The sequence below is a fragment of the Strix aluco genome, chromosome 3, assembly GCF_031877795.1.
Source record: "Strix aluco isolate bStrAlu1 chromosome 3, bStrAlu1.hap1, whole genome shotgun sequence".
Taxonomy (NCBI): domain Eukaryota; kingdom Metazoa; phylum Chordata; class Aves; order Strigiformes; family Strigidae; genus Strix; species Strix aluco.
This window is the reverse complement of record NC_133933.1, coordinates 92,852,593-92,996,771: the sequence shown is the minus strand read 5'-3', so window position 1 is coordinate 92,996,771 and position 144,179 is coordinate 92,852,593. Positions and strand designations below refer to the sequence as shown.

The 144,179-nt window shown below is 40.4% G+C and overlaps 3 protein-coding genes across 19 annotated transcripts in view; 1 reads left to right on the top strand and 2 right to left on the bottom strand.

Annotated features, from left to right (window-relative positions):
• Nucleotides 1-47,643: 47,643 nt before the first annotated feature.
• Nucleotides 47,644-72,643, top strand: NT5E (5'-nucleotidase ecto). Of its 2 annotated transcripts, XM_074819628.1 has the most exons (9): nucleotides 47,644-47,988; nucleotides 52,562-52,784; nucleotides 58,095-58,283; nucleotides 62,444-62,641; nucleotides 64,130-64,281; nucleotides 66,843-66,951; nucleotides 67,733-67,882; nucleotides 69,442-69,642; nucleotides 71,270-72,643. In XM_074819628.1, the coding sequence occupies exons 1-9, from the start codon at nucleotides 47,656-47,658 to the stop codon at nucleotides 71,425-71,427; spliced, it is 1,713 nt and encodes a 570-aa protein (XP_074675729.1). In that variant the 5' UTR covers nucleotides 47,644-47,655; the 3' UTR covers nucleotides 71,428-72,643. The 2 variants fall into 2 exon arrangements, with proteins under 2 accessions (XP_074675729.1, XP_074675730.1); XM_074819629.1 differs by lacking the exon at nucleotides 66,843-66,951 and having other exon boundaries at nucleotides 64,130-64,219.
• Nucleotides 72,644-73,245: 602 nt separating this feature from the next.
• On the bottom strand, nucleotides 73,246-130,642 carry SNX14 (sorting nexin 14). Of its 5 annotated transcripts, XM_074819627.1 has the most exons (29): nucleotides 130,435-130,642; nucleotides 130,207-130,327; nucleotides 129,287-129,363; nucleotides 129,093-129,171; nucleotides 122,043-122,086; nucleotides 116,746-116,833; nucleotides 112,556-112,640; nucleotides 110,111-110,267; nucleotides 109,759-109,834; nucleotides 108,883-108,927; nucleotides 108,710-108,790; nucleotides 108,468-108,582; nucleotides 106,386-106,541; nucleotides 105,997-106,121; nucleotides 104,882-104,940; nucleotides 101,328-101,354; nucleotides 97,796-97,928; nucleotides 92,305-92,506; nucleotides 91,247-91,330; nucleotides 91,010-91,110; nucleotides 90,639-90,750; nucleotides 88,831-88,871; nucleotides 88,560-88,679; nucleotides 80,914-81,037; nucleotides 80,270-80,434; nucleotides 79,111-79,206; nucleotides 78,342-78,433; nucleotides 78,131-78,187; nucleotides 73,246-74,098 (listed from the first exon to the last, which is right to left on the bottom strand). In XM_074819627.1, exons 1-29 carry the CDS (start codon nucleotides 130,572-130,574, stop codon nucleotides 74,060-74,062), a joined length of 2,841 nt encoding a protein of 946 aa, XP_074675728.1. In that variant the 5' UTR covers nucleotides 130,575-130,642; the 3' UTR covers nucleotides 73,246-74,059. The 5 variants fall into 5 exon arrangements, with proteins under 5 accessions (XP_074675728.1, XP_074675724.1, XP_074675726.1 ...); XM_074819623.1 differs by lacking the exon at nucleotides 101,328-101,354 and having other exon boundaries at nucleotides 130,435-130,619; XM_074819625.1 differs by lacking the exons at nucleotides 122,043-122,086; nucleotides 130,435-130,642 and having other exon boundaries at nucleotides 130,207-130,323.
• A 2,435-nt stretch (nucleotides 130,643-133,077) lies between these two features.
• SYNCRIP (synaptotagmin binding cytoplasmic RNA interacting protein) overlaps nucleotides 133,078-144,179 on the bottom strand; it is a 39,752-nt gene continuing 28,650 nt past the window's right edge. For 2 of the 12 annotated variants that reach the window (XR_012622609.1, XR_012622618.1), the window contains exons 13-15: nucleotides 142,964-143,001; nucleotides 140,580-140,713; nucleotides 133,078-139,322 (exon numbers count right to left, since the gene is read on the bottom strand). The gene's annotated coding sequence lies outside the window, so the exon portion shown is untranslated. The remainder of the gene's footprint in view (nucleotides 139,323-140,579; nucleotides 140,714-142,963; nucleotides 143,002-144,179) is intronic. The other 10 variants (XR_012622608.1, XR_012622617.1, XR_012622610.1 and 7 more) reach the window with 8 other exon arrangements.

Sequence of the window (144,179 nt, the reverse complement as noted above, 5' to 3'; positions counted from 1 at the left end):
ATATCTTAGCTGGATCTGGGGATTTTTGTGCTTCTGCCCTATAAGGTCTTTATATAATACTATCAAAATGCACGGATTGTGTAAGTGACAGAGGCAACATTCCCACATTTTTGTTATTTTCTGCGTTTTTAGGAATGCCATAAATCCTGTCATTGCTTCTCCTTTGAGCGTTTTCTAAATCACGACATTTTGCTCTTTGGAGCCTGTTCTGTTTTACCAGGAAAAATGAGATGTGTGTTCCCTGCAAAAGGTTAATCAATAAAATCTTTACAATCTCTTCTCATCTGGCCAACCTCACTTTAATTTCAGTAACAGTGCTAGTCAACTCACTCAGAGAGGCAGTTTAAACTTTCTGAAGCCTTTCTACTTCATTTTCCCATTCTTTTACTCTTTGTTGCTAACCCTTTTGAATGTATTATCAAAGTTTCTGATAGCCAGTGGTTTCCACAAAGCCCAAGCTCTTCAAGTCATGTTATCTGGTGAAATTCTCAGTTTTTAAGAGTATCTGTTATTCCTAAAGTATGTGGAGGAAAACTGGAAGTATGTAATAATGTACAGTAAAGATTGAAAAAGCAGGATACAAATATCTCCAAATGTGTACTCTTTCTAAAAATTCTCCTTTTCTTCTTAATCTTGTGATTTCTGGGGCCTGATTCATGATTTTGGAATGCCTGAGACTGGCAGTACTATTTGTTACCAAAAGTACAACAAATTTTCTTCTTGGCCAGCTGAGTACGTCAGGAGAGTTCTGGACAAGAGTCATCCTGCATCTCACTGCTTGAGCCAATCACTTTCCCCAGCAGTGCTTACCTAATACCATACTTTCTTTCCTCTTCCTTTCTGACATAAGAGACTCTTACACAGTTTTCCCAGTCCTTTTACATCTATTTTTTCAGTATCTAAGTGATACAGTGAGGCAGGCAACCTTTATTTTAAAAACATATTCTGCAATACCACAGTCACATTTACACATACATCTCTTCAGTGTTGGTGCTGGATTAAGGAGCCCCTATCATTCATCCATACCCCACCCGGTAATGACACTTCCCTCTGCATTTACTTTTACAGAAACATATCAGGAAACTGGGCAATCAGACACAAGTGCAGCAATGAATGCTCAAGGACAGTTAGGGCTTGTTTCTGCCAACCTATTTGGGGCTTGTGCCAAATACCTCACCACAGCCTAAAATGTGATGAAGCTGAATGTTTTGGAGAACATTGAGGAAGGCTGCCAACATTACCCTTAAAATTAAAACAGTGCATTAAATATTATTTTTAATTTTCTGATCCTGAGAAAAGTATGTCATTTACGCAGGATAAGTTTTGTAACTGTAATAGGTTGGGGTTTTTTAATTGCACTTTCACTGTACTTTATTTTTTCAAACATATCTGCCACATGGTAGGGAACAGGAATTGATATGGTGCTCAAAACTACGGCAAGGTACCAGGGTTGTTTTCATTTGTAGTATTAGTGTACTAAAAATATTTACACTTTTTTCAGTCCTGTCACTGTAATATTTGAGAACCTGAGATTTTATAGTCATAGCATACTAGTTTTTAGTTAAGAAGATTAAAAATAAGATTAAATTATGGACATTAAAAACAAGGAAACAAGAACAGTGGAAAACTGTTAATCAAATATAATTCAAAGTGAATCTTGTTTCTATCATGGCCTAAAGATTACTGCATAGGCAGCAAACTCAAGTGTGTTATAGAGTTTTCAAATAAAAATTACTCTAGACAGAAGGGTAGAAAGCTGGGTTGTTAAACACTGAAAATGGTAGAAACCAGAAAGCATGAAACGGCCTTTTGGATAAGTCTGTAAATAATATTTTGAAATACATCCTGAGGACAACTGGGAATCATTGCAGAGATTTGCAAGGTAGGTTAGGCTGGTTTGTCCTGAAAAATTTGAGTCCACAATTCTGGGTAACAAGAAGAAAGGTTCAACTATGCATGACATCTTCCACCACAAAGAGCTCGAAGTCATCAAACAGAGCTAGTAAGAGGCACATTTGAAGAAGAAGGTGGCAGCAGCCTGTAAACTTGTGCAGTTCCTTGACAAGGGGTGTGGCAGATAAGGCATGGGTATATCATCACAAGGGAAGGTATAACACATACTTACTGGACAGAGCCACTGAAGATTACAAAACAGGCAAACTATACAATGGATCCAGGAAATCTCCTGAGCTGACAGGATAGTTGGAACTGGGACAGTACAGAGGGTGTTGGGGCTGTACCCACACATGCTTGTCCTGATCCTGCTCATAGAATCATAGAACAGTTTGGGTTGGAAGGGACCTTAAAGATCATCTAGTTCCAACCCCCCCTTCCACTAGATCAGGTTGCTCAAAGCCCCGTCCAACCTGGCCTTGAACACTTCCAAGGAGGGGGCAGCCACAGCTTCTCTGGACAACCTGTTCCAGTGTCTCACCACCCTCACAGCAAAGAATTTCTTCCTTATATCTAATCTAAATCTACCCTCTTTCAGTTCAAAACTGTTACCCCTCATCCTATCACTTCCTTCCCTGATAAAGGGTCCCTCCCCATCTTTCCTGTAGGCCCCCTTTAAGTACTGGAAGGCCGCTATAAGGTCTCCCCGGAGCCTTCTCTTCTCCAGGCTGAACAGCCCCAACTCTCTCAGCCTGTCTTCATAAGAGAGGTGCTCCAGCTCTCTGATCATCATTCCTAGCATCTGCTTACAGACACTGTTGGAACCAGGATAATGGTAAAACGGGCCCTTACTCTGAACTGCTAATGCCAGTCTAATGCTTTTATGACTTGAACACAGGTATTACACATTCATATCAACCTGCTGGACCCCTGAACAATCCACTGTGGTGATTTTGCCAAATAACTTCTAATTGGAATGAATATACAACAAATTTTAGTTTCTGCAGAATTGCATGCCTAAATTTTTATTAAAATAAATTATTATTCCAATAGTCATAGATTCAATCTGTAAAAAGAATTTTTATTCCCAAAATACTGCTTTTAGAGAACTTTTTTTAATTAAAAAAGACCTCAAAGTGAAGGTCCTTCTTTAAGTAAATAACAAATTTTAAAGAGATGAGGAGTATCATGTGTTTTAAAAATTACGAGCTTGGTGTGTTAAATAACAAATACATAATACAAGAATAGATCTTTTTCTGTTCCCAGTTGTCTGAAAGCAATGTAAAAAATGTTTTTAAACAGCTGGATTAAAATACTGCACATTAGTTATTATGCTGTTAGCAGCTGCACTATCCTCTGCAAGCTTAGCTTTTCCAAATGATTAGAGCTATATATTACAAAATCATGTTTTGTTTACTTTTCTATCTAATATCTTTAATTGGCACTCTGAATAGAAGTGCTTTAGGTTCCAACTCAAATAACAGCAGGTCTTTAAGCTGTAGCCATAAGCACTTTAATCATGTGCTATATGGAACAAGTTCTAAATATTAAGGAGAATATGAGCTCTACCGGCTAAATAAAAGGCTGGGATCCAGGCAATACTTCTTTGCAAACACAAACTAAATCTCACTCTATGTGTGACCTTGGGCAAGCTACTTGATCTTTTTGTGCCTTGTCAAGACAATTATTAAAAACTGGACTTCTCTGACGAACAGATGTTACTGTGCATCAGCATAGAGAATACTAGAGTAAATGCATTACTGAAAACATTCATGATAATAAAATGATGTGGAACCAAATTTCTTTCATTCCTTATGATTTGCATCTTCATAATTCTTACTGCACTCACTGACAAAGCCATTTAAACCATGAGATCACTTGTTTTCCAACAAATTAAGTCCCAATACTTGCCAATCATTCTGCTTTAGAGGCCAAGGAAGATAAAGTCCTTCTCTTTCTTGCATAGATCCTTAAGACCATTAGAATTGCATCTATCTGCAGAAGTGCTCACAAAGCTAACAAGTTCCAAATGTTTCCTTTTCTTAAATGCATGTTTGTTTCAAATCACATGTTTTTAATCTGTATAAACTGCCTACTTTTTATTTATCTCAAGTGTATGCCGTCCAAGAGATACCGTAACTAATACAAGTTAAGCAAATACTTTTGAATGGCCTATCAACACAGACTGTTGAGCAAGAGGAAAAAACGCTAACTTCTCATGAGCAGGTCATGAAACCTGTAGCACCAGTAAGTAAAATAATAATTATGGAGAGTATCGTTATTAAAGCTTGTTATTTAAAATAGGTCTAGCCATAATGAAGACTAAATACCCCATGGTAATAGGTTTGAATACCTTGGAGTTAAAATCGCATTTACCTAAACAGTGTAGGTTCATTATGTGCCATCTCAAGGTGACAATTCAAAGGTTAAATGCTTATTTAAAGCTCATCTTCAATTCTAGTGGTAGTGAAGGGAGGGAGGGAAACGCTTCTGAGGGTAGGACATCCCACCCTAGAACAGCTGTTTTAAATGAGCAAGATGAAACATGGCAGTGCCTGTCTCAGTGATAGAGGCAGTCTAGACCAAACTCCTAGTTGAGTTTCCAGGTTGAACACCTAAATTCAGGTGAGATAAGTTCCTGCCAAAAGCAGGACAATCTTTTTAATGGTGCCAGGCAAAGAATGTAAAAATGAACCGAAGCTAACAAGTCTATCAGATAGCAAAATACTTCTAGGTCTCTACTTCTTTTAGATGCATTGCATGGTCATTCTTGTTTGGAAGAAAGGGCTTTGCAGCATTTTCAAACTGTAAGTTTTGTTTTAAATTTATATTAAAATGAATATGCTTTATATAATTGTGACATTATAAAAGAATATGGAGTAGGAATATGCTTCAATACATGTCCAACAGTTCTGTTGTAAAAAGGACAGTGTTGAAAGACAATGTGCAAAACAGGGTAGAGAGAACATGAAACTTCAAACTCAGGAGAAGCACTGTTCCATAATTAGTGTGACCTCTGGTAGCTGCAGATTATTACTATTTAGATTAATGTCAAAGAATCACCCATTAGAAGTTGTAGACTTCAGATGGCCCCATGAAACTTGCTCTTCCAGTAGACATCATTATAGATTCTGGGCATTATTTTATTTTCATAGCAGTGATAAGCTTTTTTCCTAGGGCAGTTAAAATACAAGTGTTTAAAGAGGAGTTGGGTTTGAAGAGTTTTGAGGGAATTTTTGGCCTTCCTCATGGAATGGTTAATAGCAAAATGTTCAATAAAAATTATCACTTTCACTTAGGGCTATTATATGTGAACCTGTATCTTCCTAAGGATATATTACATGTTGTTTAACAATTAGAGTCTGAAAAATGAGTCCAGGTAAAACAGGGACACATCAGAGTCTCACTGGTGTCTCAGACTGATTCCAGAAGGTCATCCAAAAACAGCAATGATGTATTTATTTACCTGTTAAATATATGGCATTGTGTCATATCACAGCAATAACCTATTTCGTATCAAATGGAACCTGAAGAGATTTTGATGAGGAAAAAAAAAAGATCCTCAGGACATGCAAGCCGGTGTGACCCTAGTGGCATCCATTCTTTCACTGAATTCATGGGGACTGGAACTAGCTGCAGAGCTGGGAAGGAAAGATAGAAGGGTAATTATAAAACATCTTTGAGCAATATTGTTGGAATTATGCTTCCAGTCTGAGTCTGGTGTGAACTCTCATGAGGTTTCCCAAAGAAAGTGGGAAATAATTTCTTTTCCACTCCTACTGAAATAGCTTCAGCACTTTTGCACTTGGCTCTTGCTGCAATGTCCTGAGTTTCTCTCTGTTCTTATCTGATTCTTAGAGACATTAAAAACCTAACAATGCCAAGTGCTTGAAAGATGTCTTCACAAGACAGATTCTGGCACATAACATTGTCAAGGCTGTCTGGTCTCTCACCCATTTCTATGAAGTGAATGAAATATTGACATGCAAAGATATTAATCCAAGAAGGATTTTTCCACTTTTAGGTTAAAAGAACCTTACAATCAAACCCTGCTGTATGTCAATATCACACAGGCAGCTGTCATTACAACCAGCTCTGTCCAGCTTTATTACTGTGATCAGAGCTTGATATGAAACCTGAAGCTTTTTGCCATACCTCTCAAGAAAACAAAAGGGAAAAAAAAAAAAAAACAGCCAGAAAAACTGACTTAGGTTTCCTACAGATACAACTGCAGAATAATGCTACTCAGCAAGTTTCTAATGGACCTTATGTGTAATTAATTAGTTCTCTCTGAGGCAAAACAAGTCTTCAGACTGTAACAGTAACATTGCTGACTAGAGGAAGAGTTGGGTTTTTGGGGGGCTTTTTTCAAGACAGTAGAAGTAGAAAACCATAGGGATTGTTTCTATGGAGTGCCATCACCTTGCTGTACATGGAACTACAACATACAATTCTTTCCTGTACAGAGAAGTCCCAACTTAAACGTAACATTTTTTCCTCTGAGAGCCCTATTAGAAGGCAGTTTCCACCAAGTCATCAGACCTCTCCTCAACATTCTCTTCCTGGCCCTGGCCAAACTGGCTCCCCAGGTCTGCAGGAGGAGAATATGTGACAGCAAGGATCCCAGCAACCCTGGGGGAGTGCGACATGTGCAATCCCTCCTCCACCCCCATTTCTGGGTAGAGCCAGTTCCCTGGGCACTCAGTGTCCTCCACCCATCCCTTAGCAATCTCTTTCCCAACCATCACACCACATCCTTTCAGTTTGCATCAGTTCTCCACGTGACTTAATTCTTGTTCTTGTGTTTCCTGTTTCTTTGGTCCCTCCCCAGTTGGTGAAGACTTGACACTGGTTAGGGCTGGGCATTAGTCCTAAAAGGAAAAGGACAAAATAACCATGATCTTGTTGCTCCAGTGGTTACAGATGCTCTTCTAACTTCCAGCCTAAATATTTATGTATCAGCTTGCAGCCCTGTGACTTCCTTCCACAGCACGCTTTGCTGGTGTAAAAAACTGGCTGGATGGCCGGGCCCAAAGAGTTGTGGTGAACGGAGTTAAATCAGTTGGCGGCCAGTCACGAGTGGTGTCCCCCAGGGCTCGGTTTTGGGGCCACTCCTGTTTAACATCTTTATTGATGACCTAGACGAGGGGATCGAGTGCACCCTCAGTAAGTTTGCAGATGACACCAAGTTGGGTGGGAGTGTTGATCTACTCGAGGGTAGGGAGGCTCTGCAGAGAGATCTGGACAGGCTGGAGCGATGGGCTAAGGCCAACTCTATGAGCTTCAATAAGGCCAAATGCCGGGTTCTTCACTTTGGCCACAACAACCCCCAGCAGCGCTACAGGCTTGGGGAGGAGTGGCTGGAGAGCTGCCAGTCAGAGAGGGACCTGGGGGTGTTGATTGACAGCCGGCTGAACATGAGCCAGCAGTGCCCAGGTGGCCAAGAAGGCCAATGGCATCCTGGCTTGTATCAGAAATAGCGTGGCCAGCAGGGACAGGGAAGTGATCTTACCCCTGTACTCGGCACTGGTGAGGCTGCACCTCGATTACTGTGTTCAGTTTTGGGCCCCTCACTACAAAAAGGACATTGAATTACTCAAGCGTGTCCAGAGAAGGGCAACGAAGCTGGTGAAGGGTCTGGAGCACATGTCGTACGAGGAACGGCTGAGGGAACTGGGGTTGTTTAGTCTGAAGAAGAGGAGGCTGAGGGGAGACCTCATCGCCCTCTACAACTACCTGAAAGGAGGTTGCAGAGAGCTGGGGATGAGTCTCTTTAACCAAGTAACAAGCGATAGGACAAGAGGGAATGGCCTCAAGTTGCACCAGGGAAGGTTTAGACTAGATATTAGGAAGTATTTCTTTACAGAACGGGCTGTTAGGCGTTGGAATGGGCTGCCCAGGGCAGTGGTGGAGTCCCCATCTCTGGAGGTGTTCAAGAGGCGGGTTGACATAGCACTTAGGGATATGGTGTAGTTGGGATCTGTCAGTGCTAGGTTAACAGTTGGACTGGATGATCTTCAAGGTCCCTTCCAACCTAGATGATTCTGTGATTCTGTGATTCTGTGATTCCAGACTTAGGTAAGACTGAGTAGTTCCCAATTATGTTTATTCTCTATTCTCTTAACCCACAAAATATATTTATAAACTTCACATCCATTCTCAACCTTCATCAGTAAGACTAAATCAATTTTTTTGAGTCTGCCCTCCTAAAGCAGGCTTCTTCTTCCCCCATTCTCTGCACCTGTTCCAGCTGGAATCTTTTTTGTGTTTTTTAACACAGACAGATAAAATTGTGTAAGAATTCAGCTAAGGTCATATTGCTACCACACAGAAAAATTCTTCTTTTGTTTAATGCCTCTGCTAGCAATACTTCGCCTGAGATTTATATTTACTTTTTTCCCAGCTGTGCCACATCCTTGGCTTAGTCAGAAACCTTTGTCTTTCCCTGCTTTCAACTGCAGCTTCCTGCTTCACATAAAATTTAAGAGAAGCTATGGCAATGAATTTAATGTGTTTAATAACTTCTTGTTTCACTTAATTTAGTCACAATGAAGATTAAATGTTATTTATAGTGCTATTTTGCTTGTTTAGATTAGAAGAATTTCTTATTCTTGAAATTCCAATAACTCAAAAATTATGCCAACAACCATAAACCAAACACAGGGTGAAGAGCAGGCATCTGTGCCAGGGTCTGGGGCTGCAGTTCCAGAGGCTTCAGCTTTGCTACTGTCAGCTTCAAAGCCTGACTACAGTTTCAAAGACGTCATCATCTCACTGCAAAAATTAAGGCTATTTTAAGAGGTTCCCCAGCTGTTTATAGGGATTCAGATCTTAGCACAGTCAATTCAAGAGGTGGGAGCACATGTCTGAGAGCATCTTTGGACTCCTCGTATGTGCATTGGACTATCTCTCAGTGCAGGTTCAGCACCGTGTAGAGCCTGAGAGTTATCATGGAAATTAGCAATGACTTGAGCACAGAAAGCCACAGTCACGCAAACCTAACTCTGCCATGATAGTTGAAATATGAGGTTCTTTGTTTTTTCCTATTCCTTGAAAAGGTCATGGCAAAATGACTGATTTACAGATAGATAATCTTTCTCCAGCTGTTGCTGAAGTCCTGTCTCCTCCTATGCTTGATACGGCCAGTTAAGCCAGCATCATGGCTGTGAAGCATCAGTAGAGCAGCAAAACCAGGGATCAAGGCTTTTCATAGATATGAGGCCAGATAGATTATCTGATTTCCTTTATAATAGAGTCAATAAAAGTCCTCAAATCTATATATCTCACAGCTGAAGTAGCTTTATCAGTGTTATTTAAGTCTTCCAGAAAATGCATTATTTCCTCTATTGCTTTACTGGCTCACTTTGCTGATCACTGGAGTGTGCGCACATTATGAAACTGGTCTTCCAGGCCATGGTCTCAACTCTGTTTTTACTTTAATTCAAATATTTGCCATTGGATAAAACAACAGAGCCCTGGGAGCATGGTCTGCAATCCCAGTTCTGCCCTTGGTCCAGGCACAGCCCACAGTGCAGGACTAGAGTCCTGACTCCACCTCTCACTTCCCAGGTAAGTGTTTTTACCACTAGCCAGTCATGCAAAAGGTAGATGACAGCATGTCAGGTGATGACAGTTGCTTTCCTGACCAGATTCAGTACTAGAATTTGAATATCAGGACAGTGCTAAGCAAGAAATGAACTCCTGAGTGAGAAATAGACTGAAGACTAGACATGAGTGGCTAAATGTAAGTGTTCAGGCTGTCTGGGTTGGTGTCTAACAAATCTACGTGCCTATGGGGTTGTCAGGTAAAAAGTAGCTAGATTGGATCACTGCTTGGCCTGTTCCAGAATATTTCTGCCTTTTATCACTCTACTGCAAGGGTTAATGTGAAACGGGCTGTAATGAGCTGGCCAGCTCCTGACATGAACAGAATCTGATTGATTATATGCATAGTACACTAACTCTCTGCAGATGATAATGGCCATCCATGTATCATGCATTCAGCAATCACCAACATCTTTAATACAGATGTAAACCTTTGTATTGATGCCAGTTAAGCTACAATGAAGAGAGAAAGAATGTCAGAGAACATTCATTTTATTTCAAAGGGTCACTCCCAGCAGTGCAGCATGCCATTTTGTGCTGCCATTGTTTCTCAGAAACGTAATTCCTGGGAATGTACTGTTCCTAGTTTCAGAAGTAGGGACACAATTAAACTGAGAATTACTGCAAACATATAAAATCCATTGCAGCACAGTTATCATCCTTTATGTAATAGTCCTGTGAATTTGTGACATGACACCAAAGTGGAGATGGCAACCACTGTGTCCCACTGGATCAGTTGTGATGAGTTAGTCATGAGTTTCAGTAGGTTTTTCTCATCTTCACCTCACAAAATTCATTTTAAGGTATAACACCCTGGAGTTTTCAGAGGTTCTGAATAACCTCAGATCCTCCTGAAATCAGTGGGAGACACAGGTGGCTATCACAAAAGGAATCTGCAGAAGAATAACTGAAGAAGAAATTTGGGCAGGGAATGGAAAAGAGTTTTAAGAGGTATGGGTGGAAAAGAAGATAATGTGCAAAGGCAACAAGAAATGTTCTACAGCGAGAGAAAGGAAAGAATGGTGAGATACCTGCATTTCCTAGTTCTCAGTATGATACCACATAAAACCACACATGACAGACTAGAAGGGTAGGGGAAAGGACAGCAGAGATACATGGGATAGTCATAACAGAGACATCTGAAATTGTCAGGATAAGTAGGTTCAGTGGAAAAGAGAGAGGGGAGACAGATAATAGATTCAAAGGATATGTTTCTTTGCAATATAAGCTGAAATCACTACTCCCAAGTGCAAGCTCTGTATCATATTGATAAATCCTAACGTTATGTTGAGCACAGCCTACTGCTAGAGATGGCCTGCCCAGACTCTGCCCTTGCTTGGTGTCGACCTATTTTACTCTATGCTCAGTTTTTTTCTCCCTTGTGCCAATAAGCATTCAGGTAGCAACGCACCAAAGAGCTCACCTAGCTGAAAAGTAGGAAGCAAAACACAGCCATTCCTTGCCCGCATTGGTTTCCTGATCTAATTCAGTAGGAGTCATTGCAAATGGTTCTGTCAGCATAACACAGGAGTCAGCAGACAGAGACTGGCACAAAGTACAAGCGTTCATGGAATGGGGCACGGACACATGCAATGAATTACCCCCTTAACTTGACATTTGCTATTTCTGCTTCATATCTGAAAGAGGTCTTGTATGCCTGAAAGCTTGTCTGTGTTATTTTATCAGTTAGTCTAATAAAAACAAATAACAGAGAAGGTTCAGAATTAAGATTTGGAGCAAAACCAGCTCTATTTTGTAACAAAAATAGTTTCTTCCTTAAATAATTAGTTTCACAAAGTTACCTCTGCTTTGTCTGCGTGGTTCTGTACATTATAAGCCAAGTTTTGCAGCAGTTAGAATTAAATCACAGAAATGGGATTGGTCAGAAAACAAATGACAGAGTAGCTTAAAGGTCAAAGCCCCAAAGAGCTAAGTATTCTTTGAGGAACATTTCCATCCCCTGATGTAGATGGGTGTAACACTCAGGCTTGAAGTCATTGGTAGGAGTGGCTGATTGCATCAGGTGCATGAATATGGTCCACAAGAGGCTTAAGTATCCCATAACATCAAACTAAATAAATGGGAGGTCTGCTTTCTCTGTCACTCTCTGCCTGGTACTTCTTGCTTACCTCCTCTCCCTCTCTGCGCTTTACCAAATCTGTAAGTCACCTACCTTTCATGTCAAAATGTCCAACAGGGCTGCTTATCCTTCCAATACAAGCTCACACCATCTGATGTGCCATCTCAAATAACATGAAAGATATTTAGCAGATCTGCATTTCCTACACTGTATTTAGTCAACATCTTCACAGGGGTCATTTAACACCAGGACAAGTGAGATGTTCTCAGGTGTCTGAATTATATGAAGGAGGAGAAACATTTGCACCGTTATTTTTATACATCTTTCATTCTGATAGATCTATGTATTCTGACAATTAACAGTCATGTATCCAGAAGACAATGTGGCTACCAATTCAGTTTGTTCAGCAGTTCTTGCTGTATTAAGACACTAAGAAAAAAGAGAACTGAAAAAAATTCCACGTGCTGGAAAAGAACAGCCCAGGAGTCCAGGAATACAAAGGAATTCAGGTTCACTTAACATATAAGCAATGCACCTCAGTTTATATTATGAATTAATCTCACTTCTCATAAAGTAAAAAGGATGCAAACCTAACAAGAAATGTCAAAGCTTCCACAGGTGCAAGTCAGGAGCATAATTTAATTGGTAAAACACAATTAAGAAAGTCAAGATTAATTAAGCACAATGAAGCAAGTCAGGAGCTCAATTTAATTGGTAAAACACAATTAAGAAAGACAAGAGCTTTAAAGACTTACTGGACTTCTCTATTTGTATAGCTAAATCCTGTGTCTGTAAATACCTTGCAAAAACTATTCAACCTCAAAACTTCACATGTACAAATCAGAATTAAGTAGCCCTTCTGTCCTGAAGATGTTGTTTCAGAAGACTAAGCTTCAGCATTTCAACAGCTCAGCTAAAGCATTTAAAGAGAGCAGCCCTGCAGAGAAAGACTTGGGGTTATTAGTGGATGGAAAACTAAATATGACCCACCAATGTGCACTAACAGTCCAGAAACCCAACTGTATCCTGAGCTGCATCAAGAGAAGTGTGGCCAGCAGGTCAAGGGAGGTGATTCTCCCCCTCTACTCCACTCTCATGAGACCCCACTTGGAGTACTTTGTCCAGATCTGAGGTCCCCAACATAAGAAGGACATGAACCTGTTGGAGTAGGTCCAGAGGAGGCCATGTAGATGATCAGGGGGCTGGAGCACCTCCCCTATGAGGACAGGCTGAGAGAGTTGGGGTTGTTCAGCCTGGAGAAGAGAAGTCTCCGGGGAGACCTTATAGCAGCCTTCCAGTACTTAAAGGGGGCTACAAGAAAGATGGGGAGGGACCCTTTATCAGGGAAGGAAGTGATAGGATGAGGGGTAACAGTTTTGAACTGAAAGAGGGTAGATTTAGATTAGATGTAAGGAAGAAATTCCTTGCTGTGAGGGTGGTGAGACACTGGAACAGGTTGTCCAGAGAAACTGTGGCTGCCCCCTCCCTGGAAGTGTTCAAGGCCAGGTTGGATGGGGCTTTGAGCAACCTGGTCTAGTGGAAAGTGTCCCTGCCCATGGCAGGGGGGTTGGAACTAGACAATCTTTAAGGTCCCTTCCAACCCAAACTGTTCTATGATTCTATGATTTAATGAGAGTAAATTAATTTGTCTGATGACTTCTAGAGCAGATTACTGAAAATAAGATCAGTTGCTCCTTTTTTTTTTTAAATCTACTATGGGAATTTCCGACCTCTGTGTTTCCTCCCCAGGAAATTATCCCATTCAAACCTGGAATTCTGGCATCGCTTCAGTTGCCTGTAGCTCTGTCCAGACTCTCATTCCTTCCACTCAGTTGAAGATAGATACAGCCTTCCTACAGCCACAAAGTTACCCATAAATCAGCTGAACACAGTCATTGCGAACACATATAGCATTCCTATATATAAGAAATAGTGTTGGTGAACTTCCCTTTTTCTCCCACTCCAGAATTAATCACCCAGAAACCGATGACAATATTGCCCCTGATGATGATGGCAGTTCAGTGTGGTTACCAAACCCAGATTCATCTGGTCAGATGCAGGCATCTATATGGAAACTTGTCCAAGGTAGGTTTTGTACACAATGGAGAAAAATTAGTATTTCTTGGGCAAAATCTATCTTGTAGAATAACCATCTAAAATAGGGAATGATTCGTGTGACCTTAGTTGTCTACTTCTTTTGACCTTGAGTGACTAGTTGAGATGCATAAATCTAGAACATCCTAAAAATAAGACGTAGACACCTTCAGGGCTTGGGATCACAGCCAGTGTCAGATTTCCTTGAAGCTCACATTTATTTTTCAGTGTCAATCCTGTCCTCCCCAAAACAATGGGTAACAGAACCCACACTGAGGTCCCTAACATTACAGTGAGGTGGAAGCTCGTTCCTCTGCTCTACCATATCTCAGAGCATCAGTGGAGAGCTCCCTTGCCTACTGCAGAATTTGTTGAGCATCTCTGGTGGATCATTTTCAGCACTGCATGCTAAAACTGCAAGCCCAAATACAGCCTCTGAGCACCAGTATGATATCCTACTGTAACAGCTGTCCTCACCACCACAACTTTCTTGGCTAAACAGAAGGAAGAAAATGCCCACAATCAAAAGAGACCTTAGGTAGAATTCAGACACTAACATCCAAAATTGCAGCACGTAGTGCCTCTTGTCAGTCCCAAATATGCTTACATCTCCCCTGAAGCCACATGCCTAAACTCCACAGTTCCCCCCGCCCTTCAAACTTCATTTCTGGACAACCACTGGGGAAACACCCCAGGATGAACTGCCTGAGCAGCAGAACACCTACCTGAGGCCTGAACATTGTTTAGATCCACAAACCAAGCACTCTCTGACAATCTCTCCTGAGACACTCAATGCAGCAAGTGCTCTCAAAAACACTCAAAATGCAGCAGCAGCTGCCATCCTTTTTCAAAACAGCTCGGTTTAACCAAGATCGTTTCCGCTCCTTCTCTTGCTGCTGGCTATGGAGACCTACCCTCCCTTTCACCAGCTCTGGCATTCATTTGACCCCTCAGAAAGTGAATTTAGCTCACTAAACTGGCAGAAATCTAACCCAACAAAACAAAACAAATCAAGAAAAAGTGAATAGTTTTCACCACTTTAGTGAGCTAATGGATCAGACACATCCCAGAGATGACAGAAGGGAGACAAATGGAGTATGTGCCCAGGAATGGGCCTGCCCCTTTCACCAGCAGCAAGTTCGTGAGCTGACTCAGATGCCTCATGAAACCTCACCCACAGGAGAGAAGAAAGCCTGTTGGAGAGGCCAGACACACTAAAGAGGACTAGGAGAGATAGAGTGAGCTCTTTCCAGTCCAGCCATAGTGCTGGAGGGCCCAAGGTGCTAGAAAAGCAGGGCTAGGTAAGACTAAGTCTTCTTAGAAGAGTGCCGTGACTCCATCTGGCTTCAAGTTTGGTCACTCATCAGCTCAGAAATGGAAGGAAAGGCAGGAAAGGCAAGGGAGGTTGTCAAAACCTATCAGTTCCTGGAGAAGGGGTACTGCTGGTCTAGTTGTGTCTTTGAAAGGAGAATGCTACAGTTGGCTGTGAGCACAAAAAATGATGTGTCCTATAATAAGAAAATTAAGGAACAATCACATGAAAGTTTACCACAGTGACTGAGGACATTAAGGACTGAGCTGAAAGAAAAGCCGATCTAATACAGTAAAACTGGATAACTTGCAACATTTTCTGGTCAGTATATACAATTGAGAAACATCAGAGAGTGAGAAGTCTGGGTTGACAAAGCTAGTAAATAATTTGTCAAAGAGAAGAACCTGCCCCGTGTTATATCTATGTATGGATATAATTGACCACATTTCATCTTAGGAGAAAAGAAAAGTTGTGGCCAACTTCAAAGGGAACTGAACAAAAGTATCTCTAATGATTAATGAATTAGCATCGTTGAGTAAACGAGCTATTCTGAATGCTTGCCCAGAGGCAGTCATGGGAAAGTTTCCAGAACTATTGTCATTTTTCCTGGAACTCATTGACTTTAAGGACTCCACAGCTGCAAGAATTGTGTGAGCATTTCAAGACTGTCAATTTCACCACTGATTTTCTGAAAAATTCTTCCTGAACTGATTTTTATTGGTTTCAGCTGGGGAATCCATTGCACCCAGCCAGGAAATGCCACAGGCCTCCTAAGCTACTGCTCTATTCTTCTTGCACTGATGCTATCAGAGACTCAAATTCACTGCAGGAAGAACACTGGGGGCCAAATTTGCCCTCTGATGTATGCACGCAGCTCTCATAGAGCTAATGCAGAATTTTTTCGCCTTTGATGCCTCTTATAAAATGCAGTTTAAAGAAGCCTGGAAGTATTGCATTAGAACAGGGAGTTCACACTATTGGTGGTCCCCATTGTCATTAACACAGTTAGTGGCATTCCAGTGAAAAACACAGAACTCTTTTGTTTGTTTGTTTTATAAGCAGATCTTTCAGGGTGGGATCCGGCTTGCTCAAATCCCGCCAAAGATGGAACTTCAGCATCTAAAACCCACGTACACCAACAGTGATCCACTCTGCCTGCTTTCCAGAACTGCCTAACCTTTTAGGAGCCTGAATTCACCAGGCACTTCCCTTCTCTGCCTGAAAACTCCCCAGGCAACTAATTTACAAGTTCGGCAGAGCCAACTGAACGCACTCCCAAAAGGAGTTAGAGAGGGTGTCTCACTCCTCTTCCCTCCTCTCTTACTCCCAGACATACAATGCCATCCTTTCTGTCGTGCTAGCTGTGATGCTCATGGGACCCTACCTGTGGCAATTTAACTCACTACACAGCAAAAAACCATACACCTCTTTGCTGGGTGTTTTCTGCCACTTTAGTGAGTTGAATCAGCCCACAGCTCCAGCCCACAGCCAGCCCAAGGTTGCAGCACACAGACAGGGAGTGGGAGTGGGACCACTTTGGTAGCGTTTTTGTCTCATGAAATTGGTTGATCAATTGACAGTTTGTGTTCAGAAGCTCCATTTCTGGGGAGAGAGAAGCTCGCTCCAGCTGAGACATCTGCTGCAACCTGTAAGCAGAAAACTATGCAGGATCTACCTCTAGCCACAGCAAAATCTGAAAAACGCCAAGGCTACAGCTAATGTCAATCACTGACTCTTGGAAAACCTACATCAGGCCACTTAGTTCAGTTGGCTTGGCTTTTTCTTTGATATAAAGTTTAGATTTTTTTGCTATGAAGTTTAATGAAGAAAGCCAAATTAGAGTAAATACATATAAACATAATTTCACATTGAAGGAAATGTAAGCGAAGACATGTAACTTGGAGCAGAACTGAAAACCACGCCCATCAGCTGTACTCAGCTCACCTCCGCCTTCCCCTGTGAGCACACACCCTGGGTGTGCTGCTCTGCAGAAGTGCCTTGGTCCTGTGTCCAGACTCCCATTTTCTGTAGAGCCAGGAAGCTTTGATCACAGCTCCATCCTGAATGCATTCTTGTGTGCTGGAGCAGCCATGTGAGGGCCCTTGATGGGGCTGAGTGCTGAGAGCAGCAACAGAAACTCATTTAGTTTGATGTGACAAAACTGCTCCTCAGACAAATGCTCCGTGGTGGTCCCATGTAGGAACATGTGAAGAAGGCCTTGCTGAAGTAGTAATACTGAAGTAATTTCATGCCTCCACCCACTTCAGGCCTCTCATTAATACAGACCCTGGAAATTTGTCATCCTCAACTGGTATAAATGGAAGCAGCTTCTCTGACTTCAGTGAAGCCATGTTAATTTACCTTTCAAATTTGCTGAAGAACTGGTCTTCATGGTCCCACAGTAAACTAGCTTAAGGAGCTTTAGTCTGAGACCTATTTATAAATAAAAGCTTGTTCTTCAGAGGTTCAACCTTCCTCAAGTCACAACGCTCGCTTTTTTCTAGTCTGTGATTAAAGAATAGACCTACGGACTATCTGTATTTATAAATATCTAAATATTTAAACTTTCTTGTTCCCCAAAATTAGAGACCAAGTTCTGTAGGAGATATCCTATAAAAGTAATTTTTCCCGGATCTACAACTAGGCTTCAGGCTTGAATACCTACAAATCTGATATCCATAAATTACAAAGAAGCAACATTAACACCTAAAGCAAGGAAATCAATGTGTGAAATTTTACATTACTTTCTGAAGCACGATGACTTTGCACACATGAATTCAAGTTCTTATGAGCTCATTTGTTAAACAAACAGCTCCATCACTTGCATAACTGCCATCAGTAACCTCTCCTTCATTGACACATATAAACACATCTCACCCTTGTCAGTCTACTAAACCACTGGCTGCGTTTCTGTGCAGATCCAGCAAGTTTTCAAGGACAGAGAGGGTCTAGATCCCCATGGCCACCACTGGTACAGAAGAGAAGGTATGGCAGACTTCTCTGCTGTCAAAAGAGACTGGCAGTGAAACCACCAGGAGTCTTGAACAGAAAGACTCATAGATGAGTTTAGACCTGATTTAGGTGGTATGAAGGATCATCTCTAGGAGCACTCAGAATGCAACGAAAAAGTTAGAAAGAGCTTGATATGACATGTAGGCTGAGACTGCAAACAGCTTTGCCTCTTCAGAAGAAGGGGCCAATATAGCCCTATATCTTATTTGCAAATCTGGTATTTGAACAATCACCTGAAATTCTGAAATTGATGCAGAACTTTAAACCTGTTAAACTGTTTAAGACTGATGAGATACATTAGGTGGGGCCAGTTCTCTAGTAACTGGATATTAACTGAAATATATTGAAACACTGTTTAACAGCTATTTAATGAAGTACAATCACAATGAGGTTTGCCATTTTTCTGAGGCCAGTGGAAAAAATGAGAACATTAGGGAATTTCATTGCCTGCCTAGAATGCGACATTTCACGCTGAAGCAGGATGGAAATCACGCAGATCACTGCCAAGCTTGCGGGTTTGTTCTTATAAGATCTCTCAGGCTCAAACTAATTTTAGAAGGAAGAAAAACCCTGCTTCAAACTACTCTGCAGTACAAAACTTCCAGTGAGAAACTTCTACTCTCTTCTTTTATATTTCATATACACTTTCAAGTTCCTCACTACTACACCATCACGTTCTATAAGCATCAGCACACTGTGAAAGAGACTGGGAACAAACCACAAAAACAAACAAACAAACAAAAAAAAAAAAAAACCAAAAAAGAAAAAAGACCCCAGTTTTACAAAATAAAGCTGAATTATTTTTTTCCTGTGAGCTGATTAACATTTAAAAAAACTACCATTTTATTTTACTTTAGTGAAAATGTTTGCCAGAACTGCAAAATTTTGGACAGAAACTTGATTGTTAATTTTGTCCTTCAAATTTCTGGTGAGAAATACTTTCAAAGTCAAACAGTTTTTGGCTTGTGTTTTGACCTCTTCTGCATGCTTTCTCCCCAGTGGCCTACCATTCCAATATCCTCCCTCACGTCCTAAGATTCCTAGTAACAACTAATATCTTTGGACGCTAGCTTGCTAACATAATGAGCAGTTTTAAACCAGAACTGGTGGAGACTAGAATTTGAAATTCTCAAGGAAGGGTTAAACAAGGGCAGCCTGCAGGAGGGGCTTAAAATCATAAAAAATAGTTACACTAAGGTTATAGAAGGCCAAAGGAGGATGGTGGTCAATGAAGTGTATCTTTTCCATTAACAAAGTAAGGGAAAAAAGAGCATTGATCCCAAAGTCTTAACCAAAAATCAGAATGATGATTTCATTGACATGGCAGAATTAGTTCAACAACATATAGAATTGGCATATTTATAGGAGGTTACAGTTCATTCAAGCAGGAGGGACAGAAAAAGTCTTACATATTACACACATATACACTTTCTCTGGGGTCCAAACAAAGACGTGCTGCTTTAAGGTCTTTGGACAATGTTAGAAGGGGTAGAGGACATTTGGAGATGTCTTGGATTAGAGCACAGCATAATGTCACATTGGGAAATCCACATGGCAAAGCTTGTGATGATCATAATCAAAATGACCTCAACTGTATAATTTGGTGTTTGGTAAAACTGTCAAGATTTTAATTTCCCAAACTTTAGTTGAAAAAGAAATATTGCAAGGCCTGTGTCATCCAAGTTGGTCAAATACTCAAATACTTTTACAGTCAGTGAAGAGAGGTAAGTACTTGACATGAGTTATTAATCCTAGGCTGATTTCATAGAATGGAGTCAATCACTCCTGGATGTGCCCCTAAGTAATCACTGACTGGACGACTGGCCTGGGTACATAATGTCTAGATGTCTATCATATGTGAGCCAACTTCTCCCCAGAAAGTTCTTGGAATGTGTCCATCCTGGGGCGAAAAGGAGAGGACTTGTCTGGACTCCACTCCAAGGAGCAAGGAGGGACGGGGTAAGAAAGGTGGGAGTGTAATTGTGACTGTGGATTCTTTACAAGAGAAAGAGACAAAGAGCAAAGAGGATGATGGACTTCAGGGAAACAGCCATCAAGAAATGCCGTTTTAACAGGTTAGAAGGAAAAAAGAGTCCAAGAGAACTGGCAGTTCTTCAAAGAAGCGACGACAAGGGCACTGTCAAAAAGCAGTAATTCTTCCAGTCCATGTCTCATTGTCAGATGGTAGTACAGCACCTCACAAAAGATGTGAGCCTCCTGTGGGGAGTCTGGAGAAGATGTCTAGAAATATGAGGAAAAATAGAAATTATTGGAGGCCCTCAAGCTATTTAGGTCTAGAAAAAAACAGACTGATTTGCAAAATGACGACAGTACTTTAAAGATAAGGCAGTGTAAAGTGAACAGGATTGACTGGTTAACATGAACATGGTTCATTTTGAATTGGCCAATAATGCTCTGAACTCACAGCAAAAGAGCCTTAGTTTAGACATTGGAGACTTCTTTCTCTGGCAAGACTAGTGAGGTGGTGCAGTCAAAATTCAACAGTCCCACTCTATTAAAGAGTTTTAAGAACAACTTTCATCAGTGCCTGCAATAAATGTTGTAGATAATTACCTTAGAGTAAGTGGTGGAGCAGATGAGCTCTCACGGTCATTTCCTATAGTAGACTATTACTCCAGGACTCAGGAAGCTAATTTTAGCCTAGAGATGCTAATTCCTCTTGACTCTCTCCATAGTCAGTAGAGAACAGCTTCTTTTGATGTAGATTCAGAACAGGACTAACCTTGCTGGTCTAACTAACATGAATAGCTCTAATAGTTCCCCAAAGCTGAGTACATCCATCCTGATCGTCTCCCTCCACTACTGCCACAAATAGCTTTGTGCTCCTTCCAATCCACTCATGATCTCCCCTTCCTGATCTCTTTAAATGCTAGACCTCAGCCTGTGAATCCCATACAGATTCACATTCCTTCTCACTGTTATCCCTACCTCTTATTTCCTACTTTTGAACCAGCACAACTTATCGAGAGTTTTTACAAAACATCTCAGACTGCCAGGGGTGGGTATGAGGAATGCCATGGTCTTAATTACAGCCAGGTCCATTATTCAGGAAGTGCAATTACAGTATCACAAGTGTCCTTCACCTCCAATCTCTTTAGTCAATGATAACTGACTGGCAGATACCGGTGCTCTCCATAATATTCCCTCAGGTTTGAAAAGTAGCCACAAGGCAGCAGTCATTCTTAAATACTTGCACCAGAAAACATGTGGTCTCTTTGCCTTCCAAAAAAATCTCAGAGCCTCTTCTAAATTAACTATAGATTAGTAGGGCACATTGCCCAATAGTAAAAATGAAACAAAAACATAATCCCTGACAGACAGAGGTCAACAATAACAACAGGCCCACAGCCACTCTCAGGTTTCTGCCAGTGATAGACTTCAGCTTTCCCTGTATGGGTTTCTTGCAGGTTCAGTGACCACAGAACATGCCCTTGAGCCACCCACTTTCCTAAGAGTAGGCTGGCTGCAAAGCGTTTTGCCTAGTTCTATCATGTGCTTCACTCCGTAAGCATGTGCAGACTAGCTGACAATGACAGGGATCATTCAGGGTGAGACCAAAGGCACTGCATGAGTCTCAGATGTGCATGTGCAACCCCCATCACTTCTCCTAGAAAGAAGGAAAAAACCCACTGCGACCATCTGGTCATTTCATAAATTGGTTTTACTTGTTAAGAAGCTCTTGGGAACCCCTTGACCAAACAACCCTCAGTTTAGAAATCAAGATTATATCTAAAGCCTCATGAGATAAAGCATAGTACACAGTGATCCAAAGAAACATGCAGGTTTCAAAATTATTAGAAGAGTTAACATGTAAATCAAAAGTACTGCTCAGCCTTTAATATCACAGACTGCTAACTCCAAAGTTTTTCAGCTTAAGGTCCTCTCTATCATTTGCTTCTGTCTTGTAAACTACCATGCTGGGAGTCCCTGGGTGAGTGGCAGCAGATGAAGTGATAAGACAAGGCCACAAACTCCTATTGACACACACGAAATAGCCCCAGTACTGAATCCAGCTAATTTGCCTTTACATTCCCACTAGTCTGCTGGAGAAGAAGAAGAGTTCTGAATATACTAGTGGGGCTGTAACGATATGGAAGGAAGCAAAAAAGATGTCTGAGTGATCAAAGAGGTCCACAGGTCACACGTTCTTCCTTAGGAGATACTAAGCAGTATCAAGCCAAGGCAGACCACTGGACTGAAGTGATGCTGGCAGGAGAGACTTAAGGCTTGGCAGAGGGACTCAGAGAAGAGTGAAAGGAAGAACTGTGAAGGGAGCAGAGTGAATGAGCAGCTACAAACTCAGTCACATAAGAACATAAAACAACCCTAGCACACCATAAGAAAAGGAAAAAAGAGCCTGAAAATGGTAGTGAGAACACATGCATTCCTCTGTGTAAAGAGAATGAAAGACAGGAGTGATGGTTTGCTGCAAGCAATGCAACAGCAGCCAGAGAGAAGGCACTTGCTAAGTGAGAAAATGGAGCAGCACTTGGTGAGGAGAAGGTACAGGCAATGGCCATTTTTATAAATGCCAGAACTAAGGGTCAAATAAGGAAAAGAGGTTAAGATGCAAGAGATTAATGACATGGTCATTTTAACCCCCCAGCTGAAAATGGGACACTGCTCAGGAAAAAAGTAAGGGCAGCAAATAGGTACAAAACATACTAAGAAAAGTAAACAGACCAGCATATGTCATTCAACAGACACACCTAGTTTATTTTTCTGCTCATTGAACTGAACTCATTTAAACAAGTTAAAATTATGATAAATACTAAGACCCATTTTGCCTAAGAAAACTAACAATGTATTAACATAAGCCATGCCAAAAGAATACTGAATGCTCCATAGGAATGCTATTGAATAAGAATGAATAAGAAATACTGAATGCTCAGAGATTATTATCTTGATGATGCCTCTATTATTCATGTCATGACCAGAGCTGAACATTCCTATAGAGCAGCCCTGCATACCTCCCAGCAAACTTCTGTTTTTTTCCTATTCCAAATTGTGAATTTTTGTCTCAGTGTTTTAAAAATTTTATCTGTGAAGGGCAGATGATACATCTTGCTGAGGTATATGATCAGTCATTCACTCTTCTGTAAAATATTCATCATATATATGTTTTTATAATAAAATTGTTTTGGAGCATTTTCAGGTGCTGGTATACAGTTTTCCACACATAAATTTTGGATACAAGTAGCAGCAAAATCAAACATTGTGCAGTGCCCAGCACTGCAATAAAGAATGCCTGCTTTCTAAAACTCCAAAATGAGTCTCAGAGTTCCTCTGCTGGCTTTTACGGTAACATTTGTACTGGCATTTGCAGTAGTCAATAGTCACCAAACTGCCAACTCTATTGCACCAGCAATGCCACCTGTAATTTAAGATGTGAATGAAAATAATCAAGGGTGTAAAAGTAGCCTTGTCAGTTTGTTTCTGAATGTGAATGCTACAGAGCAAATGACTGCAGTCCCTTTTCTGAGGTGATTTGGACTTGTAATGAACAGATTTCTTATGAATTCTCAGAAAGTATGCAGACAATTGAATGTCAGCCAAAGCTCCAGCACAAAGGTAGGCTGAAGCACAGGAAGAGAAGTGTAATAGTAGCAATATATAATTTATTCCAATATCCCAGTTACACTTGTATCTGCTTTCATCTCTACCCAGATATTTTCCTGCACCTTATAAAGAAATGTCAAGCACATTCCTAATCTGGTGTTGAGTGTAATCCGACATTTGGAAAAGTTTGGTAACGAGAAGGTGAGGTCACATACACCCCTGAGAGAATCTGGATACTTCAAAGGATGGAGTTACCAAGCAAGCAGAAATTGTTTTTGCAACTTGCACCACAATACCAAGATCACATCCTTCTCCGTTATTGCTGGATGGAAAATAATCCTTATTCAAATACCAGTCTTCAAAGACAGGCAGCCAAAGGTCCACAGCAGATAGCAGGGCCTTTTCACTTAGCACCAAAAACATGAAAAAAAAATTTAAAAATTTAAAAATTTCTAAAAGAGGAGGCAGAGATGTTCTCCATACAATGCCCCAAATAATGAGTGACACAGGAGGTGAAAAAGGGCTGTTTATGATGGCAGAATAGTCCAGCTCCTTCCAGTGGGACCACAAAAATTCCAGTCGATCCGAAGTCTTTCCCTGGTTCCCCCTCTCCCCAGACATGCCTGACCAGCAATAGTGCTGTGGTCCTTACCTCTAACCCATCACCAGGTTCCTGCTCTCCTTCCCCTGAATACAGGCTCCCACCTCCTCCCTTCAGCCCCCTGGCATGGGGACTTCTCATATGTTAGTTTTCAGTCTGGTCAGTACCTTTCACATGCACCCCATGCTCTTCCCTGGTAGGACCTCAGAGTACGTGGGCCTTCTTAGACCCTTTCCCACCGGAGACCAGTTCTACAGGACTTTCTTACCCTTTCCTGTCTTCAGGCCCTTTGTGAAAGATCCCTATCCCACTTGATGAGAGTGAACCATTCATTTCTAGCCTGTTCTTCAGTAGAGATCAGATCACCTTCTCCTGCTCTTCCACATCACCTTCCCCTGCTCTTCCACAGCTTCATTTCCATTCCCATCTTCCCTGCTCACAATTTCTTCTTACTGAAGATGATCAGGGGGCTGGAGCACCTCCCCTGTGAGGACAGGCTGAGAGAGTTGGGGTTGTTCAGCCTGGAGAAGAGAAGGCTCTGGGGGGACCTTATAGTGGCCTTCCAGTACCTAAAGGGGGCTACAGGAAAGATGAGGAGGGACTTGTTATCAGGAAGTGTAGTGATAGGACGAGGGGTAATGGTTTTGAACTGAAAGAGGGTAGATTTAGATTAGATATAAGGAAGAAATTCTTTGCTGTGAGGGTGGTGAGACACTGGAACAGGTTGCCCAGAGCACTGGTGGCTGCCCCCTCCCTGGAAGTGTTCAAGGCCAGGTTGGACGGGGCTTTGAGCAACCTGGTCTAGTGGAAGGTGTCCCTGCCCATGGCAGAGGGGTTGGAACTAGATGATCTTTAAGGTCCCTTCCAACCCAAACCATTCTATGATTGTACAATTCTACAATTCTTTAGTACAGCAGGCAGCTTGAAACCTCATTTTTATCCCCTGGCAGAGAAGACAGCATGCTTTGAAGAGTTTCCCTCCACCATATTTAATCCAAATCCTTTAGCCTTCTGGGGATGAGTTGGTTTTATGAGTAATTTGAGTAATAAGAGTACAAACACAATTGTCAACTGAGCCAAGCTGTTCCTGAGCTTTCCTCAGTAAAATTCCTGTCCAAAATCACAGCTCCCTGTTTTAGGAGGTAATTGCCCTCCCAACTCCCCCCACCTTACAACCAGGACAGACTCACTGTCTTACACCTGCCAAATAGATGAGAGCTCGCAAGAACCAGAGGGTTCAAAATTTGCTAACAAGAGGGGTTGCAAAGATGAGCAGTGCCAGCCTGCTATAGAAATTTTAATAAATGAGATCAGTCCAATTAATAATGGCCTTTATAATTTTTCTTTCAAATCTAACCCTTTGGTGGATGAAAAATTATTTTCAGGAAAGATATACCCAGCTTTTGGTTTGGAGTTGGACCCTTTAGTTAATATTTTTCTTTAAATTCCATGGCCTGTTTACCTTCATTCCTGAAGACCTTTTTTTTTTTTTAAAGTCCATGAAAGCTATTATTAAGCATTCATCTGAACACACACATTAGATCTTGTGTGCTGCCTTCTAGCAGAATGCTTTTAATTGAAAGGAAAACCCTGCCTCCTGCTAGGTTTGGGTGGGCTGCAATTAGTTCCATACTAGTTAGTTTTGCCAGAAAGTCATATAACTCTTCCACACAGGCATTCCCACTCCGGTCCAGCTGCAAACAATAGGCTGAGTCAGCAAAAAAAGGAGGCACAAGGAATTCTTCCTGAATTAAAGAATCCGGTCTGTCCTAAAATCTTGCAAAATATGTGTTGGATCTATCTGTCCTGGAGGATCCCCACTGTGATCATGCCAGCTACCAGCACTCGCAGGGGACGCATGTGCCTGCGCCAATACTGCACACTTCCCCATCGTGAGGAGGCTTTGGACTCCATCGACCAGGGCCAACGTCTTGCGAGCTAACAACACAGACCTGTGTGGGCAGCAAAATACAAATGGCCCCTTAACGCCTGAACCACAATGCTTTGGTGAAAAAATGTTTCTTCTGTTCCTTACTTGCAAGGAAAACAAAATCTGCTGCCCCACTAGTAACATGCAGTGACTGAAGCCAAGAGCAAAGTGTGCAGAACATCTGAATTTTGGCAAATTCAGATGCAGGCAAATGAAAGTTGGAGGAAACCTTTTTCTGGGTACTTCTGGTTTATTTGAAGCCAATGAAGCATGAAATGGTCTTAACAGTTTGTTATGTTTTGGTGTAACATGAGGATCTAGAATCTCTTGACAAGTTGAGTATGAGCTTGAGTTTCAGTTCACTGATTGGTGGTTTTCTGGATTCGTCCAAGAAATGTATTTAAACAGTATGTGCAGCGGAAACCATTTTTAGACATGAATGTTCAATGGTAAACATCTGAAAGTGGACATCAGATAATAAAAACAACAGTTATTATAATTTCCAAAGACAATTTTTGGAAATGGGAGACGTTTATCCTTGTACATATGCCTATTTATCTGCTAAGATTATCCTCTATTCTAACAGAAACCCATGAGCTGCAGGCACATTCAAGAACTCTCATGTGCTTTTACTAGACCTAAGAAACACTTACCTTGAGGCCCATGAATTTTGGGGGTTTTCAAATCCACGACTTGGATCGGCAGTTGGTCTAACAGCGACTACTGCATAAAAATTCAAAATAGTGAGCCCATATTGAGGGCACTGTTTCACAGGCTTCGTGTTAGTAATAAAAGACACCAGGTAAATTCTACATTGTTAACTAAGAGTAAATGGGAAAACTCTTTTTCATGTGGGAAATGCCTTATGAAAAAAATCTGTATTTTAACTTTTTCCTTCGAAATTGTAGGTTCTCATCATGGGGAATTTTTGAAAATTTTAAAGGAGTGTTTTAGTTTCACTTTGACTTAGAAGATCATTATTTTTTTACCAAAAACCCCAACATGCTAAATTAAAATAATTTTAAAATATCTCATTCTGCAACATTGATTCAATATGAAAAACACCTTTGGATGTTTTTTCTGCAGGAAAATTGAAAATTGCCAGTGGAAATAAAGTAACACTATAAAAATTCAGCTTAAACAAAACAGTATTTTTGGTAAGAAAATTTTCTGCACTAAATGCTGTGGCCAACAGTAATTACAACTTGTCCAAAAGTCTCCAAATGTCATTGTAGCAAAGCTACAATGGATTTTTGGAACCTTTTAAATATCCCACCTAATGCAGTAATAATGTCACACAGTGGAAGACTGTGGAAGGATTATAGTGAAAGACTTACATCCCAACAGCACCTGAATATAAACAATATGTTTGTTTAACTGACAACAGTTTCTTCCATACATGATTTTAAATTTGCAGAAACTATAAATAGATAGCACTTTCACTGAAAACATTAAATTAGCCAACTGGGTACTCGACTTTGTAATGTGGAGCAATGTGGAGTGATAATGAACACCATGTGTGTGTGATAATGGGGGCTGTAGAAAATAGATCTGGCCAGCTGAGTGAAAAGGAAATGCTAAAGAAGAAAAAATCTGAAGTCCAAGCCAAAATAAGTGACCTAGAGAAGCAAGTAAAGGTTTGTATTTGGGGCAGGCTAGAGGCCTGAGCGAGATCAACAATTCAGCAGGGTATTTTTAAGCATATGCTCAAGGCCCTCCTTATTCGGCAGGAAACTTAAGCATATGCTCAGAGGTTAAGCATCAGCTAAAGTCTCATTGATGTCAATGGGTCTTAAACACATGCCTAGAGATACATATGTGCCGAAGTGCTTTTACAAATAAGAATGGACTGGGGATCAGGGCCTCAGTCCCCTGGTATTTCATAGCAGGCTAACCCTGCAACCTCCTGGCTTTCCAAATTCTTCGGAGTAGATCTCATTTATTATACACACAGGACCAGATTTAAGTGTGTAAGAACTTGCATTACTGTACATAACTGCCATTGGCCCTTTGGTACTGAAATAAATAGGAAAGTACCGATACATTTATAAAACACCAGTAATTTCTACTGTAATTTGCCCAAAGAATTCTCTTAATGGTAACAATGAAAGCATACAATAAGCAGAAATGCAACTTTTGAGCAAGTCATTTAGCATTCCCATTACCGATGTAAGAAAACTTCCACAGGAATGAATTTAAAGATAAAACTGAATCTTAACTGGAACCTGACTTAAATTAACTTATTTTGAAAGAGCGCACGGTGCTCTTACTTTTTGTGCAACCAATGGATGTGTATTTCCTGGTGACTTTCTGTGCCTGAGCAGTTCACTTATCAACTGCATAGCTGACTGGGCATCACTGTAAGAACAGGAAAGCCACTTTCTTTGTCAACCCAGCTTCATGTAGGCAAACTGCAAAGCATTAATCTGCATTGATATACATTTAGAAATCCACAACAATTATTCGCTGAATCTAAGATAGCAGGTTAACATCATCAAAGAATCTTCAAAATTTTTAGTTAAGTTACATCAGATTCAAGTATGACTTCTTCTTTTTCCTTTAAAACTACAGAAAATATACCATAAAGTGGCAAGGGGAATTATATGGTCAGATTACTAATGATATATTTTTTCCATGCAGTTAATACAGGATTTGAAATTATCAGTAAAAATCCTTCTTGTGCGTTTCAGTGAACCTGAACAACCACTTGGTCTCTACATTTCGTAATTCTCTGAGGACAAATATGCGGCGGAAGAAATGGTCACAAAGACGTGCTGCAGGGCCAGCTGAAAACTCCTTTAGGTGGAATCCATAAATGATGGCTCACTTTAAAACACCCTTAATGAGACAGGAGCAAACAGGGGTGCATCTGAGCACCAGGACATTGCCAGAGTACTGCCATGTGCAACCACTGTGCCGCTCTTCTCCAAGTGATGCCACAGTAGCAGTTACCACCCCACGGAAATTATAGCAAAAAACTGACTTCAACAAAGACAAAAAAGCTAACTTCTTCATTAAAATTTATTAAAGCGGGGAGAAAAGAGACTGTAAAAGCCCAGTAATCAGCTTTACACGTGCATTTTCCTTTTGTCACATGACTCTCATGTTTTAAACTGGAGAGCATTACTGTTTGGCATTTCCTGCAAATGCACTGAGGAAAGCCACAGCAATATAGTATTTCTTCCATAGATGTTAACATTTAAAGACTCACAGAAGTGGCTAACGTTCAATTTCTGGTCAAGATTTGCTCACTTTCTTGCTTTGTTTTTTCAGATGAAGACAACCTGGTGAAAGCATTCCCACATTCCTCTTTCCACTTTTGCCATGACAAAACTTAGCTGACGTAGGCAAATTCAAGTTCTAAAAACATATATCTTAGTCCAATTTTGTTTCAAGTTCCTGCCTCTTTATTAACGATGGAGGAGCACCTCTTCCTTCTTGCCCAGGCAAGCTGCTGGTTATCATTCCCATCCCTCCGGTCGGTCGAGTAACACATGACGCTGGCCTAGCATAAATACAAAACAGGTTCCTATGGAATCTGAAATACTGTTTGTACATCCTACCACTGACCACAGCGGAACAATGGTGTGCCAATGATATGGAAAAAAATAACTCTATTTGCTCGCTCTTTCTGTGCCTCTGTCTGAAATATACCTAGCTCCAAAGCTATTATTTATAGTTATGAGGTGACAACTGAGAGCTAGCAGTCTGCTGAGTGAAAAAATGTTTGCGTTTATTCTTTTCAGAGATATCCTATATATACACACACATACATGTGCAGCAGTTATTCATACTGAATAAGGAGATGTACCTAATCAACTACAGTGCTTATGCAGTGGTATGAAAGGTAAAAGAGTTCTTTATTTTGTGCAAATTAAGTGATAAAACTTCGTTTTTAAAGATTATTCAAAAAGAAAATAATTTTTAAGCAAAGCCTACAGCTGCACTAACATTGTTTAAAACACTGAGAAGCAGTGTTGTAAGTTTTCTGTGAACACTTCTGCCTATCATTTTTAATAAAGAAAATCAGCTCTTCTAAGCTGCTTGAAAACAGTGTTATTTTAAAGTCAAACTTGAGCAAAATCTTTACATTTTTCACACAATCACTGAAATGTTGATGTTGGGGGGTCTTCTGGAGGTCATATCATCCAATTGCCTGCCTGCCTTCACGACTATCACCGGCACTGGACCAAGTCAGCCATGGTTTGGTTTAGTCAAGTCCTGAAAACCTTCAGGAATAGATATTCCACCTCCTCTCCAGGTAGTCTCCTCCAGTCCTGCACTAGCCTCCAAAAGTGAAAGTTTTTTTTAACTTCCATTCTAACCTCCAAAGCCACAAGTGAATGCTGTGGCCCCTTTTTGGCCACTTGAAACTATCACGAAGGGTTTGTCTTCATCATCTCCGTAGCTTGCCTTCAAGCAGTTGCAGGCTATTAGACTGCCCCATAGCTGCCTCCTCATCAGGGTCTACAAGCACAACTCCCTTCACCTTTCTGTAAAGGGCATGTCCTCCAGGCCTCTGGCCACCTTGACAGCCCTCCATTAGGCCCTCTCCAGCATCTCTACACTCCCAAAGTTTCAACCAACCTCAGGCATCACTTCTGTAGTACTGAAGAATAGGATGATCTCAGCTTTACCAGGGTTGCTCGAAAGATTGTCACTGAACAACCCCTTTACTCCACATAGGCTCTATGGATCAGCTCTGCCTGGCCCAGCTGAGGCAGTCGAAGACACCAACACCCCACCACGTGCCCTTCCCCAATGCCAGAGGTGATCAGCCCTAGCACAGAGATGACAGAAAACGGTGTGCCCCCACACCACTCTTCCGTCATCTCTGCTCTGGGGGCAGCAGAGGGTAGCAGATCGTGGCGGCTATAATGGCCACCATCACCACACCTTGAAGTCCATTTTCAGATGGACTTTATCTCTGAATTTCAAACAATCTCATTATTCCTGGAATGTTTTTTCCTATGAATGGATAATTTCAAGGAAATATAAATAGCAGTCCTATGATCAGATGTAGTGTAATCCTATGACTGCTGCCCTTGATTTAAGAGGAGCAGAAATCCCTGTAGAACTCCTTCCAGCAGGCGGGCATTTAATAAATCTTGTGAAAGTGTGAGGAAAAGTATGAAAAAAAAAAAGAGGCACTGATAAGAGAAATACTTTTGAAATGGACACTCAACACCAGAAGTTTAAAGTCATTTTCTAGCCAATTAATTACAATTGCTCTCTGTCATAATTTCCCATGGGTGAGAAAAAAAGTCAAAACCAAATACGTCGTAATCAGCAAGTCTGAACCACAGAAAACCTGTTGAACTGTCCTTCTCAGGGAAGGTTAGAAGTCATGTCACTTTTCTAATCACACAAAGCTTAATGGTCCACATCAGTTCTTGGCCCCTGACCACACGGATCTTGAGACATGTGGGGTATTAATTCTCTCAAGAGTAGCATGACTGGTTTTGGCTTCTTCATCAACAGTTCTGCTGTGTGTTTCCCTCCTTGAGGTGGGAGAAACAACTACTGAACAGAAGGACCATATTTTAATAGCCTCGATTTCACCCAAACCTCAGTTCTCCGCACATAGGGACATTCAGTCCATGTTTCCTATTGACCAAAATCAACTCCTCTTCCCTATTCCTTTAGGTATATCTCTGCTCAGTGTCTTGTTTAGACTCCCTGGGTTGCTCTCCACAAGCCATCAGAGCTGCCCAGCTCCCCATAGGCTAGGCAGAGGGCCTGAGATGGGATTTAGATACCTGACCATGGCCTGAAGCAAAGAGTCCAAGTATCCTGCCAACAGATGACAATTGCCCAGCTCTGCTCACCTCAGCCATCATGCATCCTGGATTCAGCCAAAAACTCACCCTGTCCAGGGGCTGTCTGTGCCTGCGAGCGTCCAGGAAACCTTTGGGAGCGCAGCATACACACACACGCTCCTCAGGCAGCTCCCCGTGAGTGTGCCAGGCCATTAAAAATCTATCTTTTCCTATCTTGGAAACATTTGACCTGCTGAAGGGAAATCAACCTTTGGCATGTCCTCCCTTCAGTCCTCCCAACCCACACTTTGTTTTCATATTCTTTGCTATCAGTGAAGACATTTTAATGAGCCACAGGAAAGTTCTGGGTGAATTTGCTTAGTTAAAAGCATTTCTGAATTTACACTGTAAACAGAGAGCTGACTCAACAGCAGTACTTCCTAAAACCCCAAGACTCAACAGTTAAGTTACATCCAGGAAACAAGATGGTTTCAGTCATAAAAAACCAACTCTACTCTCATACTGGGTGTTTGTCATCTATATGAGACTCAGTAATAAGTAATCAGACCTCTTTTGTGTTATTTGCCCACTGCCTTAACATGCAGATGACTTTTAGAAAAGTAAAATCTAATTTAATAAGCCTATTATGACCCTATGAAGGAGACAACTTTCCCTCTTGCACTCCAGGCAAATTAAAAACTATCTCTGAAACTGCCTATGTATGTTAGCTTTTCAGCCATCAGATGACACAGGATGGCAGTGGCAAAAGCCAGCAAATTCTCTTCAGCACTCTTCTGGAGACCGATTGATCTGGGCTGGGATTTGGGATTTTGGGTCAAGCTAGATGTCAACCCAGTCTGTCCTGTCACAGCAGCATGGAGAAATTTCAACACTGTTGAAACCACATGGACATTGAAGCTCAAACAGCAGAGTACTGGAGCTAAAATGAATGGCACAACAGATCTCTGAACACGGAGTCCAAACCTGTCTCCCCCCAAAAAATAAAACAGGATCTACCCGTTAAAATGGAAAGCTTTTGCTGGGTTTAAGCACCAGCATCAGCATCAGATAAAACACAGATGGGAACACTGGGAATACAGAACCCAGACCAGAGACCGAATAAGAACCCTACCCCTGAGGTCTTGGATCGCACATGTAAGCAGTGCCTGCTGTTCCCTCCACTTGGCTACATTCCTGTTTCCAGCATATCCCTCTATGCGGCCTTGACACTGTTACAAGGAGAGTGTATATAAGGAATTGCATCAAGTTGTCTGTTCTCAAGGAATAAACATGCCAATACGCTGTGGGGCTGAGGCTGGGGGAAAAAAAAGGTATGACAGGTTCCCTCCACTTTCCATGTCTGTCTTAGAGTCAGGGGTTGCCATCAGGGTTTGTAAAACATTAGTAAACAACATGCAAAGCCTCTCAAGGGAGAAAAAAAAAAAAAAAGAAAAAAAAAAGAAGTAAAATGTTTTGATAGTTGATTTGTTGGTTTTGTGAACATGCTGTTATAAACTCAGAAATTGTGCTGTTTTCAAGTTTTTGCTTTTGCAAGGAGACAAAAGTGCTCCCTTTCAAACAGAGAATAGAAGTGCAGTGAAAAAAAAAAAAAACACCAAAATGCATACTTTAGGAATGTTTCTCACAGGAAAAGGACAAGGACATATAAGGCAAAATTCGCAGGGGTGTAAGACCATATGAAAGGAAATATTAAAGTTTAGCACACTTCTCTGCTAAGCACACACCTAACCATCTGACTGCCTCTCCTCTCACATACAGCCAAATAAGCTGCTCCTAGGTGAATGTTAGCAAGAACATACTACACCATACCAGACACAGCATCTTGACCCAGACTAACACTCTTATATGGACGCTAAGGACATTGCTAAAGAAACACAGACCCTATTGTTAATCATCTTTTAGCAAACTTCCTTCACAGCCTGAGCTAAGCACTATATTAAATTGTGAAGAAATCACTAGAACTACTATGCTGCAAGTGACTTTTAAATCAAGTGCATCAGTTATACAGTATTTAGCGCTGTGCTGTAAAGGGTGGTAAATGGAGGTGTCATAAATATCTGACTTTATCATCTGTTGACTCATAATCCAGATGCCAATGGGATATAAATCATGTAAAGCATGTTTCCAGATTAGGGAAGTCTGACTGCTCACCATTGTTCTAGCAAACCACATTATTTCTTTGTAGGATCAGGAGTGCCCTCTGATGGTTAGTATCTTTTACTGGAAGTAAGAGTTGACTGGAAAGTGGCACATCCTAAACTGTCTACGCAATACAAAATGTTCTCACTTCCTGCATTATACGTTCACGGTCTTCTGGATACTTAAATATTTTGATAATCAAGCTTGTTTTGTTGCAATTTTTTTTCATATTTCTTTTTCCATTTCAGTTATTTATAATGATATTTAAGGGGGTGCACACACCCATATTAGGGATGCAATCAGAGAACTGCTCATGCATACACCTAGTTTTAAAAGAAATAATTTCAAAGAATCTCATAAATAAATTAGAGGATTTCTATAATGGGCTCTGAGAAAGGCCTTGAAAGGCTCTGACAAATTCAGACACCTGGAAATTCAGATATTCAGCTGAATGTCAGAAAACAGGATATAACTGGAAAAAACAGGCAAGGTCTCTGAAGAAGTGCTTATGTGCCCAAGAGCTTGTATGTATTTTTCCAACTATGTAAGCTAACCCAATAAAGCATGTTAACTCTCTTTACAAACCTTGTCTCACTTATATCCTTAGAACATCACATTTACAACAGAACTGTGAGAAAACAGGGAATCAATTTATTTTTTCCCCTCACCTGTGACTTCACCTGTCTGACAGGTATTCAGTATCTCAGCGTTACTTATAACTTTAAATTTTATCACCTGTAATATCAACTGTCCTCTCAAAACAGAGTTGGTAGCTGGAAGAGAGCCACAGACTTGGAGCTTTCTGTGAAGACAACCACAACATAATAGATTCACATCTCTCCCTTCAACTGAAGGCGTAGCAGGACTAGAGCTAACACCTTTGGTAAGACAAACCCCCCCCAAACTGGTATCAACCACACACTTTCCCTATTATACACTTGGAAAAGAAATGCACATTTGCAATATCCAAACTCTTAGAATGTTCATAAACTGCATTTTAGGGTTAATACTAGTCTGACTGCCTGAAGACCCTTAAAATACAGTCAGGCAAAATACTAAGAATTGCACATTGTTTAGTAAGTTACAAGTGCAAACACCCACAACTTTTAGTGCAAACCCCAATTCCTTAGACTTGTAATGGAGGATAGATGGCATCAAGCTGGGAAGCAGAGAGCTGTGTGTCATTTTCCCTACTTTTCCATTGCCGCTGCTGATGTGCGAAGGCAGCAGCCATTTCGTTGGGAGGTCTGTTGCACTGTTAGCAGAGAGACACACAAGCGCTGCTCTCGGCTACTTTATCTTGTTGTTATTTTTGTAATCTTAAACCAAATGTCATTTTCAGATTTTCTCTCTGATGATGAAAGCCAAGGAGATGGTAACAGCTTTGGATGAAAGAGACCAGCAGCAAGCCTTTTCCATGCCAGCTTTTACTCTGGTTTTACATCTGCCGCAGAACCCTAAATATTTTGAAATAGGGCGATACTTGGGAATTATGATTGAAGTGTCCCTTTTCCACCTGGGGTTACAGTCGGCTGAGACTCACACTGGGATTAGCCCAACACTGACCCGGAGTATGAGGCATCTCCTCAGCAAGATCCATTTCGAGAGATCTCTGGCCCTCCTGTGTGAAGCCCAGCAGCCTGGCTAGCCCCCACATGAGAGGGCAAGCTGCCGGGAGCTCCCCCCCCCCCGGAGCCTGAGGGCTCTCCCTGATCAGCCCAGCGCCCGAGGCAGGCCCGGCCACCCGGCCCTCCTGCCGCCGCCACTGAGGGCAAGCGCCCGCCGCGTCCTTCGCGCCTCACAGCGGCTCCCGTGCAGACAGAGGATCCCTACCGCTAGTTTTGCCTCCTCCTGAAGGAAAATCTGCTCAACCCCTGAGGGGTTTCTCCTTCCCGGAGGGGGCCGAGGGGGTGCTCCGGCGCAAGGGCGGGAGGAGGCAGGGGCCCTGCTCAGGCCGTGCGGGAGCCGAGGCGGGCGAGGGGCTCCCGCCACTGCCCGCCCGGCTCCGGCTCTGCTCAGCGGCAGCTCCTGCCCCGGCACCAGCTCCGCAAGGAGGGAGCAGCAATTCCCCCGCTAGCGATGGGGAAGGGGAAACCCGCTGTTTCCTCTCCGCTGCCCACGTCTCACAATTAGCCAAATGCCGCCTAATGAAGTTTTACGCTAACGCTTCCGCCTGTCATCCCGTCCCAAGGCTTCAGCCTCCGCCGCGGACGCCCTGTCACCCCGGGCTGCAGGAAGGAGGCAGCGGTGGGAAGACCGAGCCAAGAGAAGAGCCGGAGCCCCCTCTCACGGAGGTCGGGGGAAAGGCGCCCCGAGGAGGAGGCTCTCCCGCCGCCGGGCGCCCGGCCGTGGCTCGGAGCCGCCGTGCGCCGTGTCCCGCAGAGCGATCGCCTCTCCCAGCCGCCGCACGGGGCTCCGCCTCGCCGTTGCCAGCTGGGGCTCGGGGGCTCAGCGCCGGGGAGGGTGAGTCCGGGCGCCCCGCAACCGTGATCGCTGTGGAGTGGCGGGGAGGCAGCGGGTGGGGCGCAAGTGTGAGGGGGCGGTGGTGAGTTGCGCGGGCGCGGAGGGCAGCGGAGGCGGGGTGGGCGCTTGCAGCGAGCCGTAGCAGCACCTCACATGCGCTTCAGTGTTCCTCGAGCGCGCGCAGGGCAAGGGGAGCTGGAGCCGGGGTGCCCGGCCTGGCCTGGGACGCTCGGTGCCCTCAGAAAAGGCGGGAAAACGGCCTCGGAGGGAACTGCCACCGGCGCCGCCATGTTGAAGAAGCCGCTGTCTCCTGCCAAGCCTCGGGGCTCTTCTGTGTCCTTGGCACCTCCCGGGACTTGATCCAAGTCCGTGTGAGTCCAGATCCTGCTTTGTGGCCTAAACGCTTCCCCACGTTTATTTTGTGCTATTTCTATTCATCCCAGGCAGGGTTGTTGTCACCCACAGGCCTGCCGTTGTCTGTGGGCCTGGTCGGTAACCACCCCTGGCGAGTGGCTTTGTAGCTGTGCAGGAAAGGTTTGTAGCACAAAACTGGAACTCCTGCTCTAAGATTAGTCAAAAAAACTACACTTTAAACATTTTTGCGAACCGTAATCTGAACAGAAAATAAAGCAGGTCCACTGAAAAATGTAAAGGCTCTTTTATTTTGACCTTAATGCTTTTCTACCATTTCAGCATAAATTACCTAAAATTCCAAGTGAATGTGCACTTCCAAATTAAAAAAGTTTCAGATTAGAATGTGAAACAAGTTATGCTGGCTGGTAACTCTTAGCATCTTTTCAACGTACTTTTCAGTCAAGATTAATGGGAACTGATTCTTTCAGCATCACATTTTGTTCCAAAAGTCAGCAATGGAATAATAATAATAATAACAATAATAATAATAATAATAATGTCACCAACACTATTTGGCATCACAAGTACCAAGAGATCCCAGCTTTCTTCTGAAATCAAAGTGTCTCTGGTATCTACACTTAGTTAGTGTTTAGCTATGGTGGTAACATCTCAACAGGCAGAATAAGCACATAGCTGCTTAATAAAAACTGTTTCCGAAATGTGAGATGGGTGGTGAAAGGGATGAGCTAAGGGGAAATACTTACAATTTTCTACGGGGAGCCTCCTGGCAGTCATGCTAAACTGTATGGGAATAGCTCAGAAACAGCATCTGGTTTATGAGTGTGCAAAATAATATGGCAAAAGAAGAGGCCTACTGGGTCCTTCCCGTGTTCGTGGCCTTTGGGGATCAGGAAGTGCTTATGTTATGAACAGCGTCAGAAGGAAAGTACCAGAGCTGGAGCCAGGGAAAGAGAGTTACAGATTTTTGAGGTTGTCTGTAGTGAAATCTTTATTGCTTTAAATTGTCCTGGCTTCTGTAGAGTAAAATACTGCCTTTTGTTGCTGCATAGCACTGGAGGAGCAAAGTTAATGCCATTTAAACTTTTAAGGGACCAGGGTATTACCAGCTAGGTAGTATGACACCATTCCTGTGTGAACACATGGTTTAATTTTTTAATCCAAAGTTTGACTGGACTTGCTTTTCGTAGGTGAGACTTTTCAGATCCTGCATCCCTGTCTCTGACATAAATAAGGAGTCAGAAGTGCAGTATTGTACTTTTGTTTTGCTTGTCATTCCACTGATGGAATCTTCTTTTGCTTTGCTGACAATTCAGATCAAACAGGAGTCAAATGCATTAGATATGAGAAATACAGAATTAAACACACTCCAGAAACAGAACTCCATGGACCAAAAGGTAGTAAAGTCCATAGCCACTGGGATGGATGGACTTTAATTTGTCAGTAATTCATTGGTGTTATGAGAAGTATCAATAATAAAATGGTATGAAAATACCAGTCTTGTTGCTTTATGGGCAAATTGACCTAGCCAGTCCAACACCTTGAATGAGGGGAGACTGACATGCAAACCACGGTCTACACATCTTTACCCTTCAGGCATGCCGAGGTGATGGCAAGATCAAAGAGGCTTTTGAAATGCCAAGTTCTGAGAAAGGAAATTGGGAAATATAACTCCAGAGTTAGCTGGAGGGGGCAGGGATGAGGGTCATGTTAGAAGGTGTTAACCACTGTAGAGAGAAGAGAGACTCTTATCCCAGATGGTGCAGACATTTCATTGTTGAAATATAACTGTGACCAGCCCATGTTATAAGGTAATGAAATCTGTCACAACTCGAACATCAAAAGTGGTCACAGGCTATAAAGGAACGGTGTTTGTGGGAGCAGTAGGGACAAGAAACGCTGGACACTAGAGGCTGTGTCTCTGAGACGTTGTAGTCAAGAGGATCAGAAAGGAGAGGAAGGAAGAGATTGTCTTGCTGACAGCTGCCTGAGGATAGGAGCGGAGAACAAGTAAGATATTGCTTCCTTTGTAATGAATCCAAGATGTACCTCCCTAGCCTGACATTTGCTGAGTAAACTGAGTTAGTTACTCAGACAAGTCCTTTCGGTCCACTCCGTTTTTCCTATACATTCTTAGTACATTCTGTTTTAATTAGACCAGTTTGTCTGAGTCCTTGATTGTTTGCAAATTTCATGCAGACTTTTTCGTAGCGGTGTTTCTAAGGAAAAGGAGCTACAGAAAGATGCCTGGAGCCTATCATAGTTGGGATGTTTGGTCAAAGGGGCATGGACTGTGGAGACCTCTCTCACAAGAGATGGCACTTGCAGAACTGAGGTCTGGCAAACACAAAGGAAACACCTGGATGGTCGGATGTATTTCCATTCCATCTTTTTTTCTTCCTCTAATTTTCTTATATTTTAGGATTTGAGAATAATGGAAGCCAAATCAGAAAGAGGGATGTAAGTCAGCTTTCATGAAAACCAATGCTGCAAAGTAGAAATGATTTGTGCTAAAACTGTACTTACACTGAAAAGTGCTGAATACAAACTAATTGCAGGAAAATAGGGGAGGGGAGACTAAAAAGTGCAAGTGACGGAACTAGCTGCATCCAGCAGAGTGCAGCATCATCCAAGACGAACAGTGCATGAGCACGGTGGCTGTGAACCATTTGTGAACCGTATGATTAAATAATAGGTGTCCGTCGCAGATAAGCAAATCTCCCAGAAAAAGAATGATACCTTTCCATTTATGCATTTTGAATAATACTTAGATGCTCTTAACTGACTTAACTGATTGACTGTTTTTCAACATAAATGTTTCAGGGATGGAAAGCAAGAGAAAGAATGTGGGACTGGAATTAAATGTGGGACTGGAATTAGAAGTGGGAGCCAGGAAGATCCAGGCTGGACACGTGGAGAGCAGTGGAGGGTTAGCCAAAGAAATAATGAGTTGACTGGTAGCCTGGTGGTAGGGCAGGACATTGAAATCAAATGAACTCACAGCATTGACAGAGCAGAGAATGAAATAAGAGGTAGTACAGTCCAAGAGAATGGGATTATTACCTGGAGCCAGAGGCAGGGAAAAAAAGCCGTGCTGGAAGAGATGAGACAGGAGAGATCAAAGAGGGAAGGAAAATGAAGAAAGGGTGTTCTGTTAACCAGTAAAACCTATCTTTCTACAGAGGCCTTGGGATGCGTATGTGACACTATTCCTGCAAGTCTCTGTGAAACCCCATGTCTGATGTAGTATAATATTGCACCATGAAGGATGAAGACACTCTATCACTGTCTGTCGTTTTGGCAGGAGTCAGCAGGAAGAGGTCTATACTGTGGATTTAGAGGTTCCAAAGCAGCTGTGGTACCATGGAGATAATAATATACTGCCACATGATAGAACTTCTAGTTTTGGTTTTGTTCTCATTTGCTTTTTAAAAAACGCTAGGACACTGCAGACAAAGTGATTTTTAAAAACCTTGTTAAGGTCGCGGGGTCAAATCTAGAACAATCAGGCAATGCCAGCATTAAAATTCTTTTTACCCAGTCCCCTGTGAATAGGCATTATGATGAGATCTTGAAGTACATAGCCTTCTATTTCTCCACTGGAATTCTGTTTCGTTCCCTGTATGGAAAAAGCTTGTTTTGGAGGTCATAGGGTTTGTACAGTGAAGGAGTGGGCTTTCCCTCCCTTCATACCTCATTTCTCGGAGAAGTACAAAGGACGTAAGACATGAGACAGGGGTTTATAGAAGGATAGTGTCGTGGCTGGAGTCACTGGACAAACCCTGAAGAATAGCACTTCAGCACCTTTGCACTTTTGTAGGCTTGCCATGATATTTGGGAATTCATTTAGTGAAACTTTTGCTAGTCACTGCTCACTTCTGTTTTCTAAATGGTGATCATGTCTTCCAGGGCTTGACTTGAGGATCAGTTGTCTGCAGTATGTAGGACTACCAAAGGCTACAACTGAAGTTGTACCGTGCTTGAGAAAAGGACTACACCCACCTGAGTACTCAGAAAAGCCACGTCTTAGGAGACTGAGGCTGGGAAAGGTGACACTTCTGATCTTACTTCTGTGCATCATAAATCCCTGGTGTCTAAAATGGTGGTGAGATCACTATGTTACCCCAGAGGGGTGGTCTAGAAATTAAGTAACATCCTGGTAACACTGAGGTACAGCAGTGAGGGGTTCCATAGTCCGTCCCGCACAGTACATGAATCAGAAGTCCAGTTGAAAAGCCTATTTTATGATCTTATAATTAAAACCCAATCACAATACATATGCACAGTGAAGTCAAATTGAGATTGTATGGCCAACATTGGTTTTGAGATTTCCTGTCTGTTAAGATTATTTTACATCTTCATCTTGATTTTATATACCACTATGATGCATGTTATTTGTGTATAAGATTGCATACGTATGTTGACAGGTATGCTTACATCCTCTATGCACATGGGATTCGTCTGATCTAACTTCAGTTACCTAGACTTGCTCCAGTCAACGGAGACGTTATTCTAAAGTAGGTGCCCGTGGCAGGTAGGATGCCTGTCTCTCCATGTTGACTACTTGTTAGCTGTTTCCTTAAGGGAAATGTATTTAAGAACTAGATATTTTGCATTGTGGCTTAAAAAATACTATGATACTTCTCATTGTTAGTGAAACCAACATACTTTATTAATGGCAGGTGCAAAATATACAACTACCCAATTTAACAGGTCAGCCAAGAAGAGACCCAGCTAATCTGTGGATTTGATTTCCAAACTGAATTTTCTGACCAAGCTATAAAGGCACAAGTAAAATCCAACCCTGATCTCGAAACTTGTTTTATTTTAGATTCCTACATTATTTTTCCCAGACTCTTTTTTCCATCTGATATTTTTCCCTACCCAGTTATTTGCTTAACAGCCTGCTCCATGTACTCTTAATCTGGACTGTAAACTCTGGTTTAAGAGCTCTTTTTTATGTCCTGTCTCGGTAACACCTAACATCAGTAACACTGCAGGTCCTGAGAGCACTGGCAGATGAAGTGGCTAAGCCACTCACTATCCATCATATTTTAGAAGTCGTGGCAGTCCAGTGAAGTTCCCGCTGACTGAAAAAGGGGAAACATAACCTCCATTTTTAAAAAGGGAAAAGAGGAAGACCCGGGGAACTACAGGCCAATCAGTCTCACCTGTGCCCAGCAAGATCATGGCACAAGATCCTCCTGAAAACTGTGCTAGGACACATGCAAAATAAGGTGATTGATGACAGCCAACATGGCTTCACTAAGGGCAAATCGTGCCTGACAAATCTGGTGGCCTTCTACAATGGGGTTACATCATTGGTGAACAAGGGAAGAGCAACTGATGTCATCTACCTGGAATTTTGCAAAAGATTTGACACTGTCCCGCACGACATCCTTGTCTTTAAATTGGAGAGACATGGATTTGATGGATGGACCACTCAGTGGATAAGGAATTGGCTGGATGGTCACAGTCAAAGAATTGCAATCAATGGCTTGATGTCCAAGTGGAGAGCAGTGACAAGTGCTGTTCCTCAGGGGTCGGTACTGGGACTGGCGCTGTTTAACATCTTTGTTGGTGACATGGACAGTGGGATCGAGTGCACCCTCAGCAAGTTTGCCGACAACACCAAGCTGTGTGGTGCAGTCAACATGCTGGAGGGAAGGGATGTCATCCAGAGAGACCTGGACAGGCTTGAGAGGTGGGCCTGTGCAAACCTCATGAAGTTCAACAAGGCCAAGTGCAAGGTCCTGCACATGGGTCGGGGCAATCCCAAGCACAAATAGAGGCTGAGTGATGAGCGGATTGAGAGCAGCTCTGCAGAGAAGGACTTGGGGGTATTGGTGGATGGAAAACTGAATATGAACCAGCAATGTGCACTCACAGCTGAGAAAGCCAACTGTATCCTGGGCTGCATCAAGAGAAGTGTGGCCAGCAAGTCGAAGGAGGTGATTCTCCCCCTATACTCCATTCTCATGAGACCCCATCTGGAGTCCTGTGTTCAGCAGCTCTGAGGCCCCCAGCATAAGAAGGACATGGACCTGTTGGAGTGGGTCCAGAGGAGGCCACGAAGATGATCAGGGGGCTGGAGCACCTCTACTGTGAGGACAGACTGGGAGAGTTGGGGTTGTTCAGCCTGAAGAAGAGAAGGCTCCAGGGAGACCTTATAGCGGCTTCCAGTACTTAAACGGGGGTACAGGAAAGATGGGGAGAGGCTCTTTATCAGGGAGTGTAGTGATAGGACAGGCGGTAACAGTTTTAAACTGAAGGATGATAGATTTAAATTGGATATTAGGAAGAAACTCTTTATTGTGAGGGTGATGAGACAGTGGAACAGGTTGCCCAGGGAAGCTGTGGATGCCCCCTCCCTGGAAGTGTTCAAGGCCAGGTTGGACGGGGCTTTGAGCAACCTGGTCTAGTGGAAGGTGTCCCTGCCCATGGCAGGGGGGTTGGAACTCGACGATCTTTAAGGTCCCTCCAAGCCAAACCATTCTATGATTCTATGTTTGGACTAAGCATTACAGTGAAAATTCATACTTGTAAGATACAGGAGGGAGATAAAGGGATGAGGATCCCCACTCCACCAGGATGGAAGTGGGAATGATGTCCAAAGGATTAACTGAGGGAAGGAACAGTGTGGGGGATTGTTCCGTCTTCTAAGACATACCTGGGAGCCCACTTCCACAATGGTGGGAGAGTTCCCAAGGAGGAAGTGTGCCTTGTTCAGGCCTGGAAAAGCAATGACAGTATGTCTCAGAGATTATGTGAGCTGGGGCAAAATGAAGCCATGCATGGAGGTGATGAGCAGAAGCCAGTGATGTCATTTATGACACTGACAGTCTTCTGAAGTCCACTGAGACAGTTCATTGTTTCTGGGTTCTCACTCTTGCGTAAGAAGTGGCTGACCTCACTTTAGACTCTCAATCATAGAGCTAAAATGATAGCAGAGAAAGCCTCTTCCTATGTAAAGGCCAAACAGGGAAGCCTGATTATTCCTGTTAACACCTCCAAGCAGAGGAATGCTGGGAACCACCATTCCTAGCAGCTCAGTTGATTGCTGCGCCAGACCACCCTGGAATGCTTGTGGTAGAGCATGAGAAATTCCACCCATGTGGGACGTTTACCCAGCTGGCTGCAGGAGTCTGTGACTCATCTCAGAGCCAGCCCCTGAAGAGGGGACTCCCTTGGTCTCAGTGCCCTGAGTTCCTCTAGAAGCCATCCAGTGCAGCTGAGTGGCCCATTCTTGGCCCATTCCAGAATATTTTGAAACCAAGTATGTTGTTAATGTCTGGTGTGAGCTGCTGGGCCCTGCGACAGAGATGCCAGGAAGAAATACAGTGACAAAAGAAGCCTGTTATTGAAAGCCCTCTGCAGAAGCTCCAGAAATTACTTCTAGTAACATTCGACCCAAAAAGGCAAGGCATAATCATTATCCTTTGTTCCATGCTGACTTCCAGAGGAAGACCAAGAGCTCGTTGCCCATACAGCTCTGCTGAGTGACCTAGAGGAACAATACAGAGCAACCCGCTTCCTAGAGGGAAACCACATGGTAATACCATGCTCTCTCAAGGTATTGCTGCCTGGCTGTGGAATTCACCCTTGCCCAACCAAGGTTTGCAACACGTTAGCCCATGTCAGAACCAGTCCTGTGTGACAGCTTTGAAAACGATTAAAGAAGCTCTGGAAGAGCTTTCCTGAGACATACACCAGTGCTGAATACAGAGACTGATCTCTGCTATCATGAGATGTGCCACTGACATCCTGGAGCACACCTTAATTGCTTCTTTCAGAGGAGCAGAAAGGGAGAAAGGAAGGAGTCAACTAACAGGCATGAAGCACTTTTTTTCTCTCTTTAGCACTCTCTCATAAGACTTGTTAGACACGCACTTTCTGGTGCTCTCTTGTCTTCTCTAGCTTCAGTTCCAGCAGCTTCAGGTGTATTTCTGTGCATTTTCACAGTGTTATGCTTTTCCTTAAAACATCGGTGGTAGGCTGGAGAGGCTGCAATAGGAGCAGGTGGATATCTAGTGGACATCTTGTTTTAGTAGCACGTCCCTTGTCTCAGATACCCCTGCTCTGGCCATCCTGGCATGGTTCTGGAGTAGACCTTTTTAGCACAAGGCTGGTCCCACTTATTCTCCCTCTTCTCGCCTTCATTAATATCTAGGAAGCTGCTTCCCAGAATAAAGGCACTGTTGTCAAAGAGCCCTTCCCACAGCAAGAGGGTGCCTATTTATGTGTCTGATCGCCTTGTAAGTGAATATTGCATGAGGTGAGATCTTTGCAGAATCAGAATGAGAAGCTTGATAAGGGGCATCTTGTGAATGGCCAAGGCCAGCAGGCACAAAAGTGGTGGCCCCCCATGAGTACTCCATTGTCCACCTCTGACACATGAGGGTGCAGTGTCTTTTCAGGACAGCCCAGGCTCTTTCTGGTACACTGTGTTGGATCAGACTGAAGTCTGCCTGCTCCAGGCCTGAAGAGCTCTGTGGAGTTCAGGGTAGGACTGTGCTGCACAAGCCAAAGACAATATTGTGTATTCAAGTACATTCTGCTTCCTTTGGGTTTTCGCTGTGTCTCTGTGTTTGCACAGAGCTGCGGTGGGCAGAACCAGCATCTGTTTAGAAATGGTGTGTCTGGGGACAGTGACTGATGAGGAAAGAAGACAAGGCCAGACAGATGCCAACAAGATAAATGGTGTTTGGCGCACACATGCATGCAAGCTTGGCCATCCAGAAGCAGTGCAACTAGCCAGAGTTGTCTTTGTTTCTAACACAGCTGACTTCCTAGCAGATATGGGCCGCTTGGTAATGCTGGCATTGCTGTTTGTCTAGCAGGTTCAGAAGAGGACCACTGGATCAGGATGAAGTGGGTGTGACTGAACTCAGGACTGGTGTTTTCTTTCTACTTGTGATGAGCTGTTTAAACTCCTAAAGTCAGTGAAGATCTAGTCATCCAGCAGACCAGCCATGGCTCATGACGCTCAGTTGCCCAAAAAGAGACATCCAGACATCCAAGACAGCCACGTGAGGCTGGCAGATACAACGCAAGACCTACACAAGATTGCCCTTTCCAGAGGGAGACCCAGAGACCACCGAACAGCACCGGCACCTTTGTTTAGGTGATGAATCCCAGCCCGTGTGTCTACTTTAGGGTGACCGGATCACTCCCTAAGTGCCAGTGACTGTCCTGACGAGATTTCCATTGCCCACAATGAAAATTTAAGCAAGCTTGAGCACACATAGGCATCTACTTGCAGACACTTAAATGTGTCTTGGCTTTGAACTGAATCCCAGCCAGGCTGTCGGGACAGGCCAGCAGAGGGAGGAGGCATAGCTAAGGGGATATGAAAGGAGGAGAGGAAGCTAAACTCCAGATGCCACTTAGGGATTCCCCCGGGATGGGGTAGGCAGTGCACAGCGCAGTCATCCAAGGGAATCGAAATGATACCACACAGCTGTTTTAATTCAAGTCACATATGGGAGCACGGGGATAGTGGAGCATAGCCATCATGGAAGAAAATACAGGTTCATTCACTTTCCAGCCATCTGAGGAAACAAACAGACCAAATGAGTTCAGATTCCATCCCGCGGACTTTGGGTGCCCCAGGAAACCAGGGCATGACATCATCCGGAGGAAAGGAGGCAGCAACACGTAGAGCCTCTGTAATGCTGTGAGAAACATCACTTCTCTACACGGTGGGGAAGCTTCTGTTTTTAAGAAGAAAATCAGCTGGTCAGTTGCTGCTTACAACATGCGATTGTCCAAAAGTTGCAAGAAAGTATACAGAAGTTACAGCACTTCAGAAGCAAACTGTGAACAATTTCTTTCTCCAGATAATTTCATCACTTAATAGCAGTAGAAGATGTGGACCTACATGGTGGTCGCACGACTTAAAGAAGCATTTAGCGAGCCACCAGTCAGTTGGATTTGCCAAAGTGGTGATCACCCCACGCCATACCCCTAAAGAGCTGTTTATTTAAGGCATTGGCGGGTTTTCCCTTCAGCGTGCATATGCCAAACCACAGCTAAAAGCTTAGCATTTAACCACGGAAGGAAAGTCTTGAAAGCAGTTCACGAATCTACGCTGAAAACACTAGAGCTATAATTAAATCAACTCTTAAATAGTATAGCTCTTTTTAGGGCTGAAATAGCACTCTTTATTTTAAGTGTCGTTGGAGAAAGAGGAGGAGAGAGGTTGAGTGGCACCCCTAAAACAAACATTTTCATGGGAAGGTTTGGAAACTCCTTTCAGCGTACTAAACATTCACTAAGGCTTCTGTAGGCAATGGAGTTTGTCCTTTGGCTGCTGGCTCAATTTTCATCTCGTTTGACCTCGCGGCTGAAAGCCCGGCTCCGGCCCGGCAGCAGCTGCGGCGCGGTGAAGGACCCCGGGGGGGGCTGGGCGCGGGGGAGGTACGCGGGCGCGGGACGGTGCCTGCGGCTCACAGAGCCCCGAGGAGCGGCGGCAGGGGTGTCGGCCGCCCGGCGCAGCCGGCGCGGCGAGGAAAGGTCCCCGGCGGCCGCCCCGCGCCCTCGCACACGCCCCGCACACGCGGAGCACCTGCGGCTTCCGCGCCCCACGGGCAAGCGAGCGCCTTTGCTGCGGGCGGGTCGCGGCCGGAGGCTCCCCGGGGCGGCGCGCAGGCTGCGCGGGTTCCCCGGCGGCTCGCCCGCTCCCCGCCCCGCCGCGCCGCTCCCCGCGTCCCTCCTCCCGCTCCCGCCGCCACCACCATCCCCCCTCCACCCCGTTCTCCCTGGTTCCGCGGAGCGGCGCGGAGCCCCCGCGGCATGGCGGGGCTGGCGGGCGCGCTGTGGCTGTGCGCGGCGGCGGTGCTGGCCGCGGCGGCGGAGCTGCGGCTGACCCTGCTGCACACCAACGACGTGCACGGGCGGGTGGAGGCGCAGGGCGCGGGGACGCGGAGCTGCGCGGGCGCGGAGCGGGCGGCGGGCTGCTTCGGCGGCGTGGCGCGGCGGGCGGCGCGGGTGGCGGCGGAGCGGGCCGCGCACCGCAACGTGCTGCTGCTGGACGCCGGGGACCAGTACCAGGGCACGGTGTGGTTCTCCCGCTTCAAGGGCTGGGAGGCGGTCCACTTCATGAACCTCCTGCGCTACGACGCCATGGTAAAGCGGGCCGGGGGGCGGCGGGCAGCGCGGTGGGGGGCTTCCCCCCCTTGGGTGCTGGGGCTGTGCCTCCCTTTCCTCCCCTGCTGCCGTTTTCGGCATTGCCACCTCCTTGAGCGCGTAGCGTTGCATCGGAGGAGGCCGCCGGCCACGCTAAAATCGGGGTCAAAGCCGGCCGGGAGGTAAGCGAGGAGAAGAGAAGCCCTGTGCTAGGTGACGGGCACCCGGCCGAATGAAGTCGAGAGCTTGGCAGCCCCACGGGCAGCCCGAAACCGGGAGCTGATGCCAAGGCCACACAGAGAAAAAGACAGGCAGCGGCAGAGCTCCCCTTGGGAGAGGCAGGGGCTTGGGGCGGGCGGGGGCTGGACGGAGTCTGCTGGAGTGGGGTCAGCAGAGGTATGGAAGCGAGCCCAGCAAAAGCCGGGCGAGGAGCCTGGCCTGCGACGGAGGGGTTAACCCTGGCCGAGGCTCACAGCCTGCCCTGCCAGCTTCTGCCCTGCCAGCTTCTGCCCTGCGGGAAGGGACGGGTGGCACATGTTGGCAGTGCTGCTTTGAAGGGTGAGGATTTTTAGTTTTCGTCAGTCCCACCCTGGTCGTGTCCAGCCCCACCAGAGCTGTGGTCATGACGTGGTGTAAGCGACTGTGTGCAAGTGGCCCAGGGACTGTAACAGCGCATCTGTGCTGGAGCTCTCTGAGACGGTGCCAGTCCTGCACCTTTACTCTGTCTCTTTTGGTTGTCCAAGTGCTGAGAGAAGGGTGTGCTGAGAATTTGAGACTGAGATTGGAGGATGTCACTCCATGTCCTTAAATCTTTTGTGTCAGGACAATAGCCTATTAATGTATAAAGAATTGTCGTGGCTTATTTTGCTTGCATACAACCGCAGAAGGGAGAGAGATTAAAGTTATGTTTGAGAGTGACTGCATATTTATTTCATCCCAGTTGACAGCTTGAGGGGAAAATCTGTGCATATCGCATCCTCTGTCTTCATCTTTTTTGCCTTCTCTGGAAAGGACTGCACTTTCCTTTCCCAGGTAAAAATGGCTTCACCCGTTTCTTCCCTCTGCCTTAGAACAGCTACAGAGGGGAAAGTGATGCCCCAGTGCACTCTCCTAGGCTAAACACGCTTCATACCAGACAGACAGCTCTGTGAAGGACACAACTCCTTGTTCACATGGCCTAATGAATTGTTTCCTAATCGTAAAACTAACATTAACAGGGTTTTTCTTCCCATTGGTGACAGGTAGGAGTGTGTGCATTCAGGAATCATCCCCACTGAGAGCTGGGGAGCACTTTGGGGTTCTGCAGTGCAGAATTAGCTTGAGGTGGTTTTTCCTACCTTTCTTCCCAAAGCTGGCTGTCGTTTCTCAGCCTTGCGTTTGCTGGTTTGACTGGTTCATGGGCAGGATGGGAGCTTGTACAGTTCCTGATCATATCACAAGAAGAAATTCTTTCAGGCGAAATCAGCAGTATTGAACTAGTGCTCAGTTTTAGAAACACATTATGTAGGAAGCAACTGCAGACTGTTTAGGAGATCTCATGATCTTTTTCATCAGAATAAGATTAAAAAATAATTCCACACCAGAGCCAGAGGCTTGTATTGGATGCTAATGCCCTAGGTGAAGTAGTCAGCCACTTGCTCTCTGTGGAGGTGCTGCATATTATAATTTGAATATTGTCGGTGGATAGAAGGGGACAGGATAGACTGAGAAACTACAGAGACTTCAGGACCCTTCCCTGCTACCAAAGAGCCTGAGGACAAATGCTGAGTGTTGGGCAGTGCTGCAGCATCTTTTTCAATTCTTCTGTCCATGGACCATGGGGACCATGCAGTGAGGATGGGGGCGGGGGGCACAGGGAGCAAGGTAAGAGCCACACTGCAGAAGAGTGAGCTAGTGTTTCTTAAAGCAAAATTTGGGAAGTCACATCCCTAACAGAAGAGGTGGGGATTACTGAAATGGTTAGAAGTGAGATACCAGAGTAGGGTTACAAACAGGATGAAGGAGGGAACATGAGTCATAGAAGTTGTTACAGAATAGGGGCAGGAGCCTTACAAGGACTTAGGGCAGCCTTGCAGCATTAGAGGTTTGTTCCACGAATGGGGCAAATTTCCTTTTTTAGGTTTGCCTTTCTCTCTTTTATGCCTGTTATCACCTCAAGCTTATCTTCTCGCTAGGTATTGCCCTCCAAATTTTCTTGGCACTAGCCTTGCTTTTTGGTGTTAATTAACACCAAAATCCAAATCAAGTACCACAGAGGCAGTAATTGGAGGGGTGATAGAAGTCTTCTGGTTTTACTTTTAAATTGCATCCTTCTGTTAATTTTTATCCTGATTTTGAAATACTTTCAGCCTGGTTTCTTGTGAAAAGGAGGATTATATGATCACATGCTGTGTGCCTGAATATTTCTGAATATTCCCCCTTGTGACTTACGCTTATGTTGGCCAATGAATTCAGATTTGGTGAAGGGATATTGCACAGGTAGAGAGTCCTGGAAACTCTGATGTTAGGGTAGTTAGCTAGAGTACAGGAACCCCGAACGGTCCACATCCTCCTCCTCAGAGGAGGAGCTGCATCAAAAATAAAACTGTATTATTAGCCACCAGTGATTTCTCATGAACAAGAAACTTTATAACCACCCACACCATGGGAAAAGTTTTGATCAAAGCTTATATCCTAATGGACATGAAGTAATCCAAATGCAAGATACAAAGCCAAGAGAAACAAGGTTTTATAAGTGGTTGGTTGGGGGGGTTTTCACAACAAGCTAATGGCAGTTACATCCAATTCAAATTCTTATTTGAATTGCAACCTTTTTTTTTGGGGGGGGGGGGGTAATTGCATATTTAGGAGGAACAGAAGACATATGTATCAGCCGAAAGGAAATAGTTTGTTACCATTTTGAGATGCTCTACCAGTCTGTGGATGCCTCTTCAGAACATCAGTCAGCATCAAAATGAGTTTCCTTAGCGTGTTATTCTTTTTTTAATTTTTTTTTGTTAATCTTTTGCAGCAAATTAGATTGCAGTTAGAAAATGGTTAGAAATGGAATATAGTTGGAGTACATTGTGTCTTCCCAAGTCAGGATTTTCTTAAAGATAGTTCTCAGTTCTTTTGGAAAAGTCCTGCAGCAGCATGCCGACAATTTGGCTTCTTCCCTGGGGTGTGAGTAGTGTTTTCACTAGTGTCAGCAGGAGCAGTTTGTTGCAAACGCAAGTTACTGCTGATATCCTGATTTTTCCACAGGGCCATTGAGTACCTGTCTGTGGGAATCAGAGGAGTCAGAAGTCTTTGTCTCCCACAAAAGAAAGACACTGCCGAGCAGTTGATTGAAGTACTGAGCTTCCATGTCTGTGGTGGCTTCAGGGTCCTGCTTGGGTTGGAACGTGATCAGGGTTAATATAAACTGTTTGGGGAATAAAAGTTGGAACAAACACATAGGGGTTGTTTATCTAAGTAGAGCAGAGAGGTATATAAGTCTTTTTAGATGATGACTGTGACTTTCCCCACTTAATCTTCATAATGAAATTATGAGCACGCTTTTGTCCAGAAGAGTTGGCCTGGTGGCTTAAACACCCCTTTCATGCTTTACTTAGTTGCCACCTGAAAACTTGTGCCAAGTTACACTATTACCACGTTTCTACAGATATATCTTTTCCTTCACTAACACCTAAATATGCTACAAGGTTCTTGCGTATACTGTGCTTCTGCAAAGTTGCCATCTACAGAGGTTTTGCTGGCTGTTGCCAAACTTGTGGGCACAGGCGTGTGGCAATTTAGGCTGAGCATGAAAAAGGGGCGGGTAGGAGAAAGTTTCATGGCCCTTTAAGGTAAGTCCATTTTTGTTTGCTTAAGCAACCTAGAACAACTAAACATTCTCATCTTGTTGGTATTACCTTGCTAATGAATGAACCAGACTGCTCATTTTGTGTGATGGTCTTTGCACTTCAGTGTTACGGGTGCGCACAACCTACTGTGGATTGTCTGTGGAGATTCTCACTGGCTGATAAACATTAGAGCTTCCACTAGGTATTGATGATGACTAGAAAAAGATACTTTCTTGTTACACAAGAACTCTTAAATGTGAATTAAATATGTTTTTAAAAACTGTAGTCTAAGCACAAGCTCTTAAAACGTGTTTTATTTAAAGATAACAAATTTTGCCATTGGCATTTAACATTTTCTTTGGTATTTTTTTAAACAGTGTATTTTCCGTACACAAAATACCTGTTTTCCTTTGTGGTTATTGTTAATCCTCTTTCTTGCAGTTACAGGATAAAAACCCAGTGAGTTTTAATCTGGTATTTGATTACAAACACCTATTTAGATAGGTTTTGGATTTCAACTTTCACATCTATCTTAATATAAGAGAGTCTGAAAGCAAAAACCTAAACCTAAAAAAATTAACATTTCTGTCTTCCATGAGAAACAAGAATGTACTGGTTTAGACAACATAGGGTTTTCTTCCCTAGAACATAGATACTGTTTTCTCAAACGTACCTTATATATAATTTATGAGAGTATTTAGACTGAATATTGGAGGTAGGGTTTTATATTTTCTTCTTGCTTTTCACAGGCTTTGGGGAACCATGAGTTTGATGAAGGTGTGAGCGGATTATTGGATCCTCTTCTTAAAAATGCTAATTTTACAATCCTGAGTGCAAACATAAAGGGGAAAACCCCATTAGCGAACGAAATGATGAAATATGTTAATCCTTTTAAAATAGTACATTTTGACTCAGAATCAGTAGGAATTGTTGGCTACACTACAAAGGAAACCTCTTTTCTGTCACAGCCAGGTATGTTTTCTTTAGTATATAAGTTTATATCCTCTGTTACTATTTTATTACTTGCCCACTTGTTTGAATCCAAAGACAAATGTTTTCAGCTGAAAAGTGAGAAGTTTGTTGTTTTATCAGTATTTACTTGTATTATTCAACTTTGTAACTGCCTGATTTTTAAACTGGAGAAGGCTTGTTAACATTAAAAGCCATTTTCGTACAGACCTGAATTATTTAGAATCACTGAATTATCTAAGAATATAGGAAGGTCACTGAGATTGCAGGAGAGCTGGGGGGCCTTTGGGGTTTTTATTGTTGTTTGGGTTTTTAGATTTATATTCTTTTATATTTTATTGTTATTTATCCATTTAAACAAGTGTTAAAACATGAATACAGTTTGTCTCTAGAGTGAAATGGGTTCAAGACATTTCTCTGTGTGTTGAAATTTTGCTCTTGGATGCCTCCATGCTCAAGCCCTAGTAAAAGCAAGGAGAGCTTCATATGTGTTTTTGAAGCAGAAGTTGCCCAAGATGTTTTTAGCCTCTCAAATATTTCCAGAAATTAGACTACAGAAGGAACACCCATTCAGCTTTTACCACAATTGCTTCATTCATGGGTAAAATTAGAATTGATGAGGAAAAAGACTTCTCAATTTCTGACTATTTTTTCCAACATTTAAGGGGTTTTGGTTTGTTGAATTGTTTTTTTTTAGCAAAATAAAATGGTCTGCTGGAATGAGAAACACATTTAAATCAGCTGTAGGAGATCTGAGTCACTGCCTGCTCAAAGCTCAGCCCCCCTCTGACAAAATCAGACTTTCTTCCCTGGTTTTTGCAATAGGGATGTCCTAAGCACCAGTTTAAAACATTATCCACATTGAAAAAGGACTTCATATTATTACTTCTCTTTCCATTGCTTAGTAATAAAGAAGTAATGCATAGCTTGCTTGGGAAAAGGAATATTCAATACTTTGAGGAAGTATTAGAATATAAAACTGGTCCTTCTGTGCTTTTTAATTCCTATGCTGTATGTTTAAACTATCAGGAAGTGGACATCTGAGGTCAGAATAGACTTCTGTATCTCACTTCTATTTTACAGTGATGTGTTTTTGGAGTCCTTTCTTTTTTTCCCCCAATGAAAAAGAAAATTGATCTGTATTTTGTGTAGGCAATAGAATTTCACCTGTGCTTGAGGGCATGAGGGTAGATATCATCTGACATCATGCTAAGTTTGAAAAATGGACAGCCAGCCAAAATTGTTCTTCATTAAGGATTAATAAAATAGATCTCAGCTCATCTTCCAAACAACTGTGTTGGTGCAGTGAGGTCATCAAATTAACTTTCTTGCAAATAAATATACTAGAGGAAAACCCAGGTAGTGTTGGAATGATTCTCTGAAGCATTTAAATACATTTCCAATAACATCTAGACATCGTATTGAATGCCTCGGTATGCTGAGTCATTACAACAGAGACCGCAACTAGAAAAAACAGTGTTAAAAGGGAAAGCTTGTTAGCTCCGTAGCTGGAGCCGAAGCAGCCCTAAGCTAAGTGTATCCCACAGTGTAACTGGACAACAAGCAAGGCAAATTCTAACAGCAACATTTATAGTGATCAGAGTTTTTATAATTTTCTGCTTTGCCTTCTCAGTGTGTGGAGGAACATTTGGAAGCTTTGAAAATGTGAATTCAGGTTATGTTAGTATAACTCAGTGACTATATATTACTCGTGACCTAGCAATCCTTCAGACTGATAAAATCATGGTAGAGGTGGGTCGGTAATAAAATAATTATCAACCTAATTCCTTAGTTCAATGAATAAGATATGTTGTGAATTTCAAATTCAGCACCTTGCTTATCTCTGCACACTTCCTCCAGATGATTCAGTTTACTCAGACTCTGCAGCAATTGCTTTGGCATGCTGTACACTCTTAGGGCATTCTCAAGGCAAAAAGGAAGCTTGAAAATGCTGAAACGTGAATTCCTACATAACTGCTTTCTGTGGAAATCTTTTGTAAGTGTGATTTCTTCTATTGTTAAATCTCAATAATTTCCACATAATTACGAAATTACAACTTGTACTTTTCATAGTCTGCTTAAAACAGCTATCAACATACTTGAATACAGTATAAAGTCCTTAAATCTCAGTGTTTCCATTGTGAAGGAACAATTAATCTCTGCTGAAGGTATGTTAATGTTACTGTTTGGAAACCATAGGGATGGGGAACTCTTAGCACAATTTATAGATTACAGCCAGTTGGCAGTTTTTCTAAAGTTCTCCTCCATTTTGCTGTATACAGCTGTCTCAGCTGAATGCCCAGCCAGTTTTTGCACATCCTGCAAGAGTTGTTTATAACTTGGCACATAGACAAGAGTTGTCTATGTATTTGCTTTGCGCTGATAATCCCAAGACCATCTTTCTAGTATTTGATGGTACCAGCTCACTTGCGTTAGTTCTGCAATGATGTAAACCCCACAAAACAGTCAATGTCTTTACAGGCCCAAGAGATGCTACATACACTTTCAGTGGTGTGAAATAATGTATCTTATATTGTCCACTGTCTTTTTGTATAAGGTGAAAACCCAAAGCTGCTTACTCTGTAACCCTGCAGGCAGTGAAATGTTTACTAAACCTATCAACTTGGCAGAGTTTTCTAAAATGGAATTTTAAATTCCATTTATTCCACTTTATTCGCACTAGCTTGTGTAATATTTTTAACATGCAGCCAGTTCTTTTTCCTTGTTCATTTATAGCACTGTTTGGATGTTTTATCTGAAACTCTACCCCATTTAAAAAGAGAAGAGGATGTCACATCAGTTTAATGGCTTGAAAGAGAAGTGAAATACTGAGCAATAACTAACTTTTAAATCAGCACTTTATTTCAATTTATATTGTTTTGAAAAATGCGCAGTTGAGTGCTAAGCAATATATTGCTTTTTGCCTGGTTTCTCAGAGAAATGAGCACTGTGCAATTGCTCTTGCAGTCCCCTGCTGTATAACTTTTGATCCTGCTGGCCCATTTCAGCTCAATTAGATCAGGTGCTGAGATGACTAGGATATGAAGCTGTGTGAGATGCCACGGCTAGGTCACAGAGAGGGGGTGCAAGAAGGCCCTGCAGCCCCCAAGCAGGAATCCCTTTCTGAGGGTGAGGTGGGCAGCAGGCAGTTGCTGGGTTGGTAGTGCTGCTGCCTGCCCCAGCGCTGGTGGCTGCCTGTGCCCTGCCGTCACAGCCCTGGGAGAGAGACAGACTTACTGGCATGGGACAGGCCTTGTTTTTCCCCTCATTATGCAAGTAGGTTGGTTTGTTTTAATATGTATTGAAGGTTAATAATAATATGTCCTCAGTATATGATGCATTGTAGACCGCAGTGGCGTAGAGAGGTAGCAGAGCTGTTGCTGGTGGGGAGAGCTTGGTTATCATGGGCCACCTGGCTGCGTACCATGGGAGAAGTTAGCCTGCAGGCCACTGCGTGCTAGCACATCTAGTCAGTGGCTCACTCTTGCTCTTCGTTTAGAGGGCTCAGCTCTCTTTACAGAACTGGTCTCCACACTGTGGTGTGCATGGCTGGTGTAGCTGGTCCATGGGTGCAAGACGAGCATCTGAGGGGCCTACGCTCAAGGAGTTTTTCTCAGACTTCCCCTTTTGCCAGTAGCTCTGCATCAGGCCAAGCTTCTGTCAAGCATGAGGATGTACAAAGAGGGGCTAAAGCCGGTGGCTTCCTTCAGTCTGGAGAAGGAAGGCTAAGGGGGAACTAAGTGCACTCTTCCACTGTCTTAAGGGGGTTTATAGAAAAGACAGGGACAGACTCTTCCCAGAGGGGTGCAGAGAAATGACAAGAAACAATGGGCTTAAGTAGTACCCCAGGAAATTATGGTGGGACGTAAGGAAAAAATTTGTTACAGTAAGAGCAGTTAAACCATGAAACAGGTTGCCCAGAGAGGTTGTAGAATTTCAGCTTGCTCGGACAAGACCCTGAGCATCCTCAGCTGGCTTTGAGTTCCTGCTTTGAGTGGATTTTGGACTAGATGGCCCCCTGAGGTCCCTTCCAACCTCAATTAGCTTATGACTCTCTGATTCTAAGAAGAGGTCCACTGGAAGAAAATGTGGGGATGCACTGCACAATTCACTCTGCAATGTGCAGTACAGAGATTCCCTCTGGCAGTAACAGAACTATTCAATGGGTGTGGTGGTGAACCAATTTATGTAACCCTCTTTTATCTCTTCCATTGTAGCAGCTTCCTTTTCATTTCCTGAGACATTTTGCACTGGATTGTGAATTCGTTTCACTCCTCCCTTTGTTATGAAATAATGTAAATCTTTTGACTTTAAAGGCGTATTTCAAAATGGTTTGATCAAAAAACTCTTCAGGAAGGAGAGGAATTAGGTAGAGGGGGAATTGGTAGAAATGTTACTTGGTTGTCTTCACTGGAAAGTTTAGGATTACAGTTTCTTGACTCTTCTTAAACTCTATTCTTAAAACTTTGTGGAAGAAATTAGACTCTTACATAGGAAGTCCTTTTGCGCAACCCAAAACACTGTGTCCAGGATAAAAGTGCATGTTTGTCTAGTGCTTTCATAACTGTTTGTCATGTTAGAAAATTGCAGCGGGCACAGAAACCTTGTAGAAAGATTGTGAGTTTCCCAACATTGTGGTCCAGAAAAGGTTTCTTCTACCCAACTTTCCGTTCTTTAGGTTCTTGTTTCAGGATGGTAGCTCAGTTGTGGGCTGTGCTGTATTGGTATTACTGAGAGTGGTTCACATTAGGTGAGATAATTTGTGTAAAAAGGCAATTCAGAGTTTAGTGCAGGACTTTGAAGGAGGTGCTGCTTAAATCCTCAGTGGGAGAGAGGGGGAAAGAACGAGATGAGTATGGAGTAAAAAGAGAAAGATTTAACTCGGGAGAAGATAGAAGATCTCAAAGAAATATAATTTGGGGAAAAAAAAGCTTTATAGTACAATACAAGTTTTATACTCAAACACTTACTGACATATTTAGTTTCCTTTCTCTAGTTAAATAACAAAAGCCATTCAATTTTTGATCCCACAATTGGTGTCACTGGAATTTTTTTATGGAGTTACAACTTGTTTACTATAGGCAAGTACATACAACTCAGTGCAGGAATGCTGTATTCATCTAAGCACACAGGTGCTCCTGAGAGACTGGAGAAGATCAGGAGCTTGAATCAACTAAGGGCATTTGAAAGCCACTGACACTCAAAGTTCCATTAGTTTTACAAAATAGTATCCAATATCAACTATTTTTAAAAAAAACCTCTAGTATTTAAGGTACTTTGTAAATACATTCATGTTTGTTCTTTTTTTTTAAGGGGATGATATAGTCTTTGAAGATGAAATTGAAGCATTGCAAGTACAAGTGAATGAACTTACTGCTATGGGAGTGAACAAAATAATTGCACTAGGACATTCTGGTTTTACTGTGGACAAAAATATTGCCCAAAAAGTGAAAGGAGTGGATGTTGTAATTGGAGGACATACAAACACATTTCTCTATACAGGTATTTTACTTCCTGTTAAAATGTTGCTTCTAAAACAAAGCTGAAACTGTTTCTCTTTAAACTGGGAGAACTTTCACAAATATAGTTTAGTGCTGGCTGTACTGGGCCGGATTCATAGCTGGTACCTGTCCGTAACTTCCGTGGAAGAATTTAAAACAGTCTGTGAGCAAGAAGTGCCCTAACTCACTGAACTGTTCCTTAATGCTGTGGATGTTCGAGGTGACCTATACAAAGTAGGACAGAGGAAATTCTGGTGAATTACTGCCAAACGTATTGTATCTGTTTCAAGCTCACACATGTAAACAAGATGTTTACATTTAACGTTGTATGTGACTTAACAAAAACAATCAATCATTTAAGACTTCAAAAGTGATACCAATGTTTATTTTCCATAGAATCTGATTCTGTATTCATAAGTCTCCATTAGCCCTGTCATTAAAAAACTTTTCCCAAGTTTCCTGTCTTTTTCACTTCCTCTTTTAACCTCTGACTTTATTCTTCTTTCCCCTAGAGATAGACATCATTCCAGAGATGAACACTGTTGATCTGCTTTCTTCCACAGCAATGCTACTTTAGGTAGAACCTGCCATCAGCAGCTTCTCCAGTGCTGCTGCCTTCCCTGTGCCAGTGTGTAAGGACACAAGCAAAAGAAAGGCTGTTTATTTTAAAACCATCAAAGGTAGCTCATTAAATTTAGCAGAAACTTCATTAACTGGTTGAGAGTATAACAGGAACTCTGTAATTTTCAGCAAAATTTCCCTTGTGCCCCAGCCACAGGGGTAGAACTAGGTACCCTAGGATCTTAACCACTTATAGGTTTGACACTGTCCTCTCCTCTTTCTACTCTTCTCCTCTCACTTTCTCATGCCTGTTTTTGTCTCATCCAGGCTTTCACCTTTTACTATTCCACATGTTAAACAGAAAAAAATAGCATGCTACAGTTATACATTAAGCAGTTCAGAATATCTCTTGAAGTTAGCCTCAGGGACAATTTATTATGCAAAGCATTTACACACCTGCAAGTCAGGGGCTGCAAACACTTAGGGGTGCAGCAGAGAGGTGACCAAACTGGAACAGATGGCAGGATCATCCATCCCAATGTCTTTTCTCCAAGAGTGACTGAGGCAGAATGGTGAGGGAAGAGCGGACAAGCCTGTAGAGATGCTGTACTCAGATCTGACCCTTCTCCCAACAGCTTGCAGCTCAGGGACTTCCCAAGCCCAAAGTAGTGTCTTGGTATTTACTAGTTCCCACCAGAACTTCTCTTCCCTGAACTTCCCCCATCTCCCCTTGAGCCCCTTCAGCCTTTTGCCTTCACAACAACTGGTGGCAGGGCATTCCACCACTGACCTGCACTTCCTGCAGGGACCTTGGTTTTTTATCTGTGTGCAGCCCTTTCCCCATTGGCTGCAGCAGTTTTTTCAGCAGTTTTATTAAGGTATTTTAAGATGGGAAAGTCAAGGATGCACATAGTATTCAAAGTGTGCATTCATTGTGGGTTTACACAGTGGAATCCAGATTCTTTTGCACAGGCTTGTTGTTCAATGGCTGTATAGAGTTTGTGCCTCTAAACAGTAACCATAGTAGTCAGAATGCATTATGGGTGTGGTCCAAAGAGGTGCCGCTGTTCACAATTTGGAATTGTGATCTGAAGTGCTCCACGAGTTGAGGTATCTGAGTTCATATCTGTAGAAGTTCACGTGCACATCTCTTGTCATCCCAGAGAGTACCCCACTGTCAGACTAGACTAGGTCAAGCTGTTCCATCTCTCCCTATTTGAAGCTGTTCAGGATTCACAAGGCCAGAGATAGCACATGGGATGGGACTCTACAGCCTTCACATTAAAGACCTCAGCTGGGGGTGGGTTCTGATCCCTTTTCCAAGGGGTGTACTGCTTTGATAAAACAAGTCTGTCTTACTTTTTTATTAACACTGGAGAGGTGAGAAAAGTAAAAAGTACGAAGAAATATCTAGGAGAGATACACCAAAAAATATGTATCCACTTATTTAGTCAAGATACATTTTTTGACAGAATATGTTCTGAGTATATAATTTTTATTCCAAGTGCTGAGAAGCACTTGCTGATCCATCCAGGAGCACCATGAATGCATGTGTGAACCATTCCCTTCTGAGTCAAAGCCATCAGCCAACATTCACAATGAAATAGCCACATCTGTGCAAGTGATTTGACTGCAGAGTAAACATCTAATTTTAAGTGTCTGTGTAGGTGTCTATGTATTGGGTTTGTAGAACTGATTCAAACAGTAACAGTAGTTTTAGGTTAGAGCTTTTAATTTCTGGTTTACATCAGAAAGGATGTTCTGAGAACGTAGTGTGTTGGCTAAAACAAGGTAAGAAAATAGGCAAGCGTTACAGGTTCTTCCGTTACCCAGTATGAGTTTGTGCATTTGTAATGAAACAGCATCTCACACTTTGACTGATTCTAGTGCTGTTTTCTTTGGGGATAAGATGCACTGAAAAGTCTTTTCATTTCAGAAGGAACACATCTATGTTACAATGGAATAATGTCATAATGATAAGTATTGCTTCAGAAAGCAAGAAATGAATAAGGCTCTGGACAAGCACTTAATCATGCACAGCTGATGTAAACTAAAATGATGACTAGAAAGCATAGCTTTCTCTTGCTAATGCTCTGTTTATTCGAGGACTACACAGGGCAAGAGATCAAAACGGATTCATTTTACAGTTCAAAAAAACCCAAAGCCACTTTTGCATGCAGGGTTCTCATTAGCTACAGGAGTTCTTAAATTCTTCCCAAAATAAACATCGAATGGTGAAGAGGCACCAACAAGAAACCAACTCTGTCGGCCAGTCTAAAAGTAGAAAAAAGCAGTTCTCTGGTAAATTTGGTTCTACTTGTAGTTTGTTACAGCCATAGTCCCTGGAGAAGAGGGGGGATTAGAGGTAAATGTGAATCATATTGGCGTTCTAGTGTGGAACATTTGTCATGCTGCTTATTCCAGGATTTCATATTACGTAAAGAGCGGTAAATGGAGGGAAACTGTTTGTTCTGTGAGCAGTGAAGTGAAGAGCCTGCTTTCCTGCGGATCCATGTCCTCTGCGCCTGCTCCCCCATGCCCCTGCCCCACCGGCACCCCAGCTCTCGCCAACACATGGATGGGAAATGCCACCAGCTTTGGGACAGGAGCAAGCAGCAGGCGTTGGCGTGGCGCTGCAGTGGGGCCTGCCACGCAGCACGCAATGCCTCCCAGAGCTGCCCGGTCCTGGTCTTTGCTGATGGGGGGGATAGAAATACTGATGGGAATATCAGCGGGGAGTGATACTACTCAGATAATACTGTCAAGGAGACAGGGACAAGGCTGGTACCCTTGAGACAAGAGCTGTGCTGTGTAGTTTTCTTTGCCACTTTCCTCCCCTGCGTGTTTTCTGAACGCTGTGGTAGCCTATGTCAATTGAGCTCTCTTTTCTCTGTAAATGCCTTCCTTTAATCTGTCTGTTTCCAAGTCCTACATCTAATCATCCTTCAAACTTTGCAGGTTGATAGGACTTTTAAATACATGACCACATAACTAATGCTAAGGAAATTTGCTTTTGCAGAGAGTTTGCAGCCTCTCTAAAATTTTGGAGGCTAAGTTTGGTATAGTAAAAAAAATCATTTGGGTGTATGCACAGACTCACAGAACCTGTTGTAGGTATTCTGACTACATATTATCAATAAAAATAGTTCAGACTTTTTCATATCAAGAAGTCCTATGTATGTTTTACTAACATTCTCATTTTCTATCTGATACAGAATAATGTAGTGTGAAGGTTTAACAATAAACTTTTCAGCCAGAGGCTGGTATGTGAGCATTACTGAGAGGTTTAGATTGAAATAATTGGAATGAAAAGTTCCTTTGTTGCTATTGTGACATGATGTCATGGAGGAGAGTGCTGTCACAATTTAAAAAACACTGTGGCAGTTATTAGAGCTCATGTCCTGAAAACAACATTGTCTCTTATGAAATCGCATAACTGAACAATCAAATGTGTGCTTGTCGTCCAGTACTTTCATTGTTGTTTCTGCTTAATATCCTATCTGGTTTTTTAAAGGCTGAGAAACATTTGAAGTGTCATTCTAATAATTCCTTGAAGGTCACATGAGCTGAAGACCAGCTTTACATGCTTGTTTCATGCAGGCACCCCACCCTCTACTGAAGAGCCAGCTGGCCCATATCCGTTCATGGTTGACTCAGATGATGGGAGAAAGGTGCCAGTTGTACAAGCTTATGCTTATGGAAAATATCTTGGTTACTTAAATGTTACATTTGACAAGAAAGGAAATGTAGTTGAAGCAGTTGGAAACCCCATTCTGCTGGACAGCAGTGTTCCTGAAGGTATGTAGCCTAGACATTTGCACTTGCCTGCAGCACTTTACTACAATTCAAGTGTTACTATGTTAAATACACAGTACAATGTCAAAGAAGAATTGAGCTTTCTTCCTGAGCTTGCAGTTCACTTCTGTATAGGGTTCAGGCTGTGTTACAGGTGTACCCGTTTGCATCTACTTTTCTTTCTGAACAGTGGCCTTTGGATATACACAAATTCAGTGTATGTTTTTGTCTATTTAAAATCACTACAAGTCTTTTTGTAGGAACTCAGGTGATACACTACCTCACCATTTAGCAGACCCCATTTTAGCTAGCCTTGTAATTATGATTTAAAATATTATGAAGACAAATTTACACTGATTTGCCAGAGGCTGGGTTCTTCAGAACAGAGTTTAGGGCAATAGAGTGGAAATGTTCCAGAAAATAATTGGAGTACTCTGGCAATGTGCAAATATAATATACAAACCCAACAGCTTCTTGTTTTCAATGCTGAGTGTGTTCAGTGTTTCAGCTCTGAAACATTTAAAGAACTGGGAAGAAGAGAGTCTCTCTGTTGCTTTCTGTTCGTAACTCTGTCCGAGCTCTCTTACCTACTTCTGTATTATCCAGGGCTGGTTCTCTAGTCTTTGTTTCTTGTCCAGTGCTTGCTGTATGAAGCTCTGAGCTTTTATCAGACTTTCTAGGTTCTACCAGAGTATTTATTTCAAAAATCCTTTAAAAATGATGTGTTCATAGATATTCTTATTTACTATGTTATTCTCAGTGTTCTATTAATGTAATGAGATGATATAAAGAGGCTTTACATTCTCTCTCTGATATCAGTAAAAGTAAAAATTCAGATACACAGGCATTCCCATTTTGTAAATGTTGCTGTTGCTGACAGTTACATGACAAATTGCTTAAAATTAATAGCTGATATTATCTGTCTGTATATACAAGTATCTTTGTTTCTTTTTTGAAAGAATTAGATTTGTACCTGGCAGACAGATGTGCATAGAGAATTAATTTCTATCAAGGGTTCATCCCTTGACATTGATATTTGAGCTAGTATTCCTTTTAACACTACATTAAATGGAAAGAAGCTATAATTAGGGGAAAAAAAAGGATATGATGTCAAATATTTAAGACCAAGCTCACTTGTCTATTAAAAATTCTTGTACAGAATTTCTCATCTGTCAAGAGAGGTGCTAGAAACCCCATTGGTCAAAGGTTAGAACAGGACTGGGCAGAAATATTTTTAGGTGTTACAGAGGAGATAACCTTGCTGTGGCACAGGAATAGCTTGTTCATTTGATTGTCCTGTCCTGCCTGCTCCCTTTACAGTCTTTGTTTGAAGTGAGTGTAGATGTCATGTTGCTTGAAGAGCCTTTAGGGAAAGTGTAACATTTCAGAATCATGAAGAGCAGGGTTTTTTCCCAAGCTTTGTATTCACTGAAATGTCATTAATATGAGATACGTGCAATGCTTATTTTACACTTTTATACTACTTTATAGATGAGGACATTAAAGAAGAAGTGGAAAAATGGAGGAAAAACCTGGGGAATTATTCTAAAGAGATTGGAAAAACTAGTGTTTACCTGAATGGTACAAACCAAGCGTGCCGTTTCCAAGAGTGTAACATGGGAAATTTGCTTTGTGATGCTGTGGTAAGACATGGCCACCATAGGTGACAATCACATCTAAATGTTACTCCAGAGCTATCAGATGAAATGCTCCCAGGCTCCAAACTATCAGCACACAAGCTCTGTGCTGCTTTCCAACACCATAACTTCTGGTGCGTCCCTAGAATGATCTGTCAGAAGCAAAGCTATAATGAATCTTGCTGTATAGAGGAAGGAGCGGTTTATTCTTTGCATATATCCGCATACAGAGAATGGCTTGTTCACAGCTGTCTCTGAAGCTGCAGTTTTAAGAGACACAGCCATCTGCTCTAAAATCCCAGCCCATTCCTCAAGCAAGGAGGAGAACTCGGCTCCCCTGTCCCTCTCCCGCCCTGCTACTGGTCCCCTGCTCGCAGCACTTACCGTCTGCCCTGTCATTACTCACTGAGCTCTGCTGTCACCCTTTTTTAATGCACTAGCCCAGGAAAAAACCTTCTGGGTAGTTTTTTGCAGAATTACTGAAACGAATTGTCCCTCTGAAGAGCCTAAAATGTGCCAGCTGAAGCAAAGGAGGGGGAAAGGCCATACACACAGCTGCGTGCAGAAGAGGTAAAAGCCCCCAGCACCCAGCTCAGAGGGAGCCACTAGCCCCTGCTGCATCCTGACAGATATCATTGGGCTTAACAGTCACGTAGCACCAGAAGGTCTCTTTACAAAAAGTTGCTTCCATTTTTTAAATTAGCTGGTTTTGTTTTACTCTCCCTCAGCGGCACCATTTCCTTTGGGTGCTCCAGGGAAAAATGTTCACAAATGTGACTCTTTCCAGAAAATGAGCATTGCCATAAATGTCTGGCAGCATTGCCACAAAGTCAGGCTTTGAAATTGCTAACAGTACTGTGTGAGCTCTTGTTTTAAACTGCCTCTTCTCAGGAGTGGAGAGTTACAATCCATTCATTGATTATGAGTTACGAACTTAAGAATATCTCATGGATCTGGCCATAGGCAATAACTTTGATCACTAAGCTGGAGCCACAAAGCATTTACACACCTGCAAGTCTGAGGCTGCAAACACTTGGCATAGGGGTACAGCAGAGAGCTGGCCAAACTGGAACAGAGGACACGACTGACCATCCCAACATCTTGTCTCCAAGAGTGACCAAGGGGAATGGTGAGGAAAAGAGCGTACTCCTGGACAAGCCCATGGAGATGCAGTACTCAAATCTGTCCCTGGCTCCCACCAGCTTGCAGCTCAGGGACTTCCCAACCCAGAAGTGGTGTCTTGGTATTTGCTACTTCCCACTGGAAGTTCTCTTCCCTGAACTTGCCCCATCTCCCTTCGGCTGCCTTCAGCCTTCACAACAGCCAGTGACAGGGTGTTCCACCACTGACGTGCACATCCTGCAAAGACCTTGGTCTTTTGTGTGTGTGCAGCCTGCGCCCGCTGGCTGGATGCCTGCTGGAGGCCAAGGAGTAGTCCTTGCACTGGAACACTTGGTCCCTCTCCAACACTCTTCACACCACTCATGATTTTACAGGCTTCTCAAATATTTTCCTCCCATTGTCTCTACCAGGTCAGACAGTCCAAGCACACATCATCATTCTATGTTCAGAAGCTTTTCTGTGTCTTTGACCATCCTTGTCACCCCTCTCTGAATCTCTTTTACATTTTTTATCATTCTTGAAATGAGAAAAGACACTGATTCATATCTAGCCTCTGCATGCCCTTCTTGATTTTATAGACTTCTGTCATGTCCTTCTTGTATTTCTTTTTCTCTGTGAGACTGAAGTCATAACTATAGTCATTCCTGTACAAAAACTAGTCCATCCCTTCCATTATCCTTGTTTCTTTTCTCAGCTTTTTTCTGTTCTGCTCAGTTATTTCTGAGGATTAACACTGTAGGCTTATCATCGTTATGCAAGTGAGTAAATACCCAGTCTCCATGTTCTTTACTACTTAAGATGCTGCAAGCAAATACTATCTTGTCCTTACATTTTGTCAGTCTTGCCACTGTTGGAGACATGATGCTGTGCAGAGTAGACTTTTGGGTCTTTTGATCCAGTATACCTGTTCCCTGTTCCTCCACTCTTCTACATCCTTCTAGTTTGCCAAGACCATTCCAAATATTAAAAACCAATCTTGGAGAAGCTGAAAAATATTAATTTCCTGCAATTTACAACAAGAGCTAGATTAATTTATACATTCCCCTACATGTTTTTAATGTACAGCCAAATTTAAGGTACTCTTCACTTCCCAGTTGTCCAAATATGCTGAAATCATTTGTCTTTATCATAGTCATTGGAATAAAAAAAAATCATCCTTCCTTTGCTTAGCTGACCTGCTCTGGTCGTGTCATATACCCACTATGGGAAAGTTCATTACAGAAGAAGGGAAATATTTTTCTTGTTAAAAGTTTAAAAGAGCAAAATACTTTAATGTGGTTTGCCTTGTGTTTTTTTAATAATTATTTTACAGTGGGGCTGAAGGTAATGTCAAAGAAGATACAAAACCTTTGTCTCGTTTCAGTCTCAGATTGTATTGGGTGTAAATTTCCAGAGCCTAGACTAAGTGAAGATTAAAAATCAGTTTAAACATTGTCCTTTGGTAGCTTTATGAGAATGTCAGACGCCCGGATAAAAAGTCATGGAACCATGTTTCAATGTGCATCCTGAATGGAGGTGGGATACGGTCACCCATTGATGAACAGAGCACTAATGGTATGTAAAATTACAAACTGAACGACAACTTTATCAAGAAGGAAGAATCAAGTTATCATGTAAGCCTGAACACAATGGGCTTGTTTTGATGGGATTTGCACAGTGTTTGGAAATGACTTCAAACTTTCTCAAATGGTTATCCATCATTAGAGCACAACTGCACTCAGGCTGACATTATCAGAAGTCACTAGCATTGTTTGTACACAATGCTTTTTATAATTTCCCTCTCTCCTTGCTGCCTTGAACAAAGAAAGAGTGGATATTCTTCACCTCCTGCTGTAGAGGGCCATCCAGTATGGTCGATGGGAGCCTTCTGTAGTCCGCTGCAGAATAAGTAAATTCTCGATTTTTCTGAGTGCTAAGATTTTACAGTTTTTATTTTCCTGATAAATGAAACCTGAAAACAAATACCTTTTTCAGCTTAGCTAGATCTTTCTGTAGGACTATGTGAGTAAATCTTAAGCAACTGGAAAAACTGCCTTAGTAAAAATAGCTGTGTTTCTTCATCTTAGGTTGGTGGTTTGTAATCTCTTTTAGTAGAGTTATTGGAATAGCAATAAATGCAGTTACATCAAACTCAGATTTATTGGTCTTGATACTTGCAGGATGATAAAGATGCAGGTTCTTTGACCGGGATAATATATGTGATTGTCACCTCCACTGGCCCTCATTTTCTTAAATTATATTTGCCATGTTCATTGTCAAAAACATACTGTTAAACGATCTTAAAATAATTCTGTAAATTTTTTAAAAAAAAGTAAATAAAGTCTCATTCCCCCAGGTAGCATTACTGTGGAAGACTTGCTGTCTGTCTTGCCATTTGGAGGTCGTTTTGATTTGGTAAGGGTAAAAGGCTCCACTCTGAAAGAAGCTTTTGAGCACAGCGTGCGCAGATACGGAAGAGGAAGCGGAGAGCTGCTGCAGGTTGGAGGTACGTTTTCTTCCTTCCTCTTCTCAGTTTTCCAAACCAGCCATCCCTTCTGTTGGTCTGGAAGCCTCTTTAAGAATGGAAATCAAGTCGGGCATACATCCTAGCCCTGCTCCTCACATGTGCCAGCTAAGTAACACTCTTTATCCTGCGTATGTTTAATTGAGCCACTGCAGCACACAGGCCATCACTGTTCCCTTCAGCAGAGACAGGTTTCCCAGTTGGTCCAGTAACCTGTAAAGGCAGCAGTTTAACACTACGGTTAACTACAGGAAGATGTAATTGAGTGTAGCTGTAACACAGTAATAGCTACAACAAAGTCCAGTTTTCAGTTCTTCACTGGCAGCCTACCTGAAACCCCAGACTGGGTATCTTTGTCAGTTACTGCAAAGTTCAGTTTATCAAAATAATTTTGTGTCATTGCCTAATAACTGCTGACAGTTTTAGAGTTAATCCAAGTGGGCTATGGAATGGCTGCAGTGAATTTCTAAATATTTTAGGGATGAACAGTTTATTATTAAAAACATGGGCATTTCTTGAATTGCAGCTTCCCATGTATTTATCCAGATGTGTACTAGGCTACAGTCATGTTTATTCGTGGTCTCTCTGTGATGCAGCACAGATTTTATTGTTTATTAAGCAGAAAAGCTAAACTTCAAGGGCAGGGGCTGATGGATTTCCCCCCCTCCATGCCTCTGCCCCCACATATAGGCTGGTGATGGGGGCCCTACCCCCCAATGTAATCTGGAACCCCCACAGGTCAAGGACCCAACCCATGTCTTGCACTTTCACCAGTAGGTTACCACGTTCTTAGCTACCACTAAGGTAAAGCAGCAGCAGTCCCTCTGCTTGCTGCCTTCTCACAGGAAAAGAAGATAACTAGTAGCCCTGGAAAGGGTTCAGGACAGAAGATCCAGAGCAGGAAGAGTGCCAGGGTTGGAAGAGCGTCTGTGCTTTGGACGAGCTTTAGTAGCTTCCTGATCAGCAAATTCTTGGCAGTGCTGTTCTGGGGGCCTAACTCTCCCCAGGCTTTGACCGAAGAAAGCTCACAACTAGAAATGTTACTTCTCCTACTCCTAGTGAGTAGAAACCGCAACTTTCAGCCCTGGCCTGGCTTTCTTTTTCAGGACACTACCTATTATCCATAATAGCCGCTAAGTTAGGGTGGCTGGCTGGCTTTAAAAGAAGTCATTTCAGCCAACAAGCCAGGGGAATGAGAAAGCATATGACTACAGAAATAAGGGAGGGTATTTTTATCTTGCAGTATCCTGATCCTGTGACTGGTAAGTTCCTTCTGTGGAGTAGTGAAGAGAACAGATGATCAGATAAGTAACTGAGGTGGGACAGTGCTTCAGCAATTCTCTAATCTCATGAATTTTCTTGCATCTTATGTAGTATGCAATGAAAACAGGGCATTAACTGATATAATTCAGAATGATACAACCTCTCAGTCAGAGAAGCTAATGTAAAGGGTCGGCTGAAGATAATGGAGGACGCTGCTTCTAACCCTCTGTGTTCAATAGGCACCACATAAAGTGGCACTCAAACATGTATTTTTGTAGGCATCCACGTGGTCTATGATCTCTCCAGAGCCCCAGGAAGCAGAGTTGTTAGCTTAGAAGTGCTTTGCACAGCCTGCCGAGTCCCAACCTATGTCCCACTCCAGATGGATGAAATATACAATGTGACTCTTCCATCCTACATGTTATTTGGAGGAGATGGCTATCATATGCTGAAGGACAAAAATCTGGGATACAGTAAAGGTAAGTATGGGTACTGACAGGATAGCAGACCAACATTTCCCAAAAGTTAAAAGATCTTTCTGTAGTACGAGTCTCAGACTTTTTGCTTTTACTGGATAGATTAAATTTGCTTCTACTCTGACTGCTCTGGAGTGCTAGTTTTGGTTGTAGCCAGCAACTATATTCTTTTTCAGTTAAATCACAAGAGTTTCAAAGAGAAATTGAGCCTTACCAATGCAGCACTGCTAAGAGAGCAGTTCTGAGATCATGATAAACCAGAAAAAAAGCAAAATACACACTAGAGTACATATTACGTGTACTGCCTTGCACTTGGACTCATTACTAAACAGTACATCAAAAGCGCTATTTTAGACTTTAAATTGCCACTGTACAGAAGTATTTGCAAAGACAGACTCATCACCTCTACTACTAAAGGATGTGCAGCTCAGGTGAGCAAGAGGGCGAGGGGAAAGATGCCGACTTGCTCTGCGGGAACTATTCTGCCCCTCCAGAAGCAGCAGGACTCTTGTGAGTTCTGCGGGCAGCAGCACGCAGGGTGCCGACAGACACCACGCTGGAGAGGTAGGAAGGAGGTGTTTCACAATGCTCTCTTAAGATCCTCTAAAGTTGCATGCAAACTGTTAGAAATGCTGCATTCATACAACTGACATGTACATCTTTTAGGACAAAGGGAAACGTGAAAAAAATGTTGAGATTAAAATTCATTACTTCTGAAAACACAGAGAGGATGTAGTGCTGTATTTAAAAAAAAAAAAGTATCTTCTAGTAGCATCTACATTTTGCAGAACTTTAATTTTGTATGTTCGGCTTCTAGATGGTAAAAGCACGCTTTTACCAAAAAACTTTTCCTTTTTGGACTTTCATTACAGACTATTTTTTTGGTTCCACAGGCTGTTTCAATTTAAAATTGATTCTCACAGGTAGGATTTACGTTTTAAATTAGGTTCAGCGTGCAAGTTGCAAATTTGGGGAGGCTGTAGTTTTCAGTACGTATCTGTATGCAGAAATAAATTCATATAGAGAGGAATTGTTAGGAATAATGAAAGGGAACAACTTGACAGGTTCTGGTAAAGTTTTACAGTATAGCAGAGGGGAAAAACTATGATTACTTTTAAGATGGAAGTGTTGCACTTTAGAATTGTAAGAGCTTGAATCAGAAGGGGCTCATGACATGGTTGGCAACAGTGACTGAAGAGGATCTTCCACTGCAGAAAATCCACATCATACTTTGTGTGCACGCAGCAGCACACAGACTGGAAATTCTTCCTGAAAAAAAACCCCAGTTAAATTTGAAAAGGTCCAAGCGGTAGCTTTGCCAGATCTATGGCACTCTACCCCAAGCAGGTGGAAGACCATCTACCTAAATCTGACTGGAAGTTACAGCGGTGACAGATGCAAAACAAAACAAAAAGCGCGCCAGACAGTCCAAAGAGAATTCTTGTTTTATCTGTGCACAAGAAACAACTCCACACCCCTACACTGTCTTGCTGTGTTCTGATTCAGCATGGCAAACTAGAAAACAGTTTGCTTTAAGATTTGAGCTAAAACTGCAATTTTTAGACAGGTTTTTAAATTTTGGTTAAGAGCTAGGCTGCTACAGAGGATACTAATTTTTTTGTTTGTTTAGGTGAACCTGATATTGAGGTTGTTTCCCGTTACCTCCAGAGAATGAAGAGAGTTTACCCAGCAGTTGAAGGTCGAATAAAGTTTTCTTCTGGAAGTCTTATTGAAGCAAGTCTCACCCTGATTTCTGTATTATTCACTGTCACATTCTTGCATACTTGAGTTTTGCTCTCAGTGTTTTTGTTTGGAGGAAGGCAAGAGGAGAGATGATGATAATGAAGGAAAAAGATCACAGTTCTCTTACACCTTAAAATGAATGAGTGTTTAGGTTTCTGCATGTCAACAGTAAACAGCACAAGCAATTGTCTTTAACCTGGCACTGTGCAGAGTGAGTGGGCAGAATTCATGACTTCTCTTAGTTTGGATCAGCAGGTACCCGCAGTTCAGTTTGAGGTCTCAAGAAGCAAAGTTTCAGTGAATATTAATACTCCCTCATAAAACAACCACTGACTGAAACAGGGATACTTTTAACTTGTCGAATTCTTTTACCTGCTTTAGATAGAGTTGATTAAGAATCTGATTCCAGTAACGTAAACAAGCTTCTATAAATGAGTTTATTATAGGTGTATATACCTTTCTTTGATCTCTACTCAGGGTTAAAGCTTTCAATCTAATAATACTACTTTCCTTCCAGTCATATTTATCATACCTACTCCAGTGCCTCAAGGAGCTGGATTAAACTCAGTGTCATTAAAAGCATGAGATCCATTTACATGCAATTAAAAGCTTCTCCATTTTAGTTTTGAAGATGCAGCATCTCACTTATGTTTTCCATTAATAAAGGATGCAATGAAAGCTTGATTCGATTTTGATTAATTTTAACAGATTGAGTATATCTACTTCACTATTTAATATGACCAGCTTGGGGACTGTATCTAGAGTGAGAACACAATCTATGATTATGTTTCATACAAATATGGTCAGTTTTACACCTTCTTCCAAGACCAAATCACAGGACTCATGACCATTACTCTGTATCAGCAGTGTGCAGAGAGAATGTGAGATACACACATTGACTCCTGCAGCACTGTGGCAGCATTTGGAAGTTGCTCAGTAATGGGGCTTTTTACAGCATAACCTGGCTTTATCTTAACTGTGGTCCTAACTCAAATGTCTGTCTCTTCTATGGGGAGGCTGTGTTTAAAAAAATTGCAGTTATAAGACATACGCTAATGAGTATAAAATCAGAAATCGGCTTAAATGCCAAGTTACATTTCTGACACTTTATCAAGAAATGATTGCTCATAAATGAGTGCAAATGATGATTATTTTTCTAAGATCATTCACATCTGGAATTCTGGCATCAACATGTTTCCATGTTTATTGCTGTATTAAACTGATCAGTGTTTTGAATAAACCTGCTTTGTTTTTCTGGAAAGCGCACTATGCACTCACTTCTTAAATTCACTGCACCTGCACACTTGGAGAAGATGCATTTACATAAATATTCAGTATGCTTAAATTTCAAGACTTCATCAGTTTCTGCATAAATTCAAGAGTTGTGCATGAAAAGATCTGGACTATACAGCTGCATCAGGTAAGTTGTGTTAGAACAGGGCGACAAACTACTGACCTTGACACACTATTAGTTATAACACTGTTGCTGATTTGTCAATACCGGTCCCTAAAATTACTAATTTACAGAATGGTCATCCCCAAATCAAAGCCAGTAACAGAGTGCACTTATGGTCCAAGCTGTACCTGCAAGCCAGTTTTTACAGAGTTGTAACAACTCTTTTGGCACATCCAGAGAGGTAACAGTTTTACCTTCCTTTTGACAAACAGAAGGAAAAGGTATGCCAAAGTAATACAGCTAGATAATGCAAACTGTATTGACAAAGAACACTGATGGCGCATTAGGTTGGCTTGTTAGTAAAAAAGAAAAGGAGTGTTGTCTGAAAAGAAAAATTGAGGAATGACTATTGAAATATCTCTGTATTGTTCTGCGAGTAGAACTTGTTAAAAATCCACACAAGAAAGTTCTTTTCAAAGTCTCTTTTATAAAGGCTGGGCCAACAAACTAAAATTTACAGGAAAAATCTTCCACACATTTTTATACATGAATAAATTTTTAGAAAATGCTATGAACAGACTCACATCCTCTTTTCTAAGCCTGTAAAGAGGATACCAGAAGACCCTCAAACCCAGATAAGAAAACTGCAGGAAAATAAAGGCTAAGGTAAAAGTCAAAACCACTTTTCACACCCATTATTATTTTAAGAGTGCTTTAGATTTGAAGGTCAGATATTAAATAAACTAAGTTACACACATGATTTTCCATGCTTATGGAAAGCATGAAGGCCAAAGATAGTTCTGAGATGATTTGTATGCAGCAGATTCAATCATGTAATTTAGTTTTTAAAAAAATTAGTAAGGTTCATTAAGACAGTTAAAGATAACTTAATGGGAGCATTCTACAACTTCTTCCAAACAATTTTTCCACATATCCTTTAAAGAAGACAACAGTAATTGCTCTTTTAGCAAAACATACGATGGCTGATCTCCCAGCTGTCTTATTTTATGTCACCCTGTAATTGCACGTGCAGCGATTTTGGGGAAATTAATTTGACTTTTACTGATAACAGCTAAAACAAATATAAAATAAAAAGTAGAGATATTATTTACTTGTAGTTGGTATTAAATTTTAATGTCTTTATTGCATAAAGAGATCTTTTAGAACTTAAATTTTATGTTATTTACAAGAAAATATACAATGCAAAGTTAAAATGTCACGTGTACACTACAATAATGCACAGCAGATGTTTTTACTGGGTGTCCAGCAAGGTCCCTGCATTCACATCCAACACGATACAGAGCTAGCTTCCTTTGGACCCTGTTAAACAGTAATGGAGAAAAAAAAAATTACTAAATTTGGAAATGCATATTTACATATAAATGACTGAACTGAGCTGCAGTGATTAATGGTATTTGATAACATCCACTTGAAACCAGAGTTAAAAGAAAGGAAGGCTACAGCTTTCAGGTTTTTAATAAGATTTCTCAAAATAGGTATTTTCTGCTTTCTCTGAAAGTTCTCACCTCCCCCATTCTGAACGGCTAAATACAATTTTCTTAACACAGCAATTTTCTGCTCTGGCAATGGCTCTGACATGGTATTTTTTCAGCTGGATTTCTTTCCTTCCTCTGCTAGGAATGCTCCTCCTCTTCAGCTGCCCCTTTTCCTTGTATCCTGACAGACTTGCAAGGGACTGGCTGTACACTGTATAAAAGGCAAAACTCCTAATACACGCTTTTCAGCTCTTATCCCTAGAGCTTGTTCACACGTGCATGCTGCCATTAAACATGGGATATATCAAGTGATCTAGTATACATCCACATTGGTACCTGTAGCAGATCTCAAGAGCGAGAAGCAGACTCGCATCATCGCTAATGAAAATTTTCCCATCTCTCCCATCACTGTTTCCCCTGCTGAAGGAGCAGTGCTCAAAACAAAACATCCAGGACACTCAGTTTTCCCTTTAAATCCTTACCAACCTGAAATATTTTTCTGTTCTTCACTGTAACTACAAATGCATTTTGATATCAAGCAACTCAAAAAGGACCAGTCTCTGCTCAATTAAAAGAGTCATTGGAGTGATTTCCCTCTCCCCACAACATATAATAGTTTGGGTTGGAAGGGACCTTAAAGATCATGTAGTTCCAACCCCCCTGCCATGGGCAGGGACACCTTCCACTAGACCAGGTTGCTCAAAGCCCCGTCCAACCTGGCCTTGAACACTTCCAAGGAGGGGGCATCCACAGCTTCTCTGGGCAACCTGTTCCAGTGTCTCACCACTCTCATAGTGAAGAATTTCTTCCTTACATCTAACCTGAATCTACGCTCTTTCAGTTTAAAGCCATTACCCCTTGTCTTATCACTACATGCCTTTGTAAAAAGACTCTCCCCATCTTTCCTGTAGACCCTCTAAGTACTGAAAAGCCACACTTCTTTTGATGCAGCCCAGGATACAGTTGGCTTTCTGCGCTGTGAGTGCACATTGCTGGCTCATAGTCAGTTTTCCATCCACTAATACCTGTAAGTCCTTCTCCTCAGGGCTGCTCTCAATCCACTCATCCCCCAGACTGTATTTGTGCTTGGGATTGCCCTGACCCATGTGCAGGACCTTGCACTTGGCCTTGCTGAACTTCATGAGGTTTGTACGGGCCCACCTCTCAAGGTCCTCCTGGATGACATCCCTTCCCTCCAGTGTGTCGACTGCACCACACAGCTTGGTGTTGTTGGCAAACTTGCTGAGGGTGCACTCGATCCCACTGTCAATACAACTGATAGCTAAGTAAGACCAGTCACTACTTCTAACTTCCACATTACAATTATTTGGAGAAAACAATTCTCTTCCCAAGTGGCTTCACAGTCAGTTTGCAGTGACTTTGGGGAACACTTTTTTTTACAGCTTCAGATGAAAACCGCTGCCCTCTGCCCATATACCCTGTCTACCTTGCATTTCTCTTCTCCTAGTGATCCCTCCTCAGCTGCCTCACTCAGTCCATCACAGTCTTAGTACGTCACTGTGAAACATCACAGAAGCAGTACTTTGTTCTGTATTACTCTCAGTACATCCAAAATAGGAAAATAGCTGAAGTTCCAGGTTCTCTTCCTCTCCTCTACTGAAATCTCGGCCAGTGAATTCCCTTGCTCTGTTCCCATCATCTTCAGTCACAGGGGACAGAGGGAGCCCAGCCCTCAACCCTGCTGTTTCACTGGGACCAAAGGTAGCGTTAGAGGTCCCTCCTCAGCAAGTGGTTTTCTGAAACACTGCAGCGCAGTCAGGCAGTGTCACAGTTACATGGAACAAAAGGACAGATTAATAAGTTGTACAAACCATAATTTTGATTTAAATTAAATAATCTTTTCTTGATTTGTTTTCGAAGAAAGCATATTTCACCCCACTAAATATACACACTGTTATGGAATCACAGCATGGTTGGGGTTGGAAGGTGCCTCTGAAGGTCATCTAGTCCAAACCTCAAGCAGGGCCACTCAGAGATGGTTGCCCAGGACCATGCCCAGATGGCTTCTGAAAAACTCCAAGAATGGAGACTCCACCAGCTCCTGGGCAACCTGTGCCAGTGCTTGGTCACCCTCACAGTGAAAAAGTGTTTCCTGATGTTCAGAGGGAACCTCCTGTGTTTCAGTTTGTGCCTGTTGCCTCTGGTCCTGTCACTGGACACCACTGTCCTGTCCTCTTTGCACCCTGTCTTCTCCAGGCTGGACAGCCCCAGCTGAGAGGCCTCGCCTCATAAGAGAGATGCTCCAGTCCCTTCATCATCTTCATGGCCCTTCACTGGACTCTCTCCAGTATGTCCATGTCTCTCTTGCACTGGGGAGCCCAGACCTGGACACAGTACCCCAGGTGTGGCCTTGCCAGCACTGAGTAGAGGGGCAGCATCACCTCCCTTGACCTGCTGGCACCACTCCTCCTAATGCAGCCCAGGACACCATTTACTGCCTTTGCAGCAAGGGCACATCACTGTCTCATGATCAACTTGGTGTCCACCAGGACCCCCCAGGTCCTTTTCTGCCAAGCTGCTTTGCATTTCCCTTTGTTGAACTTCATGAGGTCCCTGTCAGCCCACTTCTCCAGCCTGTCTAGGTCCCTCTGGATGGCAGCACAACCCCCTGGTGTACCAGCCACTCCTCCCAGCTCAGTGTCATCACCAGCCTTGCACTCTGCCCCACCATCCAGATCATTAATGAAGATGTTAAACAGGACTGGACCCAGAACTGACCCCTGGGATACCTCCCTAGTTACTGGCCTCCAACTAGACTTCATTCCACGGATCACCACCCTCTGGGCCTGACTGGTGCTTTAAAGACTATTTAAATACTTAAAACACACAAAGCCTTCAGGTTTTTTCAGCATCAACTGAAGAAAGACCAGTGCTCCTATATATATGTTATTAGCTGCTGAGATACAAAAACAGTTCATCAGAGTAAAACAGCAGGGCTAAGTCAGGTCTTTTTTACAGCACGCAAGTCTCCAGGCTACTTCCTTATTCCCTTGGTCAGTTTTTAACTGTGAAGACTGGGTGGCTACAGAGGTGATGGGCAGAGCATGTTAGACTTGCTTAGATGGCCTTATTTCAGTGAAAACAGTCAGCTTGTTCTGACATCTAACGTTTGTTTCTTTTTATCATGCAAAACAAATCACTGCTGGCACTCTGCAGCTCTCAGACACAGGGCTCATGCAATGAACATCTATTGTAAGTGAGGGGTTTTTTTGGTTTTTTTTTTTATCTAGTTAACCAGCTAATATCTCCTGCTTACCATGAAGACCAAACTGTAAAATTACTATGTAAAACTCTGTTAAGTTTTTATATATATAAGTACAAATATCAGGTGGATCACAAACTTAACAATATGCATTTACACAGCATCTTGTGTTATGCGAATTCTTTCTCCTTTATCTGGATAGTTGGAGTTAACATTGCAGTGACCAAACTAGAGGTAAGAAACCCTCCTGCCAAATATTCTCAAGAAAAATGCAGAAGCTCAAGCTGAGCTCTGCATGCAGAATTCATTTCCTAGATCAGGAAATGCATAAAACAGAATGGAGACAATCAATCAAGAAGAATGGCACTGACATCCCAACTGCTGATTGCTCTGTCCAATTCTACTGAAAGGCAGCTCAGAATTGCTGTGAGACAAATGAGCCTAAGCTGGTTCGGAAAGAGCCAATTAACAAAAATGTAAATAATCCAGATTTCGACGATTTCAACACATTAGTAAAATATAGATTTTCCCCAAAATTAATATTACAAGGGAACAACAGCAAAAATGCACCAACCACCAGACTCACTAGCAGCTTGAAGAATTCTGCAGCTCTTGAAAGGAGTTAGCACATACCTTACTCAGCTCCGGAAAGAGTTCTTGAATCCCAATGTCCAGCAGAACATAAGTTAACTAAAAAAAAATAAAGAAAATTAAGAACACTCCAAGGCAACACTCTGCTTTTTATTTTTAACTTTGAATTAGAGCTCACTTCTCTGCTATATGTAAACATTCACTTCAGGAAATTCTATGCCAAAAGGCAAGTTTCTCACGTGTCACAAGTTACCTGTTTGTTGAGCACAGGTTGCTGCATCCCATCAAACAGAAGCCTGATGCCTTCATATTTAGCCTCTTCCCCAATGCACTTGCCTATTAAATCTAGACCAGATACCAACAAATACACAAGCCATTAGGAAGCACTGCAGAACAGCTATACAATGAAGTTATAGAACTCCAGTAATTAAAAAACAGTTTAAATTAAAGAAAGAGTTCAAATTTTATCCGTCTAAAGTGGTGAATGGAAAAACAAGCACGCCTTTGGTTCCTCCTTTTTTCCTCCCTTTCCTTCAGGGCTGCATGCCTAATTATTACATTTTTTATAATGTCAATGTATTGTCCTAATGCATTGTTTAATAAACCACAAGATGAAATTTTTTAATTGCTTTCTGAATAACCTTGCAAATGGGCCCCTCTTCCCTAATTTACAGAGTTAGAAGATTTATCTTCCGGCTTCATGCTGTGCCTTTTTTAAACCAGTTTTCATCTGGATAAAATACAAACCATACAAGCATTCTAAAGGTGAAGAAATTATGGTACTAAGTACATCTGTAAAGCTCTTGATTTCTATCATGTCTTTATTCATCACTATGCTACAACCTTAGTCAGCAACACTGAAGTGATGAAACTGAACTCCTGGTTCTTACACCTAGTGTTTTAGCCAACTCAAATCTCAGCAGCGTAAGTATTACTTGATTTGGAAAGCCAATGTGACTGTATTTGGGTTATACATCTGCTTGAACAATTAACCATACTCAGAGAGTCACAAAATACAGAACCTGGAATGTATCTCATCATTTCTTCAAAAGTCTGCTTTGCTCGCTTCTGTTTATCCTGGAGAGAGCGAGGTTCAGTATTCTCACAGAAGACGGCATCTGCAGCAAAGACACATTGGAAAAAAAAGTCTTTAGGCAGCTTTACATCACTGAGATATAAAATGTATTTTGGATTATGGCTTCGAAGTTGAGTTTCTTTTCTGTACGACCTTGACTGGAAGGGAATTCTAGCCTTGCCAGACAGTAGTCTTATGCTTACATTAGCCTGATCAAATCCAGAATACCCCCCTGTGTGAAGGACAACAATCTTTTGCTAATTTGTTTCCATTTTTTTCAAATTTTTAAAGCATTATCTTCTAGGTTTGGATCAATTCTACTTTAGGTTAGTTATGATCTCCTTACTTACAATTTCCCTTATACTTTCAAAACTATAAGCAGTGTTTATACCTTGTGCTAAAACATTGTCTGAAACTGTCAAAAAATTCAGCTTTACCTATGAATGAAAAACTAAGAGTTGCTGTTCATCAGAAATATTAGGCACTCAGTTTTGGTTTTAGGCTCTGAAAAACTTACTCCTTTCCTTTTTTGTCTTTCACAAGCTTTCTTTTTGGCTTGATAAGGACAGAGCTGTCTTGATTCCAGAGCTTTGGCCACATGTGTTTAGATCAGACTGTAGTCAGATATTACTTCTCTACAGCTGTGACGTAATTTTTAAATTTATTTAACCTCTCACCCCTTCCCTTATTTGAAGGTCAAGAACACTTAAGCCCTCTCAAAAGCCCACCACAACAAAGGGACAAAGAAATTAACAATAAAGTTCTGTGATATAGCACACAAGTGAGAAGTAATTTAAAGACTGCATGAAATATTTGCACTCTGATATACTAAACCACCTTTATTCTGTTTTATTGTTCTTTGCACACCTTAGCAAGTTATTATTCACAATACTTTTTTCTGTAATCACCATTGACAGACAACATGACTGACTCAGCATCTTTCTACAAGGAGCTTTTGCAAACTTTTTATAGGCCCACTTGATTTTTAAAACTCCATTAGCTTTAGTTAAGCATTGCGATGTTTAGTACTTGGAAACCTAACAGAAGGGATTTCAAACATCAAACTAAAGCAGTATTTTCACTTCAAAGATGTAACTTTTACCAACCTCTCAGCAGTGTTATCAGAGAAACCAACCGGTGCTCCTGAAATAGCTGTTCTAACTTATAATGCAAGTAATAGTCTGTGTACAGTTCCAATGTGTTTTTGAAGAGAATTCTTCCTCCCATCAAGAGATGATGCAGCCAGTCAGGAATGCGGAAAACTACCCTACCTGCAAATTTACAGTAACACACATTTATAAGGTTCTCCTAATACTGATGATAAAAGAATCACTTATTTTTAAAAAAAAAAAGATTGCAAATAAGCAAATAATATTTTTGTTTTGTTAGTGCAACACTGAAAAAAATGGTACTCTCCAGATTGCTTATCAATTACTTCCCTTAACTATTTTTATCAATTAGTTCCCAGAGCATACAAGCAGCCTAGGCACACCCGAGAAAATGGAAGGGACCTTCTCCCATAAGCTCGTAGTCCGAGACATGGAAAGAAAGAGATATAACAACTGAGCAATAATGAATGCTAAATTATGATATTTTAGCACAGCAATAAAGTCTTCTAAAGAGTGACTGTGCTCCTAAATTGTGTATTGTTAAGCTTGCAAGTGCTGAATTATATACAAGTACTACAATAGAATTTTATTTCTTACCAATGAACCCGAACCTCATATTTGGCATGAAAATCACTTCTTACCAACATACATTAAGTAGTCATAGACTCCTTCTACAGTCATCATTTCCATGAAGTAGTTCTGATTTTGTCGTCTTTCTGTGTTCTCAGACCGGTTTGCGTTATTCTTGAACAAATCATTGAAAAGCTAAAAATAGAAACATAAGGCTGAAAACATTGCATTCAAAGGCAAAAGGATAGCCATCAGTTCTTTATTTGTGGTTTGGGTTTTTTTTGGGTTTTTTTTGGGGGGGGAGGGGGGGCATTAATAAGAAGTAGCTTTTGTCCAGAGCTTTCAAAAAACTAATTAGTTCCCCCCCCCATTTTCCAAAGACGGGGGAAATAAAGAGCATGTTGTCACATGTTGCCAAGATACCCACCAACGAAAATACCTGGATTCAGAACAAATCAGCAGGGCAACATTAATTCATGAGCCCTTTTGCTCCTGATACCTTCTAGACTTTTTTCACAGGCTTTGATTCCTCTGATGCACCCCATTCTGTCAATGAGGGGCATAAAGGATACAGAGTTTTTCAGCCTTAAATCACAGGGGAACCCTATGACAGCCAAGTGTTCCTAAAAATCTCCTGTTTGCTTCCATTTTGAAATCAATACAATTGTTTCTAGACAAAATATCCAACTTTTTTACACAGAGAAATCCCCTTTTTTCCCTGCCAGCTTGATTACTGATAGCAAAAACTTAATGAATCTTTGTAAGTTACTGAAGTTTGTGTTTCTTTCCATTTATACAATTCCTCATTTTATTCCTTTATCTTTCTATTTTCCCATGTTCCCGCCACCGCGATCCCTCCATTTCCTTACCTTTGGTTCTTCCCCAAAAGATATCATTATAATACTTGCAAAAATCCCAAAGAGGCTCTTTCCTGCATCCCATAAGGAGTCCCATACCACCTAGGCAGTACTCCTTGTCCACCTACGCCCTGCCAAGTCTGTGGGCTCCCACAGCTGGGAAGGAAGAATCCTCTGAATCCTGAGGGTCTCCATATTTAACAGTATCACCACTAACAGTTTATTTTAAAGTATCTTATCCCTAAAACTGTTGATCTAAAGATAAAAAAGAATTTATACAAAATACTCTGTATTATGAAAAGAAAGTTCAAAAGTTTATGTCAAACTTCTAAAAAAATACCCCAGAACTAGAAGCAAATGCAATGTGATTACAGTGCTGCCTAGGTTGAGATGATTGCTACTGACACAGATTTTTCTGTATCACTCCGAAATTAAAAATAGCTCCAAGGAATGGGAAGTAATTTGCTTATATGTGGTTCACTTTCTGTAGAGCAATTCTCCCTGAAATAAATCAGGCCATATACCACCCAAATCACAACACATTCTGAATCATGCAAGTACCTATACAGAATGCTCTGCACTCACAGGAAAAACTACATCAGGAAATCTGGTAAGACTCAGGTTTTGACTTGTACTTCTTTAGGCCCTCTCTTTTGTTAAGGGCCGAACTGCTGGCATTATCTTCATAAAGTTCACTCAAACTGAACACCACCAAGTTATTACATAAATTACATGAAAGAGCAAATATGGTTAATGCACTGGTGAATGTCTGGTATCCAGAAAAGTAACAAAAGAACACATAATTATTCACACCTACTGTATGAAAGCATCCCTGGTATGTAAATAACCCTGTATAAACTAAGTCTATATCCTCCTCAATACCAAAACTGGGACACTGGGAAAACCTTAGCTGAATTAAACAAGAGCCTCATTTATTTTTTAGATACACCCCACAACCTGACAGAGGCAATACATACTGAGCCAACTCAAAGCAGCCCATTGTGCAGAGATCGAAGTTCAGAGGAGTGCATACAGGCCAAACTAAAACATTAACAGCAGTCCAGTAGGTGATCTACAAAAAAAGTCAAACGTGAAGGCCATCTTAGGGTGAAGCTTTTGACTTCCAAAGGTTATTTAAACTTTCACCCCAAACCAGAAGCAGTATCTTTTGAAAGTTGTAGGTACCTCTGCACATGGATAATGTGTCTTACACCTTAAGTATAATAGTCCCTTGATCACTGACAAGCTTTGAAAGCTTAGGCTCTTGCACACGGCATTTCAGAAAGCAACAGCAGATCAATGCATGCCAAAATTACTGAGCCAATGAGCAATTTTTATAAAGTATATACTTTGCATTATTCCAGTACAAGTGTGTATTCTACAGTCATCAGCAATGCATGTCTGAAGGATGCAGCAGCCATAACACAAAGCGGTACTACATCCCTACTTAGGTGTTTTGCACTTCCCAAGATTTTCGCCTCGGAGGAAAGCCAAGTGAAAACATACAATTGGATATCTAATACGAAAGCTGAGATTACATTCACAATTTGGATAATCACAGGACTTTGGCTTTTAAGTGTTTCTGAACATGTTAATATTTGAGATGTGATATAATGCTCACTTTTGTAATTAGACTAAAAAAAGACAAGCAAGACAAACTCCAATGCTATCATTATTCATATCTTTAAGACTAAACAGTAACTGTGATTGAAACCACAAAACATTCTTAAAAGGCTTTCAATGAGGAAATTCCGCAGATTGGTACTGGTTAGTAATGGAAGCCAAGCTCCTGAACCAAGTGAAAGATAAAATGCCTGTATTAAGAAAAAGGCCAAAGTAATCCCTTGTACAATAGGCTATCTATTGTACCTTGATGGGAAAAGCTAGCAAAATAACTATGAATGCTTAAAGTGCCTAAGAGAAAAAAGAAAGCTACTCAAGGTTTACTGAGCACACATGCAAATATAGACCCATACATTCCAGCACAGGTGTGAAGTTTACCAAGATTATGAACAATATCTACAGCCAGAGGCATGAACCTCTCCACCATTTTTCCTGCTCATGTGCCAAGTACAGATGACTATACTAAAATGCTAAGAAGAAAGAATGTATGTACGTAGCAGCTGAACCACATCAGTTAGTGTATTGAAAAGCAACCGTGTCTTCCTCCAAATAACTATGCATAAACATACATCATACTGTCGGTGCTCCAAAAGCAGTTTTCATTGCTGTTGGCAGGTCATCACAAGCCAGTAGAACAATGCCTTTGTAGGCGTATTTTGCAAATTTTGCATCAGCTGAGAATTCCTGACCTATTCTAGCAAGTCTGACAAAGTATGTTCAGAAGATGATCAAGCTGCTTACAGACCTTCAGAATAGAAATAGAGCTGGGAAAGCCAGAGATCTTGTTGGTGCCCCTAGGAGTGGGGAGCAGGGTTTTTTAGCTACTTGTTTCTTTTAACCAGGGAGCTTGGTAACTCTTTTGATCTAGTGGATCTGATACAGGATAAAATCCAATTGCTACTGGCTGTACTAAGGTTGACTACACATGTTCATAACGCACGTTTAACTAGAAGTCTTTCCACCGACATTTAAAACATACAAACATACACACGCACGAGGAATATTCAAAAGGAAGCAACATGCATTCAGAGAAGTAGGCACATTTCTGATTGAATTCAAGCTTTCACTTGCCCTGACAGACTTTCACACATTTCTTATTCAGCCTGTTGATGAACAGGTAGCCTGGGTGTACCCTATTCACGGCAAATGAGTTGGCAGCAGAAGCACCAGGGAATGTACTGTACTCTCAGCAAATTCCAACATGTTGATACTAGAATAAACAGATCTGTGTCAGACAAGGTATATGGGAACACTGTGGCAATACAAGCATTACCTGGAAATCTACTCTAGCATCTACCACAAAATTCTGTGTTGAAGAACTTCCTTGCTATGAAAGAACATGCTCTTCTCACAGATGGGCACTCAGAACGTGCCAACCTTCCACTGCTTTGGCTGCTGGCAGATCTCCTCATTGACTCCATACAGGTAGGTCACCCAATCCTGGTACAGATGTTTAGCACTCGTCTCCATCACCAGGAGATAAGGGTGCCAGGCTACCGCACAATGCTTTTATCTTCATGAAAACGTCACATGGCACAACAGCAGTGAAACTGAAGAACTGACATCTATGCCATGTGTATTTGGGTGGGTAGGGAGGGGGGTTACCTCAGTTTACCTTTGGTCTGGCCTTTGGACTGAACACCCTTGGTGCCTGCATTCCTAGACAGCTTTTCCAGCTTAGTTTCATCTGAAATAAATTCAGTTAATGAGTTCTAAGACAGCTCCCTAGTATGAGAGAAAATGCAACAACCAGATAAGATCAGGAAATATGCTTCCAAAGAGCATCATTGATCTGAACTAAAACAGTCTGGCAGATGAAACCGGTGTGGCTGGCAGATCAAATTCAAGAAGTGACAAGATGTAAATGGCGCAGTGTCCTGGCACCTAGCACAAAGCTTTTCCTAAGTGTGGGCTGACTTGAGAAAGAGAAAACTGTCTTCCAAAGAAGGCACAAGCATCCCAACAAATCAGCAAGAGGGATGAATTTCACAATGTGCATGGGAAGACTCTGCAGATATTGTAACACAGCACAACCCAGGATATCAGATCTCTAATAATTATAGTTATCGTGTAAGTGTGTGAGCTCTGGCTAAACTGATAGATGGGAAATTAGTGAGAAAGCAGTCAGCACATGAATTCCTCATGCATACATGCCTCTGCTGGTCAAAACTGGTAGTACAATTTGAGCACCAACAGATACTGAGTATCTGATCATAGAACTTGTCTTGCAGCATCCCCCAAGGCAAGTGTCCTGAGTGCCCATCATTAAATAATAATCATAGCTCGGCAGGAGATATACTGAAGTCTGAAACTTTTCGTCCATTTACAGCAAATAATTCCACAAAACAAAACAGATTTTTTCTGGGAAAGAAAAAAAAAATCTAAAATATATGTAGAACCAATTACTTATCATAAAACAGCTAACGAATAAAGTTGCTTGGAAAAACAGTGAACTCACTCTCACAACAGACAGTGAGAAGTAATGGAGAGCTGGGGCTAGCCTCATCTTTTTTGCTGTCTGCAGAGAAACTCGTATCTCATGACAAAAGCACCTCCTACAGGGTAAGCAGCAGTACTAGCAACAACTTCGACTCAAGACTCTACAAACCCGTGTCTCCAATGGAGTGCATACGTGGACAGCAAGTCAGCAGTGATAAGGAGGTTTCCCCCACAATCCTGTTTCTGAAAATGACATTAGAAAACAGAAGGCAGTCTACGTTTTGTTTAAGGAAACTTCAGTATTCCAAAAGGAAAGCCAAACTGCAGCCAGCTCTGTGCTTTCCTGGGATCACCATGGCTAAAAAGAATTGGGAAAACCTCACTTCAGACCCTGAATTTCTGTACACATGTTCTTTTACAAGAATAACATACTGACACTTCAGAGAATGAGTTTGCATTTTAACTGAGCAATATTATATACTTTTTTTTTAACCTTTTACAAACCAAAATGGTTTTGAACACCATTTTAAAGAATTAATTTTGATCCTTTAAAAAAGTTTTTCAAGCAAACTACAGGAAGAACCCTGTCTTCATAGGAATGCTTCAGAGTGCAAAGCTTGTTGCTCAAATGTTTTCAGTATGTTAACTGTATTAAAACTACTAACTTCAGTAGTTCTTGACAGATCACAGTAAAAAAATTAACCTTGTTCATACTGTGTTGTAGTACGCTGTCAGCTGTTTTATAAAAAACATTTGGAGTATTTATGCATGTACTGTTTCTATCACAAGTCAAAATCTGATTTTTAAAACTGTTGATACATTGATACCCCTCTGAATAGACAGCAATAGAAAAATGTCTTAACCTTGGAAATAGCGTCCAAGGTAAGAAATGAAGGATACTAATTTTGCGTGTGCGCATGCAAGCTAACACAATATTGGCTGTAGTAATTCAGACTTCAAGTTTAGAAGATGAATTCTAAACAAATTAATAGATTTAACTGCCATTGTTCTTAATCAGTATAAAAGTTTTGTAGCTGCAAATTCTGTAAGTGTCATAACACTACAAAAACGTCCGTAGTGAAGGAAATCCAAGGGTCCATTTTTCCAACAGCCCATCACCAACAAGAATCATAAATGGATCCTGGGCTTCTAGCTCTTGCAAGAGGAGAATGAGCATGGGCAGTAATTTTCACCAATACACTTCCAGCCTCCAATTGTTTTAAACTAAAAAAAGTTCAAGAGCTGGATGCAGTTTCTCCACAGGTATTCACCCTGAATGTATTTCCTTTTTGTGAATTTGTCCAGTCTCACCTTATAGTTGGTTAAACTTCTAGTATTCACAACATATTTTGGCAAGGAACGCCACAAATCTACTAACCATTGCAAGAGCTACCAGTTTTTATTGTGAAACTGGCTCCTACCACCTTCATTTGATGCCTCAGTTTTTGCACTAGAAGAGAGAGGAAAAAACACCCCAGTCTTTGTCCCCTGCCCTCTCCTGCTATGCATTATTCTTCAGACTATTATACATCTCCAATTTATCACTTTGCAAAATTAACTGTCCTGGCTTACAGAGAATCATAGAATCATTTAGGTTGAAAAAGTCCTTTAAGAGTCCAACCGTTAACCTAACACTGTCAAGTCCACCACTAAACCATGTCCCTAAGTGCTGCATCTATATGACTTTTAAACACCTCCAGGGATGCTGACTCCACCACTTCCCTGGGCAGGCTGTTCCAGTACCTGACTACCCTTTCAGTGAAGAAACTTTTCCTGATATCCAATCTAAACCTCCCCTGGAGCAACCTGAGGCCATCTCCTCTTGTCCCATCACTCCTTACTTGGGAAAAGAGACTGACACCCACATAGTCCAGTTTCATACGTAGTCCAGTTTCAACTCCTCTTCCCAAAGCAAACAAGATAGCAGAAAAACATATAGCACTGAGTTTTCTTTTAGAACATCTCACACGGCAAAGCGTATGCACATTAAATATTTTGTGTCAAATAACATCAACTCTGTAACACTGAGCTTGGGTCTCTGAAATCCTAGTCCAGAAACAGTATTCGTCTGTAAATTCCACAAATACAGTAACACTTTAAAGCAGTCTAACACAGAAATATAAAGACCAGCACCTTTTTAAAGCCCCTGAAGCTAACAGAAGTCTTTCAAGTAAGTTTTATCATGCTCTAGCCACAAATATAGGAAGATTAAGAAAGTAACTATCTTTTCCTACAGTCAAGTAAAAGGTTAAAATTGGAAGTGCTGCACTTTAACTGTGGCAATATTAGAAACTATACATAAGTTATGCAGTCAACCTATTATGTACGCCAGACATCAATGAACTGTATATTAACATTTTAAAGGCAGATAAACAGGTATCAGCACCTCGACGATTTCGGCTTGTAGCACTTTGACAAGTCACACTTTCATCGAACACTCAAGCTCTTCACTTCGAAAAGGAAACTCCCTTATGGCACAAAAACATTCCCCATTTTATACCTTTGCTTTCCTTCTTCTTCTCTCTGTACTTCCCAGGCTCTCTACTGTGTATCCTCATCTCCAAACACAGTAAGAATTAAACAAAACAAAACAAAACCCTCAAAAATCATTCAAAGATATTTACAAGACAGAAGACCACAAAGCTCTCTGCACTACTATTCTCTCTTCTGTGAAAAGACAACACAGAATAGGTAAGTTGTTATATTTATGTTTTTTTTCTGGTTATTCTTTGTGTTTTCAGAGTATGGTCAATTTTCCCCACTCCTGTAAAGTGGGGAAAAAAGATGACTTACTGTACCTTCTTGTTGTTTTCGGAAGTGGGACTCAAAATGGTAAGTTCAGGCCTGCTTGGTTTAGGCTTGGGAGATTCACAGGAGTTGATGAAATTCATGATGAATGGCTCCAAATGCTGGCCTTTCTGAAATAAGATATGAGTGACCCATCACTTGCATAATTACAGAAAAAAAAAAACAAAAAAATGAGTTTCCGAATTTTTGACTAGCCTATAAGTTAGTAAGCACATAGAATTAGTTATTGAAGTTAAAATGTTGGCAACCTGGAAAACTTACCTCTTTCATCAGCTTTCCTGGAACAGATTTTATAATTTTACCTATAATTAGAAACAAACAAAAACTTTGTCATCACTGCCTGATCTTAAAGACATTTTGCTCTGCTACATTTTATTTACTCATTGTCTAGTACTTAATTTAAAAATACAAGAGTTTTTAAAATCTGTATTTTTTTTAATGTGGCACAAAAAGCTACAAGAATGAAGTCTTCCACACATCCAGCTTATAACTTAGTGCTTAGTACTCTTCAAGAAAAGATACTTAAAATATGAAAAATACAGATGATTATCTGAACACTTTTTTTTTAAAAAAAGAAAAAAAAAAAATCAAAGTACTCTAGATTTGCCTTTGTAATCTTCCTAGCAGCTCAAACATAAATAGCTATAGCACCATAACAGCAGTAGTATATGACACCAGTATTGGCAAAATTTTCTGTATTTATGTTCTTCATCCTTCATAAATATTTATCACAAAAGAAATCACAAAAACTGAGCTTCTCCTCTTTCCCTGAAGAGATCAGCTAATTTGGAGAGATTCTGGAAGTATCCAGTCTTGAAAAGTTTTACAAATTGGACAGGCTAAAGCCGTGGTCTTAAAAATAAGCTCTGCTGTCCTGTTAAGGCTATCAGGATACAGAACAGTAACTCTGAATGCTGAAAAATTAAAGTGTCTAGGGTTAGTTTTATTTTAAGCACTATGTTTACAGCAATATTTTTCTTATCTATATGTCATTAAATTTGGAACTTACATCAGAAAGTATGTACAATGATCAAACGATAATAAAATTGCTCATCCCCACAAAAAGCCTCACTGAAATGCCAAGACTTGTTAAAATGATGTTTGTGGAAGTGAAGCACAGTCTCAGACTTGAGATGCATTACAGTAAACACCATAATTACAAGCTTTTTTTAACAATTACAGTTGGATCTGAAACAAAAACCTTTTAACTGGAGGATGACCACCAAAATCTCATTCAGCAATTTGGTAAGCACACTAAGGGAACGGCCACCCCAGCAGGTTCACACCATGACTGGGAGAAGCAGGAATGCAGTGGCACAGTTCAGACATGGCTTTCCTGGACCATGCTGGTGCCAGAACCACAAGTGCTGCAATACACGAAGACAGAATGGTCATTATGTTGACCTTAACAGCTCAGGCCCACTATCGAGACAGTTACATTGCAGCCAAGTGTAAAGTCACACGGCAGTTTACCTTTTGGATTTATTATCGACTGTTACATTAGGCATCAAGAATTTCTCAACTTTTCAATTTCCATTTGGCCTGGCTATATCACACACACCACTGCCTCAAATTCTATTACGTAGCTCATGTTAAGAGATCTTAACACTAGGTAATACTAGAGGTATTAAATATTGCAGTTTTCAGATTAAAATAAACAGATTTTAATCAACTAATACCCAAAGGTAGTTTATATTAAGAAATCGTTTATACCATCACACCTGTAAACAGTGACTGACTTGTGCAGATTTAATTCGTGACAATACTGTAAGTCTTGTTGAACTATAAAATTTGTTAGATAAATTTTATCACCTTGCTGACACAAAAATTCAAAAGCAACCATTTAAACACTTTCTCCCATAATCTCAAAATGTCTTTTTTCTTCAACGATAAAAGTATCAGCATATCTTGCTTGCTGAGCTATAATTTTAAGGGCTGTGAAGGAGCTGAGTTCTTACTTCTCACATCCATATCCTTACACAAGAGTTAGCTATTCATTACTACTATCATTCAATCACAGTATCTACAGTATTACTATTTGTCAGATAAACAACTAGCATATTACATACCAAGATTCACATCAGGCAACATTTTATCAAGAAACTGAGTCTCTCCTCCATTAGGGGACAGGAAGTCAGCTAAAAGCTGGCTGTTACTTAGTTCTGGATGTTGCAGAAGTTTCTTTGTGACAGAAGGAAAGAAAAAAATCAGTTTCTCTATAGCAAAAAGATATTCAAATCGCATTATATTACCATAGATAGTGCCATTTGCAGAAGATGTTGATTTTCAGTCACATGAAACTTTAACAAGTTTTATTTGCCCCCTCGAATCCTTTCTATAACTCGTTACTTAGAAATAAAAAAAAAAGAGCAAATACTCTTTTATTAGGTTTATATTATTACTTTTAGAATATTCTTTGCTCCAAAAGTTTGTTTGATACCTGCAGATATTCCTGAAACTCCTCTCTCTTGGATTTTAAGAACTCATAGTTCTTGGGGCCAATAATTCTCTTCGAGGGAAGCTGAGCATCAGGAAACGTACCTAATTAAGATATCAAGAAGATTAAATTATTCTTGTAATGCAGCAAACATTGGTTTAATTATTTTAAATTTCAGCTCAGTACTGAATGATAATCACAGCAGTGGGAAAGTGGCATTCCAGACGATGGAGAACATACCATGAAATTCCGTTAGCTTCGACTCAAGCACATAAAATTCAAGATACCTCCTGTAGACAGACCAGTGCTCAGGTTCGTGCCCAACTGGGGAAAAAACCCAAAACAAAAACGTTAAAAATAGTAAAAAAAGTTTTATGCCACTTGAGAGACAAATTAAGCAACACCAAATGTATGCTAGATAATTATAGGAAAAACCTCAATGATATTAGTCCCCCATACTGCAGTAACATTAAAAAAAAAATCCCAGCCAGGTAATTAAAGTGTTAAATTAAAATGCATATCTGGTAGACAGATATAGCACTAGCAAGGAAATTATCACCTCATTTAGAGGATGCCTAAGATCTAAACAATGGAATGCTGCATAACTTCAAAATTTATTAAGGCTAACCATGTTAGATCTCTTTTCAAACTTTTAACCAAATGATTTACAGAAATACTACTTGTTGAATACAGTCCTCCACACCATCAGCTTGCATCCTGATCATTCTTCCTCCTGGAAGATATCACTAAATAACTTAAACACTTCCTGCTTATTGTGGAACTGTTAGGTTGACTAGCACAAACCCGTGTAGCCCCAGGATGATGCTATTTTCCCCACTCAATATGGATGTATTGCTATCTAGATACTAATAAACTATCTGCAAACAAGGATGGCTCCTAATAAGCAAAACATTTTCATTTCTGAAGAAGTGTATTTTCAGGTTACATAAAGTGATTTATTGTTCATTATTCCAAAGTTCAGATTGAGTGAAAGAAAAATATGCCACGTGTTTATTAATATGAATCACAGGATCAGTATTTTTGGAAAGATAAAATCTCAAACTTTGGCATGAAGTCTAAATGGAACTGATTTGTGATGAAGATCAGTTCTCAACTTCCAAATAATAAATGTGATCACTTAGCTCTCAAACACATTTCCTCAGAATTTTCAAGTCATTATTTCAAAATCAGAAGAACACGTATGCAAAATAAACTGCAACAGGCATCAGAATACAGCACGCTAGAATATTTTGAGTTCATTTTAAAATGATCCTTTATTTATCCACAACACTGCATACCTGCCCTTCTATCATTTCTCTCTACATCAATGCAGAACACAGGAATTCTCTCCTTTCTGTCTTTTCTTTCCAAGGAGGGATCATCAAAAAAATCTACATATGGGATGCTAATTTTCCATGCGGCAAGGTTGCGGGGTGTATTTGGGGTGCTAACAGCCTCCTCAGGAGAATCATCTTCCATCACCATAACGCCTTCTTCAATCTGTAAAGATTCAAACATCAAGATCTACAGTTCTATTTTAATTGGTTCAGTCTACCTTTGCAAAACTTACATATGATAATGAAACATAAATTGAGTCTTTAAGCATGTGTCACTAAGTAATAGAAGAACAAAAAACCCATTTCATTAATGGAGTTTTCTTGTAGATGAATTTTGATTTTTAGATCCACTGCAAATTAATTTGAAGTAAGCAACTGTTAGTGATATCTGAAAGTTTTTATAGCACTTCCAAGTTCCATATCTGATAGTTCAGGGAAAAAACAAAAGGGGGAGGGGGAATAGAAATACTAAAGGAGACAGCTGGCAGAATGCCTTAGACACAGACTGAATACTACAGGAAACATCTTGGGTTCAGCAGATTTAGCTGCACTGCATTTTCTAGCACACTAGGACCCAAATTGAAGACCTGAGCTTACTAGGTCAGGCCAAGAAGCTATCTAAACACCACAAGAGGCAGAAGCCAACAAAGTGCACCAAACTAGCAGGTCTCCCACCCCCACAGCCAAGTGCAACAGAGTATGTTGTCAACACACGAATCTGACTTGCTCTGCAAGGTGCAACGCAACCACGACTGGGATTGAATTATTCCCGCAGCCCATAGCTATTTTAAACAAAGGCATGCTGAGCGTTACTGCATTCCCCATCAGCTCCAGATTCAGCATCGCACTCCCAGGAACAGATGCACCAGAGAGCAGCATGGACCTAATCCTTCCTGGCTGCGTGTAGGGCAGCTTGGGTGCATCTGGGAGTTCATAAACTCAGACTCCACACCATAAAACATAACACTGATTTTTCCATATGCAAGCAGACCTTAGAAGCGGTGCCATGTGAATGCTGAAGAAATCCTTCTGAACTTGAACTGCAGTCCCAGCACCACATCAACATTCACTTTATGCTCCCAATGCTGCTCATCACAGACATGCTGAGCTGCCCACAGGTGATCAATCACCCAAGTACCACACAGCACACCCAGTTCTCAAGTCCCCGGCAATGACAAAAGAAGTCACAAATCTTTTAGGACCATAAACAACAGAAAGATCGTCTTAAAATATCTAAACTGAAAAATCCAAGTTTCAACAGCTACTCGTGGAAAGCTACTTATTTCTCCAAATACTGCTTATATCAATTCTCATCTTCAGCAATAAAAAAATGACCCAAAGAAAATTATTTTTACAAATGAGGAGACAGCATCTGTAAGAAGGAAGGGTAGGGCTGGCCTTAGACTCAAATAGGACTCAAAAATAAAGCAGAATGGAGAATCTGTGGGGAGATTAGCCCTCACCAAAGAGGTGCTGGAGAAAAAAAGTTCTTGTCTTTTCACAAGTGTAGGCAAGCAGGTGAAAAAGAATAGTCCTATTTCCCTAAAAAACTGAAATTGTTTGAATCTAATTCAGTCTGCTGCCGTGCTGCAAGGGCTTCTAAAATGCTGCAACCCTGCAGGGTGGCAACACACTGCCTGGCGAGGAGCAATGCCCAAGCCCATCGTCCTGCTTCCAGCCCACGCCTGCCACAACAGTGGCCAGCACATCGCTCTTCCCACCACAATTTACAGAACTATTAATTATGTCAAGATAGGTTAGAATCAAGTGACAATTCAAAAGTACATTGTTTTAGTAAGTCTCACAGAGACTTGAGAGTACTGCCACTTTTTAAAGTTAAAGTAGGAGACTTTAACATAGGAATTTACAACATGTGAAACTACAGCAAACTGGAAAGCACGAATCCCACTTCCAAGTTCTTTTCCCTTAGCTTCATAATTTAAAGCCAAATTCCCCTCAAAGGCCAAGCCTAGGTAATTTAACAAGTTTTGCCTGTATTGGGATAATCTAATTAACAGATTAAGGCAATACAGCATCCCCGAAATCTTTTTGGCTGTGTCTGTGCTACAATATTCACATGATCATGATTCAACTGCAGCTGAAACAAAGGTTCAACAAACGTGAGCAATCTGTCCAGTTTTGTATTGCCCTTGCGTAACACTGAAATGATCTTCAAACTGTTTACAGTGTGGACCACTGCCTTCCAAAACAGATCTCTGTAAATCCACTGACTGAATCTCTTCAAAATACCTTCTTGCTTCCACTTACCCAGTTTATTCAACGAAAAGAGAAACTGTGACAGGCAAAAGAGCAGTCTCAGTTGCTGCTGCACAGAGACTACACTCAGCTCAGGTGGTTCACGATTTGAGAGCTAAATCACAGGCTGTGCTCTTTCACAAAACTAACAAAAATAACCTCAGCCTGGAACGTTGGGCTCACAAACTGCAGGACAAACTTACAGCGAAGAACAGAATAAATAGGACAGATCCTCTCTGAACCACAACAACAGGGTTGTCAGGTAGCTTTACATCTACAAAGTCTTCTGTATGAGGTCTTACCCTCATTTTCCCCCTTCCACAGGCTTTACATAGTTGTCCCCACTGCATAGAAACAGCAGAACAATGTTTCAGGATAGCAATTCCAATGCAAAACCAGCTGGCTGAGTTTCTGCAGATGAGGTGGCATGAACTGGGTGCAATTTGCACTCACACCCTCACCCCGTGAGGGTTGAGCTACCGGCTGCCAAAATTAACACTTTATAATCTATCCTGACTAAATGTGTGTATTTGCATTAGCACTAAATATACAATCTCCACTATGACCTCCTTGCAAAAATGCAAGGCCATTCTAGAAACACTCAGGCTTATTTGATTCTGTACTAAGGCATGGACTTGATCAAAACTCAACTCTTGTCCACATTTTCTGATTACTTCTTTTTTTAATTTACCACTGCTTGCAGCTCTCATCTCCTGCTGTTTATTTAGTTTCATACACTACAAAGTTAGCACAAGGCTTAGAATAGGTATGGGACAGTCATTTCCTAAACTGCTCACAAAAGGGCCATAACCTCTTCACTCGGCCCTTCTGAGGTCGTATGGGATCATCTGCAAAGTTTCACATGCTCATAACCTCTTTTCACCAGATCCCTCACCTCACTTCTAGCCTGTTTTTTTGTAATAACCCTATGTAAATGTGGAGGCTTTTCCACTATGACAACCACAGAACCTACAATAACTGTAAGCCAGAAAGCATAAATTTCTGCGGTTTTTAATCCTCTTCCTAAACAGATCACCGACCTGTAATAGTTACAGGTTGCCTCAGTCTCTTTCCATTTGTTTCATCCAACAAAGCCACAAATTCAAGTCTACAGGTCACCTGGCTGCCTTGGGAACAATGCCTGTGTTTTAATATGCAGAATCTCTTTTGCTATATTTAAAATTCAGCTGAAAAAGATTGAGTGTGGTTTCATGGAATTAATATTATCATGTTAACAGCTTACAAAGTTGCTGCCCAGAGCCACAGAAAGCTGCTAACACGTATTTCTATCTCTATGTGATTTTCTATAGGAAACATCCATTTAATCTAAGGTTTTAACTGCAACCAACATGACTGTCCAAAAAAAAAAAAAAAGCAAAAGTTCAGTTTCTGTCACAACGCACAGAACTCCATTTCACTGCCCTTCTTTACTTTCTGTTTACCTTGAATCCACCAAGCTTACATTAACACCAACTACTTAAATAGCTAGGATCTGTGTAGGAGGAAATAACTCCCATATCCTCAGTATATAAGCTGATCAAAAAGTTGCTAAGTCTGTATATTGCACTGCCACCATCTTACAATTATACTGTCATACTGTCATTTCCCAGATCACATTTTTATTTGCCCCAGCGAGCTCTTCCTCTAGCCCTGTGATGCCTGCAGTTACTGTGACATTATCAGTGTTGAATTCTGTATATTCAGTATTCACTCATGAAGTGAAGCTCTGTCCAGCTGTTCGGACACATAGTAACCTTACAGTTAGTTTAGTGTTTTACAGTTTAGTGTTTTCACACTTCTTCCCATCCACACTTAGCAAGTGAAGGGACTTAGCTATTCCCCAAAATTTGTCTAAGGTGCTTTTAGTAAAAATGTAGTATCCTTCCTTCATTTAATGAAGATATATGAGACAACACTGCACTTAAAAACTTTCCATTCTTGCCTAAACTAAAATAATTTTGTCCATCTGAAAACCTTCCTTAGTAAGGATTAGACTCTCTGTTGTCTGTCTCTCTGAATTCAGCAGCTTCCCACAAATAACTTCTTGTGCTCTGGCACAAAACCATGTTCCTTCTCTGAGCTCCACTGCTTCAATTATACTTCTACTAATTCCTCTACTATAGGGGAATTACACTTCCACGCCTTTTGGCCAGCAGAATCTACAACAGCAATGCTGCAAAATTAACCCATTTTCATTGGAACCTCTCTTCAAAGAGAAGTAACAAAAACAAGAACTTAACTGTCCAAATAAATAAATTGCAACAGTTCTGCCCCCTTAAAGGCATGACTTACATGAAGATTTGGCCTGTACAGAAGATTTCCCTTTTGTTCTCCTCTTAAAGAAAAAAAAAAAAAAAACCCCTGTCTGGAGTTCTAAGTTGCTGAGTCCTTCGCACCCTCTTCTGAAAATAATTCTGAACAAGGTGAATAATATAAACATATTTACACTTTTATCTTTAGGGTGTGGAAAATGAGCTAGCAGTTTATCAAGGTGATAAATGCTTAAATGTTTTGTTTGTTAGGAACAGGTACAAGAGGTTGAATTGGCAGATACACTGTAAAAAATACATGACTGCCAATAGCTTCTGACCAATTCCCTCCTCTTCCCTTTTTAAAATTTTCCATTTGTCCCCCAACTGTGCTTCAGATACCAACATCCCATGCAAGAATTCTACCATTGGCTCTATTCATTGCTATTTAGCATGAAACAAAAACATCAGTTCAGGGAGACACCCAAATGAGAAAGGACTATTGGCTCATGATCTTTAAAGAAAATGTTGCATCACAGACCAACGTGACAGCAATTTCTCCACTGCTTTGTGATTTTAAGGTCTTGTGGCAAGTTTCAGATGAAGAGCCATGCATGCAGTCCTATGCGTACCAGAATTATAAAATGGCATGGTAAATTTTTAGAGAAAAAAATAATTGCTTACAAAAATGTCCGACACTGCTACTTTTAGTATTTCTCCGTACTAAAGCAATAAGCTCAGTGGCACACTAACTGGGGATGTGGCCTTGGCTTGTGAATGAATACAGGGAAAACAAGGCAACTTAATCAGAAGCCAGCACATGGAAACCCTGCAGTGAAGTAAGACAGCAGAAAAGGCAGAAACTTAACATTTTCAAATAAGGAAACAGAAAAACTCAACAACAACAACAACAAAGACTTAAAGACAAAATTAAGGCTTCTACTCACAAAGTCATCTTCTCCTTCATTTAAGTTATAGTTAGGCAACATAGCTCCTTCCATCGCAGAACTTTTGAATACACCTTTTATTTTGTTCCCTATTCTGCTGATTCCAAATGATTCTCCTCTCTTCTGTGTGGTCCTAGGATTACAGAAGCCAGAGTTCACAACACACGGCATATTATTGCCCAGCAGCTCAGTAGGCCATTGCACATCTTTTGCAGATAAGAAAAACAACTAGCCAATGTATTTACTTAAATACACTTAAATCCACTTAAATTGAAATTCATTTATGGCAAATTTGTTCTCTGATCGATCAGCAAAATTTCTTGATTACACTTTTAAGAGATATGGGATTCCCATATGCTTAACCAGGAGCCAACATTAACACTCTTATAATAGTATCCCAGTAATGCAGGACATAAAATAAGCAATTAACTATGCAAACCAATTTTGTTTTGACAGCAGAAACTGTGGTATTGCTACAGGCATGTACACCAAGAAGGTCACTAATTCTGTCCTTTTTCATGCACTCATATTTAAATATTTATCCACTCTTGCCAAGTACTGTAAATGGTGTAATTAGATGCATTTTTTTATATAAACATCCCAGAATTTTACAAGCACGTATGATTCAAGATAGATCTCGACTTTTAAGCATCAGGGACAGACAAAAGGAATGTGCAAGGAACAAGACTGAGCATGAGAGAAAACAGATGCAACTGAAGAATCTTGGCTTGAAGAGCCTGACTGAAAGATGAAGACTTTTAAAGCCTTGCCACTTATGACAGAGCATCCAAAAAGCAACAAGGTATGGAAAAAGAATGGTAATTGGGCAGAAAGTGCACTCCTTATGACAGAACAGATTTTATAGCATTCTTATGCCCTTACACAAGACCTGACACCAAAGATTATTTCTTATATAGAAATGCTATTAATTCTGGAAAGAAAAACGTTTTTGTTGAATACGGAATCAGCCTGAGGTTACTTATGTTGATCTAATAAATACAGTTGATAGGTGAGTTAAAAATCAGTACAGTGAACTGCAGCATCAAAGACTCAAAAGAATTTTATAGATTACTGAGATTAAAAGCACAATTAGTACTTCAGAGGACCAGAAAGTATCCTAAGTGTTTTTCCTTTAAAACAAAAAATTATTAGCTACTGAACAGCAGTACCAACAGAACAGCAGAGACCATCAGGTAAAGCATCCTCATCACCCATAAAACCACGTTGACATCATCAACCGCCTACTCAAAACGTGCATGCGTTACTAATGATCTTCCTGTTTATTTTACCCAAACTGTGTACATGACTAAAAATGCATAAATGATCCGCCGTTTTTCCAAATCTTTTGCTTTTTCTATCTCATATTATTATCAGCCACAAAGCAGACAGGCACCATCTATCTTACTTATCTCTGCTAACCAAAGAAAGGTTTCTTGGCTGTTTGTAGTCTAAATCTATGTTTGAACAATTTTACTCAATTTTTAAACAAACTCCTCTACATGTTATTGTGCTGAACTGAACTTTTTCACATTGGGGACCTACCTGAATGTTGTTCAAGAGCTTAAACACTGGGCTACCAAAAGACAAACTTTATTCAGACAAAACTGGACAGCTTTTCCTGAAGGTTAGTACTTCAGACCTCCGGCTTGACTCTTGAAGTTTTCATCATTCCTGTGAAAGGCTGTGCAGTTCTCACAATTTTGAGCAAAAACATTACTTTGCACAAACTCAAAGATTTGATAAGAGTACTCTAGGCTCAGATCAGTTCTTTCCTGCACTGATCATCCTCCAGCTGAATGCAGAATACAGCTTTGCCTGTAACTGCAGTACTGAGCTGTATGGGGCCAGGATTCAACCTGATAGCTAGAATAGATTCACTGCTAAGTAGAAATAGGAGAAAGAACTTGAGGCTATGTAGAAGCGAAGAGATGGGACTAGGATATGGTCAGGTTCAAGACATGAAGGAAGAAAGCGCAAAGGAGGTGGCCAGTTTAGAATAGGGACCAAGTCTTTCAAGATTTGTCAATTCTGGTACTGTCAACAAATACATATACAAAACTCACTGGGAAAAGTATCCCACTCCCTCTAGTGCTGATCCATGTAACAGCATTATTAGACCATCATTCTATAGTTTCTTTCTTGGCAGGGCCCTGAGCGGGGAGTCTACAGGTTCCAGCATGCCTGGTGAATGATGTGATAACAAGAGGTTGGAAGACTTTTTTTTTTTTTTTTTTTTAAAAAGCTCCAGAAGTCACACATATGTAACATTAAAAAGTTACAATTGTTGTTCATTCTAAAGCTGGGAACTGCAGATCAAAGATTACATTAGTGCCACGGTGCACTGTGGCATTCTTTAATCGTGGGTGGTTGCAAAATAATTTTCCTGCAGGATCCCTGCCTCATTGCAGTGCACTGAACAGACCTTCGCAAGTGATCAGACAGGGCTATGCAGCTGAAGAATGCTGCTGTGAACCTCTGCGGGTCAAGAAGTACCAGACAAGTCATATGTATCAGACAAGCTGGATGTTTACATGCATGTGAAATCAGAGTACCATTTTCTTTTGGCTAAAACCCCTACACCCAATTAGGAGAAATGCTGAGTGCATAGAGCTGCACTTAAAAATCAATGAACTGCACTTATATCTCAAGTACTTCTTACTGCTCAACACTCGAGCAAGTTATAACTTAATACACTGAACTGGCACATAAAAAATAAAAAGGGTCTATGTATACCTTGATTCCTAACCTGTAAAATTAAGTTGATACTGGTCCCTCAAGACTCAAGAATGGTATGAGTAATACATGAAATACTGATGCTCTGACAAATTCTAAGGAAAAGCCCGTGATGAAAAAATTGTTTTCTGAGTTTGGATAGCATGTATTTAAAGAGGCACGAATAATGAGAAGAAAAACCACTGAACAGCTGTTAAGGCATTAATGAGTGATCACAGACTACCTAGAACAAATTATGAAAAACAGCATATGTTGTAATCAAATCTATAACAGTCACAAGAAAAGCTGCAAAGAGAACTGATTTAGGGAACTGCTGGTTTTGAGTGCTTGATAATATTCATAAAATGGTTATGTTTGCATGCAATGTTAGGCAATGATCATCCTGGACACAGCTATGCAAGATAAACAAGCAGTTAAGTGGATAAAACCTCAAACAGGACCTGGAAATGTGACATGGAGTAAAGGAAATGTAAGCAGCTAGCAGTCACAGGCAAAAAAACGCTTCAAGTTATGAAAATGTATTTCAAAACCAATAACAGACAAATCTTTAACAGCAAAAATATATTAATATATTTCAAACTTACGAAATTAGTAATTAAGCAATTTCTAAATACTTCTGAAGATGACATGGGAAGTAAAGGTTATTGTGGGGAGAAATGCAGTTTAGTCCAGAGAAGACATTCACATTTTTACAAATAAAACAGACAGTTAATTGCTGTTATAAAGGCTGTGTGATGCAGTTGGGATAGATGCAGTGTAACTAACACACGACATTTATTGAGTGTTAAGACGGACTTACCGGAAGTCATCCAAACTCAGGCTACTTCTGCAACAACAGGCACATAAATTACCTCAGAGCCCAGGAGAAAATAATGTTAAAAGAAAAAAAAAAAACCACCCAAACTAATTTGACAGAGCTATCTCAACAAAACTGAATAGGCTTTGACCATCACTACAGATTAATGAAAGATGTGGTAGCATTAGGAGTTCCTGACCTAAAATCCTAAGGAAGTGAAATGTGAACAGTACCCACACATTTCATTAACACAGTCTTGGCATTTGAATTTAAAGCCTCAGTTATTGAAACTTTCAAGTCTTCATAGACATTCAGCATAAGTGGCTACCAATTTAGAGAATAACTTTCATTCTTAAAGTTACCTGTAATGCCAAACAGGCAGCTAACTTTTTCTATAACCTATGTTCAGAGGTCATGTAGGAATCTAGTTAATTTGGCTAATACAAAGAAAAGGCTGTGGATTTATTTTATCCAATAACACCACTCCCCTACCACCCCATATTAGAGATTGTAAAAACCACTATTAATTATTATTTCACAGATTTTGAGAACTGTCATGTATTTTTGATATTCTACATAACCTGGTACATGGAACCAATGCCTCAGCCATCAACTTGGTAATTCCAACAGAGATGTTTAAACGGATTAACCATAAACACAGTCACTGCACACATTATTTTAATTTACTGGAGCTACTGAATTCTGGACAAACTGATACAGGATTAAAATATTCAAATTTTGGATTTCATTTTACAAGAGGAACTGATTCTAAGACATCTTATACCATCTTTAGTCATGTGAACTGTGAAACTGGAAACATATCCTACCAAGTTGGAACTGATGGTGACAAACAATCACATTGCACACAACCGTTTACAGACTTAATTCTGTGGGTTCTACTCCTAACCACTCCCCAAAATTGTTGATATATTTTCTACTTGATTCTTTACTTGAAAAATGTTTTCATTTTATTGCTACCCCAATGATGAGAAATCAGGATGTGCCATCTTCTGTATGTGGTCATGGTATGTAGAAGATCAAGGCAGATATAAAACTATCCAGAAATCTGGGAGTTTGTATCACATAATGGCTTTTTTTTAGACTTCAACACAGAATACCTTTAAGTAATGTAGTAATGTATTACAAATACATAAATATGAGAGAAGGAAAGGGAATTCTTGTCCTCTCTTCCACACATCCAAAATTAAGTTGCCAGAATTGGAACTTAAAACATCAGTTTTCATTGACCACACACATTAAACATCAGGTGGAAACTATCAGTTGAGTTAAACTGCTGACAATCACAGCTAGTTATATGAAGTTATCAGAATATCCTCAATGTGACTTCTTTACACTCCAGAAACACTTGGGACTTTTTATCTATTACCTTAGCAGTTTTCATAGCACATTATTTGTCCTATCTGTACACAAAAAGCTTTGATTATTTTGTATACTTCAAAGAAGTGATTCAAACCAGAAATTACACACTGACAGTCACTTCTTCCTACTTTCCCACTTGTATTTTCTGGAAACCACTCTATAATTTTCTCATCTTACAATAAGTGAAATCTTTCAACACATTACCCACATGTACATTCCACTGGGATTTCATATCTACTACTTGATCTGACCTTTTAACCAGTAGTATCTATGGAATACACACACAGTACCCCTAGCAAAGCATCGAAGATATGGAAAACAAAACTCATCTCTTTGCATGTAATTTCTCTCAATATATATTTGCATGTAATTTCTCAACTGGAACTAATACTACAGTAGGGAAGAGAAGGCAGGATAAGGTATGTGCACATGGATAATATCTGGAGCAATTTCATCAGTAAGCTTTTTTTTTTTTCCCTCGGCAGTGACTGTCTGCACCAGATTCTGCAGAGGGAAACTCCAAAGCAACAAGCAAACTGCTTGCAGATAGGACCTCTGTTTCATGGAAATAATCACCGAGGCACCACTTCAGGAACACAATGTATCTTGTATCATAAACCAGTATATACTCAGGGCATTCAAATTGTTCTGAAATGTAAACCAGATACATTTTCTGTAATGCTATGGATGCTGTTTGAACTCCAGGGGAATATGTTGTAACAGTCCCCAAACAAAATTTGCTTATTTTGTAGCCAGAGATGTATTTCAAAAACTCCAGGCAGAGACTGACTGTAATTTCAACCTTTCTGTTTTGGAAAGCAAAGCATCAAGGAGGTGATCTAAATGTTTTCATATAGATTTAAGAAGTGTATGACAGGATACTTTCAACCATTGACATGAATAATTTTGGGAAAGATACTAGATGGTAGATTTAAAGGTCTGGATAAAACCCTGTAGCCATCTTGGACAGAAGCTGGAGGCTGTTTTAAGGTCACTGTTCCTAGTGGAATATCACATAGGGGAGAAAGGCAGTTTGGTTTAGCTGCCTTCTATGCCTTTTTGCTAAGAAACAGAAGTTTGTCAGCACCAATCTGAGAAAGCACTACACCAAAGCTTGAGTCCTGGATCTACCAGAACTATAAAGTCTACATAATAGGCATCACCAGTGAAGATATATTAAAGAGAACAATCATGTAGTTTTCGAGGAACATTAGCAGGGCAGAAAGGGATCTCATGATAATACACCTCACAGTAGGCTGCAAATCAAAAGGGCTGCTGTTAGATATATCTCTAATGAAAGCAGAAGAAAAATAATTGGTGCTACTCCTCTGTAAGAGTAATCAAAGATGATGATGATAGACACTAGCATTTTGGATCTTATTTCATACCAAGAAAGAAAGCCTATCTCAATTAAAGACTGTCTCACTGAAATTTTCCTTACCACAAGAGCAATTCAGTTGGGCTAGTGTATGGCTAAGCCAACCAGCATAAAATGAAAGACAAGAAATGATGAGACCTCAAGCTTCCTCAGCCCAACCCCACAACAAAAGATCACCCATCCATAAGACAGGAGATGCTCTTCTCCTTCTCCGTACGCCCTAAGCAGCCTGAAGGTGGTCTGTAAATATATAGCCCAAACCCAGAAACAAGGCTTCTGATGCTACATTTCTGCAATGAATGGGGAGAGCTGGGGGACAGAAAAACACATTTGACCTAGGAGAAATGGCAAATCCTCCTTGATACAAGAGGAGATTCCCATTGCATGACCCGGTTGGTTAGATGCAGGGTACACTGTACCTACCCCTGTAAGACCCTAAATCTAAGACTCCCCAGCTTTACACCAACAAAATGTATTATATATATACAGTCAATTAAATCACCACTTTGTTTCCACATTATGTTATTCTCACTGTATATTTATTTTTCCCTTTCCCCTTCTCAAATGTTGAGGTCTAAATCACATTTTAAATTCTTTAATGTAAAAGACTTCAAAGTAAAGACACATCTTGTATAACATTGCTTGCTCCTTTAGTATGTAATTTGTCCATTAAAAAAAAAAACAGAGCTAAAAATTTAGCCAAATTAGTATCAGGCAGTAGCAAAATTCCTATGGTTTACTTTTTGACACTTTTAGCTATAAAACAAAGAAAACCACTTAAAGATTCTACCACACCTACCTGTTAAACTTTGAATTGCGTGTTGGTGACTCTGCTCCTCTTAAAAGGTGTCTGAAGTACTACAACAGACAAATAAGGTATCAAAGACTACAACAGAGTAACTGAGGTAAGGACTACTATGCAACGACATTGCAGAATTCAGGAAACAAGAACAGAAATAAAAGGCAAGCTAACCATAATCTAGCAGCTAGAATATTCATCTGGAAAAGGACAGACCAAATTTGCAATACACACTCCCAGGACTACTTATTTTACTTTACATAGCCTTGGGATTAAAAAACCAAAACAGAAATAAAACTAGAATTAAGCACCAAAATACATGTGTCTTCCTTGTTAAAAACTCCAGTATTTGAAGTGTTACAGCTATTATGGGAAAGATGACCATCAATACCATTTTTGAGAAATACACTTCATTAGGAATAACACCAAGTAAGGTAAGTACCCATTCCCAGGACAAGTCAATGTACTCTGCCTCAAATAAATGCGAGAAGCTTAACTTGCAACCTGTTTTACATACATAAACTCCAAAAGCGACAAGAATTCAGACTCACCCCTGCATTTAAAGTGTTTCCTATTAAAAGGCTTTATGTAGCTGTCAGCCCAGTGTGGGGATTTTTTTTTTTTTTAAACTGGCCTTTAGAACCCAATCATAAAACAATCTTAAATGCCTAGTAAATTGCTTTGAATGACCTTCCTGAAAACAGACACCTGACTTAGCTGCTGGAATGCAAAATGGTGAAGGTACCTAAATACAACCTTTGTAAATTTCTTTAAGCACCATTATATTTTAGAAGTAAATAAAAAGATTCTTAATAATGTTCTATGTCTATCACGCAGATTACTTTTGCACCAAATTTGCAATCATAAAAGAAGGGGTGGAGAGGATTTTGTAATAAGAGTGATATACACAAACTGTTACACCAAAAAATGGAGAGGGCTTTTTTTATTCTGTTGATGTTGTGTTGAACTAGAATAAATTCAATTTTTCTTACTGAGATTGGTCCCAGCTCTAGCATGCTAACTAAAGTGGAAAACACGCACATGACTGTTGTAAATAGTGTATCCTAAAACAATGCAATCTTGCTTTAAGACCTCTTCAAATCTTTGACACTTACCTCATCACTATGACAGAACATAGGAGTAAAAACATTCTCAAGTAGAGAAAGTACATGCTCATAAGCTTCAAAAAGACACCTCATAGTTTGAAGTTTCACAACATCCATATATGGGCCTTCAGCAACTACAAAAAAAATTATAAATATAAATGTATATGGGCATATAAAGTTTGGGGTTTTCTGGTCTGCGTTTGTGATTGCTTTGCAAGCTACTAAAAGTCTGACAAAAAATAAACTGACAAAACAAGGCTTACGCACAATATAGCAAGGATGTAACAATTTGTAAAACTAATAAAAGATTGATCATATTTAGAGGAACTAGTCTTCACTTTATTACAGAACACTGTTTAAATTCCAGTATAAATTATTCCTTTCAAATTCAAACTTACTTCTTTGAATCTCTTCCACAATAAAAGGGTCAAATCTAATTTTGTCAATGCTTTCATCCAAACAATAAGTTTTGTAAATTTTCTGTACTTCCTCATGAAGAGACATCTTTTCAGTATCTGTTAGTTCTGGTCGCAAAATTCGGTCATTGAATTCCTCTGAGATGTGAGGGAAAGAAAATGCATTTTTTGATCAACTTGGCAAACAAACAGCATCTTGAAGCAACCTGTAACATCAACTCATTTTCCAGAAGATATAGTAATTTGTAAAACTTTAATAGAAACAGGAGACATCTAAAAATCTCAGGTAATAAGGTAGTTGACTTCTTATTAACTATAATTCAATTTGGTCATAAAATTATTACTAAAAATGTATTGCAATTAAAACTAATGATTCCTTAGCACAGTAAGAATAAATCCATGAAGTTGTTCCTGGCAGCAGAATGAATCAGAAGAATTATTTTTTTTTCTTTCTAAATTACCTCATTGTAAACTGTAGTTTTCTTTTAGCATGATTTCCAGTTCACGCAAACCACACACAGAGCCCCAACAGCCCTTTATACCAGTCATCTGCCTATTCTGCTGCTATTTCATTCCTAAGGCCCAACCACAGTATTTTCAATAATATCTTTAATATCAGACTAACTTCAGAATGAGCTTCCATTGACAAAATAAAAATTCTATTCAGAACAATTATTGTGCAATCCTACTTGATTTACAGGCCCATTCTGTTAATAGCATGACTACTGGCCAGAAAGAAGAGGAAATAAAGTAATGTTTGATTCATTTTTCAATTAATAGACAGAAACAAACTTCTTCAGAGAAGAAGTATACCAAGCCCCTTCTGGGTTGGTTTTTTTTTGGATTATCTTTCTCAGTAAGTGCTTCTTATCTAAAATATTTTTATCAAGTGAAGAACCACCTACAGTAGACAGTTTGGGACAGCATAACTTCAGAGACCTAAATCTCATTCTTTGTTTTATGAGCTAATATATAGATTTGCCACCTATGAGAATGCAAGAGAAGTTCAGAAGGAAGAGAATGCTGAGAAAAAAATGCCCAGAAAAAAAAAGACTGATCATGGGCAATAGCCAGTTTGAATAAACCTTTCTGCTAGAGGAAGCAGCTCTAGAGAGCTCTAGAAAGGTCAGCTTAGAACGCCCCCCACAGGCATCACCAGCACTGAAAAGGTAATTGCTTTGTTAGTTTTTTGGTCAGGAGTTTTTCTGACAAAAAGCCAACATGTTTGGAAGTATTATGAGCACGTAAGAAGCTGCATGCGCAGAGATTATTTCTCTTATGTAATGATCAATGATTTCTGTGGTATTTTATGAGATAAAGTCTGTCTAATGTAAGTTCACGTCTTCCCAATGTATGTACGGGCTTGGGATATGAAGACACACGCATTATTTCCTATGCAACATGGAAATACTGGTTTACTAGAAACAAAAAACAAAAAGTTTTGGAAGGCCAACAATTAACTACTAGTTGACCAAAAAACTTGAAATAAACAACTCTAACTTACAGGAACTTCACAGAAGACCTTATTGTTCGAAATTACAAGGCTTTTCAACACAACACTTGTGTAATGGCAAACCCAAATGCACACTTCATAACCAAGGTTCAGGTTACTGAACAGAAGGTTTCATCATCTTTAACATTCCTGTTATGTTTCTGTTCTTTGGAGAAATCAGAATTTTAAAGCTAAAAAGAACATGAGAAGCTTTTCATGATGAACAGCTCATTTTAGTAATACTTTAGTAACCACATATTAAAAAAAGGCAGCTGTACTTTGTATCAGTGGCCAGAACGTTTTCTTACAAGAATATTCTATTTTAAGATGTCCAACCTTTATCAAGAAACAGAAATACAATTAAGACCTACAGTCCACGCCAACATTAAGGTTGCCAAGATTAGCATTCAAGAATCAGTTCATACTAAAGTAAGTGAACACAGATCCTGAAAGGTAATCTCTTTGTTTAACAATGCTGCCTAGTTCTGAGACTGAATATTCACTTCAACATGCAAATGCTTAAAGCTTTTAAAGATCATCAAATACACCTCAGCACACGTATGCAATCTTACCTACAGTCAGGCAGAACTGCAGCACATGGACTGCCCCTTCCTGTTTCAGGAAGTTCATAAACCGAAATAAAAGGTCTTGCTGATCTCTGATCTCCTTTAGCTCCAGTTTCAGGACCTTAGTAGGTTAAAAATGCAGTCAGCCAAACTTTCAATGAGTACATAAATAATGCAAGGAGTTGTAGAACAAAAACAGCAGGTAAAGTAAAACACTTATTTAAAACAGGAATGTTGCCTTTGCTTACAGATGGTTTTTTATTTCTTGGTTCTGCAAATTTCTGAAGGAATGGAACCAATGAAGAAGTAGGTTCAGTTGCTTTCTCAGGCTGTAGAAAAAAAATAACATGAGACAACTGGGTAAGGAAGCTTCCTTAATGCGTGAACAAATCACTACTGTTTCCAACTTGTCAGTACTCACTGGACTATCATCAATGAAGATCAGCAGCAAATGGTTGACAGTGTCCTGTAGAAAAACACAATACAAAAGTACTACTAAAGAAGCTCAACAAATTACATGAAAATCATTTCACTATGTTATGCCAAAGTTTAAACCTGTGAATATAGTACTACTTTAAAAGCAACAAAGCCTGGCAACACATGTTTGAGAATTAATCTTCAACACTCTCTTCAAGTATTTACAAGTCAGGGGATTTCTGAAGAGATCTGCACATAAACATTCTTTACCCAGGACAGGGAAGTTGTACAAGGTGTTTTTACTGTTAGTGCAGATCTAATGAACTACTAATACTTCCACAGCTACAGTACTTTCTGCTTGTGGCTAGGTGATACCTTCATAAATATTGCAATTTTGCCTACTAAAATACATGCATAAATAAAATCAAAGATGGCAGTGTTACATCTTTAGAAATAAATGCCCTCTTGTTTGCAGAATTAAGGACAAAAGAATTTGTTTCAATCCAGCTGCAGAAAAGGCTGATTTACTTACACTGCTACAAAGATACACACAGCTAGAGTTCAAGTAAAGGAGCCCTTGTTTAAATGTAGTTATAGCAACTTGAAGGTGCTTATACTAGCACAGCATTCTCCTATTTGACAGGAATTGTAGTCCTTCATTGAAACTACATTCTTAAGATATCATGCCAATACTGTATTTTAGTCAGTTCAGTCACTTAAGCACTCAAACCAGTTATAATGAACAAAAACATTGGCCACAAGATTTTTTTCTTTTACCCAGTCAAAATGTACAGCAAGTAAGTCATGGTGCATCATTTGCTTTACCACAACACACTTAGTAGGAAAACAGTAATACTGGATAAATGCTCCAGAGTCTTACAGGATCAGCTAAGAAATCCATTGAGGGAAGGAAAACAGAACCAGGCAGAATCTCTCTTATCAGAAGAGCCAGGGATCTGAAAAGAAAAAAAAAAAAAAGGAAAGAAAAAAAATCAGAACCAATACATAATTTTCTAAGTGAAGTTTCCAATGCCATTATATTTTACTGGGAAATATTTTAGTATTTAGTAATACCTTAAGGGTGCTAGAATATTTTTAAGACCAATCAAAAAACTCATAAGCAAAGGGATAAGGAGGAGGGATGAGGATGATGGCTTTAGAGTTCATTCTTTCACTCCCCAAATATAGTATACAAACACTTTAAAGACTACAATTCTAAATAATTTCTATACCTGCACTCTGTTGACTTTGGGGGCAAAATATAAGGAAAAAGAAGTTCAGTAAGTTTTCTTAAGTAGTGAAGTTCATCTCTTCGGCTTCTCAAAGCAACATGGAGTTCTGGTCCATATTCCTCCAAAGCAGCTTGCTGTAAAAATTCTGCATTTTTTACTGCAAGTAAAAAACAGGATTATGAGTTGTTTCAGCTTTTTCTTATTGTAAAGTAAGAGATGATTGCTTGTCATTTGAGCTAAAACGTTAATACTTTCAGTACATATACGACTGCCAAAGGGATACACTGTTGAAACTTTACAAAAGAACCTTGGCTTAGACTTTGAAGCCTGGCTATGTAAAAATAAAACCTCACACTGAAATAAGAATTCCTTCACTGAACAACTGCAGTTTGCATGGTTTCCAGAATGTTTTCTCATTTATAATTACTGAAGAACTCAACATCTTGATTCGTCTAAAAAACTGCATTGCCCAAAGTCTGCCTCTACTTGTTTTTTTCCCCAAATCTCCTTCACAGCCTCCTGCCTCTACTTCTTTTTTTCACAGTCTCCTTCACAGTCTCCCATTTATCAGGCTTCTACCTACTGACCTGCCTACAACACAATTGAAATCAACTCAAACTTTTATTCAATCCTGTTATAACTGTTTCAGGCTTAGAACATTTAGAAACAAACATGAAGGAACACATATTTTAAACAGCGTAAATCAAACCAAAACCAGCATGGGGATCTGTTAGAGTGCTGCCTCTTATAAGCACCTGTATAAAGCTGAAAGAATACCTGCTTTATCAGATTAAAAACCATACATATTAGTTAGAATAAACAATGTTATATTCATTCAAGTCACTTCAAAGGCAAGAATTGAGCTGTAATAAATCACACCTAGCTGCACTAGCAATCTGGCACAGCCTCATCCCAAGAACCACAGCAGGCACAGGTCAGGTACCGAATACATACCTGTTATCTAGAAGGTTAAAGCTTGTTTCCAGCATATTGAATTTAGTACAGAAGCCTGCTAACTTGTCCTTCACAATCAAGAACCAGAAGTGGTATCAGATGATATGGGGAATGCAGGAATGTATACTGTCTGATAAATCTGCCTAGCTGGTGTCACTAAAAGCAGAGAGGAGGAATGTGCTCTCTGGCAAGGACACGAATCACGGAGGTGTCTGTGCAAATAGTGAGGAATTACTAAGAGACATAAGGGTAAGAAGAGAAGGAAAAAAGGAAATGCTCCCTAAAGCAATCATTTGAAAAAGGATATAGAAACTAAACACACAGAAAAGACTAGGCTCAACCAGCAACCAAAGCAAGGCCTGAAAGCTGCCTCTGAATCATGTATTACAGGTGCCTGGTTCAGCAACATTTACCAGAAAGTGCCTCTAAGTCATTTTCAGCTCCTACTTCACATATCTACCCTCAGCAAACAAGTCTTTTCCTTTGAAACACTGAAGAAAAGGGCTATGTTTTCAATGTCATACATTTAAAATCCAGTTCTCTGCTGTTAAAGAAAAGTGTTTCTAACTCCTTAGTAGAAATTAAAGGAAATACGAAATTTGGCATAAACAGCACAAGATAATCTAGTATCTTGAAACTGTTGTTGTGCCATGAAAAACATCTAATGTGTTCACACTATATCTCATTATTCGTGTTACTCATACTCGCTACTCAGAGGACCAATGGCATGTATTTCTAGATACCAAGCAGATGTTTTGAGGGAAGGGAGGAAAGTTCATGACTCCAGTGAAAGTAAATGTCTATGCTTAAAAGCTGAATGAAACCACATTTTGTAGATATTGTGGAACACAGCCAGTGAAAAAAAAATTCTTTTCCAACAACAAGTGTTCTATTTTCCAAATACTCCTTCAATGTGCAGTTTTAATATAATTTTTACATTAGGCTTGTGAAGATATTTTCATTTGGATAATAATTAAATATGCTACTGCTCAAAGTCTCTCCATGGCTTATAAACATAAACCTAACTTTTCAACATATTGAACAACTCCACTAACTGCTCATGTTAGCATGCAGATGTGAAATCATTCTAGCTATAAGAGTTACAGTTACAGTACAGTGCACGGACATGCAAATCCTTTCATTTATAACTGCTCATCTGGAATACAGAGGAAAAACTTCAAGAAGCATTGCTAAGTGATCTTTTTTGCCCTGAATAGACAAAAAACACATTCCTGTTTACCATACTGCCAAAGTAATTTAGTATTTTCAATGTGGGGAAATGAAAATCAAAACTCAGAGATTATTTGTACTGTAACTTTTTGCCTATTTGTCTTTGCAACCTCCAAAAGAAAAATGCAAAAGGATCACTTTTTTTTTTTTAAGAGAAGGCAGTGAGGATGAAAAGACTGAGCAAATATAATAACAAGCATGCATAAAGAAACATTTATACTTACCCTTTGAAACGGACAACATATTAAATCTTTACATTACCTCTCTGCCTGGCCTTGGCTATCACTTCAATGTGCTTCATTGCTGCCTTGAGCATTTTCTTTGTTACAACAGTTGGAATATCCACCTAAAGAATAGTTTTAAAATAAAATTGTTCTAGTTTTTTTCCTCAAATTTATTACAGACAACTATTAAACATATTAATGTGCTTGTATGTCCCCATTCTAACCACAAAATGAACCCTTAAGAAACAACCCATGAATTCTCCAGATGAACCGACAGTATGCTCATTCTTCTGGGCAAAGCATATAACATCGTGTAGAACTAAATGCCATAAACAATACTGTTAACACATTTGTTGTCAACTTGTTTCGATTATGATTCTTCCATTGCAATAATTACAGTAACACAGCTTGATTTCCAAGTCATGGTATATGAAGCCTAGTTCTACGTGAAGATTTGCAAGTTAACTGTGCTCTGCTTCTAGTACTTGCATACCTTAACCCTCAGCAATCATGTCCACAAGGACGAAAAGCAAAGTGAAACCCCCTCTATGTATATGCAGAAAAAAAAGTCACGGCTCAGGTGATGGCAGAACCAAAAGAAAATTTGAGTTACTGAGTCAAGATGACCATTAGTGTCAACAACAGTTATCATGGGATCCTGCGCATAAGCCAAACAAAAAGCACTTATGATTTAATCAAAGATTGTATTAGAGTCTTGCATTTACACCCTCCTTGATGGTTATGAAAACGAAAGGAGAATTACAGAACAATTCAGGCACAAATGGCCCTCAGGATGTCTTAACTCCACCTACTGCACAAAGCAGGCTGAGCTTAGGGTGCTCAGGGCTGTATCCATCTGTTGAATACCACTGACAGTCATGGCCTCACAGGTCAAATGCTCTGGTCCCAACCATCTTGGTGGCCCCTTGGTTGAACTGGCTCTACTCTATCAATGTCTCTTTTGTAATGGAGAGCCCAAAACTGGATGCAGTACCCTAATGTCATCTAAAGAGCACCAAGTAAAGGCAGATAATCACTTTCCTCAATCGATTGGCTCTGCTCCTGTTAATACAGCTCAGGGTGCTGTTGGCCTTCTTTGCTGCCAACGCACACGGCTGGCTCATATTCAGCTTACTGTCTACCACAGGGCTAGGTCCTTTGCAGCAGAGCCTCCACAGACAGTCAGTCCCCAGCCTGTACAGTTTCAAGGGATTCTTCTTTACCAGTTGCAGCACTTTCCACAGAAACTTATCTAGAAACAGGTTTACACTTTGGAAGGCCTTTACTTTAAGCAAGAGCAAAAGTCATCTCAGAGAAGAAAAAGCATAGTTGCAAATGTTCAAAACTTAAGATTTCTGAACAAGGTTCTTTCCTAATGGAGTTTGTCCCTCCTCCATACTAAGTCAAATAAAGACCTTAAGTAGTGAAACAGAAGCATAAAAGTGCTTCTTGCCAGACAAGGAAAGAGACAGTGTAATTGCAAAGACCACCAGAGCCGAGAGAAAAGTTGTTTTTTGATTCATTCATACAAAGAGAAAAGCATGCATTCCTGCACAGTCCCCTGTAATATTTGAGGTGCACAGCTATGACCTGACCTGGCCAGCCCAGACAAGCTAATACAGTTTACTAGAACTGCCTAACAGTAACTAATTAAATTAAGGTCAACTCCTATTTACAAGCAAGAAAGTAGGAAAACCTTTGTGACTCACATTTCAACAGTAATTTCAATAAATCAAGAGTTTCCTACAGAACATAGGGATAGGGGAGTGTTTATTCCTGGAGAGGTTTAGTCAAATAGCACAGCATGCAAATTCTTATCAACACTGTAGTAGACACTATTAACTTTTAACAAAAATTTCAATGAGATGCAGGGCTACCTACACCAAGCCATAGACAGGGAAACCCTTCACTTTCTCTTCAAAACCCATAACTAGCCCAGAAATGGCCACAACAAGGAAAATCCAGATTTAAAAATAAAGAGAGAGAAGTATTTCAGCATATACTAAGAGCTGACTGGCCTGAAGTGCTTTGTTCAAGAACCATGCCTCAAAAAATCCACTTAGGCAGCCTTAAACAGAAAACAAAGGAATTCGTTTCACTGAAGCAATTTATACTTTTTTGCCAAAGGATTGTCCACTTTTGAATTAAGACTTAAAATTATAAAGATATAACCTAAAAAAAGGAAAAAAACAGTCTGTTTTCTTACACATAGTAGTTCCTGAATTTAAAAATTTTATCTCTATTAGCTAGAACTATTGCTTTCAAGTGTTTAATAATAAATCCAAATCGAAGTACAGCTGTTTGGCAAAGGTATAAGACTATTTTATTTTGCAATCGGTGATTAATTTCTCCTCAAATGAGGTTATAAAGGTTATAAAACATTCTGTCATAACCCTTTTCAGCTAACTACTGAAGCTTTAAACAAGGAGTCTTAAAATGACAAAAAGTTGGTATTTTATTTGCAACTTGCATATCAACTCTGATTTCTGCGCACGTTTTCAGTAGTATACGCATCACAGCTACTGAGGCTGTCTGAATCTGTATGTAGGTGTGTGCACACACAGAAACACTTGTTCAGCAGAAAAAAAAAGTATGAGCTGAAAAATATAGCATAGCATGAAACACCATGCTCCCATGCATGGCTGAACATACCAAGTTTCAACTTTGTTCCAAAACACAAAGTTACTATGAGTACCTTTTTGCTTGAGATACCTGTACCACTTCACACAGAGACAAAATAAATTATATTATTCTGTAGGATGGATACAAATAAATCTAAACATTTGTAAAGAGAAATGCATTTCTGGGATAACCTTTATTTTGTAGTTCCTCTGACAGTGCTTAATACTTGTAAATGTCTTGAGTTTTTGTTGCACATATTGTCTACCCAGATACACAGAATTGAAGATACTACATTTACTTCATTAGTGTCAAAGGCAGACATGGCAAATTAACACTCTACTTAAAGATGCTATAGCTGATCTGAGATAAAACAGTCAATACCTTATTACATGATCAACAGAGAAGACATCGTTTTCTGAATCAACAACGGATCTGTGAACAATGCAGCTAACTAACACCTGCACGTATTACAACTCCAAATTAAATTTTGAGATCTTGCTCTAGATTCGCACTTTGAAAGATTTACTCTACTTTCACACCTCCATATAATGTCTGCACTACACAGACATTTCCTAATCTTCCCCTATGTTCACTTTAAAAAGCAACATGCTTGAGTTAGAATAAACAAGAAAGTCATCTGGATTTGATATATAACAAGGACAAAATCAGGCTGTTAATCAGTCATGACAGAGTACATGTACAACTTCTAGTTCAGGAAATATTGCTGTTACTAAGGAGAGGAAAAGAGACACACAGTTATGGTAGTTGCTCCAAAAGGGGGGCCAGAACTGAATAAATTTGGAAACTGAGTTAGCAACTCTTCCTGCTTAAAACAGCCAGGACGTTAGAAGCAGTTCCTGTAGAAGAAGCTTGAAGCACTTTACCAGAAAAGAGAGTACATGTGCTAATATATTAAACACAGCAAATAAAAATTTTGAATCGTTAGTCTTCAGAACGTTTCTTAAGAACTACATTAATATAAGAACCATACCTGGTTTAGCTCTTATAGTAAGATATTCACTTAACGACAGTCCATTCTTTATAGACAACTGTTAAGGACCTTGCCTGCATTTAAAGAAGTCAAGCAAGCAGAAGCTAAGAGACAGGTACGCTGCTCACCATTTTCTATTAGTTCTTTTTCAGTAATTCTGAAAATTGTTTCCACTTGGATTAAGTCACTAAAAGACAGCTAGAAGATCATCCCAAGGTTTTAATAATGCCTTGCACTAGTGTAAAAAATATATCCGTTTGCAAGAATAATAGAGTGGTTTGGATTGCAAGGGACCTTCAAAGACCGCTTAAGTCCAACCCCCTGCTGTGGGCAGGGACATCTTTCACTAGATCAGGTTGCTCAAAGACATATCCCACCTGATGTTGAACACTTCCAATGATGAACCATCAAAGATGGTTTATAACCAGGAATAGGATGAGCTCCAGAAGGAGGAAACGGATAATTCAAAGAAGAAACTTCGATAGAAACTGCCTAAACTCTCTGTAAGACTGACTTTGGAATCACCATTTTTAAAAAAATTAAAGAACTTGCTACAGATGGAGATCAGTTACTTCTGATGGAAAACCAATGTTAATACCTTTAAGTCACCTTACCTTGTGAATTCTCCGAACTAATACAGATGCAAAAAACCGCAGAGTGCCTCTCAGTTCATCCACTGAGGATTCATCATCAGTAATATTTCTGTAGTGTTGTAAAGAATGTCATGCAAGAAAACAGAGTAAAATGCATTTATATTAATCCAACCACAACACATATGGCACTACTAAATGCTGGAATAAGAACATTCATCAGTGACACTTCAACTGGTATTAACTGAAATGAAAGCTACCAAGTGTGGGCAGAGAGTAAGCAGTCTTCTAGGTGAGTAAAATACACAGCATTCCCACTATGTTTGTGTACTCAGCAATGGCTTAATAAATATGTCAGTAAATTAGAATTATATAGCAATTCCTGCTCTAATATACTGTCTATATGATTTTGGCCAAGCAAAATCTAACTTAAGTTTCCACATATGTGACTGCTTCCTAGTTCAGTGGCATGAAATAAAACTGAATTAATATCGGCAAAGCCTTTGGAACAAGAGTACTGCAAGCACATACCCCAGTTAAGCAAGTCAAAATTGGATTTTTCATATTGCATACTACAAGACCTTCTATACTCCAAGATTTCAAGTAATTTTCTTCTGGTTTATTACAAATCTGGCTTTGTTAACTTCTTTTGTTTAAGTTTTATTATCAACTTGGTAGTTTCTCATCTACCTTTTAATGGAATAGGTACACCCCTTGTATTTCAGTTCAGCCTCTTCCAATAGAAAACTTTAATCGGTATTTTTTCAACAAGTTCTGATACTTAGATGCCATTTCATACAATAATATTCTCTTTTAAATACAAAATTGGGCCTATTTGTGGTCTAAACAGAGATTGCCATTTCCTAGAAAAGAAAGCATAGCACAGGAAACTGACAAATGACAGAACTTACTTTTTAAAAAGTCGATCTAATTTCGATGTAGCATGAAATGTGAAACCATCAATTACAAAGAAAACAAAAGAACAACCTCAATCTATAGCTACATGGAACAGAACTGAAATTATTTAACATGGTTTCTGCTTGGAAACAAAGAAATAAAGAAGAATTTAAACAGATTCCCAACTCACTATGTCAAAATATCATCTAAACTTTTTATGTGGCTTGCCAGTTTCCATCTGCTGCAATAAAATATGTTCACTGAAAAATCATGGTTAAAATACTTAAAGTTTATTCAGGAAGAAAAATGCCTAACTCCATGTCTCAGGAAACTGAATGAAAATGGGAAATACACAGTCTTAGATGCAGAAACAGCAACTGAGCAGAAAAGAGACCATGATAACAGCATTCCACAAAATGCAACAGAAAGAATAAAAATCTACCAGCATTTAAGCATATATGGTCATTACAGTATGACTAAAGATACAGGTAAAACTGCATTATAATAACTAAGTAATGACACAGCAAAGAAAGTTACCTCCTGCTTTAGCTAATGACCATATGTAAAAGCCATCACAGTTTTCGGTAATAAATGAGTCTGCATACGTAGTAAATGCAAATATTATTTGCATTAAAAAAATCAGTACATTTGAAAAATAAAAATTTTATGCCTGTAACATCATTTTACATTATTCTGCATCCGATTTTTTAAAGCAATGTTAGCCTGGGTTATATAGCATTCAAACACATGTTGAACTGCTAGGTACAGATACTGGTGAAGTAACAGTTGAAGTATGCAACCAATTGTATGAAAAAGCACCTCAAAGCAAGCAGCCTGGCATAAGGAATACAACCATCCTCCAACAGTTAATCATATGCAGATAAGAATACTGTAGGGGAAGGTTTGGTTTGTTTTAAGATCAGCAGCTGACATTTTGGAAGCAATATGGTTAGCAAATACCCACACTGTCAAAGGAAGCCAAGGGATTAGCAAACAAACTGTATGACTGTATTACCAGTATTTGACAGCCAACAAGATACATGAAGTAATTTGGACCAAGAAGTTGTTATTTTATTGACACTTGGATAACCAGTATCTTGGCTAATTCTACTTGGACATGACTTTATGCCACGTACTTTCACAATGCGCCGTAGGTTTGCAGAGACATTCTATTAATCACCAGCAGACTCAAGACCGGTGAAAAAAACATCAAAAACCTGCAAAATCTCAAAACTCTAGTGACACAGTGGAAGGTCCAAATAACTCGCTCGGAAACATTTTAAAAATTGGCTGCATTTTCCCAGAATTTGAGGAAAAACTTAAAACCACAACTGTCAGTGTAATGGAGAGATTTGCTAAGAGAAAAAGGCTCAGTCTGTTAATTGTAAACAGTTACTGAGTCCAGTGTCTCAAAAGAGATACACCCAAATTGCTGTTGCGTGCAAAGTCTTATGGGATCTACTGATAAATGAAAACCATATACAAATACCAAACTGTTTTTTTCCCTCTTTGTGTCAATTACTCTTACGAAATTTGGCCAACTCCTATCAAAAAGATGAAGAAAATAAGTTGCAAGCTGATAAAACTGTAAAGCTATGGTTTCTAACTCAAAAATCCTGAATTTTTCTTGCATTACTTGCATTCAAAATAGAAGCAGCTCCATATGTGAAAACACTAGTTTTAGTCACTATCAAAGAAAAATGTTTTCACAGTAATGCATTACAAAAATATGGTAATTACTGGATTCTAATCTAATCTGAGAGAACTGGAGTTGCAGTAGCATCAATGACCAAAAAAAAAAAAAAAAAAAAAAAAAATCAGTAAGCACAGACTGACTCATTCAAACTTTAAACTCTTCTATTTAAAGTGAGATTGGTATAAGCAAGATATATAGTTTTATTGTACAGCACAAAGCATAAGCAATAGACTCAGACCGGTGTTTTGTAGCTCTACAAACTTGGATTACTTACAACTCTGCTCTATTCTTCTCACATAATTGAAAAAATTCTTAACACACAAATATTTAAATATAACCAGTATAAATACTCTGAAAAATACCAAACAAAAAGTGCACATAGGTAGAACTACCTATTTCAGTAGAGTTCACTGTATTTTTAAGTACTAATCTTCGTTCCCCTAAACTGATCCAAATTTAGGGATGTTTGCCTCTAAATTTTAACATGCTAATAAAATATTACAAATTCTTACACAGTTTATTAATGAAACAAACATCAAGCACAACTCTTCCCTGCTTATAGCACTTTATTTCCTGAGCAATAAATCTATTATTTTATCTTGCAACATACATTTCTGGTAAGTGTTACATTTCCCAGGCTTCCGAGTGGGATACATCATGTTACCTCTTTAATGTCCAGAGCGTGCAAGGTGCTGCAAAAGAGTATCAGCTGGCAGGGCACAAAAAGGGGGGAAAAAAAAAAAAAAAAAGGAAAAAAGAAGACCAAAAGAGTAACACTTCTGCACAAACTCCGTTCACTTGAAAGAGGGGCAGGAAGGAATTATGCGCACGCTTTTCTGCAAGGGAAAGCAGCAAACTGTTTTACCAATCTAGTCTGGCAAGTCTGAATTGCCTGCTGGCGGTTACCCACGCTGCTAAGTAAGTGTAGTCTGGATGCAAAGGCTTCTGATTTGGCTCTGAAGAATTATCCAGAGACAGTGAAGTTTGTTAGCTCAGAAAAAGCATTTCATGAATGCAAGAGTCCTTTCTCCAGAGTGAGCTGAGCTATGCAAACAGTGTGGGTACACCTAAGTAGGAAAAGTCAGAACTAACATGCTCTACAAGACAGACAGCTGCACACAGACACACAGTTCAGGCCTCCCTGCACAACTGTTGCTGGAAATACAAGAAAGCACAGAAACACCTGAATGTCTAGAGGGAGTGACACCAGATCTAACATTACCACTGTTAAGCTGAAACGAACAAGCCTTTCAGGACCAAGTTGTTCCATGCAGAATTACTCAGCTATCACTGCACTACAGGTCACTGAACTCCCAGTACTTCAGGTTCATGGAAAGCTTATTAGCTCTGATCTGCATGGTGTGAATTTACGGACCTAGTTCAAAATCCAGAGGTGCAGCCATGTAAAACTAAAGACAGTGCAGGAATGTCTACACAGCTCACCAAAGGGCAAGTCACCAGAGGCCGGCTGACTCCATACCAAGTATATTTTGCACTGCACTTCTGACTATGCATATTACAATCCTCACCATACAATGTATTCGAGACTTCCACTGTCTTGGGTATCAGGGATGTAAGTAGTAAGTGAAATCCAAGTTTCCCTGTCAGTCCAAAACAAAGACATTGAAGACACCTTCCACCAGCCAAATAATCCTAATTTCATATTATGAAATACATAAGATGGTTCCCTTACATTTGTTACTTTATCAAACAACTCCATGCTCTAGTTTTCTGTATTTGAAAGTTAAAAACCTTGAGTTTTCCAACTTGATTATTCACAATACATGGTGCTAAAGCTCCCTCTGCTGTTTGCATAAGCAGTTAAGTTTTGCACTTCAGCGTATTCATCAGATAGATGTGAGACATGCAGGTATCAGTCTCAACTAAAAACCAATCAGGCAAAGAAGTCTGCCCAAAAAACTTTAGATCCCTGAGACTCAGAACAAAAACCAGAGTAAAATAAAAAAAAAAGTATACATTTATTTTAGCAAAAAACTAAACATAGCCATACAATGAAAAAGTCAAATTCAGAATTAAGGCAAAATGTTGTTTTAACACATTAAGAAGATATTTAAAGTATTTTTAACTGATAATGCTGGCATTAAAGTACTCTGAAGGACTAATTAATATATATAAAGATACAAGGCAAAAAAACAGAAAAAACAATTAGTCATAGTCTATACACTATTGTACTCTATTCAGCTCAGCACAACCACTCAGCCTTAAAACTCAGCAAGTCACCAGATGTTCTGCAAGAAGGTGGCCACAACATGTATTCAAAATACCTTTTCTATATTAATTAAAAGTGGAATTTGTTTTTAAAAACCTCTAAAGTTATTTTATTTTTTTTATGTAATATGAAAGATCAGTATGCTTCTAATCTGAAAATAAATTTCTGGGGTTTTTGAGTTTTTTACAGAGGTTTTAATCAAGCCATATGTACTTCCAAGTAAGAATTATTAGAAAATAAGCATATAAAAATGAATAACCTAAAAGTGCTTTTAGGATGAAATACAAATTTCAGAACCACCTCTATCATGCCTAAATTATTAAAAGATCTGTTCTACTCTGCTAAGAGACAATAAAATTATGGAACTGTAGCACTTAGAAGTATGTTTTATATTTTACTAAAGAAACAAAAATGTTTATTTTCAGTTGACTGTTTCTTAAACAGTTTGACAAATATTTATGATATTCAAAAATAGTAACTTTTGGGTAAAGCTCATACCTGTACCATGGATAAATAAAGTTTTCCAGCACCAACTCAAGCACCTGTGCAGAACAAAGACAACCACATTACAAAATAAACAGTTTAAAATAAAAGTTTATTGTAAATCCTTGTTAGATGAGTTAAAACCACAAAAACTTTCCAGAACTCATAGAACATAATTCATACATCATAAAATTTTAACATACAAATGTGTATGTTGCAATCCTATTGTGAGATCAATCATTTTGCATAATAATCAGTACTTTGGGCAAACAGCAAAGTCATGGTTTCACCAAATACCAACATAAAACAGCTGCCACTAGTACTACTGACAACATGAAGCACAGTGCCCTGGCCACTCTGTTAGGCAAGTGCTATGAAAAATGTAATCTTATCTCAAACAGCCCTTCCCTAGTTTTTCAGATCAGTCCCCGCTCTTTTCTGATATAGCGCGGAGTGTCCCACAGGCACAGCTACCCATCCTGTACTTACAGACATCTCCATTCTTTTTCACCCAAACCTCCACCTTTTCCAGCTCTCCACCACCCTCTAAGTGGGACAGTCAATCCTGTATACTCACCACACACAAAGAAAGCAAAAGAAGAATCCTAAAAAGCAACTCTTAGGAAAGCCATTCTCCTTTCTCCACATCCTGCACCACAGCTTTCAACAAAGCTTGCCTTAATGGTCCAGCCATCTCCTGAAGTCTCAACCAGGGCCCTTCCCAAAGTCCTTGTCCTACATGTATCCTTACGGTCACTTCCCTCCTGCTCCTGACCCCTGTATATCCCACCCATATGGATCTCTGTAGGAGAATCTTTTCCATCCTTTCCATCAAACCTGCTCCTCCCAGATCAAGCCTGTGGTTGCCTTTTCCATGTCAGAAAACCCGGGCTAATCAGGAAGAACAAGTGCTGTTGCAGCCATGTCACAGGCACGACCTGGTTCAGCTTGGCTTTCAATGTCACTGAAGAAAGGGAGGCAGAGAAGGTGACACTCCCTGTGCAATCAACGGGCTGCCACCACCATGTATGCAAGGTGTACTGCTAGCCAGACTGCAGCTGACACCTCTCCTTACACCTGCACAAAAGTACTGCTAAGTCCTTGCACCATGATTATCAAAAATAAAACTTCTGAAGGGAAGGGGAAACATCAGACAGTGCCAAGGAAAAAAAAACCAAAAAAAACCCAAGCATAAGGAAGGAGAAGGAAGGATGAAGTTTTCTTGAGATTTCTCCTTCTTCACTATAACCCCAAGATATACTCTGTACTACCTTCTCCTGTTACAACCTATCCCTTTGAATCATTGCTTTAGAGATCACTTTGTCCCCGGCAGCATCAACACTGATCAGGGTAGTAGAACAGAATATGTGTGTTGCTACTTGAGGCTGCTGCGCCATATTCTATAAAAGGAAAGGTTTTCCAAAAGAAGCCACTGTGTTCAAAGTAAAATCTGTTTGAAAGGAAAGCTGAATGTAACAGCTGATGTACAAGTGTCATTCAGAAGAATAAGTATTACTCTTCTTAAAGACTTGCTGCTGCACTCATTCACACTGTATGCACTACAAGACTTTAAGATTACTAAATTTATACTATCTTTAGGGCACTACATGCCTCTGCTCTACTCATGATTATAAAAGCACACTCAGTAAAATGCACACCACAGCCTTTTTAATTCCTCTTAATTCTTCAGATGAGCAGCTGATGAATACTCTTTTTCTGTCTTCACTACTAAGAATATCGCCTACTCAAATTTGGTAAGATACTCTCTCTTTTGCAATGGTTCCATTTCAGTGATTTTCCTCCCTTTGTTTTTAAGGGTGAAGGATAAATTTTGTTCCTTCACCCTCTCTCTGACAGGATGTTTTCCAGTTTGAGATAACTTTGTATGGTCCACAACACAGACACCTAAAGTCATCAACGTCTTTTCTCCTACCCCTACATGTTGTAGCAGCAATAGATCTTGAAACTGTAATATGATCACATGTTGATGATGGATGGGTAAGATAAATGTCATCTGCCCCTCCAAAATGCTCATATTTCCATTAGAAGTAGGGTGGAAGGGTGGGGGAAGATGACAACAGATGCTTTACTTCCCAGCTCAGAAGAGATCAAGAAATCCCAGAGAATCTTCTTCGGAAGTTGACCTTCAGACAACAGGAGGGAGATCACATCCAGCTCCAGTCTGCAAACACAGACCATTGGCCTTAAGAGCAATAGATTAGACTACTCAAAACAATTTCCCTGCTGCCTTCCATAGCACTACCAGTATATAAAACACCAATTTACTCCACAGAAATCTCAGTCTCATATGTACTGCAACATTATTTTTGTTTATGCAGAGTTTCTAACACAACTCTTTCAGGGCTCAAACAGCAGACTCTTTGAAAAAAGTGCCTTTCATAGGCAAAGGCCTGCAGAAAAATTCATACTCTGCATCTATCCATTAAAGGATATCTTTCTGTTCTTTCCTTCTCCACTTTTGCTATGTGTCTCCCCAGCAAGAGCAACGACAGCAGACCATCTTCCACTTGGAGTGGAAAGTGCACTTGGACAGTCTTCAAGCACAAGACAGCGTACTCAAAGGGAGTACAATGCACTCCTCTTGAAAGAGCTTTCTTTAGCCATGACTACTACTCTGGAATTGAAAGCCTGTCCATCAGGCTTTCAGTGCATGTGTCACTGCAATTTCAGTTCATCAAATGCTAACATAACTTGTTGGCACTCTCTTCGCCTACAGTCCAGAGGATTCTAAAGTCACCACAAGAATTGTTTCCCACAGTGTGAGATCTCATTCTTACTGCTAGCTAAGCCAAATACGCATGGTTCTGAGAAACACCTTCCTGTGGTTATTTAATCCACAAGGAAAGCAGGAAAGATGCAAGACCTGACGACCCGTCCCACTTTGCATAAGGTCTCCTTGAGATTCATCCCCTGTTTATAGTAACTGACTTCCAGTTGAACCATTTTGCAGAGTTGCCAGTGTTTCTCTTGTTATCTCCTGCTTCCATAGTCACACCGTAAGGGGTTTATGGTAATGCTTCCACAGGACAATGCCATAAAGATAATCCCACTAGCCAAAGACTCGGAGGCAGCATACACACAGACAAGACAACTAACTCAAAACGCACTTGAAGTCAACATATCACTGGTCCTGATATTGGAGGTCAAGACACGTTCTACTAGAACTCAAGCTACCTATACGGCCTTAATAAAAAAATGCCTTGATCCTGGACACACAGAAGGCAGTTACTATTTGCACATTTACTAAAGACATGGCATGACAGAAGCAGTTATGTATGATGCTCCATTGCACCAAGGTGCTGTACTGAAGCTACAGGAGAGCTACAGTGGGAAATCATCCACACTGCAAAATACAAGCACTCAAGGAATAACAAGCGATTGACTGCCAGTAACTAGAGTTCAAAGCATACGGTCCATACAGTTTTCCCATGAACCCTGTGAGCCTTCCAGACTGTATCAGTATGATTCTCTAAGTCAGAAAAAAACCTGTCACATCATCCACTGCACTTTCATAAAGCATTAGGAAAGCAGGAAATGTGTGCACACTTCCATTCTAGCAACACCAACAATATTATTCAAGCTCTATTGCTCACACTACGCACACATGCCAACAGAGTAGATAGGACATCTCAAAGAATGACAGCTAATGATAAGCAATTTCCTTGTCTGTAAAGTATTATTCACCAGTTTTAAATACAAATGATGAGTCACTTCATTTAAACCCTACCCATTTTTCAAGCATTTTGCAAAATGACTGGTTCTACTATGTGTGAGCAGTTTTGAATTGGAAAGAGATTACAAGTGTAAAACCAAATGCAGCAGGTAGCAATAAAAGCAGCAGCTGAAGAAAAAACAAAGAGAAGTTATTTTCTAGTATGCACTGCAATGCTGCAAGCTAGTCAGTCTTTGCTGCTGAGACAAGCTTTCTGTGGACTGCCACAGAACAGACCCCAGTTGTCAGGAGGAGAACTGTAGAGCTGAGTGATGAATGATTCAGTAGCAGGCCAGAACTACCCGGTCAGATTAGATTGGAAAGGAGCAAGGACTTGATAAGTAAGCCAAAAAGACAATTTTAAAAGCCTTAAAAGATGGTACAACTAGATAGCTGAGACCACTTCCTGAGGTTAGAACAAGCAATTCCCATTAAGAAAGCACGCAGGCCACTGAGCTCCTAACAAGAGTTCAACACTGGCAAAGAGCGTGTTCAGACAGTAACTGATTTCTTGGCATGCATTTGTTCATTTCTTACTTTTAGAAAAGAAAGAAAAAAAAGAAGAGATAAAATTTTGGTCCCATAATCAAGTCAAGAACCTGAGAATTTAAGAAGAAAAAAAGTGTGAGATTAACAGACAGCATCTTGATCCACCAAGGCATTTCTTTCATGATGCTGATCAAGAGTAGCTGAGCAGCTTTTCGCAGATATGACTTGCAACCATCCCTCACATAGCAAAAATGAGACTGTCGGGGAAAAAGCTGAGTTCATTAACTGAATAATAGAATTAAATTCTCCTTTATACAATCTGTAACACCTGAAATTATATATAACATAAAACTGACCAACAGATATCACATCCTAATTCAAAAAAGAAAGAAAACATTAGGGAAACTAACAAAGCACAACGGCTTGAAAACTGGAAACAAAGTTATACTTAGGTCACTGCACTATTTTTGCACAGGATACAGCCCAAACTATCAAATATTGATAGATGCGTGGTTGAGGCAGTTTAGAGTTCAACTATAATAATAAACATAAATGAAGGGGGGAGGAAAGTCCAAACACAGGTTTTTCTTATTGTTCTAAACCACATACAGCAGCTAGATAACCAAAAGAAGGCTGCAAAAGATTAAGAATTTGTGAACTGAGACAAACTGTCATCACTATCCGAGAGAGAAAAGTCCATACTTGTGAGAAAAACTTGTATTTCTTCTGATTCAAGGGTGTATTAAATTATTCTGTAAGCACTTGAAAACACAAGCTTAAATACTATACAACTGATTCAAATTAGAAACATTTGGAAATAAGAACATTGCCAAAATTTTTCAACCTGCAAAGAAGAACTAGAAAAACTAATCCAGAATTAAAAAAATCCCAAAATTATTCCAAGTATTTGAAGAATCTGCTTTTCAGAAGCAGGCTGCAGTCTGCACTCCTTTAGAATCTCATTAATCTTAATTCAGTTCTCACCGTATCAGCTTCCTTCTAATGTATGACTAACCCACAAAAGAAAATAAGAGCAGTCTCTCCTTCCAACCTGAAGAAGGCTATCCAATTCCAGGCACGCATTACATGCTGCATCCCCAGAGCAGATGGTCAAGGGGAATACAGTGTGGGCAGAATCCCTGCTACCCTTTTAACCAGTATAGAAGAATTGCAATGGGGAACAATGCAATGAGATTTCTCATTGCAAATAATATCCTACACAGGTGAAAATGGTGGCCCTGACAGACTGCTGGTTTGGGTCCGTCAAAGATGATTACTCTGGTTCACTGCCCCAGGAAGGCACAGAACTCAGGTCTGGCACTTCCCTCTAGTTAAGCACCAAAAGAAAGGAATGAGAAACACGGCATAGATATACAAAAGCCATGTCTACACTGCTAAACAAAGCAGGGCCAGGGACATGCCACTGAAGTAAAAACAAACAGCAAAGACAAGCCCGCACCACTTTGGTAAAAGCAGAACTACAGCAACAGCAACCTAGTACAAAATGCCTATGTGTAGCAACACATTTTAAAGATCAGTCTTAGAAGGTAACTATGGTATCTACTCATATCTCCTATGAATAACATACTACAAAGAACTTTTTCAGCATTAAATTCCCATTATGGCTGCACAGGAAAATTTCCAGTTCTTTAGCATTTACCAAATCCTTCGGTAAACTTCACAGCTACTTGCTACCCAAAATTCTAAAGATATTACATGCATAGAAGTGTTTGCTTTGTATTCTATTATTAAAACAAGGTTTAAAAAATTAAGCCTATTGAAATGATATTCAGCAATATTGTTATTTTAATACATTTGAGCCCAAACTTATTTAAAAACATTAATAGCTTAAATAATTTTGAAACAATAAATGTTTGCTTCTGAAATTGCAGAGGAAGTCACTCATTAAACCAAAGGAAGTCAACAAGTTGTTATCTGTGGTTTTTTAAAAAAACATTCCTCAACTGTCCATCTCTCCCCTTTAGGTTTTCATTCTTTTGCTACTTCTGCTGTAGGCCATGACTGGAACACCATTACGCATAGCTAAGTGTTAGCTTATACCACAAAGAGACACAGCTTTGACTTCATAAACTATGTTGTTAATTGAGAGAGCTGACATGCAAGAATTTTCTCATTTCTCCAAAGTTGGAATTCTAAATAAATGGAAATTAAGTTACATATGTGCTTGCATAATTTTCTAGCTTTAGAAAAGGACAAAAGAGTATCTATTTAGCTGCCAATATATTTCACCAATTACCAATCAAGGAAAAAAAAATCCAAACCCAAAGAAAAAAAAAATTGCTCTTTTTAAAGACAAAAGAACAAAATTCCTGATTCACAGTCTTATTAAAAACCAGGTATTTATGCTATTCTTCTTTGAGTAAATCTACTAATTTCTTTTTTAGACAGATTTTGTTACAGCTTTGTCTGATTTTAAATAGCTACTATCACATTATCATCTTCATTGCAGAAATTTGGTAGCTGGAGCAAATCATCTCTTAACCTCTTCAACAAACAAACCAGGCTGAAATCCTTAACTTTTCAAGAATCGGACATGTTCAATTATAATTGTTTTTTCCTACATATTTCCCAATTTAGAAACATCCCACAGATGTTTCTTCTATGTTCTAGGCACACTCCTACAGGAACAGTCACATCTGTGTTAACAAGTAGGCCATCTCGCCTTTCTGCTCCTGGCATATATCCTTTTGATTTGACTTTTATAGAAACACACCTGGCAAGTACATCTGAACTATCTACTGAACCAGAAGTAATAGGTCTAAGAGATATGTAATAAAAACTTGCTAAAATTCAAGGTACTGAAGAAATGAAGCAGCAATTACCTCTGAGAGCGATGCATCAACCTTGGAAGGCACTTTCAGATCCAGCCAGGGCTGATAGTTTTCCAGAAGCAAAGTAGGTCTGTGGAAGAGCACAGAAAAGTTGATGTAATGATGTTTAACTGAAAGTTCCTTACTGCTATGTGCAAAATGTAAGAAATACTAAGCTTACCAGTACCACCACGTATTTAATTTACCTGTGCCTCTTGCACTTGACCTTTCCACATACAGCACAACTGTGACCATGGGGAAACAGCTCCGGCAATTCTAATTGCTAAGAAGAGATATTTAGACAAGTTTACCTTCTTCAAAATTATGACTCTCTTAATATACTGATACATTCATGAATGTCCTTTTAGAGTATACAGTTACAGAGAACTGAACAGCAGTTGTTCTCCCAGCAGGAAAACAAGATAACAAGGCATAGTATGAGAAACAACCAAACCAAACAGAAAAATCGCTTCCACTAAAACAAAGTTTGAGGAGACAGATAACCTTTCACATCTCCAGTCACCTCCCCATAGATCAGCTGGTCTAATAACAGACCAGCTAGTTTCTCTAAAAAACTTCCCTTACTCATAGCCTCAAACTATTGTAACTTTAACATTTTTAGCCCTATGAAATTCTACATTAAACAATTTTAAGTTAGAAAAAAGTAATCTCCTTTGGGAATGTTTTTTTTCTTTGAAATGCTGTACCACTTCAAGAAGTTTGACTACAATCAGCAAAAAAGACTTGGCACTGGCTTGCCAAAGGAAGAGCACCCTTAGAAAAGAAAAAGCCTCAATAAAAGGGAACACAACTACATAATTTCTCAACTACTTGTTACTCAAATGCAAAAAGTGAGATTAGTGAAGCTGAAAATAATATCTGTGAACACTCCCAAGAAGTGGCTTTACAGCCATACATAAATTTGATAGGACTATGCAGAAGTGTATGAAGAATCTAAAGTCTTAATCACTGTATGTTTGCTACAAAACATCTATCAGTTAGCGGATATGAGCTGCACTGATGTGTAGTATTTCTGAAAGCAGCTAGAATTACACAAGAATTGTTGCCCACTATAAATTCTTACCAAGTTTCAAGAAAGCACAAGAATGTTAACATATATATTTACCTTGGGTTTATATTTTACTGTAAAAAGAATATTGGGCAAGAGGGAGTCCGGTCCCAGTGAACAGTAGAAGGTGACGACACCAGCCACAAACGACCAGAAGATCATTAAAACGTGAAGATACCTTATAAATAAATAGGAAGGAAAGCTTACTGCATGACAAGGTGCCACTGCCACCCTGGGCCGGGCCCGGCCCCCCCGCGCCGCGCCAGCCCTCCCGGGCCCGGTTACCGGTTAAGGAGGAGGGTAGCGGCGCCCAGCCCCAGGAGGAGGCAGCAGAAGAGCGGGTACTGCCGGCAGATCTGCCGCAACACCTCGGCGCTCCGCGCCCGCTGCCGCAGCCGCTGCCCGGCCGCCCGCACCCAGCCCATGGCCGCCGCTGCCCCGCGCGGGGCCGGCCCGGCAGCCGGCGCAGGGGGAGGCCCGGCCGCGCCGCTTCCGGTCCCGCCGGACACGTGACGGCGGCCACGTGACAGCAGCGGCCCCGGCGGCGCGGGCGCCATGTTGTTGGAGGGGGGCAGCCCGACGTGGCGGCGGCGGTGGGAGGTGGGTGAGGCGCCCCCGGCCCCAGAGCGCGGCGCGGCTGCTGGGCCGGGCGCTCCCGTCCCGCCCTCCCCCCCCACCGCCCGCCAGCACCGCAGCTCGGGGGAGGCGGGCATCGCTGAGGCGGCCGGGCCGGAGCGGAGCGGGGCGGGGCGGGGCGCGGCCCTGGGCCGCGGCGATGCTCGGCCTCGGACAAGCGGGAGCGCCCCGAGGCCTGCGGGAGCCTCAGCCTTGCTGCGGGGGGACGGTGGGGCGGGCCCGGCGGCTGCTGGCCCCGCCGCAGCGTCCCGGGGCACGGCCCCCGCTGGCGGGGAGAAGCGGTGGCAAGGCCGGCCGCGGCTCGGGCTTGTTCGAAGGGAGAAGGGGAGCGGAGGAGGGCCGAGCTCCCAAGCTGGGTCGAGCTAGGTCGGATCTGGGGGAGCACCCAGCTCCCGGAGAGATCCTCTCAGCAGCCCTCCGGTGACGCGCTCGGGTGGCATTTCGAGCTCCGCTGTGTAACATACTGTGCTAAGCCCTGTAAATAGAAGATCTCTGATGACAGAAAGCTTACCTAGTTATAAATACTTAGGTTCTGGACAACAGGGGCTCCAAGCACCAAGCAGCCAGAAACTGCTATGTCTGACTAAATGCTCTATATTTAGATGATGACTGAACTAAATCATTTAGTGACTGGGACACTAAAACCGTATAATCACCGCTCAAAACTTCATAATTGCTTGCAGAGAAAAGGAACAGGGTAGGGAATGTAACAGACTCCCCCTTAACATCAGTAAGTATACAAGGTTAAGACACTGAAAATACACTGATTCTGGAATGTAGTTCATTACTAGTAATAACAATTTAAAGCCGACTTCACATGAATAACTGCCTTCAGGTACAGTGCAAGTCACAAGCTTTCAAACTGCCTGAATGCGTTCAGCAACTCTGTAGTTACTCACTCTGAGGAAGTTCAAAGTTATGTTAGTAAGACATTACTGGTTATGAGATCAGTTCAGTAGACAAAAGTGCTTAAACAACTTCTCCTGGGAAGTCTTCAGAGGGGCTTTAGAGTTGCAAATATGAAAAAGACCTGCTGAAGGAGAAATGCCTGCTTTTATTTCTGAGTTTTGAGAAGTTGTTGCCTTTTATATTCATTTGCACTAGCCCCACACAGGCATATTTGGGCAAAGGGTATGTGAGCACACAGGAAATACTTCTCTTCAGAAGAGTCATGTTTACAAATCTTCAGCGAAAACCCCACAACAGCACTATTAAGAAAAAGTCAGTATTTGAAAGGTGAGTCAGTATCTAGAAATCAAAAGCTGAAAATAGCTTTCAGAATCTTTACTCAGATGTTTTGTCATTTTATGCAACACTTCCCTTGACCTCTAAAGCAGGTGAAATGCTGCAGTTTGACTTCAGTATGTTGACCTTTCTCAGAGAGCTTGGCAAAAGCCCAGGGTGAGCTTGAATTTCTTTAAGAGCGTCTGCACGGTATTATTTCATGCCAGTCCACATGTTTTCTATTAGGAAAAAAACAAACAAGGTGCATATACACAGCAAATCTCCATACAGTCTATTCAGAGAAAATTAATTTTCCTCAGAAGATGCATTTTTTTGCTACCTGCTAACTTTACCCTCAGCTTTACTGCTAGTGATTTTTAGTCATTTATTTTACAATGTTTTTAATAAGGAATAACTTTTAAAAATCTGTAATTCTGAAAATCTTTCATGAAGATGTCACAGCATCACATATCTGTACCATAGGAAGTGACCTGCACAGCAAACCAGCAGGAACAGAAGTCAAACTTGTGCTTCCAGTTGTGTTTGCTACTCTGGGTAAAGCTTTAATTTGTAACTTCATTGTTCAGTGTTATGTTTATTTAGTGTAAAAGTGCCACATTCACATTTGGCACCAATTGTACCTTGTAATCTAAGAAGCTCCACGATTTCCTTCAATTCACAGACTTTACATCTGCTGGGCAGACACAACAACAACCTGCTTTATCCCATCCTGATCTGCTGGAGACAGCAGTGTTAGCATTGCCTGTCACTCTCTGTAACTCTTGCCTCTATTGACTACTCGGATTGTTCTGCTACACTGAGAGATATAGCTGGTTTGTCTTCCAACACAATAAAGTATGGAAAAACAAAAGTGAAATATTGGTAAGACCAAGCTTTTTCAAAATTCTGTTGATTTTGTGAGAAATAAGAACTTTATCCATTCCCCAGCAATAGCAAGTCTTTCCCTCTTCACCTAAGTTGTTAGGAAGTTTCTCTGGTTAACTGGGGAACTGAAGGGGAAAACGTGGATCTGGAGATGTGCTCTGAAGTAACGTGGCCAGGACGCGGTTATTGTGGAAAGCTAGATTTTATTTTAATATTTAAAATGTAAAAGGAGATTTCACTGATCATCCAAGTCTTCTTATGGAGTCAGTTCTCCATATTTTTATTTCTTTATAAATAGTAACAGAAGATTGCATATTCTAGCATTCAAAAATATATTAGTGTAGATTTTCAACATAAAATATAATACAGTTGTTGGCTGAATAATATCAGTTATAAGTCTGAGATTGTATTTACTAAAGTGCCTTTTTTTTTTTAACCTTAAAAAAGTGCTTGTTTTAATAAGGCAGGCAGTGAACTGTAATACAGCGTTTCTCACCAGCAGATTGCATTTAATTTACTCTGCAAGTCTGCTTTTGCTCTTTTCAGGGCATTACATATTTATCTTTTTCAAGGATACTGTCGTCCAAGGCTAACTTACATAATGTAATCCTCAATATTTACCCAACAAGGAATTCATTTTCCCTTATAAATTATTGCCCACAAGTCCCTGTTCATTTTTGTCAGCCCTTTCCAGAAGTTCAAGTAGGCAGCTTCATATTAACCTCTAACCTCAGCTATTTAGCAGAAAACCTTAGAGAACATTCATTTTGAGTATTTAGCAAATAGCTAAAAACTGAAACTGGTGACTTAGATCCTGAGAAAATGAAGCATTCGTAAGCACTTCAGATTCAAGTGCAAAACTTAAAGGGCATCCATGAACCATTACTGGTTTCAGTCTGTGAGATAATTCAGTTGTATGCAAAAAACAAAGTGAAAATTGACAAATTAGTGGGTTTTGGCCTTTCTGTATTAAAGCAACACTTGAAACTTTGGGGGGAAGCGTAGAGGCTGACCATACACATTTCTGGTTTGGGTAGGAGGATAATTATTAGCACTTAGGTAAACAAAATTAGCTTTAGTGTTATAAATAGTCACAATCATTTCTTAATGAGTTAATAGACTGCTAATAGTCAGATTTACGGCATTTGGGAGTCAGCTCCCTGTACCACCCACACAGACCCGTGCTTGTCAGCTGTACAGGATTGTGTGCTGCCAGTGGTTGGTGTAGGTTCTTGAATTTGCTTCCTGGACCACCACATTATGAACCATACATTGACCCTCAGTATTATAAGATTAAAGCAAACTGGATGACAAAATGATAACCTGGGGCCAAAAGTAGCTGCTGGATACAGCGACAGGGGCTTTGGATTCGTGGATAAAATCCCACACACACAAGCTGTCTTCTAGAAGAACGGGGAAGCTTAGCTGATCCAGAACAGTAAGGAGCAAAATGGCAGGTGGAAGGGAGAAATTATTTAAAAAAAGATGGCGACATACTTCTCCAAAGGTCACTGGTCTCCACAATTGCAAGGGAATGAATCACCAACTGACATTACACAGATTTAAAAACGTTTGTTTGGAAACAGATTCAGCAGACAATTGAAGTTGAAGGGGAGGAGCTAATGGGTTTCAATTAGACCACTCAAAATTCATCATCACTTTTTTTTAAAGACACTGTAAAATACATTTCCATTAGAAGACCTGAAAATACCTACCAAGCTGTATTTAGGACTGAAGCCATGAAGTCACTGACTGGCACCAGGCAAAATAAAAACACACGGGAAAAAAGGCAGGGAGACTGTTCTGGTAAGGAAATTCAAGAAAAAGAACTCACTTAAGTGAGACAGTTTCCAGTTTAGTACACCCAACAGGAATGACACCGAGCAAACCAGAGAGGTGCTGAGGAGCACTGAACATGTTAGAATTTCACTGTGACAAGCAAGATCCATTTGGGGATCATGTACCACTGGGAAGAAGGAAAAAAAAAATAATAAAGGCAATGTGCTAGAGGAAGTTTTGCCTTGAGGAACTTGTAGCTCTCAAGGAGAAAGTAAAAAAGGCTCAGAGCAACACTAGTATCTATACAGAGCTTTTCTTCAAATTTTTTACATGAAAAGGACTTTTCTTTCACAGACCAGATACTGAAGAAAATTTAGATATTGGAGATTAAAATAATTTGTCCTGTTGTAAACTACAGTTTGTGGGACTTTAAAGGAGGAGGATATACAGCAGAAAGTTGCAAGGTGGGTGTAAAAGATGACTACAGACATGAGAAATAGAGGCCCGCAAAATTGAAAAAAAAAATCCACAACCAGAAAAACCCAGCAAAACACACCATTAAGGAATATGCATAAGGAAAGACACTAGACCTATACAGGAGACATTGGAAAAATGCTTAAATAAATTAATAGGTTTGTGGCAACATTTAGCAAAGGTATAGTTTATGGAAATTTTATATTAGTTCACCTGTGCAAAAGATATGCTCTCTGGATATGCACCTTAATCAAGTCTTAAGTGAGGTAGCTGAATTGGTTGGTATGTGCAGGGGAAAGATCTGGAAAACGTAATTCCTTCCAAAAACCTAGGCTGATCAGGAAGGAATGGGGGAAAAAAAACCCAAGTAGGTGGATGTTAAGAATTTGTAAGAATAAGTTTGTGAAAGAGGGAGCTGTACAAGTGCAAGCAGTTAACACCATAGCACATACTTGAGAGTCTAAATGAAAACTAAACCGTTTACTTACTATGGGGATAAAGAAAACCCTGCCCTGGATACACACTTTGTGAAAATAGCTATGTCAGGTCCTGAAAGGAATTTCCACTGACCAACTCTCAAGTTAATGGGGGAAATCTTCAAGTAGCAAGTTTGAGGAGGAACTTGAGCCCTGTTCCCTTGTTTCAGCTGAATTTTAAAAAGTGTCAAGAAAATCCTCGTATAAGATTACATGTATTTCTATTAAATCATTGGAAAGTGTTACAGCACCTATGCCTCTTAACTGTGATGAGATCTGGAGAATTTAAAGCTAGTGTAAGTTTTTCCATCACAGATACTTGATGGATTTGTAGAACAGCTGTACTGGATCAGCAAAGGTTCAACTAGGTGAGTATCCTCTTTGTGATGATGGTCATCAGGGGATACCTACCTAGGAAAAAGTTGTAAAAACATAGCAAGATAACACTCTTTTACTCTGATTCGCCATCTTGGGGATATCCTGAGAATTTTTTTCCTAAATTTCAAGTTGCTTTTTGAACAGCTGTGAACTTTAGCATTCACAGAAATCATACAGCAAGGAGTTCCACGCTTATTTAAGCTTGTGTGAGTGAAGATACAGGCCTACAAACATTCCTGTACTTCCTTTAGTATAAGAGATGGTGAAAAACTGCTCCCTACTCAGCACAATTGCTGCTTATTTTATCAAAATACTCTAGCCACCTGAGCAAACTGCCTTTTCCAAAATGAAGATTCCTGCTCCAGTGCATTGTTCTTCACATGAGAGCACATTAATTATCTTTGTTGTTCTCCCTATTGTTTTCCAGTTTTATTAAATCCTCTCGTTTGTAGTGCTAGGATGGGGACAGGCTGCAATAGGGGGAACAAAACTTTTCAACAAAATAGCGTTCAAAATTATTTTTATTAGTAGAACTAGTGCCTTCTTAAATTGTTCCTTAACCATTTTTTGCCCTATCTCAGTGTATTTTAACATTTTAGCCTGTGAAGATTCATGATCCTTTTTTCCTCATTTGGACACAGCTCTAAGTTTTTGATGGATTAATTTTTTCCACCTTGGAAGAAAAACTGAAAAAAAGGCCCAACGTAAAGTCTTCACATACTCAGGAAGTTCTAATCAAAACGCAGAACTCCTCAACATGCAGAACTTGGCAAAAGTGGGAAGAAGACTAACTGTAACTAAAGGCTGCTATTTTAAGCCAGCTTGTATCAGAGGAAGCTTTCTACTAACACATCCGCTGTATGTGCTGGTAATCATGATATAAACCCAGTGATGAGATCTGTTTTGGTGACTGGTAAGCTGGTATCTTGAAGCCCATTGCTTTAGCTTCTGTGGATACAGCAGTAAATGCCTTGAGTGTTTTTGTCAGGTCAAAATTCCATAGAGATATTTTTAGCTCAAACAACCAGGGTCTCCGACAACACGAAGTATGTAAATGCAGTATAGGGTAAGAGTTAAACATGAATTATCACCCTCAAAGAGTTATTTATGCTTCAGTTAAGTCTTTCATCAAACACTTCACAAGAATTGTTACAGAACCAGTCGTATAACCAGGATATTGTTTTCTTTACCATTTGGTAGCTGAGGATGTATGGAATCAATTTGACATCTTCCTCCATTTAAATGATGTACAGCAAAAACTGAGGCATTTTCAGAATGGTTAAAAGAGCAAATAAAAAACAATAGGACATAAATGCTGTATTTCCCTAGCAAGAATATTGAATATATGACAAAAGCAAAAAAATTCTGATTTATGCTAACAGGCAAAATGCACAAGATGATACTATGAGAGCCTGAACAGGGGGCTATTGCTCCTCATATGCAGGATAAGTTTTAAGGCTTTTTGAAGCACATGGGCAGCTTGCCTGTATTACTTATTTTGTGGTATAACTGGAGCATACAGCTCCAGGGTAAAGCTCCACTAGAAGAGGAATATGATAGTTTTAATGAGAATTTAAGAAGTGAGGCTCAGTACCAAGCTCTTTACAGCTCATAGCTGATCAATGCTATCTTTATTAGACAGCTGCTCAAGTTCCTGAAGGTATGGAAAACCTTTTTTCCCCCCAAAAAAATGCTAGCATATTTAATAGAAAAGTATTATTATATACCACTTCACCTCTAGCACTGGCATTCATGGTGCTTTAGTAGAAGCAGACGATCCCTCCATGGGCCTATCAGCAGACATACCTTGGCAGGACAGAAAGCCACGGTCCCTCTTCCGGAGTAGCAAAGAACAGTTACTTGCGATTCTTCCAGATGTTCTGCAAATGCAGTTCCTGGTTATGGTGCACACTTGCCACTTGCACAGTGGTTTTCCCTAAAGTTTCCTTTGGGGAGGGAGAGTGCATGCTTAGGCACAAAGAGGACTTTGAACTGTTTGGAAAAGGCACAGGTCATGAATTCAAGAAACAAGGACTATTTGGTAGACAACTCATTTCTGTGAGACTCCATTTCTTAAAGTTTTGCTTTTTTTTCATTTTCCATTTAAGTAACTAGTATTCTAGCTAGGAAAGGCACTGGAGCTACTAAGGCCTGATACTGTATGGGGGACTATTATTAACACTCAAATTATTCTAAAACTTTCTAAATCAATATTTGATTTGTGACTGAATGACTTGCTACTCTATAAGCTACCTGGCTTATCTTTGTTGTTCTACAGAAGCACAGAAGAAATGGTTTAAAATGCTAGGCATGAAGTTTTTCCTCTTTCACATATACTTACATATTTTAAAGTATCTATTAATAAAGGGGCATTTTAATATGAAAATCTGCTTACCATCTTTCATATCAAACTGTAAGGAGTAACATCTTCTTCCCCTTAAGAAGTTGTCTGATCTCGAGTTTGGGGTATTCTCTGTAGGTTGTTTGTATTACTTCCTCTCCGCCCAGGAGTTACAAGTGAAGATTGAGGTCACTGGCATTTCAGCCGATGCACTTAAGATAGCTCGTAACAACACACAGAACTGGGAGGGCCCAGATAGACCTCAAGTGGGGGTCAGTGCAGTTCAGATGAGAGGGAAGGAAAGATTTTGCTTCAGAATGTATCAAAATGGAGAAAGGATTCTCTAATATCATCCAGGTTCCTAGTGGCCCATGTAAGAGTCTCATAACCCATTACTTATTTAGGACAAGTTGTAAATTCTCCACTGATCACCTTTCAGCTTATGGATATGGTGAACTGTAGATTGAATACTAACCTATCACCATACCGTGGTCTATTGTCTACATCCAGTGTGTTTCTGGGATATGTTATGGTCAGAAAGCTTGGAATACCAGTCAGTCTCAATTCTGAAAAGCCCAGGTATCTGGTGTTCTCCTGGACCACAATGGTGGGGACCAATGCCCAGCTGTGCTCCCCCTCTCCATTCTCCCCTTCAGTTGTTTGTTAGGTCTAGAGAGGAAGCCAAGCTACTTGTACAGTAGCGACTCTCCTTCCCTGAAGCCCAAGAGCAATTGCTGAAAGCCAGCAAAAGAACAAAACTGAAGTCATGGTTTATCTGGAAGAGCACTTTTGGCAGTGAGAAGACATGGAGTTAGTGCGTTTAGTCCAAGGTGTCTTAGTTCAAAGCTGCTCACCTGAGTTTCACCAAGAACTTAGAACATGCACCGATCTCCATTGGATGCTCACTTCACATTACGTCTATGGTCAGGAACAGTCCCATCTCCCATTGAGTCTTCAGAGATGCTGTTCACCATGCTCACCTGCAGAGAAAATGACAACTTTTCCCCACTGAAAGCTGTCTATGAAAATAAATGATTCTGTATATCCCGAGTGCTGACGAACCAAGCCTTACTTACACTTGATCCTCTTTCAACTCAGAAAGCAGAGACCATCCTAGCAAACTAAAATTTGTCAAGTGTATTATACCTTACCACTTTCCTTCTTCAGCCTTCTACCTTATGATGCGCTGCAGGCTTTTGCATTTAACAGTCTTAGAATAAAATTCCTTTTGTTCATTAAGGAAGTGTATTTTCTTGTATTAAGACATGTAAACTCTAGCCTAGACTTGAAGAAACTGAACGTCTTCAGATGAAGTTCAGCAACCTTCATACTGGCTTTTAAGTCTTTTTCTCTCTTGAGGTCCCAGATGTGTCTCCAAGCACATACTGGTCATTTTAAGTACCTTAATTTCTGAGCACATGAAGACCACCTCCAGTATGGGATACACCTATGTAGGCTACCTGCACCACCAGGTCTTTAATGAAAAGTCCTGGCCTAGTCCCCAGAAATGATCAGCCACTTCTCTCTCAGCATGCTGGGCTTGTCTTGCATACTTTCCAGAAAAAAAAAAATGCAACTCTACACAAGCTGGTGTACTTGGGAGCTCTTTGGGCCCATCCCGAATTTGAAATCTGCAAAGGAGATGCTGAGTTGGCATTGATTCACCCCAGCTTTACAAGTCAAACACCTATTCTCACTTTGTCCCCAGCATTAAGAGACATTCGACTCAAGCCTACATGCAAGCTTTGCTATGAACACTGCGTTCCCTCAAATATCACTCAGGAGGCATCATCAGGCCCCAATAAAAAGTTTTCTCAATTAACCTACTTTTGTCCACCCTTTAAGGGATTAAGGGCAGTGAATAGCAAACATGTTATACCAGTAAGAGATGGAAGAACTCCTCATGCATACTGGAAAAAAGGTCCATCTTTGGAACACGTGTATCAGATATTCAAGACTGGCTCTTGCTTCCCCAGGGCTGAGACTATTAGTTCATCACTTCAAAACAGCACGTTTACAAACAGCAGCTCTAGGGTATCACTCATGTCTCAGAACAAGACATTTGAAATAGCAGCATTAGGCACAGCAACAGGGTTTTTTTTTTTTTTCACCATTTTTATATTTTGCCATGTTCAAAACTTCCTCCCTTACAGGGGTACTTCCAGAAAATTTTCTTCTGAAATTTCTACCAAGATAAAGCAGCCCTGATGATTACGACAGCCAGGACAGGATCTTACCTTTTAACATGTAATCCAAGGACCCTGTGTCTGCTTTCGACCTGATGTCTGAATCTGGGCAAGATCCATCACCTGACATTCCCTTCACATCACGCTGTGGCTGCTAGATGGTGCCTGGCTTAGAGTGTACCTACCTTTCATAGGAAAAGGACAGACTGATTAATAGCAGGAAAGATCCTACAAAGCTGTAACACAGCTAAATGTTCTACGTTGTGGTTTGCCAGGTTGTTTTCCTGCCTATTTTGTCTTTAACCCCAGACTACAAACTTGCCAGTAATGTAGTTCAGGCACATTTAACGGCTGTCTTGTGCCCAAACAGGTAAACGATTTCTCTTCCCAGCTGTTCCATCACTTTATGTTTTCTTAAGGAGCAAACAAGAATATGCTTTGTTAAAAGCTTTCCCAAGTGGGGAGTGTTTTGTGATTCTATCACTCCTAGGTCAACCTTTTAAATACAAGACAAATATACTCCTTTGTATTCCTCTGAGAAGGAACTTCCCTGGTTGTCATCGCTGCTTTAGAAAAAACAAAGGTATTTACAGAAGACCCTTTTAAGTTTTAATTTTCACAGGGACACTTTTTGTCCTTTAAGATCTCCAAGTCAAGACATGTCTGTTCTTTTTTAAACTGAACATTAAACACAATTTTATTTGTGAAAGCTGAGATCTCTCTATATAATTTTTAACATGCAACTGAGAGGCAGAAGTTCCAAGACTACTGCATTCATCTCGCCCCGTATCTAAGAATTCAACACCTATCACCCATTTAACCTACATACCCTTAGAAAGTGTTGCATGTTTAAGTCCTCTCCTAAACACCTTTCAGAACAGGGGGTGTTGTGTAGGGTTTTTTTCCAATATATGCATTTTTGCTACATACAATTCTGTTTAATAGCAGGGCCTTTCTTCACAGAGTCCAAAAATTACAGTGATTCTAAAACATGTCTTGATTACTGGGCTCTAACTACACCCAGCCATCTGATCTTAAAACCAGAATTGCTAAGTTAATGTGTCTTTGTATCTTTAAATGGCATACAGAATTTGAATGTTACATCTTCTGTGTATTAAAGCAGAAATAGCTTTCTTCAAAAGGATTTAGAAATCCAAGAGATGCTTAAAACACATTACGCATGACTGTCTCTTGTTCTTCCAGAGACTTCAAAAATTAGAGTGGATCATCATCTACCTGCAGCTGTACTGGAGTTACTATCCTAGCTGTTCTTTACTAACTCCACAGTAAAACTACAAAAGCATTTTGGCACACTTCAGTACCAAATAATCTGCTTTAGCACAGGCCATCACTGAAGGTAGTTTGAGCTGACCTTGCTGAGATGTGACCACTACCTGATTCACCTCAGTGCCATTTGTACCCATGTGGTGAGTACACCTTAATGCACCTCAAAGTGCATTACAAACTGGGAGGCTTCACTTTTCAAAAAGCTTAGTCTGGAATGCTTTTTCACCATTAATCTGTATACTCTTCCTCACTCATTACTCAATGAAAGCAGTTACACTGAAGGCAATAAAACTGTGAAAGTTTAGATACTGTTATTAAGAAAACAAAACTCTACTTCCTATTAGAAATCTGTACTGATTTCAACAGTTAACCTAAGAAAAGACCAACTACCTCAATGAAGCAACTACTGGGTCTGAGACAAATAATTAAGATCGTTTTCTTGGACAGAAAGAAACGTGACCACCTGAATGGCTCAGAACATCAATAAACCAAACTCTGTATCAATTTCAGATTAGTATACCCTTTTAAAAAATGCAAAGTGCCATTTATTACACTATTCCCACTGTAAGATCACTTCTATGTAAAACCAAGTTGCAAGTAACACACACACAAAATTACTTTAAATCCAATGGATTCAAGACCTTCCAGATCCTTCTTAATTTTAGCTGTAAGATCAATCTCACTGGAGTTAACCCCATAGTGGGGCTGCTCTTAAAGAATTTTCCAAGGTTGTATTACCGTTATGAAAACACAGTGGAACAAGGCAGCAGAGATTACTCAACTACATGAATCCAGCTTCTACTGTACTCACTGCTAAAGCTTAAAGCCACCTAAAGCTTGTTGTACCTTCAGGACTTCTACTAAGAGAAGATAGGACATTTTGTCCCCCCCTTTATATTCAAGTCTAGTCTTTCATTAGCATGAAACCTGCAGTATGTTTCTTAATTTGCTAATTCTGACAGATTTTAAGAACACACATGCCGTGGTTTTCTTCAAAGTAGCTTTTAAGCATCCCACTAATTCAAGAGCAAGTGTAAACTAACATACTTTTGTAAAAGTGTAGGTAATATGAATAAAGGACAGTTTCACTAGACTAGTTCCAAGTCAAAGTTACATATTGGTCACTTCTTGGTGAAAGTACTACTTACATATACACCAGTGATTGTCACTGGAGGTTTGTCTTCTGCTGAAAATATCAATTTAAACACACATACAGAAGTCAAAAATCCTGTTGAAAACTGCTGATCAGGAACAGGTTAGCTTGTTAGAACAACTGCTTGCACTGGGAGAAAAAAAATTTCATTGCACTATCCAAAGGAAGCCTTTGACCACAATCTGAACAGGAACAGTCCTTTAATAGCAACTTCAGCTTTTCCAGATCCAGGGACCAGGTATTTTTTTCTGTCATCTCAAATGCTGCTACATTAAAGATTAAAATCATCTTCCAACTGTGATATATCTGCAATATGAAAAAATTGTAATTTTTTTAGGCTAGCTCTCACAGTGTTTTGTAATACAGAGCTTCATTCTTAAGTATGCTGAAACCGCACCTTAAGAAAAGCCTTAATTTACTAATGAGCTATCTATAAAATTGCCTTTGTCAAATTCTCACAGAGGAAGCTTTTTTTAATCCCAAATTAGCTATCTTTAGTAATACAATTTTCAAATAACCACTACTAGTGACAGAATTAGGTGCATTCTTCACTCCACTAAAGAGAAAAAAAAAAATCTGAAAAATGTTACTTTAGATAGCAGAACAATACTGGAAACGCTACACTTGGAACAAGCAACTCAGGGACCCAATATATTCAGTTCCTGGCTTTCAATGACTGACCACGTTCATGGAAAATCCCTTGAACTACTATGACTGCTAATCCATCAGTTTAAAAATACATACTGAATTATTCATGAAGCATTTTGGAGATTTTTAGATCTAAAGTATTTAACATTAAACAGTATCAGATTACACTCACATTCACTTAGCATTGAAGTGGACACACTAAAATTGAAGAGTTAAAGCCCACAACCTCCCTAATAACTGCAGATAAGGAGTCAATTAAACAGGCTACTGAGGTTGGATTCTGGGGAATTGCAAATCATTTAAGTACTAGAATGTCTGGTTTTACTTACCATTATCTTCTGTGCAGTCAAATGGCATAGGCTATTCTACTGGCTGTGTAGCAGAACTAAGAATGCATTTCATAACTTCCTTAGTGCAAAGAAAGTAAGCAGTAAGATTCAATGTCTTTTCTACATATTAGTGACCAAAACAAGTAAAACTGTCTTGTCACACTAACTGTGCAAACAGAGATAGTGAACTGACACCATTAATCAGCCAAATGTATCACACTCAGACTAGAGGGA

Excerpts from the sequence above, each read along its gene's own strand:
- SNX14 (XM_074819627.1), bottom strand. The coding sequence starts at position 130,574 with ATGGGCTGGGTGCGGGCGGCCGGGCAGCGGCTGCGGCAGCGGGCGCGG. Across the intron at positions 112,641-116,745 it reads TAGTTCGGAGAATTCACAAG|GTGGATATTCCAACTGTTGT; the intron begins GTAAGGTGACTT and ends ACTATTCTTTAG. Across the intron at positions 88,680-88,830 it reads CAGGAAAGCTGATGAAAGAG|AAAGGCCAGCATTTGGAGCC; the intron begins GTAAGTTTTCCA and ends ATCTTATTTCAG.
- NT5E (XM_074819628.1), top strand. The coding sequence starts at position 47,656 with ATGGCGGGGCTGGCGGGCGCGCTGTGGCTGTGCGCGGCGGCGGTGCTG. Across the intron at positions 62,642-64,129 it reads GGACAGCAGTGTTCCTGAAG|ATGAGGACATTAAAGAAGAA; the intron begins GTATGTAGCCTA and ends ACTACTTTATAG. Across the intron at positions 67,883-69,441 it reads AGAGCTGCTGCAGGTTGGAG|GCATCCACGTGGTCTATGAT; the intron begins GTACGTTTTCTT and ends GTATTTTTGTAG.